The sequence below is a fragment of the Papaver somniferum genome, chromosome 6 (assembly GCF_003573695.1).
Source record: "Papaver somniferum cultivar HN1 chromosome 6, ASM357369v1, whole genome shotgun sequence".
NCBI lineage: Eukaryota > Viridiplantae > Streptophyta > Magnoliopsida > Ranunculales > Papaveraceae > Papaver > Papaver somniferum.
In genome coordinates this window covers 12,638,358-12,782,536 of record NC_039363.1, presented here as the reverse complement: position 1 = coordinate 12,782,536, position 144,179 = coordinate 12,638,358, and the positions used below count along the sequence as shown (strand labels likewise).

At 37.7% G+C, this 144,179-nt stretch overlaps 11 protein-coding genes, 2 long non-coding RNA genes, 3 other non-coding genes and 3 pseudogenes across 21 annotated transcripts; 10 read left to right on the top strand and 9 right to left on the bottom strand.

The window, feature by feature from the left end:
- Positions 1-5,014: 5,014 nt before the first annotated feature.
- On the top strand, positions 5,015-11,199 carry LOC113286954 (RRP12-like protein). Of its 5 annotated transcripts, XR_003329601.1 has the most exons (4): positions 5,015-8,540; positions 8,783-8,951; positions 9,478-9,636; positions 11,001-11,130. XR_003329601.1 is itself a non-coding variant. In XM_026535609.1 (2 exons), the coding sequence occupies exon 1, from the start codon at positions 5,070-5,072 to the stop codon at positions 8,520-8,522; it is 3,453 nt and encodes a 1,150-aa protein (XP_026391394.1). In that variant the 5' UTR covers positions 5,015-5,069; the 3' UTR covers positions 8,523-8,540; positions 8,783-9,278. The 5 variants fall into 5 exon arrangements, 1 of the variants encoding a protein (XP_026391394.1); XR_003329602.1 differs by lacking the exon at positions 9,478-9,636 and having other exon boundaries at positions 11,001-11,199; XR_003329603.1 differs by lacking the exon at positions 11,001-11,130 and having other exon boundaries at positions 9,599-9,743.
- On the top strand, positions 10,949-12,410 carry LOC113290498 (annotated as a pseudogene).
- A 159-nt stretch (positions 12,411-12,569) lies between these two features.
- Positions 12,570-12,641, bottom strand: TRNAP-AGG. Its single transcript has one exon. It is a non-coding gene; the product is annotated as a tRNA-Pro (tRNA).
- A 10,405-nt stretch (positions 12,642-23,046) lies between these two features.
- Positions 23,047-25,937, top strand: LOC113290497 (annotated as a pseudogene).
- Positions 25,938-27,053: 1,116 nt separating this feature from the next.
- On the bottom strand, positions 27,054-27,767 carry LOC113290496. The gene has a single exon (XM_026540096.1). The coding sequence runs from the start codon at positions 27,765-27,767 to the stop codon at positions 27,054-27,056; it is 714 nt and encodes a 237-aa protein (XP_026395881.1).
- Positions 27,768-28,380: 613 nt separating this feature from the next.
- On the bottom strand, positions 28,381-28,452 carry TRNAP-AGG. Its single transcript has one exon. It is a non-coding gene; the product is annotated as a tRNA-Pro (tRNA).
- A 488-nt stretch (positions 28,453-28,940) lies between these two features.
- On the top strand, positions 28,941-30,098 carry LOC113286952 (chlorophyll a-b binding protein, chloroplastic-like). Its single transcript, XM_026535608.1, has one exon. The coding sequence runs from the start codon at positions 29,127-29,129 to the stop codon at positions 29,919-29,921; it is 795 nt and encodes a 264-aa protein (XP_026391393.1). The 5' UTR covers positions 28,941-29,126; the 3' UTR covers positions 29,922-30,098.
- Positions 30,099-37,561: 7,463 nt separating this feature from the next.
- LOC113285440 lies at positions 37,562-42,025 on the top strand. Of its 2 annotated transcripts, XR_003328658.1 has the most exons (13): positions 37,562-37,788; positions 37,889-38,019; positions 38,148-38,309; positions 38,404-38,645; positions 38,724-38,779; positions 38,864-38,920; positions 39,133-39,166; positions 39,248-39,284; positions 39,376-39,865; positions 40,223-40,373; positions 41,018-41,120; positions 41,452-41,533; positions 41,700-42,025. It is a non-coding gene; the product is annotated as an uncharacterized LOC113285440 (long non-coding RNA). The 2 variants fall into 2 exon arrangements; XR_003328657.1 differs by having other exon boundaries at positions 39,376-40,373.
- Positions 42,026-49,284: 7,259 nt separating this feature from the next.
- LOC113285972 (purine permease 3-like) lies at positions 49,285-51,472 on the bottom strand. Its single transcript, XM_026534702.1, has 2 exons — positions 51,282-51,472; positions 49,285-49,727 (listed from the first exon to the last, which is right to left on the bottom strand). Exons 1-2 carry the CDS (start codon positions 51,351-51,353, stop codon positions 49,374-49,376), a joined length of 426 nt encoding a protein of 141 aa, XP_026390487.1. The 5' UTR covers positions 51,354-51,472; the 3' UTR covers positions 49,285-49,373.
- A 15,112-nt stretch (positions 51,473-66,584) lies between these two features.
- Positions 66,585-68,972, bottom strand: LOC113285439. The gene is made up of 3 exons (XR_003328656.1): positions 68,794-68,972; positions 66,915-67,332; positions 66,585-66,806 (listed from the first exon to the last, which is right to left on the bottom strand). It is a non-coding gene; the product is annotated as an uncharacterized LOC113285439 (long non-coding RNA).
- Positions 68,973-76,370: 7,398 nt separating this feature from the next.
- On the top strand, positions 76,371-76,924 carry LOC113290495. The gene is made up of 2 exons (XM_026540095.1): positions 76,371-76,387; positions 76,540-76,924. Exons 1-2 carry the CDS (start codon positions 76,371-76,373, stop codon positions 76,922-76,924), a joined length of 402 nt encoding a protein of 133 aa, XP_026395880.1.
- A 2,577-nt stretch (positions 76,925-79,501) lies between these two features.
- LOC113290494 lies at positions 79,502-80,911 on the bottom strand. Its single transcript, XM_026540094.1, has 5 exons — positions 80,774-80,911; positions 80,548-80,634; positions 79,854-80,459; positions 79,638-79,742; positions 79,502-79,546 (listed from the first exon to the last, which is right to left on the bottom strand). The coding sequence occupies exons 1-5, from the start codon at positions 80,909-80,911 to the stop codon at positions 79,502-79,504; spliced, it is 981 nt and encodes a 326-aa protein (XP_026395879.1).
- A 57-nt stretch (positions 80,912-80,968) lies between these two features.
- LOC113290493 lies at positions 80,969-82,390 on the bottom strand. Its single transcript, XM_026540093.1, has 3 exons — positions 81,843-82,390; positions 81,605-81,741; positions 80,969-81,224 (listed from the first exon to the last, which is right to left on the bottom strand). The coding sequence occupies exons 1-3, from the start codon at positions 82,353-82,355 to the stop codon at positions 80,969-80,971; spliced, it is 906 nt and encodes a 301-aa protein (XP_026395878.1). The 5' UTR covers positions 82,356-82,390.
- Positions 82,391-84,000: 1,610 nt separating this feature from the next.
- On the top strand, positions 84,001-85,390 carry LOC113290492 (tryptamine hydroxycinnamoyltransferase 2-like). Its single transcript, XM_026540092.1, has 2 exons — positions 84,001-85,195; positions 85,314-85,390. Exons 1-2 carry the CDS (start codon positions 84,001-84,003, stop codon positions 85,388-85,390), a joined length of 1,272 nt encoding a protein of 423 aa, XP_026395877.1.
- Positions 85,391-86,176: 786 nt separating this feature from the next.
- On the bottom strand, positions 86,177-86,248 carry TRNAP-AGG. The gene has a single exon. It is a non-coding gene; the product is annotated as a tRNA-Pro (tRNA).
- Positions 86,249-87,445: 1,197 nt separating this feature from the next.
- Positions 87,446-88,534, top strand: LOC113286951 (chlorophyll a-b binding protein, chloroplastic-like). Its single transcript, XM_026535607.1, has one exon. The coding sequence runs from the start codon at positions 87,610-87,612 to the stop codon at positions 88,402-88,404; it is 795 nt and encodes a 264-aa protein (XP_026391392.1). The 5' UTR covers positions 87,446-87,609; the 3' UTR covers positions 88,405-88,534.
- A 15,633-nt stretch (positions 88,535-104,167) lies between these two features.
- Positions 104,168-105,690, top strand: LOC113285438 (tryptamine hydroxycinnamoyltransferase 1-like). Its single transcript, XM_026534318.1, has one exon. It carries the CDS (start codon positions 104,239-104,241, stop codon positions 105,601-105,603), a length of 1,365 nt encoding a protein of 454 aa, XP_026390103.1. The 5' UTR covers positions 104,168-104,238; the 3' UTR covers positions 105,604-105,690.
- Positions 105,691-107,980: 2,290 nt separating this feature from the next.
- Positions 107,981-109,447, top strand: LOC113285437 (tryptamine hydroxycinnamoyltransferase 1-like). Its single transcript, XM_026534317.1, has one exon. It carries the CDS (start codon positions 108,007-108,009, stop codon positions 109,390-109,392), a length of 1,386 nt encoding a protein of 461 aa, XP_026390102.1. The 5' UTR covers positions 107,981-108,006; the 3' UTR covers positions 109,393-109,447.
- An 8,284-nt stretch (positions 109,448-117,731) lies between these two features.
- LOC113285436 lies at positions 117,732-122,174 on the bottom strand (annotated as a pseudogene).
- Between the last annotated feature and the right edge of the window lie 22,005 nt (positions 122,175-144,179).

The window sequence follows — 144,179 nt, the reverse complement described above, 5'->3', positions numbered from 1 at the left end:
TGATTCATGAACACAAAAAATATTATATCATTCCAAATAGACTTTTCAAATTCATAGAAAATGTGGATTACACACCCGTTATATAATAGCGTTACAATAAATTTCTAATCGAATTCTTCTAATATCCTAAACGGGTAATGAGAAACCTTCTAAGAATGTAGTAGTGATCTTTGTATTCGAAATTCTTTCCTTTCCATCTTCGCCATTCCTCTAGAGCTCGATCTTCAATCTCAGAGTTTGTTTCACTGTTGAGACGATATAGACTCACAATCCGAACTAAAGCTATAAAGTCTTTCACCGTTTCTTTAATAGTTCCAATTCGGAAAAACAAGGCCGCACTATCCCGGTTGTGAGGATTACCCGTTTCGGTGCTGAAGGCTTCATGAATTCTAACCAAGTAGTACATACTCATCAATCCCTTCACTCGTCGTTCTTCACCTTTTTTTGGATAGTATGCTACGTAATTAGTGCAAAGAGACAAATCTTCTTCTAAAGTAAACTCATGAGTTGAGGGTGCCATTTTTTTTAGTATAGTCTCTGAAGATTATGAAAAACCATGTATGCCTATATATAATATAGGTTACAGCGGCTATATATTTCAAAAAAGAGTCGTTCATAGATTTTTGTGCAAAAATAGACAATGTTCGGCTCATAAGAAGGTTTGAACATAAGCCGAATCCGTTTATGTAACAGCTAGAATTTCAAATTTTGAAACTTCTTACAGATTCGGCTTATACGAGTTTGAAGATCTAAGCCGAACCCTCCACTGATTTACATAATAGTTCAATCTTAAATTATCTCTAACGAATCTTGGCCATTAGTTCTCTAATGGCGTATTTCACAAAGGCTTTGAAATCTAGCTTCCTTAAAAAAGAAGAATACCGAAGTTAGTATGCAAACAAAAGCATACTATCGAAATTAAAGGTTCGGCGCAAAACTAATTCCATCGAATAAGCCGAACCTGAAGGACAAAGGATTCAGCGTGTAACTAACACTACAGGATACGCCGAACCAGAGTTAAACACATGAAATTCAAGGTGTCCATAACATAATCCCAGCACCATTAAAAACAAAGTTCAGCACCTAAAACCAAAGGTGTTTGCAACACCATAAAAGTGTACCTAAAACTTAAGAAAACATTAAAAGGAACTTGGAAACATAAAAGGGAATTTAACCACGACCCCTCTTCTTAGTTCCACGACCACCTCTTCTTCCACCTTGGTATTCATCTTCCAACGCATCATTACCGGGTTGGCCGGTAGCACCATCTTGGTTTGTACCTTCACCAACTTGTCGAGACCTCTTAGTGGTAGGATTTTGTGCGGGTTCCTCGGGTCCTTCTCCTTTGTTGATGATTGCATCCCTATTTTTTTGTAGAGGTATTTTTGTTCTTCCACGGTCATTGGTGTTTTGCAACCAAGTTTGGCCTTCATTTTTTTCAACATCTCCCTACCCGCGGCAACCTATTTTTTCATTTGTCAACAACTTATAACCGTGAGGTTGAAGACATTTTTACCATAACTAATATATGAAAATAGAATAAAGTGAAGTCATTCTTACCATTATCTTGAAAGCGTTGATTACATCTTCGGAAGTAGACTTGTTGGTGATCTTGATTGCCTTCACCTTCCTCTTATCAGCTATCTTTTGACTTTTCTTATTGATAATGAAGGGATGAGAAATTTGGTTATACCAATCCATATAGCCCGGATCCTCTTCACATGGATCATCAAGTAAAGGTGCTAACTTGGACGCATCTAATGTGTGATCTTCTAAGTTATTCCAAAACTCAAGGGTGGGATCAGGATCATACTTTGGTTCCCAAGATGAAGTGGTGCTTTTAGTTCCAGTACCACTCTTTGATAACAACCTGAATTTCTCATCAAACAAAGGAACCTTTTGCACACATCCTAATTGACGGAGTACTCGCCGAGGATCGTATATAAGATAACCACCGGGATACCACAATGGCCCATGATACATACTTACCGGCATATCCTCATCTTCAACAACTTCATCTTCTTCATCTTCCTTCTCATATGGTTGAAAAGTGACATCATCAACACCCAGTAGGTCTAACGTCTCTCTCAAACTTTCCACCAAGTGTTTTTTTTCCTTTTCTTCGAGTCCTCGTACTCGTACCGTGCTGCAGTTGGCTCTGTATCAACATAATCGACATCCTTCTCAAATACTTTGGCCAAGTTCAAAATTGAGAAATGGTCATATATCCACACCTACATCCAAAGAACCACATTCAAAAATCAAAGGAATTGAAGTGATAAAAACAATTTTTACTTGGAAACATCAAAGTAAGAATAAAGTTTGCAAACTCAGAAAACTGTTCGGCTAATATGGATCAAGTATTACAAGGCGAACCAAATAAATAATAAGTTCGGCTTATACGATTTTATGGTTATAAGTGGAACCATACTCTGAACTCCCAAAAGTTACCTGGAGCAAAGTGAAGTTCCCTCCAATATTTGTACTTGTCAACCTAGACGTGGTGGAAAGTTGTTCCATCAGGTAAGCGAGCATAGCCGTCCCTCAAGCATACTTGTTACAAGTTTCAAGATTCTTTACCAATTGGAGATAATTAGCATTTACCTTGTTTCCGGTTGTGTCGGGAAAGATGTCTCTACCAAGAGTATAAAGCAAGTAGGCAGTTCCGGCTTGCTTCACTTTGACGGGATCCATTACTATCTGCTTTGTGTTCTCAAACTCCTTTTTTCAAGTTAGTCAGCTTGATCTTCTTAAAGGATCGACAAAACTCCAACTCAGTTTTGTTTGAATCCCAACCAAGACTTTCCTCGAACAAATTGTAGAGCTCATCCCAATTCATGTCATAAAAATCAGCATCCACACTTCTACCCCTTGCTTTAAGGCCTGTAATATTTCTAGCCTCATCAGGTTTGATTGCCATCTCTCCAAAAGGTAATTGAAATGTGTAAGTTTATGGAAAAAGCGCTCGGTAAAGGCAGAGGTCGACACACTATCATATTCCTTATGTCCATAATTGATAGCAGGCCATAAAGCACTGACTTGTACGTAAGCAATCACCTCAGGAACCTCTTCAGAAAGTTTTCATTCCGCTACCCTCTGGTGTCTCAATACTCGGACTGCACGGTTGTGATCAAGAGTCTCATAAATTCTCTTCGCCCAAGATTCGGCATAACCAATCAACACATTTCCTCCATCTTCAGGAAGACCATGAGGCTAACCATCTGATCGAGGTGTAATTACGTCATCTTCATCCGGAATGTGTAAACCAGTGATCCGTCGATCAACATCGTCCTTCTCTTTCTCGGGTTCTGCCATCTTCTTACCTTTCTTGTCTTTATTGGGTTTTCCTTGGGGTTGTGTTTCTTGATGAACTTCTTGATTATCATCTCCAGCTATTCCTTCTAGCTTTTCATCTTCAACTATTCCTTCTTCTTGTCTTTCAACTCTTACTTGTTCAGCTTCTTCTTTTAAAATGCCTCCCCTACCTCCCGCTCCCAATTTTTTTTTTACCTCCTCCTCGAGGATCGAGAGTTTTAGAAGTAGAAGGTGTTACCTCCATCTTCTTCCTCTTTTTAGCTACATCGGTCCTGACACAAGTATGAAAGTTATAAGACTACTTCGAACAAGAAAGGGATACAAATTATACGAAATATGGATTTCAAATGCCAAAAAGTTGTCAACAAATAAGAAGGCTCGGCTTACCCTAAATAACACATATGAGCCGAACCATGTCTTAGAATTTTCAATAGCTTACACAGAGAGTGGTTCGGCTCATACCACAAACTATTTATAAGCCGATCTCATTTGTTCGTCTCACAACCAATACTATCGAATAAGCCGAACCTAAAATTATGAATTCAAACATTTATTCGGCGCAAAACTAGTAGTACCATATGAGCCGATCCTATACACATGCAAAACTTATGAAATTGAAACAACATTTATTCGGAGCAAAACTAGTACTACCATATGAGACGATCCTATACACATGCAAAACTTATGAAATTGAAACAACATTTATTCGGCGCGAAACTAGTACTACCATACAAGCCGATCCTATACACATGCAAAATTTTATGAAATTTCCACAACACAAATGATAATGCCATCGAATAACTAGATCCTAAATACAAGGCTTTATGTCACTAGGTTCGGCGCAAAACTGATATGCATTTTAAGCCGAATCGTTCATATGCAGTTTTAGGGTTGAGTTTGAAGAATAGTTCGGCGCAAATCTAAACTTGATTTTACGCCGAACCCAACCCTGTAACCGCTGCACAAACCATGTTTTTGACGAATTAAACCAATCATACCAACCAAAAACATCAAATACGAGATGGGTTTGTAGAACTAACCTTCTTATTCTCATTTCAGGAGTTGGTTCTTCTTCAATCTCTTCCTCCGGTTGGATTTGTGGTTGATTTTCAGTTTCTTCGTCACTCTCTAAATCTTCTTCTTCTTCAACAGGTTGTTCAATTGATCGATTAGAACGAGATACTTGCTTACGACGACCCATTATATAGATGAGTTTAATCGTCGATTAACTTTTCACGAATCGACAATCAAATTTCGGCGATGATGCAATGATTTTTTTTTTGGAGAAGATGAACGGGTTCGGCTGCTGTGGAGAGGAAGAAGAAGGTGAATGAAACTGATTTTAGGTTTATTGATTATAGGTTTTTGTATTAGGGTTGGGGGTAGATTAGTAATTTAAAAGATTTAAGGGCATATAGGTAATTGAACTACCCATAGGTTACCCCTTATAAGATCACCCAAGTTAGGACTATTGCTTTGTATGCCTAGAAAGATTTAGGCATGCCCAAAATCAGGGTTCTAAAACATGGTTCCCCATATTTGTTTCCTTTTAGATCAAATTTCCTCTGGGTCGGGCACACCAGATTAGGCCCAAAAGGGTAACTTTGGTAAGTAAAATGAGGGGTACTTTGGTCATTTGAACGGTTCTTTTGAGGGTTTTCATTCCGCCCCGCAACTTCTTCTTCATCATCACCTCTCTTCTCCGTCTCATCAAAGCAAAAATCCCTCTTTTCAGTCTCTCTGCAAAAATCACCATGGAAGACGAGCATATGTTAGACCTAGACCAAGAAGAAGGTGGAGTTCCAACACTCAACCTAGATGCAAACTCAGACCTATGTGAAGAATTAATGAAACGTTATGGCAAATCAGGAGCAATACAACACCGCCATCTCTGTGCATCAGCTTCAGCTATGAGAATAGTACTCAAAGAAGAAGGTTTACCTCTAACTCCACTATCTTATTTCGCCGCTACTATCTCCGCCATAGACGACACAGTCTCTTCCTTCTCCTCATCATCTGAAAATTCTTCTTCATCATTTGATTCCAAAGCTACTTCTTCACTTACTTCGTTTCTGTCAATCTTACTTCCTTTAATTCCATATGAATCGTTACCTTCTTCGAAAGCTAATGATGCTGTTACTGTTCTTGTTTCGTTGTTGAAAATACCTAAAGTTGCTCAATCACCAGCTACGATTCGTTCTGTGATTAAATCGTTAGGGTTTTTGATTAAACTGTGTGATTTTGAAGCTTGGAATTTTGGTAAATCGATTTTCGAGATGATTTTGGAGTTTTCAATTGATAAACGGCCGAAAGTGAGGAAATGTGCACAAGTCTGTGTTGAGGAGATTTATAAATCTGTTCAATGTACTAACGTTGTGAATGAGGCGAGTGACTTGTTTTATTCGACGATGTTTTACAAGTACTTGCCGTTTGCAATAGCTATAGCATGGTCTAAGGTTGAAATTACAAAGGATTCGGAACTGGCGGAGGAGTTGAAGCTGATGGAGTCTGTACATATGTTGAGTGTGCTTAAGATAATTGTGCTGTATTTGTCGAATGATGTTGTTTCGAAAGTTATGTCGCAGTTTCATAAGGTCATGGGTTGTAAGTATTCATTACTTACTAGACATAATTTTGCTTTTCTTGAAGTAATTTTGGAGTTTTCGAAGGTGGAGGAAATTGTTGTTCCGAAGACGGAGATTATCATCTTTGGGCTTGGGAACTATGTATCGCCTAAAGAGAGTAACCCGGCTGATACTATATTGGCTGCGTGTGTTTTGTTGAAAAAGTGTATTGACAAGCTTTATGCCGCCGATAAGCGGAACATTTGGGTAATAAATCTTCCATTGGTGTTTGAACCTATAGCGGGTGTTGTAGGCGCTGGTCTTAGTGTTTCTGGAGATGCCGTTGGTATCTTGAAAGAAGTGGTAAATCAACACATTGATGATGGCCTAAAGACTTCTGCGTCAAATGGAACTCTTGCAAGTGATGATGATAAACTCAAGGGTACACCAGAATCCAAGGCACTGCAATCGATTTGTGATGCGGTTTTTATGATGCGGCTTACTAACTCTGATGGGGAGCTTAATGAGAACATCTTGGCAGTAATATCGAATGTGTTCGTAAAGCTAGGTGAGTTGTCATACTTCTATTTGAAAGATGTTGTCCATAAACTTGCAGAACTACTAAGAGTTGCAAACGGAGACACGACCAGGTCAAAGTACCAACACCTTGAAGAGTGCTTTGGGTCTGCTGTCATCGCTATGGGGCCAGAGAAGATCCTGACATTACTACCCGTTTCCTTCGATGAAGAAGAGCTCACCAGTTTAAACATCTGGATTCTGCCTATTTTAAAAAAGTATGTTATTGGATCATCATTGGAGTATTATATGGATCACATTATCCCCCTAGTGGAACCTCTTAAGCAAGCCTGTAAAACAGTAACGAAGTCTCGTGTTAGGAAGAAGCTGCAGGCTGCCATCCGTGCATTCTGGGACTTGTTACCTGCTTTCTGTCGCTATCCTACAGATACTCACAAGAAATTTAAAGCTCTGTCCAAGCTTCTTTTACGTTTTATCAAGGAAGAAGAATCTATGCATGAAAATGTATGCTTAGCTCTGCAGCAACTTGTGAACCAAAATAGAAGTATAGTTAAATCTACTCAAGGCTTAGAAGACTCCTCTGAACAACCAACTACTTCCACCATCAATGAGTCAATAGCTGAATCTCGGAATGTACCCGCTCATTACACAAAGAAAGTTGCGAAAAAGAATATCAAGGCTTTGGCATCACGCTCTGTTGATTTGCTTCAGGCTCTTACTGATGTATTTTTGGATTCTCCTCTAGAGAAACGCAAATATTTGAAGGAGGCAATTGGATGCTTGGCATCTATCACTGAAATCATAGAAGTAAAAAAGATTTTCATTTCGTTATTAGAGAAGATCCAGTCCAAATCTGGAACTGAAATATCAGGGGAATTAGAGAATCAAGGAGGAAACATGAAGGTAGACGAGCAGGAAGCACAAAGGTGCGTGATAATGGAGTTTGCATCAGCACTTCTTATAGGAGCTAGTGAGGATCTTGTAGATATAATTTTCGACTATATAACACCTGCATTGCAAGATGAGGGGATTGTTCTGTACTCAGCTTATTGTACTTTGAGCAAAATATTTGAGGAGCATTCTTGGTTTTACTCATCCAGATTTGATGAAATGCTGAGTCATTTGCTTGGTCTCAAGTTACCTGATGATATCATGGGTCTAAGAAGTCGCTTTGCATGTTTGCACACTTTGTTTGTGTACTTATTAAAGAGTAATTCAGAGGAGACCCATGCAAAAGCTTTTCTAATTCTCAATGAGATTATACTCGCATTGAAGGATTCCAAGGAAGACGCAAGAAAAGCAGCTTACGATGTGCTACTGAAGATAAGCTGCAGCTTGAAAAGTTTATCCTCTCCAAATCTCGAGTCACCTCACGCAAAACTTCTTAATATGATAGCTGGCTATCTTTCTGGTGCATCTCCTTCCATAATGAGTGGAGCAGTTGCAGCTCTTTCGCTGCTGATATACAACGAGAGCGACATTTGTGCTTCTGCACCTGAAGTAGTTCCATCTGTTTTAGCTTTGCTGAAAAGCAAAGCCAAGGAAGTTATAAAAACAGTTCTGGGCTTTGTGAAAGTTCTTGTATCCACTTTGCAGGCAAGCGACCTGCAAAATCTTTTACCAGATATTGTTCAGGGTATTCTTCCGTGGTCATCTGTATCGAGAAGTCATTTCAGAGAAAAGGTTACCGTCATACTGGAAATCCTTATTCGGAAATGCGGTGCTACATCAGTTGAGATAGACGTTCCAGAGAAATATATGAAATATTTCAAGACCGTCAAGGAGCAACGCCGGGGAAAGAACAGCTCTGACAAAGATGAGAATGTTGACAAGGTTGATAATCCCGATTCCTCTACAGCAGGGAGGCATAAGAGGGTGCACAGAGAGTTATCTAACACAAGTCAGAACGAGACACCAGCCAAAAAACATAAATTCGACACACCCAACAGAAATAACTCTCACAAAGCTTCTGGTAAAGGATCCCAGTTTTTCCAGAAATCTGATCGCGCACAATCACATTCACAGAAGGGTCGAAGACCTGCATCGACTTCCAAAGCCAATCAGCACAAGAAAGGATCATTTAGGGGACGCCAAAGTGCTAAATAATAAGCGAGAATCAAGAAGGTATGCTTGAAAATCAATAGATGCCTGGAACATTGGGATGATATATATCTTTATAAGTCAGTATAGATACCTGTTGTTTGTACAATTACTTTCATTTTCATCTGTTTCATTAATTAAGAAACAAGAGGTTACACTGTTCAGGCTCAGGAGCCTCTTTTAGTCATGATTTTTGTTTGCTTAATTATGTTACAGTTTGAATAACGATCGACTAAGTTAACAGCCAATTATTTTTGTTAACCCAGCTTCAGTGGCGCCTATGGCCATGCAGCCCGGAATACTTTTGATATGGGGAACTCAGTTAATCAAAATCCACAAGGTCATCAACTAAATATTTTTCATCATATTGGACTTTTTGGGCATGGCCCTGCTTTAAGAGAACCTGCTTTGAGGGAAGATATGCTGCTCGTTAAGGTATTATCTTGTAAAAAGCAATTTACTTATTTAACAAATGGGTTCAGATGCATCGGTCTTTCCGAAAGAAAGGCAATTTTTGTCATCTTGTTTATCCTTTCTGTTGATGTGTTTGTTGGATCCTTCCCTTTTTATATGTTCTTTTTGAGCTTTTGCCAGTTTCTCTTTTGTATTTCAGTCACACTAAATACCTTTTCCTTACACCTTACTAATTACGGGTTAAGCTGTTGAGATATAGAGTAGTGGATTTCTATTTTTATCTTGTTGTGTTGCTGTTATAGTATGTTCCAAACACTTCATGTTTGGTGTTTAACACCTCTTTTCTTATAAGACCATGGCCAATCTACCAGTGAAACAATTGTTGCATTGCTGTTATAGTATGTTTTGAACTTTTCATGTTTGGTATTTAACACCTCTTTTTTCGCAAGGACCAATCTACCAGTGAGACAACTATTTTTGTCATAATTGTAACTCTTCATGCAATTAGTTCAGTTTGTTCTCACTCCCTAGTACTCCATGTTGCCAGCAATTATTCGGCTTATTCTGCAATATGTTGTCTGCTCCTCTGCCTGCACTGTTGTTAGACCTGAAACACCATATCATGCTCTACCATGAACAAGTAGGTGACCAAGATCAGTGTTTTTCAGGACTATGCTAAGAATTCAGCTTCCGTAAGCCTAACATTGTAAGTAAGCTACTCTGCTGCCTACCTGATAATCTGTATTATGTGGCAAATTTACTTTTAGAAATTCCAGATTATCTCGGTGGAGAATGGCAAAATTTTTGTATACATATCCTATCTTACTGTCAATATTTTCTTCTTGATCATGTGCGTGTTGCTGTCAGTATTTTCTTCTTGATCATGTGCGTGTTGCTGTCAGTATTTTCTTCTTGATCATGAGTTTGCGTTATGAAATGCTGAAATAGTAATGCTTTACACATTGGAATACTGGTTCAACATCTCAGTTGCACCATGAACCCTGCAATCAATGTAGAGTTGGATAGCAGTATCTTAGTATCATTAACTTGAACTTCGAGTAGAACCCCGACTCCCTATATCAGATTCTCAGTCCTGCAATACTGGTTATGCAGTGCCAATGTAAAGTCACCTTTATTATGCTAGGAGAGTCTGAGGGAAAGTAAACCATATGCATCATTTCTGGGAATAAGGATTTCAGGCAGAACTTACAGACATGACGGAAGATATTATTATAAAATACAGTCATATTCTAGGCCAGTAGCAGAAATGGCTCAGATGCAAGTTAACATTATTCTTAGTCTTAGTTGAGGTGTACCAGACTTGAACATTTATCTTCCAAGTGTTTTCTTTCTGTTGCATTTTGAGCAAAAAGTTCTTGTTCATTACCCACACTTGGCTAGTAGGTCAATAGCCGACAACCTACAATTCAATCCATGGAAAGATGATGGCCATTTTTTTCACCTGTTAAAAGGTGTTGGAATAGTAGGTATGAATTCAGGTCAACCGTACTGCATTGGTGGTCTACTTTTGGGGTTCAGTTGTAATCAAAGTTTCTATCTTGTTTTTCATTGTCCAGCAGTATTCTTCTGTTCGCGGTCCCAATACTGAGTCACTTCTTGATCATGATCTCAGTTGAAATTATCAATACTCAAAACCTACCACCCTCAAAAAGGCGCGCCTCTAGCTAATTTTGTACATAGATTTGGCCTTTATTTTGGCTCTATATTAACTTGTGATACTTCCCACTTGTCAATGATAAAATTCTCCTAGCTCCTCTCTCTTACACTCAAAAGATTTTTGCTGATGGTCTTCCTTCTGATTACATTGGAAACATGCCTAGTAATGTAATCCACTAGACCCGGAAGAGTTTAGAAGGCAAGGTCACATGATTGTTGATTTCCTGGCTGATTACTATAGAGATATTGAATCAGCTCCATACAATTCTGAATCCATTATGCTTCAAAAAAAAAAAAAAAATTTCTGAATCCATTTGAAACCATCCTTCAAGATATAAAAAATGATATCATCCCTGGTCTTAGCTTATTTTCCCATTACCGCTTCCACTGCAGGGTTCCTCGGTGAAATGCTTAGCACTGGTTTTAATGTTGTGGCATTTAACTGGGTCTCATCTCCAGCAGCAACAGAATTGGAAAGTATTGTCATGAATTGGCTTGGTCAAATGCTTAATCTTCCCAAATCATTTCTCTTCTCATCCGAGTTGGGAAGTTCAGGAGGAGGAGTTCTGCAAGGGACTACTTGTGAGGCCCTTTTGTGTACGCTAATCGCGGCAAGAGATCAAATGTTGAGCAAAATCGGTAGAGACAATATTAACAAGTTAGTCGTTTATGCTTCTGATCAAACCCATTGTGCACTCCAAAAAGGTGCTAAAATTGCCGGTATACACCCCAAGAAGTTTCGTGTTATCAAAACGTCCATGGCTACTGAGTTTGCGCTGTCTCCAGATTCTCTTCTGACGGCAATTCTAGCAGATATAGAAGCCGGGTTGGTTCCGTTATATCTATGTGCTACAGTAGGTACAACTGCATCAACGGCCGTAGATCCAGTCGGCCCACTTTGCAATGTAGCCAAAAAGTACGGTGTCTGGGTTCATGTGGATGCTGCTTACGCTGGAAGTGCATGTATTTGCCCAGAGTTCAGGCACTTCATTGATGGTGTGGAGGATGCAGACTCGTTTAGTTTTAACGCACACAAGTGGTTCTTGGCCACATTGGATTGCTGTTGTTTATGGGTCAAAGACACTAATGCTCTTATCATGGCCTTGTCAACAAACGCGGAGTATTTGAGAAATGAAGCTACTGAATCAAAACAAGTTATTGATTACAAAGATTGGCAAATAGCACTGAGCAGAAGATTCCGGTCAATGAAGCTCTGGCTAGTACTTACCTCAGAAATTTCCTGAGGAGTCATGTCAAGATGGCTAAGCATTTCGAAGAGCTCGTAGGAAAGGACGAGAGGTTTGAAATTGTTGTTCCTAGAATATTTTCTATGGCGTGTTTTCGGATTAAGCCTCAGGCGGTTTTCGGTCCTACATTGAACGGAAAGATCGTTGATGTGAAGCACATTGAAGATCAAATGGAAGTGATTAACAGAAAGTTACTTGAATCAATTAATGCATCAGGAAGAACATATATGACTCATGGCGTTGTAGGAGGGGTATACATGATAAGGTTTGCAATCGGTGCGACACTCACAGAAGAACGGCATGTAACTTTGGCTTGGAAGGTCATACAAAACCATACATGAGGACTGCTTGAAGGTTGAAGCTTCCGAGAAATAAAAAAGTATACCGTGGGGAGAGCTCGAGTTTAATAACTACTTGTAAACTTTTCTTTTGTAATTTTTGATGTGTGTCCGGTCTTGTCTTACTAAGAAGGTTTGTTTCTTATTTTGATTGCGCAAAGTTTTTTGTGTATGGCAAAACCACTCTGAATTTATTATTTCGATTGCAGCTTGTCTGTGTAGATAAGAGTAGTTGTCTTTGAGTATCAGAAATTAAATCTGTAATGAATCGAAAAAGAACAGAACAGTTTTTATTTAGTTCTTGGGAATCCCTTACAGCTGCTCACCTCCTCCACAGGGAGGAATAGAAAAACATAATTGAGCAAAATAAAATTGTTGGGGCAATCCGAGAATTGAACTCGGGACCTCTCGCACCCTAAGCGAGAATCATACCACTAGACCAATTGCCCGGTTGTTCGTTTTGAGAACCACCAGCTCAATTGGGCAGGCATAACTTTATCGGAAGAATTTCTTACGGATCCGAAGATTTATATGGATAAAAATAGATACTAGTTTATCAGAATCTAGATGATTTATAATGTTTCTTAAACATCTCTGTTAAAGAGAGACCAAATAATGATCCGAGGAGAGAAAAAATCGTAATCGACTCGCCTGTTCCGACCGATTCAATTTATTTTTCCAACTCCGACCGATATACCCTTATTAAATACACCTTTCAACAACCCAAAACTCACCCCTCATTCCTCGAAACTCCAACACCATCACATCTGTGAGAGATAGAGGATGACTACGATTAAGAAGATGTAGTTTTTTGATTGATCCGCCAATATCCAATGAGCCCGCCGTATTAGTATTCCATGTTTAAAAATGTAGACAATTTGGGTACGTATCTCTACTATACCAGCCTGAACAAGATGATGACGAATGATTCTAGGTTTAGTTACTTTACTACGAGTAATTCAACGACCATCTATACTGGCACCATTAATAAGTTTAAATTTTGTTATTTTACCAAATAATTGCCAAGATATCAATAATTGTCATGATTCATATGTACAACATGTTGAAAACCTAGAAACGGTGGGATTCATGAATTAAACCCTAAACCTATGGTGCGACCAACGTCATGAGAAAAATTATAACTAAGAATGATTAAGAACCTATAGAAGGAAAAACTTGTGATTAATTGCAGTTATATTAGAAAATGGAGATCTAAGCGCTGGTTTAATGGAAGACATCTTGATTAGTTTCATTCAGCAACTTTATTGATATATCTTGAGCTTTTCTTTTTTTGTACTTAATTTTGATTGTTTGTTTAGATGACGGATGATATGGACGCAGGACGCCGGTGGTGGTGATTACCAGAAGTTTTCGTTTCACGGATTGAGATAGAGCGGTTATTTAGAAATCGGTAACACAGAGTATGAAGAGGGTAGTCTGGTCCGAACAAAAAAAATAAATTGATTCGGTCTAAATAGGCGAGTCGACTACGATTTTTCTCTCCTCGGATCACTTTTGCCCTCCCTTTAATAAAAATCTTTCTTAAAAGAATCTGAAAGATTTTTAAAGATATATAATTTGGATTACAATGGACTGAATTAGGATTAATTCAGACTAATAAAAGTTAAAATGGATTACCAAATCCTAATATAATTGTAAAAACAAAGATTATCATGCTTCCTTTTCAAAAAAAAAATAAAAAAAATAAAATCAATAAATGTTGGTGGTGGTGGTTGGGGTATGTGGTGGCAGTGGTGGTTGCTGGTTGGAGGTGGTGATTGTTGGTGGTTATGGTTGGAGGTGGTGCTGATTGGTGGTGGCGGTGTGGTGGGTGCTCACGGTCAGTAGTGGTTTTTGTTGAGGGTGGTGGGTGTGTTGGTTAAACTTCAACAAAGAAGTCATTAACAAGCTGGTTAGGACAAGATTAGGAAATTGATGTAATCCTAAGGGAATTAGAAGTCATCTAGTTCTAAGAAAAGGAAAGACATGTAATAAGGTAATAGGACTAGGAAAAGGAATTCATAGTTCTATATATATATTGTCACCAAAGTTGTGGTTGATCATATGAGCAAGATTAGAGCTTGTGTTTAGTTTTGAGAGATTTTCTAAACATCAATAAAGAGAGTTGTCTTTATATAATCTAAGTTTCATCTTGCAGTTGCCATTAATTGGTATCAGAGCTTGTTTCTGAGCCATGGAAAACGAAACCACCATTGTGGGTGTAAAACAGTTCGCGCCACCATCAATACAAGTTCCAATCCTCAACACCACAAACTACACAGTATGGGCCATGAGAATGAAGGTACTGCTGAAAATCTACAAAGTTTGGGAAACAATTGATCCTGGTATATTGGACCCAGACAAAAACAATGTTGCCATTGGATTACTCTTTCAAGCAATACCAGAATGTCTTGTTCTACAAGTTGGTGAACAGGAAACTTCAAAGAAAATTTGGGATGCAATAAAGGCACGTAATCTCGGAGCTGATCGAGTTAAAGAAGCCCGTCTGCAAACCTTAATGTCTGAATTTGAAAGAATGAAGATGAAAGACACTGATACTATTGATAACTTTGCAGGAAAGCTATCAGAGATAGCCTCAAAAGCTGCGTCACTTGGACAATCCATTGATGAAGATAAACTGGTAAAGAAGTTTCTCAATAGTTTACCAAGATCCAAGTATATTCATATCATAGCTTCTCTCGAACAAGTATTAGATTTAAAGAAGACTAGCTATGAAGATATAATTGGAAGATTGAAAGCATATGAAGAGAGAATCCTTGATGAAGAAAACAATGGAGAAACTCAAGGAAAACTCTTGTACACAAACTCTTACCAACAAAAATCTGCGACAAGAGGAAGAGGTCGTGGAAGAGGTGGTAGAGTAAACAGAGGCCGAGGAAGGGGAGGAAGGTTTAACTCACAAGATAGAACAACAAGTCAGAATGATCAAAACCAAGGGAAAGAAAAGAAGGATAGATCAAACATTATTTGTTACAGATGTGATAACCCAGGACACTTCTCCTCGTATGCCCTGAAAGAATACAAAAGATGGAAGAAGCAAACAAGAGTGAAACAAGGGAAGCAGATACAACTCTTTTCATGCACAAAGTTGTATTCTTAAACGAAGGGAAACTAATACCAAAGAACTACGAATCAAAGGATGGAGAAGAAGGAATCTGGTATTTAGATAATGGATTCAGCAATCACATGACTGGTAAGAGACACTACTTTTTTGAACTCAATGAGAAAATCAAAGGACAAGTGAAGTTTGGGGATGGATCTTCTGTAGAAATTGAAGGGAAAGGATCAATTCTATTTCAGAGCAAGACCGGAGAACAGAAGCTTGTCACAAACATCTACTTCATCCCAAACTTACAAAGCAACATTCTAAGTTTAGGACAAGCTACAAAAGTTGGATGTGATGTTAGAATGCGACAAGATTATCTAACAGTTCATGACCCAAGTGGAAGACTTTTAGTTAGAGTCTCACGCTCACAGAATAGACTCTGCAAGATAAGTCTCATGATTGGAAGGCCATTGTGTCTGAATATGATACTGGAAGATCAGACATGGAAGTGGCACGCAAGGTTAGGACACATAAGTTGCAGAACCTTAAAAACTATGTCTCAGAACAAGATGGTTCGAGGGCTACCACAACAAAACGGAGTGGTGGAGAGGAGAAACAGGACTCTAATGGAGATGACAAGAAGTTATTTAAAGGCTATGCAGGTACCTAATTATCTATGGGGAGAAGCTGTACGACACTCCACATACCTAATAAACAGGATACCTACGAAAGCTCTGAAAGACATGACTCCATATGAAAGTTTGCGAAAGAGAAAACCAAACATAGATCATTTAAGAGTGTTTGGTTGCAAAGCATACGCAAAAGTTGATTCTGCAACTCTTAAGAAACTGGATGATCGATCTCAGACTCTTGTGCATCTAGGAATTGAGCCTGGATCCAAAGCTTACAGATTATTCAATCCAACAACGAAAAGAGTAATAGTGAGTCGAGATGTGGTATTCGATGAAAAAGCAAACTGGAACTGGAAAGAAACTAATGATGGACCAAGTAGGGATCCAGGAATGTTTCACATGAGATGGGGTCAAGTAATTGATGAAGGCGAAGGACCCATAATCATCAATACCAATGGAAACAATGATGTTAATCAAGAAAAGAAGAGAATAATGAAAACACTGAGAATAACGAAGAAGTAGAAGAAGAAGAAGAAGAAGAGAAGAGGAGATCGATGAAATAACTCAACCCATTCCACTGCGAAAATCAACAAGACAGATACAAAAGCCACAGTATCTGGAGGATTATGTTCTTCAAGCTGCAGAAGAATGTGAGATTATGCTACTTTCTGTTAATGATGAACCAAGGAATTTTCAGGAAGCAAAGGTCTCGACTAAATGGACACAAGCATGTAGAGAAGAAATTATTTCAATCAACAGAAACAAGACTTGGTTTCTAGTTGATAAGCCAGGTGGGGTAAAAGTGATTGGTCTTAAGTGGATCTTCAAAATAAAACGGAATGCTGATGGTACTGTCAAAAATATAAGGCAAGACTTGTAGCTAAGGGATACGTTCAAGAATCAGGCATAGACTTTGATGAAGTTTTCGCACCAGTTGCTAGACTAGAGACAATTCGTCTCTTAATAGCAGAAGCAGCATCAAACTCATGGGAAATTCACCACTTAGACGTTAAGACACATTCTTACATGGTGAATTGCGAGAAGATGTGTATGTTGAACAACCAGAAGGTTTTGAAGTAAAAGGACAAGAGCATAAGGTTTATAAGTTATCAAAAGCTCTATATGGTCTAAGACAAGCTCCTCGAGCCTGGAATACAAAGTTAGATCAAATCTTAAGAGAAATCAGATTTGTTAAGTGCTCTAAAGAAACATCAGTATACAGAAGAGAAGAAAAGGGAACGCTTCTTGTGATTGCAGTCTATGTAGATGATCTTTTTGACTGGCAACTCCCTTAAGGTGATCAATGAGTTCAAGAGAGAAATGTCATCAAAGTTTGAGATGTCAGACCTCGGAAAACTCACTTATTACCTTGGCATAGAAGTCCATCAAGGAGTAGATGGGATTCAGATTAAACAAGAAGCTTATGCAAGGAGAATTCTGAAAGAAGCAGGACTTGAAACTTGTAATCCAACTAAGATACCAATGGAGTTTGGACTTAAAGTTTCAAAGGCACAAGAAGAAGCTGAGATTGATCCAACGAGTTATAGAAGAAATGTTGGATGCCTTAGATACTTGTTACACACAAGACCAGACTTGGCTTTCTCTGTGGGAGTAGCAAGCCGTTATATGCAGAGTCCACGCAAGTCTCATGGTGATGTAATAAAGCAGATATTGAGATATCTAAGAGGAACAATCAGCTGTGGATTGAAGTATGGTCGAGGAGGATCAAAAGGAATTGTTGGGTATAGTGACAGCAGTCATAATATTGACCAAGATGATGGAAAAGGTACAACTGGTCATATATTTTATCTAGGTGAAGCACCTATTACATGGTGTTCACAGAAGCAAGACACTGTCCCTCTCATCCTGTGAAGCTGAGTTATGGCGCAACAGAAGCAGCTAAACAATCAATATGGCTTCAAGAACTGTTGGGTGAAATCAAAGGAAGAGAACCTGAAAAAGTTCTCATCAAGATTGATAATAAGTCTGCAATTGCACTCACTAAAAATCCAGTGTTTCATGGGAAGACGAAACACATTCACAAAAGGTATCATTTCATACGAGAATGTATCGAGAAGGAGATCATCAACGTTGAACACATACCAGGAACTGAGCAGAAAGCAGATATATTGACAAAGGCATTAGCTCGGATCAAGTTTGAAGAAATGAGACAATTGATTGGAGTACAAGATATGTCACGGGTAAGGTTGAAGCTTAACGGGGAGAATGTTGGTTAAACTTCAACATAGAAGTCATTAACAAGCTGGTTAGGACAAGATTAGGAAATTGATGTAATCCTAAGGGAATTAGAAGTCATCTAGTTCTAAGAAAAGGAAAGACATGTAATAAGGTAATAGGACTAGGAAAAAGAATTCATAGTTCTATATATATATGCTCACCAAAGTTGTGGTTGATCATATGAGCAAGATTAGAGCTTGTGTTTAGTTTTGAGAGATTTTCTAAACATCAATAAAGAGAGTTGTCTTTATATAAGCTAAGTTTCATCTTGCAGTTGCCATTAAGTGGTATCAAAGCTTGTTTCTGAGCCATGGAAAACGAAACCACCATTGTGGGTGTAAAACAGTTCACGCCACCATCAATACAAGTTCCAATCCTCAACGCCACAAACTACACATTATGGGCCATGAGAATGAAGGTACTGATGAAAATCTACAAAGTTTGGGAAACAATTGATCCTGGTACATTGGACCCAGACAAAAACAATGTTGCCATTGGATTACTCTTTCAAGCAATACCAGAATGTCTTGTTCTACAAGTTGGTGAACAGGAAACTTCAAAGAAAATTTGGGATGCAATATGGCACGTAATCTCGGAGCTGATCGAGTTAAAGAAGCCCGTCTGCAAACCTTAATGTCTGAATTTGAAAGAATGAAGATGAAAGACACTGATACTATTGATAGCTTTTCAGGAAAGCTATCAGAGATAGCCTCAAAAGCTGCGTCACTTGGACAATCCATTGTTGAAGATAAACTGGTAAAGAAGTTTCTCAATAGTTTACCAAGATCCAAGTATATTCATATCATAGCTTCTCTCGAACAAGTCTTAGATTTATAGAAGACTAGCTATGAAGATATAATTGGAAGATTGAAAGCATATGAAGAGAGAATCCTTGATGAAGAAAACAATGGAGAAACTCAAGGAAAACTCTTGTACACAAACTCTTACCAACAAAACTCTGCGACAAGAGGAAGAGGTCGTGGAAGAGGTGGTAGAGTAAACAGAGGCCGAGGAAGGGGAGGAAGGTTTAACTCACAAGATAGAACAACAAGTCAGAATGATCAAAACCAAGGGAAAGAAAAGAAGGATAGATCAAACATTTGTTACAGATGTGATAAACCAGGACACTTCTCCTCTGTATGCCCTGAAAGAATACAAAAGATGGAAGAAACAAACAAGAATGAAACAAGGGAAGCAGATACAGCTCTTTTCATGCACGAAGTTGTATTCTTAAACGAAGGGAAACTAATACCAAAGAACTACGAATCAAAGGATGGAGAAGAAGGAATCTGGTATTTAGATAATGGAGCCAGCAATCACATGACTGGTAAGAGACACTACTTTTCTGAACTCAATGATAAAATCAAAGGACAACTGAAGTTTGGGGATGGATCTTCTGTAGAAATTGAAGGGAAAGGATCAATTATATTTCAGAGCAAGACCGGAGAACAGAAGCTTGTCACAAACATCTACTTCATCCCAAACTTAGAAAGCAACATTATAAGTTTAGGACAAGCTACAGAAGTTGGATGTGATGTTAGAATGCGACAAGATTATCTAACAGTTCATGACCCAAGTGGAAGACTTTTAGTTAGAGTCTCACGCTCACAGAATAGATTCTACAAGATAAGTCTCAAGATTGGAAGGCCATTGTGTCTGAATATGAGACTGGAAGATCAGACATGGAAGTGGCACGCAAGGTTAGGACACATAAGTTGCAGAACCTTAAAAACTATGTCTCAGAACAAGATGGTTCGAGGGCTACCACAACAAAACGGAGTGGTGGAGAGGAGAAACAGGACTCTAATGGAGATGACAAGAAGTTATTTAAAGGCTATGCAGGTACCTAATTATCTATGGGGAGAAGCTGTACGACACTCCACATACCTAATAAACAGGATACCTACGAAAGCTCTGAAAGACATGACTCCATATGAAATTTGCGAAAGAGAAAACCAAACATAGATCATTTAAGAGTGTTTGGTTGCAAAGCATACGCAAAAGTTGATTCTGCAACTCTTAAGAAACTGGATGATCGATCTCAGACTCTTGTGAATCTAGGAATTGAGCCTGGATCCAAAGCTTACAGATTATTCAATCCAACAACGAAAAGAGTAATAGTGAGTCGAGATGTGGTATTCGATGAAAAAGCAAACTGGAACTGGAAAGAAACTAATGATGGACCAAGTAGGGATCCAGGAATGTTTCACATGAGATGGGGTCAAGTAATTGATGAAGCGAAGGACCCATAATCATCAATACCAATGGAAACAATGATGTTAATCAAGAAGAAGAAGAGAATAATGAAACACTGAGAATAACGAAGAAGTAGAAGAAGTAGAAGAAGAAGAAGAAGAAGAAGAGAGATCGATGAAATAACTCAACTCATTCCACTGCGAAAATCAACAAGACAGATACAAAAGCCACAGTATCTGGAGGATTATGTTCTTCAAGCTGCAGAAGAATGTGAGATTATGCTACTTTTTGTTAATGATGGACCAAGGAATTTTCAGGAAGCAAAGGTCTCGACTAAATGGACACAAGCATGTAGAGAAGAAATTATTTCAATCAACAGAAACAAGACTTGGTTTCTAGTTTATAAGCCAGGTGGGGTAAAAGTGATTGGTCTTAAGTGGATCTTCAAAATAAAACGGAATGCTGATGGTACTGTCAACAAATATAAGGCAAGAATTGTAGCTAAGGGATACGTTCAAGAATCAGGCATAAACTTTGATGAAGTTTTCGCACCGGTTGCTAGACTAGAGACAATTCGTCTCTTAATAGCAGAAGCTGCATCAAACTCATGGAAAATTCACCACTTAGACGTTAAGACAACATTCTTACATGGTGAATTGCGAGAAGATGTGTATGTTGAACAACCAGAAGGTTTTGAAGTAAAAGGAAAAGAGCATAAGGTTTATAAGTTATCAAAAGCTCTATATGGTCTAAGACAAGCTCCTCGAGCCTGGAATACAAAGTTAGATCAAATCTTAAGAGAAATCAGATTTGTTAAGTGCTCTAAAGAAACATCAGTATACGGAAGAGAAGAAAAGGGAACGCTTCTTGTTTGCAGTCTATGTAGAAGATCTATTTTTGACTGGCAACTCCCTTAAGGTGATCAATGAGTTCAAGAGAGAAATGTCATCAAAGTTTGAGATGTCAGACCTCGGAAAACTCACTTATTACCTTCGCATAGAAGTCCATCAAGGAGTAGATGGGATTCAGATTAAACAAGAAGCTTATGCAAGGAGAATTCTGAAAGAAGGAGGACTTGAAACTTGTAATCCAACTAAGATACCAATGGAGTTTGGACTTAAAGTTTCAAAGGCACAAGAAGAAGCTGAGATTGATCCAACGAGTTATAGAAGAAATGTTGGATGCCTTAGATACTTGTTACACACAAGACCAGACTTGGCTTTCTCTGTGGGAGTAGCAAGCCGTTATATCCAGAGTCCACGCAAGTCTCATGGTGATGTAATAAAGCATATATTGAGATATCTAAGAGGAACAATCAGCTATGGATTGAAGTATGGTCGAGGAGGATCAAAAGAAACTGTTGGGTATAGTGACAGCAGTCATAATATTGACCAAAATGATGGAAAAGGTACAACTGGTCATATATTTTATCTAGGTGAAGCACCTATTACATGGTGTTCACAGAAGCAAGACACTGTATCCCTCTCATCCTGTGAAGCTGAGTTCATGGCCGCAACAGAAGCAGCTAAACAATCAATATGTCTTCAAGAACTGTTGGGTGAAATCAAAGGAAGAGAACCTGAAAAAGTTCTCATCAAGATTGATAATAAGTCTGCAATTGCACTCATTAAAAATCCAGTGTTTCATGGGAAGACGAAACACATTCACAAAAGGTATCATTTCATACGAGAATGTATCGAGAAGGAGATCATCAACGTTGAACACATACCTGGAACTGAGCAGAAAGCATATATATATATTGACAAAGGCATTAGCTCGGATCAAGTTTGAAGAAATGAGACAATTGATTGGAGTACAAGATATGTCACGGGTAAGGTTGAAGCTTAACGGGGAGAATGTTGGTTAAACTTCAACATAGAAGTCATTAACAAGCTGGTTAGGACAAGATTAGGAAATTGATGTAATCCTAAGGGAATTAGAAGTCATCTAGTTATAAGAAAAGGAAAGACATGTAATAAGGTAATAGGACTAGGAAAAGGAATTCATAGTTCTATATATATATGCTCACCAAAGTTGTGGTTGATCATATGAGCAAGGTTAGAGCTTGTGTTTAGTTTTGAGAGATTTTCTAAACATCAATAAAGAGAGTTGTCTTTATATAAACTAAGTTTCATCTTGCAGTTGCCATTAGGGTGATGGTGTTGTTGGTGGTCGGTGCTGATGGTCAATGGTGGTGGTTGTTGTTGTTGTTGTTGATGGTGCTAGTTGGCGGTTTGTGGTGGTGATAGTGGTCGGTAGTAGTGGTGGCGGGTGGCGGTGGTGGAAAAACCTAGGAGTTTTTAGGATGGATAGATATCCATATAAATCCTAATCGAATACACGCTGTAAAAGGCAGGCGTTGCGTCAGGCTTCAGTAAATGTTTTTCTCAACTATCCAAGTACCAACCACTTCCCAAGCAAACAAAATCAGTTAATGCCAGAATTTCCAACTCCTCCTGCAGTCATGCATGCACCTGATGTGCGCATCTGCTGAGGGACAGGTCTAGTGGGGGTGGGTCTGAATAGGGGTTATGATCCATGTGAAATTGAATATATTATCTCCTGCGTTAACGCCGATCAACTGCACCAAGTTTAAGGAATTCCATGTGAAATCGTATATTTTTCTATATATTGTCAACTAAGATGCATTATCACCAAATAATAGATCTAAAGAATTCCTTTTACATTCTCCTAAACTCCAATTTTTTCTTAACCAATACTATGGAAAATGAATTGATCAGCAATGCCATCTTGAAGCACTATTCTTCTTCTCCAACATCATCTGGTGTTGAACGAAAATCCAATGAAATAACCCCACTTACAATCTCTGATAAAGTTACTCATGACTGTCATGTAGGTTTTTATATAGTATTTAAACCTCCTATTCCATCAAATGAAGTCTTGAAAGATGCACTCTCAAAAGTCCTTGTTCATTACCCACACTTGGCTGGAAGGTTCCTAGTTGATAATCTAGGCGGACCATGTATCGTTCTGAATAACGCCGGTGTTCGCATAGTTGAAACTTACTTCCCTGATATACTAGCTGGGCAACTCCCATTCGATACATCGAAAGATAGTAGTCATCTTCTACTACCAGTTAAAGGAGTTAAAGAGTTGTGTCAGATTCAACTCAATCGTTACGCATGTGGTGGTCTAGTTTTGGGCTTCACCGTTCATCATCGGGTTGCTGATGGCCTATCCATCTTTTGTTCATTCTTTGTTTCATGGTCTAGAATGGTGCGTGGTCTCGACATTCCTTATCATGACCGGTTCACTGTTTCTCAACCAAGAAACCCACCTAGAGTTGAATTTGATCATGGTTCAATTGAGTTCAAAAAGACTACCATTAATCTCGATATTACCAAAGGGATCTCTTCGTCTTCACTTGAAACTGTGATTATTAATTACCCTATTGAGTTTATAAACAAGCTGAAAGTTATGGTAAATAATAACCCCGATCAAAGATATAGTACTCACATGTATGGAAGAAGGTAACTCAAGTTAGAGGACTTGGCCTAGAAGAGTCAAGTCAGGTGAGGATAGCCGTGAATGGAAGAACACGAATATCTAAACCAGCAGTACCCATGGAATATTTTGGTAATTTAGTTCTTTGGGCTTATCCAAGATTGAAGGTGAAGCAGTGGCCGATTTGGAAATGTAGAACCATAATATTGGGCATACCAAAATCTTCCAAGGCATACTGAATGAAGACAAAAAAGGTTGTGAAATAGCAAAATCAGATAACCCCTTAACCCAAATTTTTTTTAATGGCAAATCTGCCCTTTACGTATTAGTGTTAATAATCTTGATTAGTGATTAAATATTTTATTTAGTGATTAAAATAATTTTCAGAATTATAAGAGTTGTTTAGATGAAAAATTTGAGAAAAAAAAAATCAAAGTTTTGGTTTGGTTAAGAAGGAGAGAAAGAGAAGGAGAAAGTGAGAAAATTCTAATTCTTGATTCAATGGAGGATGAGGAGTGTCATATATCATCTAAAAAATCTAGGAAAATACACATCAAATACAACAATGATTCCCAAATGGTTGATTTCCTAGATTACGAGAATGATTCAATGGAGGATGAAAAGGTTCGACTTACATTTATGAGCCGAACCGATCCCTTTATGAACAGTTCGGCTAGCTGAAACTGTTTAGGTATGCGCCGAACATTTTCTAGACACTAGTTCGGCTTGTATAAAATTTTCCTAGAAAGCCGAACCTATTCCTGAGAGTTCTGGAATAAAAAATGTTAATGGTTCGGCTTATATAATGAAAATCGTATCAGTCGAACTGTTCATATACACTTTCAGGCTGAAAATTTGAAGAACCGTTCGGCTTAAAAAACAACAACATTATGCGCCGAACCTAGGTTCGGCTCACAACGCAACTAAATTATGCGCCGAACCTAGGTTCGGCTTACAACTCACCTAAATTATGTGCCGAACCTTGATCTGAAACCTGGATATTGACAACTAATGAACAGTTCGACAAGCTGAAAGTGTTATTGTTATGAGCCGAACCAACTAGTTCGGCTTGTTTAAAAATATCATAATGAGCCGAACCTAGTCCTGTGTGATCTGGAAGAAAATTATGTGAGGTTCGGCTCATAGATGTAAGCCGAACTGTTCATCAATGGGTTGGTTCGGCTCATAGATGTAAGCCGAACCTGTTCCTGAGAGTTCATGAATAAAAAATGTTAATGGTTCAGCTTATATAATGAAAATCGTAGATTTTAACCCATTAAAATCAAGTAGATTTTATCTTCATCTTCAAGAGAATAAAAATACGAAGATAACGCAAAAAGAATGAGGACATTCCGACATTGGACGAAGAAGTTATGATCAAAACAAGATCGAAAGAATTCAGCCTACAGCGGGAAGTTCGGCTGATAACTCATCAACACGAGTCAGTCGAACCTAAAACCTATAAATCAATATTTTCGAAGTGTTTAAGGGTATATAGGTCATTGCATACCCATTAGACACCCCTTATCAATACACCCTGGTTAGGAAAATGACTTTGTATGCCTATAAAGTTTTTGATATGCCCAATATTATGGTTCGAAATTTAACTTGGGGATGGCTTTGGGTTTTTAGGGGTGGCTTAAACCTATTAATTGGGCTTATTTTTATCGGCCCAAGTAAAATAGGTAGTGAAAAAAGGGTTTTGAGCCAGCCCTAGTCTGGGCATAGTTCCGCCCCTGGTGAAGGAACTATTGAATGAGAGTCATGCATATATCGCCAAAGCGATCTCGGATGAAGTAAGTTTTATCAATGATAGGTACTTCAAATCATTTATCGATTTTGGAGCAGTAGAATATCAAGGTGGCGAGCTGCAAGAGACAATACCTGAATTGGGAAGCAGTCTGTGTCCAAATTTGGAAGTGGATAGTTGTTTGGGGTTTCCAATTCATGATATTGGTTTTGGTAGTGGAAGTCCTTGTGCAATAATTCATCCCAATAGTCCATTCGAAGGTTTATTGGTTTTTACACCTGCATGCACCGAAGATGGTGGCGTAGATGTAAAACTTACTCTTTTCGCCAAACATGTTTCTCTCTTTAAAAAGATCGCTCACTCTGTCGATACTAAACTCTCATGTTCCTCTCTTTAAGAAGATTGCTCAATTCATGCATGGACGGAAAACTCTCCCCAGTGGCCGGTATTTGCAAATTCAAAAGGTTTTAATTTGTTTGCTATTTTATTTTTCTTTCCTTTTGTTCAACAGTACTGTATTCAATAAAGTGGTTAAGAACTTAAGATTCTCTTCTCCGTTTCCGGCAACTATATCAGTTGCATAGACTTCATTCTCCTCAAAATCTGGCATCATTGACACTAGTATCAGGACTAGGTACACTGAGTACAGGTCAATGAAACTCTGGTTGATACTTTTTTTAATACAGATTTCCTAAAAAAGAATAAAAAAAACTTAGTCGACTGACAATCCAGTATAGAAAGAAAAAAGATAACGGCCAAGTTGCGGGCATAGTTGGTGTAATCATGTGTATACATTTAGGCATGGTAGATATTGTATAGCCCATTAGCCAAGTTGGAGTACTATATATAAATGATAAAAATACATCTCAGGGTTTGCATCATTGCCTGTACATGGCATCAGTTGACTCTAGCTCGAGTATATGCGAATATAAAAAACATGCACATGGAAGGAGCTGTTACTCGGAATTTTAGCCTCAAAGAAATAGTTCAATGCTTATCTTAATCTCCATTGGGTGTTGCCTACATTGAATTTGTTGATCCACATGTAGCTTACTCGAATCAATGCATTAGGCAAAACATGTATGACTCATGACGTTGTAGCGGAGGTTACATGATAAGGTTTGCCATCGGTGCAACGCTCACAGAAGAACGACATGTAAATTTGGTTAAGGTCCTCGAGTTCAGTAGGACCAGAGATTGGAAATTCGTAAAACATTTTCTAAGGTGTGCTTTCGTGGATGTGAATCACATTGAAGATCCATTCAAACAAGATGAAGTGGATGAATTATTGAGAAAAATCAAAGAAAGCATACACGAAATGGAGGGGAAACATAAACCAAAAACTACTTGAATCTAGTGTGATCATGCAGAGGCGGACTATCCGACACCATGTTAAAATGAAGAAAAGGAGGTGGAAAGACCACCAAACAGCTAGTAGTGTTAGACGTTGTTGCTCCGAAAGATACGGACAATCCGATCCCAGAATCTTATATTACATGAGGAGTGCTACTAGTTAGATCCCTGTACATGATCGATTGAATTGTTGGAGCATTTTCGCATTTGTTCTAGCCATCATATTAGAAGTGGCCATAGCAACTGCCAACGCATTCACATTTGCTACCACTTCAGATTGATAATTGTCGTCTGGAAGAGTAACACACTGAGGATGGATATTGAGACCACTCGGATCAGATATGTAACTCCAAGGAGAGGAAGAAACAAGGTTTCCACAGATTGAACACATCGCATCAGGAATGACCGGACCTGATTGAAGCTTGAGAGTTATTTGAGATGGAAGTTTGGAGCATGTAGGGTGGATGCAAAAGTAATGGTCCTCGTTGTCATCATGACTCTTTTCAGCAGCACCAGATGAGCATTTGTAGAAGAGACCTTTGACTTCATAACCACAGACACCGCACGGACGCAACTGGCCGTAATCCGATTCCCTTTCCACGGGCCCCTCCCATATCCTTTCCAATTGATGGTCAGGGTGAAAGTTGGAGGTGATATACTCAGGGCAGGTTGCACAATCCTCATGGATACCGTAATCGCATTGCTTGCAGTAGTACATAGTACCAGAACCCCCCATGCCGCAGCTACTACACCAATACCTACTGTTACCCTCATAAATTGTTGCTACAGCTTCCTTGATTAGGACATGAGGATGGGTAAAGTGTTGCAGAGTTTCTTTTCCTTCAGGTAAAGAAGTCTTCTTATTTGGATCCATTATGTGTGTGTCTCTCTCTCTCTCTCTGTATCTCGTTGGTTTTATCTAAACTGTCTATACCACAGGCTTGGTGTGCTGATTAAATAGTACATGATAAGCAGCTGTGGAGTAGTTGTACCAACAGCTAGCGCGAACTGTGCATGCATCCGTCTGGAAAAGATACACTTGGATTAATAAAACTCCCTAGCAGTGTCTCATAAGCGAAACAATGGGGAAGCTACGTACATTCAGTTTAAATTAATGCACGTACCTATTGGTATAAGATAAAATCTTTTACGGCATAGTTGGTGCATATTTTATATAAGCCAAGTTGGGATTTAAGTTTCAAAGTCTCACTTTAAAAAAAGATACAAACTGATAATACTCGATGATAAAATACAGCTCAGGGCTTATCACTTCCTGTAGTTGGCCTCAGTTGACTCTCGAGTATGTGCGAATATTAAAAAAACACGCACATGGAAGGAGATGTTGCTCGGACTTTTTATCTCACGGAAACAGTTTACTGCATCAGGCGAAACAATACGACTCATGGCATTGTGGGAGGAGTGTACATGCATGATGCTGTATGCATGCAACTCACAGAAGAAAAGAGTGAAATAACAAAAATAGTTGGGGGGCAATCCGAGAATTGAACTCGGGACCTCTCGCACCCTAAGCGAGAATCATACCACTAGACCAATTGCCCTTTTGCGATTTTCCTTTATGTCTTGGTTATTTATAACAGTTTAACTAAAACCTATAAGGACTCTCCGGTATAGTCTACCTGGTATGATGATGAAATTCCATTATTTCAAAAGAGGTAAATTGTTGGTGAAAGGCTATATTCCTTTACAATCTTAATTTTAATCCATGCAAAACTGTTGAGAGCTTGAGATAAAAAGACTCGGTTTTTCTTATTTCCTTCTGATAGATGATTCTTTTATTTTTTTTAGTAAATAATTACCTTTACTTCTACTATATTTTGGGTGTTCCAAATTATGTTGCCCTGCATGTTTCCTTGCGAAATCTCTAAGTGATAACGTATTAGAAACGTGTCACGCTCCAATTGGATGTCTCAACCCCTGGTCTATACCGAACCTAGCAGATTTTGGATATGGAGTCAATTTGAAACCAAACATCTGTACACACAACAAGGAACTTCATTCATGGCTTAGAGATGTGGCCAACTGGACAAAGATAATCAAGCTCTAAAATCTGTCTCAACCAGTAAGAAAGCAGTTTAAGATCTCTTGTTCAAAAAACTTGCCATTTCGAGTACTCTATTTAAACAACCCAACTGCAACAACCAAAAACATCATCTCTCTTACAATCGTTAGCTAGCACTTCAATTTCGCTCATCCATCCATATATCAGTTAGCCATGGCAGCTTCTACAATGGCTCTATCTTCACCCGCATTGGCCGGTAAGGCACTTGTTCCTTCCAGCTCTGAAGTTTTCGGTGAAGGCAGAATCTCCATGAGAAAAACCGTTGCAAAGCCAAAAACCGTTTCATCTAGCCCATGGTACGGACCTGACCGTGTTAAGTACTTGGGACCATTCTCTGGTGAATCTCCATCATACTTAACCGGTGAGTTTGCCGGTGATTACGGTTGGGACACTGCCGGGCTTTCTGCTGATCCAGAAACCTTCGCCAAGAACCGTGAGCTCGAGGTCATTCACTGCAGATGGGCTATGTTGGGAGCTCTCGGATGTGTTTTCCCAGAATTGTTGTCTCGCAATGGTGTTAAATTTGGTGAAGCCGTTTGGTTCAAGGCCGGTTCACAAATTTTCAGTGAAGGAGGATTGGACTACTTGGGTAACTCAAGTTTGGTTCATGCTCAGAGCATCCTTGCCATTTGGGCAACACAAGTTATCTTGATGGGAGCAGTTGAAGGTTACAGAGTTGCAGGAGGACCATTAGGTGAGGTGGAGGACCCACTTTACCCTGGTGGAAGCTTCGACCCATTAGGCTTAGCTGATGACCCAGAAGCTTTCGCTGAATTGAAGGTGAAGGAGATTAAGAACGGGAGATTGGCTATGTTCTCCATGTTTGGATTCTTTGTTCAAGCAATCGTGACTGGAAAGGGTCCTCTGGAAAATTTGGCTGACCACTTAGCTGACCCCGTTGCCAACAACGCATGGAACTACGCTACAAACTTTGCCCCTGGAAAATGATCTGATTAATCGACAATCAGATGAAATGAACGTGTTGTCTTTGAATTTGCATTTTGAAGAATTGTTTGACGTGCGTTTGTAATGTACATTTCGTTGTGTTTATGATATTTGTGTCTATTTCAAGCTTAACCCGGCAGAGATTGCAATTTGATATGGTTTTGCAACTCTTCTTTAATATTTTTATCTTTGTTCAATTTACTCTATTCAGTAATTAATGTGGTTGAGAACATGGCAAAACAGTCCAAGCAATCACACAAGAACAGCCGCCTTTTGATGTGGTATTCAGATTCTTCCGGATCTAGATGCCAAATTCTTGAACGTAAGATGACGTTTAAAATGGACTAAGAAAAAAAGAGGAGGATTCAGTCGTACTTTTATTATCACACTATATCAGACATTGGACGATATCTTTGCGAATTAAAACCAAACCGTAATGGATTTAAAGCTAATACTTTGAGGATATGTTATTATCATATTCTATACTTTCCTATTGAAAATGAGTTTATTCCGAGACGTATAACCTCATCATCTACTACTTTGAAAAGTAATTTGTTATAGGGGCGGCATGGTTTATTAGAGGGGCGGCATTCTAATAGGACAAAAAGAGTCATTACATGATCATTTAAGGTGTCCCTTATAAAAAAATACTGGAAATGACAAATTAACCGTCATAATTGATAACCTAGTTCAGTGATGATAATCAAGTTTAGTGTTAATGATTAATTTCACTTATATTAACTCAAAATCAAAACCAAAATCAGATTTTTAGAGTCAAAAAAAAAAAAAAAAATTAGAGGAGAAGGTCAATCTCAACAATTGAAGAAATTAACCAACAAAATGAAGAACCAGGACCTGAAAATGACCGGGTATACTTCTAAATTAGTCCCAACTAGCTTTTTGTTGCTCAAAGTTATCTAAAGTACGTAAAAATTTCAATTTTTTTACATTTTCAGAGCTAATTAGGTTGGAATTTTGCTCATAACCAACCGTAAATCGAAGTTACGGTTCGTAAAAGAGGAACTACCAACCGTAAATAGTTAAATTTGAAGAAAACCCAATTGTAAAACCAGTTATGGTTGGTAACTAAATGCTCGATACCAACCGTAACTCAGTTACGGTTGGTAATCAAGTGCTCGATACCAACCGTAACTGAGTTATGGTTCGTAAACTAAAATGGTTACCAACCGTAACTGAAGAGAATTCTCAGATATAAGAACATACGGTTGGTAATTGAACTATTACCAACCGTAACAACATCAAATATCCAATTACGGTTCGTAATTGAGTTTAAATCAACCGTAACTCACATAAACCCAGAAATTTCAATTTCAATTTTCATCTAAAACCCTAATTTTTGATAGAAACTAAACTTAAATCGAACAAAATAAACCAAATCATAACTGGGTTTTCAAAACATACCTCATATAAGTCATTACACTATATCTGATTAATTTTCGAATTGTCGATTAATCGAAGACGATGAAATTTTGAGTTTTAATGGAGGTTACGGTTGATGGAAGGAGGAGAAGAGAAGAAGAAAGAAAACAAATTTTCAATTTAGCTTTGATTTAGGTTAAAAAATGGGGGTAATCTAGTTCATTTACACCCCTATAGGACATCTCCTAACCAACTAGAGGGACATTACTATCACACTGCCGCCCCTCTAATAAATCATGCCGCCCCTATAACAAGTTACTTTGAAAATGAGCCGTTGAAAATCTGCGGATTTCTGACTGCCCAAATTAAAAACGATAGATTATGATGATTTATATTTCGGAATGTGCTCATTTTTGGTAGGTATGTAAAACTTGGTAAGAGGAACATATCCTCAAAATATTAGCTTCAATCTTTTACGGTTTGGTTTTTATTCGCAAAAATGACATCCAACATGTGAGATACTGTGATAATAAATGTACGAACGGTCCTTCCTCGAAAAAAAACACTAAACCTTAGTCTTAGGCGGAAGGAGTATAACTTAGAGAAATAATTCAACAGACTACGGAGGCCTCTACAACATGTATTGAAAGTGAGGAGAAAATCCTTCAAAATCAATGTGTCCCACGTGGCACCTCCCTCTTAGAATCACCAAATTTGATTGATTTATGAAATGAGTTGAAAAGTTTAATACTATTTCCGTTTTTAAAATTGAAATACTATCATTTTTTCAATTCAACTTATTTTTAAGCTAAAATGAAAAATGTAAAAATATCCTTTTTCAAAAATTAGAGGGAATAAATAATTTTTTTTTCTTTTCTTTTTGTTACAATCGTATATATACGATGAGCCAACCAAACTAAAAGTTACCTGTTGTTGTTGCAATTGTCATGCGTCGGAAAATGATACGTACAGTCTCTTTCATTTCTTCATTCGTTTATAATCAGCTTTAACTTCCTGACAACATTATTGGCCAAAATTGGTAGGTACCCAAAAATTGCTCAAAAGAAAATAAAAGAGAAAACGAGATCTCTTGTAGGGAAGTGATAGAGATAGACTGACCGCGTTTTGTCCCATAATTTTTTCCGGTAGAGATATGATTCTAACATTTGGATGATAAAGGTGTATAGAATAGATCCTAGCATTTGTCTTAGTCGGTAATTTTGTCGGGATAAAACGCGCGGTTAACCTAGCATTTCCAATTCTTATAACCCTAATACAGAATTTCCTATATAACCCATAAGAATTCCGAAACCAGAATCCCCCTATCAAAAAAATCAAAAATCAAGATCATGAAATGAAGCCACATAGTGATACAATTTAACACCAATCAACAACCAAAACTAGCTGAACGCCAAATTGATAGATTTAAAAAATTATAGCTTACATTTTTCTTAGCTCCAACTTTATTTTACTTCTATCAGTACGGCAAAGGTCAATGCTATCTTGAACCATTATCCTTCCTCTTCAACATCAGCTAGTGCCAACCAACAATCTATTAGTATTCCTTTTCATGAAATTATTTGATTGGGCTGTCATAGGCTTAACAAATTAATTAATATATTTTTCACTAATTAACTAATAATATAGCAGTAGTAAGAGACCGTTCCCATAGAGAGCTGTATAATTGATGGATTATTTGTATTAGCAAAATAAAGTAAATAATAAAGGGGAGTTTTGGTTTATAAGATATATAAATATAAAGACAATAAGAGATAAAAGAGATGATCAAGGAATCCTTCGCCGTTACCAAGCGTTAACAAGATTAAAATACTTATATATCGTTCGTAAGAACCATTCATCACCAGCCGTAGAATAACATCTAGATCAGTATTATCGCCAAAACTCATTTTATCACTGGACACGGAAGTTCTCGACTACCAGATTCTATTCAACGAACCACCAAGTAGTAGATCACTCAAGGTGTCATCCAATCGAACGCCTTAAACTTTGTGAATTTAGGTTGATCCCAGTAGTTAAACTCTTAGATCAAGGTTCAATTATTGGTGTTGTATTCACTCGCAAGTGCTCCATAAAATCCCTATGCAAGGTCTCACGATTTCTACTTGTGTAGAGAGTTAATCGACGATTACTTATCTCATAACTTCTATTAGTGATAGAAAAATCAATAGACTAATCTAGTATGCATCCCAAATCAATCTAAGAATCATTCATAAAACCTAGATATGGTAAAAACAAACAATGATGATAGAAAATCTCAATAGATTTGTATTAATAATAAAGCTTCACGCTTGGAACATTGAATACATCCTTAATCAACAAAGGATTTAGCTATTCATATTACAAAGAAGATGATTCATTCCTAAAGGGGTAAACCCTAGGTTTTCGATGTAGAATAAACCCTAGCTTATGATATGAGATGATATGATATGAAAGTCCTAATACCTATTTATATAGGTTTACAATGCTTAGCATCCAAGTATTCTAGTCGGTTAAGGAACCCGACCCTGAATTACGAAAGAAAGACCCTAATCGTGAATTTTGGCCTTCAACAGTTTGCATACCAGTTTGCAAACTTAAATCTTGTAATAAAATCCAGGGAAATAAGTTTGCATACCAGTTTATGCTTGCATACTGTTGATGGTGGTTTTTAGTTTAGGGCGAACATTGTAAAAGTCTATCTACCTGACCCGACATCGGAAGTAATAGATCTTGATATGTCCATATTCCGCAGGGAATTTGAAGAATATATCAAAATCTGATGAATTCCTATGATGCTCTTCATATTGTTTGAAACTCAAGATCCTAGATGAATTGTTCACTAGTATAGAGCCTAACGAGTATTTAAACTCCTAGTTGCATTACTCACTAATGAAATGGAGCCATTTAATAGTGTTGAGTGCCTAAGCCTCTTCGCTCATATATGTATTGAGAATTTCAATATATTTATGTATATAAAATTTACTCAGAATGATGCATGTAGACACAATCCCAAATATTCTATAAATTTTATCTTGCACCAGCATTATTCACTAATGCATGGTCTGCCTAGTGTTTTCCTATGCTATGTTCCCCAGCGAACTCTCAATATTGGCATGACATGACGATTAAATGTTCGGTCGCAATAGAGTAGCATAAATCTACCGAAGTGTCAGTATTGAGACCTGCATGAAAACACTCACATAGGCTACACCACCCTCTGACAGAGAGATCAGCGCGTTCGCACACCTTTTAATTAAAAGTTGGCCAGATCGAACACGCTTAATTCCCTTAAGGAAAATCTAGACTGTCCATATCAGTCTCAGAAACGATCACGGCCATACAAGTTGGCCACACGATTTAACAAGCCTAACCAAACCTTGGCAGAAATAGACAATTACCGCGATGACCACCGGCGGGCCCACTAATGCGCTGACCAGCCGAGCATCACCATGCATCTCCCAGCGCATCAAAACGCTAAACCTAAGTAGGGAAGTCGTGCTGGTTAAAGAGAAGCTCAAACGAATTTGAACTGTCCAAGACAGTCTCAAAATCATCGCAACCATCCAACTTCGCATGCTTGCTTGGACGGGTTAGATGATCACAAGAGCAATTAGGGGAATGTTGACATGCACACCTCCGGCCCCACTTTCCCCTTCCTCGAACGACTTGTCCATGGTGGGGCCATTGAGCAGTGAAACGCTCGCCCAAACCATGGCAGGCGTGATGCTTCCAAACCCTAAATTGGGTCGCGGAAATCCACAAGCGTATTAAATCGATCACAACCATCCAACTTGGCCAGTCTATTTGGATGGCTTAGATCGTGTTTTGGACCATTAGGAAGGTGCACATAAGTTCACCGTCAGCCCAACGTTGTCCCCACACGATCGATCTCCCCAAAGGAGGACAACAGCATGCAAAACCGTTGGGTCAAAGTCGTGCGGACGTGGATGTTTCAAAACCCTAATTAAGATTTTCGGAAACACACATCTGTCGTGAATTGATCGTGACCATCCATCGTCACCAGCCAAAACGGACGGTGTAAATATAGACTCAAGAGATCACAAGGATGTCAACATGATCACCGTGGGCCTACCTTTACGTGTGACCGGCCGACCTATGAAGAATGGGAACCGGTGCCTCGAAAAGCATGCCCTAAAGGTGATAGGTCACACGGCCTTTAAACCCCAACTAACGCTTTGCGGAAATATATTTCTGTCGCTAATCGATCACGACCACTCATATTTGCCGGTCAAATTGAGTGGCCTAGATCGAATCTTTGTGGGACCGAGAGGTGTAGGCATTCACGTCAGTGAGCCTTCTCCACGCATGCTCGATCGGCCCACTCAAAAGTAGCGCCAATGCTTGGATTCAATCAAGCCAGAGAGGGACCTTTGCGCACCTCTAAAAAACCCTAAATTCCTTCAACGATAGCAAACATGTGCCGTAAATCATCTCGTCTGTCCAACTTTTCCAGCTTGGTCAGATGGCTTGGATTAAAAATTAGGCAATCAATGAAGTGCCTCAATGATCGCCGTCTGCCTCTCTGTCACAGGGAGTGGTCGACCAAATGATGGCCCACCCATGTGGCCTCCAAACGATCAGTCGAAGATGGTCGGACGTGCTGCCATTTTAAGACGCTTAATTCGCGACTTACTCAATCAAGCTTTAAAACAACGATGCTTCATGCATATCGATTGTTTTGAGCTGCTTGCTTAAAAGTGATGCATTACATGCATCGAGAATGCACCTAATAGCACCGTATGCTATTTCCTACGGCGGATCCCATGACTTGACCCTTCCCGCTCATTCGAGACATCAAACATGTCACAAACTGGGGGATACTTACTGGGGTATTGGTCTGGCGGTTTACAACGTGCGGCGTGCAACGCGCCCATTACGAGAACGTGTCAGGAAAGATGGATGGTTAATGATGATGAGGGAAGTGGGAAAAGGCGTGATTATGGTACAATCATCTACACGACCCCGCTACTCCATCACTCAACTTCCTCCACTTCCTACGAGATGAGGATTGCGCTCAAATGACTTGTATAAATAGGTTCTCCAACCTATTTCCAAACAACATAGAAAAACCAAGTATTGTCATCACCGTATCCAGAAAACACCTAGGACTGATAGCTTACATTGTGCAAGCCAGTTCATCATTCTGATACAAGTCATAAACATCCAACACCTTCATAATCTCAACACCTTCTTCGCTTCCCTCCCTAAGATCAACCCTTCTCCTTCACCTTGTGACCGAATTTAATCTGGAACGACCATTTCTTGGTTTAGGCTAGAGTCTTACAGATTGATTTCTCGAACCTAAAAGCACTCCCTTGCAGTGTATTTACCAAAACCAGTAGAAACAGTTTTTACCACAAAACAATTGGCGACCACAGCGGGAGATTAATCTCTCGGTTGCAAAAAAATAAATAAATCATTTTCCCTATTCCGTTTTCAGTTTCCTAAATTTCTCAAGATGGTTGATCTTAGAAATGGTTCAGAAACCCTCAATCCCAATTTTACTTCTCCCAGCACTGACAATACTTCACATGTTATTCATGAAACCGTTCTTTCATTCAAAACCCTTGTCGAGGCTATGGAGTCTCGATATTTAACAACTATTCATGATTTGATGAAAATCCTTAATGATATTGTCAGGAATCAAGCTACTATTGTCAAGATGCAGGACGAAGTATTTGCGCTCTTGAAAGTCCTCACAGATCAACTATCGAAGGAACCAACACGCATTCATTCTGAAGGAAATTCCACCAACAATCCATTTTGGATCAATACTGATGGTAGTAGTCCTTCTTCCAAGATTCATATTCATATTCCTGGTGAGGAAGATGAAGCCTATGATCGTGTTGAATGGAAAAGTAGACACCAACATAACTTGTCTGCTCATGAAGATCGAGAGATGCTTCCTCAAACTCTGGAAGAAGACTCGTAGTATTTAGTACCATTACACCAAATTCAGGGATTAGTAACTAGAAGTCGCAACAGCTTAGTCCCTGTTGCGAATTTTGAGTTGCAAATTGTTTGCAACAGTTCATGCAGTTACAAAACTCGCAACTGTTTTAAACTGTTACGATTCGCAACTAAATTGGGTTGTACGCGTGCGACTCGTGAGTGTGGCTGCACATACATTTAAGCTGACTCGATGTCAGCCCATTCAGATGTGAAACTGACTCGGTTTTAGCCTATTATTATCATCAAACTCTATTCTCTCTCATTCTCATCTCTCATTCTCTCTCGTTCTCATCTCTCATTCTCTTCCGTCTCTCATTCGCTTCTGTCATGTCTGAAATTCATAGGTTTCAGAGATCTCAAATTTCAGATCAAGCCGACCTATTTATTTTTCGCCTTAGGGTTTCAAGGTTTACCTACAAAAGTTGTTTTAGGGTTCAGTCTCTCTTATGTCGTTTCCAAAAACTCTCAAGAGCAGCAACACAGAGAAGAAGAAAGGCCCTAAAATTCTCAATTCCTTGTAAGTATAATAAAGTGTCTCGCTTGATTTCATCCCTATGTTTAATTTTTGATTCTGGGTTTGATTGAATCTGATTTGTGTGAAATCCCCAAATTTTTAGGGTTTTTGATTTGAGAGATCGTGAAGAGGAATGACGCTTTCCTCGTCAAAGAGTTTGGAAATAGAAATCAAATGGTTCAGTTCAGAAAGAACCTAATAATCTATACAACGTTAACACCTTCAAACACTTTGGTAAGAAAAACAACAGCTGGTCTTGTACTGTTGAGTTCTGATTTGGGTTTTATTTCAATTCCGTTGTTTAGATTTTAGGGTTTTTGCTAATGATTTGTTGATGTTGGTGGTAATTTGGTGTATTGTAGAGTTAGCTACTGCAAAGTCTATTTCAGTTCAAGCTGGAAAAGATTCAGGTGTTGTTCTGGCTACTATCAAGACTAACAAACAGAAGTACCATTCAGCTTTGGTGCACAAAACTGTCATGGAGCTAGGAAACATACCTCTTCTTGTTGTATACTGAAATTCAGGTTTAATAATCATAATTCCTCAACATATTTTTAGCAATTCTAGTCAAATAATTTGATTTCGTTTACTAATTCTAGTCGATTTTGTGGTGTAAAGGAAAATCTGTCTGAAAGAGTATTAGAGCTTCTTGCGTTGCCCGGGGATGATGTTCTGTGGATGCTCCTTGATACTTAAATTTGTGATTTTATTAGTTGACAGCTGAAGTTTGGGATTAGTTTTTGATTGTTTACTTTGTGTTTTGTTTTAGGCTGTGGCTCTAGACTAAGCGGAGAAACATAATCTGAGAGTGGACACCAATGGATTGGTTTACACATATCTGATTCAATGCTAGTGAAACAGTCAGTTTTTTTTTTGTTAATTTGATTTGCTTGTGCTAGATCTTCATTTTATTAATCTAAATCTCGTTTTGATAATAGATATTGCGCTGGAGCGGGAAGTAGATGGTGATCTTTTGCTAAGCGATATGGGTCAGGTAATTCTTCTTGTTCCTTTCCTCTTTCTATCAACGTTTATTAACTATTTGATGTTATAAACATTTGTCACTTTTTGGTTTCAGGACTTGGGTTTCATGGATGGAGTTATTAATGGTGTTATTAGCATCTCAGCGGTGCAGGTTGGAATTCTTTTAACCTCTTATCTGAAATGGACCTTGTTTTTGGATCATTTTTATACTCTAAAGCTTAGTTGCTTGGTTCAGAATTAGTACAGTATAGCATGTATTTTGGTGCATGCATGAGTTGGACAATTGTCATTTTTCGAATACTTTACTCACTGACTTTAATCTGTACCGGTTGTCGCTAATCAAACAGTGGCTTTTCTATGCAGACAGTTCCTCTCATAATCCAAGACTGACATTGAAGTACGTCTTGGTTCTTTTTAACATTTTATTAAGTTTATCTTTCATGTAGACCTGTATTGAAATGGCGCAATTTCATTGCAGGGCCTTCTTTGGATCACTATATCGGTGTTTACCTGAAGTATGTCTTAATGCTTATATATCGTTAGTTTACTTTGAGATTGTGTGAGAACTTCTATGTCTAAATTATAAAGGGTTAAATTACCCTACAGGTGATCCTCTTCGAACACCAAGTACATAGACTATACCTCTCCGATGCTAAATATGTAGGAGGTGATTCCCATATTGCGGCTGCTTCACCGGTGTATATAAATCTTTTCGTACTTTCATATACTGGACGCTGGGAATTCGTCTCGTATTGCCCTTCAATTGGTTAAGGTTCTTCTTGACCAGTTCTTTATTTTCCTTATATGACAAGTGGTAACTCATGTTGCCCTTGCAATTGAAGTTCCCCGGGGTTAGCTTAACAAGAAGGATCCCATGGGCTGCTACTGTACTTCAGGTTCCGCAGTTTGTCTTGGGACTTTCACACTATTACTGATTAACTAAATAATATTTCTTTTTGGCTTAGAAATATCCTCACATGTATCTCGTTGCTTTATCCTTTAAAGATCTTAATCTGCTCATCTTTCTACATTTTTAATGGGAGGAGGCGGATCCTTTTCAGCTGGTGGCCCGGGAAAGGGATGCACTCACGGCTGTGTAAGTCTAAATTTGTGTTTCCTTATATGTTTCTGGTGTATCATAGTTTCTCTGAAGCATTATCAGTCTGTTGTCGTTTATTTATTAATGATGGCAAATTTTTTTTACATGGATTCTGATGTAACTAGTTCTGAATAGAGTATCACCAGATTCAGTCATTTTCTGTATTCAGCAGCATCTACACTTGACACTGGCCTATTTGGAATTCATGCATCTACTGTGAGCGGTGTACCATTTATGACTTTACTACATATTTTAGCATAACCAAAAAGAAGTTTTGCAGACACGGTTGTATAATCCAATGACTATTTAAATATTCTACAATCTTTCCACTAAAAAAACATTATTAATTTCTAGTCCAAGGTATCAAACGTAGAAATATGCATCGGCAAAAAACTTCTCAGAACATGGGACATACTTGCTGAGAGGTGTCTATTACAAGAATATGAAATGGCAAGCAGCAATCAAGGTGGACAAGAAACAAATCCATAACCCATTTGTATGACAGGTATTTAATTCTTGTTCCCCATTGATTCAAACTAGTAGTAATGTTGCGGTACTTCCATCACATCGTGTAATAATATGTTTTTTTTTTATCTCTTAGTCATTTAATTTTTATCAATGCATTCTAAGATTATTTATAATTTGAGGTTTCTATATGGCCTACAATCATAACTGTCCACATTTCTGAATTATGAACCTGTGATCAAAGAATACGAAATATTAGCTTAGTATGCTTCTGGTTAACTTCTTGGTAGGCTCTTAAATGTAGCGGTAGTTACTGTTTTTTGATTAAGTAATTTGGATTCTTACTATGGGTAATGCAGGAATGAGAAATGCACATATAGTTCAAGTTAGAAAATTTTCGATTGTTAACCCTCTAATTGTAAACTACGAGCCAAAATATAAGTTCTGAAAACATTCTAGAATAGTTCATGTTTTGGACAGTTAGTGCAGCTGTTTTGTAGTTGAAAGTTACTAGAACTCTAGGAGATATGTTTTAGTGGCTTGATAAAATTTTAAGAAACAAGAACTAAGGCGCTACACTTGGACCGAGTTCTTATCCATGACTCGCAGTATAATCGAATAGTTAGAACTTATCTTTCGTCTGTTTTTATATGCCTACTAATCTTCTTGATGAAATGTGTTCAGGAATATAGGGAGTGTCAGCTCTGCATCCCTGCACCACTGTCTACTAGGGTGGCGCATTACGACCTGCTGAACTTAATGAACTTTTTTCAACTCCACCAGAAAGGTGATATTTTAAACTAGCTATTTTTTATTTTTTTACCGCATTGTTATGATTTCGCAACATGTATTAGATGCTACACATTTCTGCAAAACCGTCATTTCTACGAACTGGCTAGCAGCCTCAGATCATTTGTTGCTTGCAAGTGCACTATCAACAGTCTTACTAAATTTTCATAACTGTGCATGTGCATATGAACAAAAGAAAGAAGCAAACATAACAATTTAATTGAAATATTTTTTATGAATCAATCTTTATTTCACTGCGCTTCTGAGAATATTTTTATTGTGCTCACTCTCATATGAAACCTAATATTACTTATATTTTGGAATTACAGTCCTAGGAGTAAAGCTCCACATAAGGAATCTGCAGAGAAGACTGCATTAGGAGAATAATCCTTTGATGGATTCTTGGCACAGGTATGTGCATTCACTACTTTCGCTTTGTTTGCTTTCTCAAAGAAATAAAAGATTTTCATTTGCTGGAGTTTATTCTTTTATTCCTTTTAAGTTTTTCAAGTGTGCTTTCCCTGCATTGTGTCAGTTTGGAATTTCACTTCTTTAAATGCAATAAATGTAAATGCAGTGGACCCTTATGACATTGTTAGATCCGGTTAAAAGTGTAGCCAATTTGGTTTACATCGGATACTAAGGAAACATTGCCTTTGTCCTGCATATAACCAGACGAAGAAGGTTAGATCGCAAGAAGCAACAATCAGATAGAAATGTTTTCCAGTACTTCATCTTTGGACCTAAAAGGTGTTGGGAAGTCATCATTTATCAACTCTCTACTCGGAAGGTATGGTACTTGTTGAAGTTATTGATTAAATAAACTTACAGAGTGATATCAAACCTTGTAGAATCACACTGAATAAGATCCTTATGTTATGAATAAGATCTTTTGATGCCACACACAAAATTTGTATGTCCTAAGAACTTTTGTAACGTGGTTCTTAATTTTTGTGTATATGGAGTTGATCATTGAATGACATCGTGGATTAAATTCTAGAACAAATATTTTTTTTGATAGTTTTGTTGGATTAAAAAATTGATTTGACTGACTTTGATAGTCAGGGAAACTTGGTTTTGTTACAGGGGAGTGTAGTTGAGACCTGGTTGGCCGGTCAAAACCACTATTTTTTTGATGTTGCAAACATTTCGCAACCACAGCACACTGTTGCGAACTCCTTATTTCGTAACTGTTGTTAACTGTTGCGACCTCCTAATTTTCAAGTGTTTCAAAATGTTGCGACAATTTTACGTTGCAACAGATACTAACTGTTGCGACCGAAAATTCGCAACTGCTTATGAGCCATTGCGAAATTTGCAACATCGACTTTTGTAACAGATAAAAGCTGTTGCAACCCCGCTTTGCAACTAAATCCCGCCGTTACAAATCGCTAAATGGTGTAGTGCATGATCTCATCAGATTCCTCGCAATGAAAAGGTGATTTCATTACGTGCGTCCTTCCTGGAAAGTATCGATTCCCAAATTGCATCAGAAGCTGCTAAGAGATCCGATGCTGCTTTACTCAGTCGTTCGGCACCTTCCCAGAATGAAGAAACTCGTAAAGATGTTCAGGAAAGCAGGTGTCCTTCCAATAAAAGACCCAACCTCCAATTAATCACTCGTGAGGGTGGAAAGAAAAAGCATCTGGGAAACAACTATCAACAATCTAAGCGTCCGACTCCCATTTAACATAGGACAAATGAGACTCCACAATTCCCAGATTTTTCCTTTCCAATGGAAGAGGTGATTGAACTCTTGGAGGTCTGGATACAAGATGATGTCATCAAACTACCTCTTGTCAAACGTCCTCCTATGAAACAAGAAATGGAAGATCCCAAGTACTGCCGCTTCCATAGGTTTGTCAACCATCCTACCAATGACTGCAACAAATTGAAGCACATCTTCCAGGAGAAGATCGACTCAGGGGAACTTCAACTAGGCACTGAAGGAGTGTACAAATACCATCCTCTTATTAGAAGCTGTTGCATGCTTTCTGGGACTCAAAATTGCGCAATCAACCATGGAACATGCGTGTGAAATTCTCTCTTTGTCCAAGGCATAATGTCAAGATATCTTTACCGCTCTAAATTGTGTTGTATCGGAAAAGGAACTACCTTTGATCGATGAAGCTGCCCTCGGGCCTAAATCTCTTCTGGAAGACATGATTGACATAAGTGGTTGGGGGCTCTTTATCACTGCTTATCTTAGAGATGTCGAGTTGGGAAATGGGTTGATTAACGCAGGGACTACGAAGGGAAGTCCAGAAGCGCCGTATCGTATATCCAGAGGATCAAATGCACGAGTAAGTCTTCTCGAACAACCTCTTTTCCAGTCTGTTAATACTCATCTCATCAAGAACTGGGGACTTGATCCGATCGTCAACCCGACTGTGACTAGGCGATATAAAGAGGAAGCTGGTCCATGTTAATATTTTATTAAATGTTTAGAAGAAGTCTCGATCGAGGATAAGAGATCTAGAGGTCAAGCAGCAGGATACTTACCTAGTTTCTGAACAAAAGGTGACTATTGCAAACTCCTTGGTACTAACAACTGGGAGGAGTAGCAATACACACTAGATAGCTCCCGTCAGTTCCTGAAACATTATATTCCATTTCCCTAGTATTTCCCTTGTTTTCATACAATACTTACGATTCATCCAAAATGCTTGCACGAATTTGCATTCACAGTTAAGATTTCAGTGAAACACCATTTCTTTCACAAAACAAAAACCTCTATTCTTCAAGAGCAGCCGCCTACCTGTTCAAGACCAAATAAAACCACAAAGGAATGTCTTGTCTTTCCAAAACACCTAAAGGGAAAAGTCCTGGGAAGGATATAAAGGCATTCAAGGGAAATTATTCAGCGACATTTCATCTTTTTTAGAGAAAACACTTTTTATCCCGAAGAGTAGCCTGCTTCAACTTCAACTTCTGAGACAGTTTCTAAATGCAAATTTAGGATTTTGGAAATCTCTTCACATAACCAGGAAACATTAATTCGAAGTATACGCACATGTTTTGAGGGTACTTACGATATTCAATCACTCATCCAGAAGTAGCGTGCCTGATCATACTACACATTTGGTCATAGAAATGTGTCCATACTTCTTCAATATTCGGGCGTACAATGCAGCATACTTCTTGACACGCTGAACCCCCCAATTAACACGTGATTTATATGAGGAGCATCAAATTGAGGGTCGAGGGCGCAGTCACATCCTCAACATAGTCGGTCGCCTCCATTACCTCTCGGTTTTTCCTGCAACATCATCCCGGATACATGCAACTTGTGCAAATCCAACAAGGACGTTCATCTTCTCAAAGCATTAAAACTACGAAAAAAGTTGAGAAAGATTAGTTCAAAGCTATCCAGATAATTCAGCCAGTCAAACAGAGCAAAACGTGTACATACACGTACATTCGAAGAATTGGAGATCACTATAGTTGTTCGAGCGCCACCTGCAATCCTCTCTGACAGAACCTATTTCCCCTGGGGACTGCCTCCACCTTGCCTAGAGGATACCAATCATACGACCACCGAACAACTTAGAGTCAAGGCCTCTCGCAATCGAGCATAACGGAGTTCGGAAAATTTTGAAATTTATTGGAGAGGCTGGAGACAGAAATTACACATTCCAGTGGAGATCGATGGTACAACTTCTACACCCTTTGGTACAGGAAGAAGAGTCGTCACGTGATTAAGATGAGTCCTAACAGCCGTATATGACACTTCGAAGAATTCATCATCCATATTGGGCGTGTCTTTGGAATCATTAATTCCCCTTGGCTTAGTAGCAGAAATATTCCCAGATTGCTTTGTTGCTGTTGATACTCGCTCTAACGCTGCTAACAAAGAAAGTCAATCACATCGAATTAAACGTGGATATTTCACTCACATTAAGAATACGAAGACGAGATGCACTTACCTAGCTGTTGTTTGGTGTACATGAAATGGGTGGGTCTTGATGTTCGTACAAAACAGGAAAGAGCATAAGCTCCCTTTACACCCGACGAAATTTTAAATCCAGAAAGGGTTTCTTCCTCTCGCTCATACGAACGGGATTCAGAGAATCTAGTTGAGATCCAAATACTTGACCGGACATGCCGCTTTTTTTTCCTACCATTGATGAGCAAGAGCGGTAATTTGTTGGTAGCCCTGATTAGAAACTGCTTCACCATTACGACTGCAAGGGAAGTTCAAACCAAGTGATATACCTATGGTAACATCTATCTACTTCATCTTATTGGTTTTGTTTTTTCGATTGTCACCATCTAGTGCTTACCCCGCAACAATGTCACTGTTACGTACTAAGCAGGGGACTTAATGTTGATGGTGGTTTTTAGTTTAGGGAGAAAATTATAAAAATATATCTACCTGACCCGACATCGGAAGTAATAGACCTTGATATGTCCATATTCCGCAGGGAATCTGAAGAATATATCAAAATCTGATGAGTGCCTATGCCGCTCTTCATATTGTATTGAAACTCAAGCTCCTAGATGAATTGTTCACTAGTATAGAGCCTAACGAGTATTTAAACTCCTAGTTGCATTATTCATTAATGAAATGGAGCCATTTAATAGTTTTGAGTGCCTAAGACTCTTCGCTCATATATGTATTGAGAATTTCAATATATTTATGTGTATAAAATTTACTCAGAATGGTGCATGTAGAAACAATCCCAAATATTCTATAAATTTTATCTTGCACCAGCATTATTCACTAATGCATGGCCTTCCTAATGTTTTCCTATGCTATGTTCCCCAGCGAACTCTCAGTATTGGCATGACATGGCGATTAAATGTTCGCTCGCAACAGAGTAGCATGAATCCCACGAAGTGTCAGTATTGAGACCTGCATGAAAACACTCACATAGGCTACACCACACTCTGACAAAGAGATCAGCGCATTCAGACACTTTTTAATTAAAAGTTGGCGAGATCGAACACGCTTAATTCCCTTAAGGAAAATCTAGACTGTCCATATCAGTCTCAGAAACGATCATGGCCACACAAGTTAGTCGCACGATTTAACAAGCCTAGCCAAACCTTGGCAGGAATAGGAAATCACCGCGATGACCACCGACGAGCCCACTAATGCCATGACCAGCCGAACATCACCATGCGTCTCCCAGCGCATCAAAATGCTTACCCTAAGTAGGGAAGTCGCGCTGGTTAAAGAGAAGCTCAAACGAATTTGAACTGTCCAAGACAGTCTCAAAATCATCGCGACCGTCCAACTTCGCATGCTTGCTTGGACGGGTTAGATGATCACAGGAGCAATTAAGGGAATTCTGACATGCACACCGCCGGACCCACTTTCCTCTTGCTCGAACGACTTGTACACGGTGGGGCCTTTGAGCTGTGAAACGCTCTCCCAAACCATGGCAGGCGTGATGCTTCCAAACCCTGAATTTAGTCGCGTAAATCCACTAGCATCTTAACTCGATCACAACCATCCAACTTGGCCAGTCTATTTGGATGGCTTAGATCGTGTTTCGGACCATCAGGAAGGTGCACATAAGTTCACCGTTATCCCAACATTGTCCCCACACGATCGATCTCCCCAAAAGAGGCCAACAACATGCAAAACCGTTTGGTCAAAGTCGTGCGGGCGTGGCTGTTTCAAAACCCTAATTAGGGTTTTCGGCAACACACATCTGTCGTAAATTGATCGTGACCATCGATCTTCACCAGCCTAAACGAACAGTGTAGTTATAGACTCAAGAGGTCCCAAGGATGTCAACAGTATCACCGTGGGCCCACCTTTACATGTGACCGGACGACCTATGCAGAATGGGACCCGGTGCCTCGAAACACATGCCCCAAAGGTGATAGGTCACATGGCGTTTAAACCCGAACTACCGCTTTGCGGCAATATATTTCTGTCGCAAATCGATCACGACCACTCATATTTGCCGGTCAAATTGAGTGACCTAGATCGAATCTTTGTGGGACCGACAGGTGTAGGAATGCACGTCAGTGAGCCGTCTCCACGCATGCTCGATCGGCCCACTCAAAAATAGTGCCAATGCTTGGATTCGATCAAGCCAAAAAGTGATGTTTGCACACCTGTAAAAAACTCTAAATTCCTTCAACGGCAGCAAACATGTGCCGTAAATCATCTCGTTCGTCCAACTTTGCCAGCTTGGTCGGATGGCTTGGATTAAAAATTAGGCAATCAATGAAGTTCCTCAATGATCGCCGTCTTCCACTCTGTCATAGGGAGTGATCGACCAAATGATGGCCCATCCATGTGGATTCCAAACGATTAGTCGAAGATGGTTGGACGTGCTGCCATTTTAAGACGCTTAGTTCGCGACTTACTCAATCAAGTTTTAAAACAGCGATGCTTCATGCATATCGATTTTTTTTTGAGATGCTTGATTAAAAGTGATGCATTACATGCATCGAGAATGCATCTAATAGCACCGTATGCTATTTCCTGCGACGGGTCCCACAACTTGACCCGCTCATTCGATACATCAAACATGTCACAAAATGGGGGATACTTACTGGGGTATTGGTCTGGCGGTTTACAACGTGCGGTGTGCAACGCGCCCATTACGAGAACGTGTCAGGAAAGATGGACGGTTAATGATGATGAGCGAAGTGGGCAAAGGCGTGATCATGGGACAATCATCTACATGACCCCGCTACTTCATCACTCAACTTCCTCCATTTCCTACGAGATAAGGATTGCTCTCAAATGACTTGTATAAATAGGTTTTCCAACCTATTTCCAAACAACACAGAAAAACCAAGTGTTGTCATCATCGTATCCAGAAAACACCCAGGACTGATAGCTTACATTGTGCAAGCCAGTTCATCATTCTGATACAAGTCATAACCAGCCAACACCTTCTTCACTAAGATCAACCCTTCTCCTTCACCTTGTGACCGAATTGAATCTGAAACAACCATTTCTTGGTTTAGGCCAGAGTCTTACAGATTGATTTCTCGAACCTAAAAACACTCCCGTGCAGTGCATTTGTTTAGGGTTTAGATTCGTTTCTCATCCACACACACCCAAATTTACCAAAACCAGTAAAAGCAGTTTTTACCTCAAAACACATACCAGTTTGCAAACTTTTATGTCTTTGTTATTCGATAAAAAACTTGTTTTGCCAACAACTTCTTCATCCGAACTCGGAATGACCTCATTCTTTTTGCATTAGAAGACTGAATTTGTGAGGTTAATTTCAAATATCAGATCTGTCACCTAAATTTTTTGCAACTGTTTTAATAGGTCTGAAATTACCTTGATATGCAATGAATCATCTGAAGAACAAGTAATACAAACATACAGAGGTTATGACTCTTCAACAAAAATACAATACTCTTCTGCTCAGACGCTTGAGAAATCAGATCTGATTTTAGGTCAAATATCTATTTTAATAAAGAAACAAATGAGTATTGAGATTATTATGTTTGGGGTGTTAGGATAATAAGAAGTAATTGGAGGTTGCAGTGGTGAGCTATTGAGATAAAACGGAAAGAGATGGTAAAATAGTGGTTTTATTGTTGTAGTTGAAATTATGCAGAAGAAGAAAATGAAGCAGATTTATTCGTACACAAAGTAATAACGGTGAGCTATGATTTGGATTTCCAACTTCATGACTTAATAAAAATCAGGAAAGCAGTTGAGAGTTTTAGAGGATTTGATATGATTTTAGAGTTTGAAAAGGTCTCAGGATCGAAGAAATGTCTAGGGTTTCTCCCTAGCTCTTGATTCCACGAAAGAGTTTGTAGTGAAGGGTAAAAGTGGTTTTTATTGGTTGTTTTTGAAAAAAATAACTTGTTGTTCTACTTATAGGAACAACTCAAATAAACAGATAAGGCTTAAATTTAGTGACTCAAATATGAATATAACCGTAACACTCCTAATAAAACAATTATTAAAGTAAAAGATAAAAAAAAGTAAAGATGCTTATGCTTCTAACGTACTTGTAATGAAATATATAGCTGTCAAGAATCATTTCCAAAAATATGAAGAGATTGATTTAGACTTCTTTAAAATATCATCATGATTCTCATTCCCCACCTCTTAAATTAAAATTGAGGTTCACCTTTCCTATCTCAATTAGTATTTGACAATTATTTAATTTTTAACAACTGATACATACATTGGAAACATAAGAAAGAATAATAGTAATGTGGTTTACAAACGAGTTCAGTGAATTTACGGAGAATGTGCGCCCTAGTTTATAGCAGTGCAGCAAAATACTCTCAAATAACAAATATCCTTGTATTAAATTACTGCAAGTTGGTTTCTGGAGGGGAAGTTTTCGCCTGGATCTAATTCTGAACTCTGCTTCTTTGCTTTCATGTAGTCACCGTAAAAATAAGACATGAAACCCCAGAGTGAAAGGAACACAACAATGCCTTTTTCATATTTAAAACTCTCGTGGTAGAACACAACCGCTAGAATCTCTGTAACGGGTACCATAACAGCAACGATAACACCAGCAAGCAAAGATGTCGAACAGAAGATAACTCCTACTGTTCCAATGAAGTAAATCTGCCACATAATTGCAATAGCTACTAAAACTACGTAATACTTGACCTCCCCAAACTCGTACCCTTTACCTTCTTTTGGAATTTCCTAATTCAAATTGAAATATTAACATACAAATATCTGTATTAGCAGAATGCACGACACAAGCATGCACCTTTCATGATTGGCAATTGACTTCAACCAACAAAGCTTGAACCATCTATGGTAAAACCTTAATATATTGATATTTTTTATATTAATCTATAGTCTCTATAATTTGGTAACAACTGATTGCCCCGACTTGGGTCATTAATAAATAATAATATTTTTTACAATTTAAGATACATAATTTTTCCAATCTCCTATGTGATAATGGTCATTACACTTGAAGAGGAGGATCCTCTCAAATGTTTATTATCACACTATATCACACTTTAGACTGTTTTTCGTGAATAAAAACCAAACGATAGCGGTTTAAAGCTAATATTTTGACGAAATGTTCCTCTTGCAAAGCTCTACGTTACTACCAAAAATTGAACTCATTCTAAAATATTAAATCTCACCGTCTACTGATCTTAATTTTAATGGTTAGAAATTTGTTGATTTCAACAGCTCATCTTCAAAGTAGTAAAGGTCTAAAGTGTAAGATAGTGTGAGATAGAACATGGGAAGGGATCCTTCCTCACACTTGAATATCATAGATCTAGTTTAACTAAAATTTATAATGAAGTAAAACATTTATCTATTTTATTTGAAAAGAAAATGTAATTTTTGGACCCATCTTATTACTTGCGAATGCAAAATATCTCGTCTATTCCTTAGTAATATTTATAAAAATCAAAAACATCATTTACAGGTTTGTAGATCATCCAGTAATTTAAGATACACGGAACCTGTAAAATCTTGTATATTAATAGTGGAATTAGCACATGTATCTTTATGCGAATAATAAATAATAATCTCTACATACTAATAATTTCATGCGGTTTTTCATGTATATTGTAAAATTGCACACCCTCTAAAAACCAGAATGCATGTTTTCCATCCTTTCATCGGTTGTTCATTTGACTAATTTAAGTATTTTTTATATTTTACTTTGTTAAATGGATTGGAAACTTGATAATTGATGATAGAGGGAGGAGATCCCTTCACACTTTTATATTCACAATATCTCAAACTTTGAACTATATTTTTCTTTGAAAAATTTCAATGGTGATGAATCTGAAGATAATATTTTGAGAATATGTTCCTTTTACAAGGGTTCATATACCCACGAAAAATGAGCATGTTCCGAAGTACCAAAACTCACAATCTATCAATATTAATTTCAACGATTGAGAATTCGTTGATTTTCGGCTAATTTTCAATGTAATAAATGGTACTGTTATAAATACCAAAAGATGTTTATTTTTTATTGGAACATAGATCTTTGCAATAGAAACATATCCCTAAAATATTAATTTCAAATTCTTAACGGTTTAGGTTTTATTAAAAAACTCGTCTCTTAACATGTGAAATAGAGTGAATATAGCCATATGAGTAGATCCTCTTTGGTGATAATAATGTGGTGGTCCCGAGGAGAGACGACAAAAAATTAAAGCGACCAATGAAAAGATGACGAAATAACCTTTTAATGTAGTAAAATTCAGAAGAATCTGATACCTTTAAGTCGTTGTTGACAAACATCCCAACAATGCAGAAAAGAGAAGCAACCACAGAAGACACAATCTGCATTCTATTAGTAAACTGTAAGTTAAGCTTTGCTTGGTTTTTATATACATCAATTCCACCAAGGGAAACAACAATCCACTGGTCACAGCAGCTCCAACCGTGAGAAAAAAGCCCAAGTAGTAATCTTTGTTGGACTGATTTCCAGCACCATCCGAATGAAAACCCAGAAGTACAGCTCCAACTGTTAATAACACAATTGCATTTACAGAATACCGAGTGAATTTTTGCTTGATTATAACAAATGTGAAACCAGCCGTAAAAGCCAGATGAGTCGACAAAACTAGTGTAGACGTCGACACAGGAAGAATAGAAACCCCGCGACTGTATAAATAATCATTTAACCCCATGAGGAGACCAATGGAGGCGCTAAATATAATCATAGGTGGTGTGATGCTGAAAATTTTATACCATCTTTTGTTTCTGCTAATTTCAATACCACCACCGCGAATGAAGATATATGAAAAACAGAGTGGAAGAATCAAGATTGGCCAACCTGCACTACCTAGCGCACTCGAGAGCCATATCCGTTTACCGCCACGGATAAAGTAGAGACGGAGAAGAAGCGGACCACCGGTGAGACCAGTTGCAAGCAAGATACAGTTGAACAACATAAGGTATTTTTTCTTGATAGCTTCCATCTTGTTCTAAGGAATATCAGTAATGCCTTGGCGACTCTTTAAACACACTTGAAATCTATACCAAGAAAATAAGAAAACAGAAGGAAAGGAAAACACCCACACATAAAAGACTCGCCTATCAAAGTCAAGAGATCATTAAATTGAAAGGTGAAACCTCATCCTCTACTAAAAGTTGAAAGTTATTTTTGAAGTACCAAACAGTTTATCACTCTACATGCAAATTTATGAGTGAGTTAGTTCTACACAAATTTGGAACTCCTACGTGAAGTGTGCTTTTCCCCTAGGATTTTTTTCCTGTGAAGTAGGTGTGAAGGTCCACAGTGGTTGGTCTAAAGGAGATCTCCCAGCTTCCATTTTCAATCACATGTTCCATACAGAATAGTACCTAAAAAAAGGATAAACTATGGTGAAACATTAAGACGAACCAACTGAAAGTTACTTGGGAATTGTAATGCATGTAAATTTCTTCTTGCTTTCATGACTGAGCAGTTAACCCAACATTGGTAGGTACTGTAGGTAGGTCTGCCAGTAGATAGCTGGATATTCGATATTTGTCTGAGTCCACCGAAATTTTAGAATAATTTTTTGAACATGGATACGGGATCACTACTATCCTAATTATCCGACAACATAAATATATGTTGTAACTATTATTTATAAATAACATTTACCAACTTCTATTTTTATGTGTTGATGATTTTGTTCTAGAAGAAACGAGGGAATGACAAAGTCATCAAAATTGAGTTTGCTATAATTTTGAAGCCATGAGAAAAAAATGTTTAAAGACACACAACCAAATTAGATGTTATGTCTTTCTCTTATGTAATTTCCAGGTGGTTATAGGATCATCCGGTATTCATCAATCTTAGTGGATTAATGAATCAAGCACATCAAACACCCTTATCATCATCAATGTTCTTATGGGATCGGCTGGGTCCATCAAACATACGACTGTTTTTGTGGAAAGCAATGAATGGAGGCCTTATGACCTTCGACTACGACATCTCCCCACGATGTAACTTGGATCCAAAGACTGCTGCTGACGCTATGTTCAGTGCTTTGCTATTCTAGATTCATGGCATACCATTCTAATTGTAACCGATGAATCTCAGGGTATCATATACATTCATGTACTAGCCCTTTAAGTAAATTAATGAAAGTCATGCTTCAAATAAAAAAAAAACTTAGTGGATTCGGATGCAGAAATGAATTTCTATTATCGGTCGACTGATTATTAAATAAAAAAATCTGGTAAAAATTAACAGGTGCGGATACGTGGCAACCACTGCCATCCCTAATAAAAAAGGGCAACAGATCCTAGTTAGCAATTCGGGATTCGGCAAACGTATGGAACGACAAACGTACGAGTATTATACGGTTTTGTAAAATCCAGATTCGGTCCAAAATTCGGTCAACGGGACGTGATTCGTCAGTAATTCGGAACGGCATATGTACGTGTATAATTCGATTTATAAATGTGAGTTCGGATTTGGAAATTCGGTATCTATATATAACAAATAATTTGTATTTATAAGGTCATAGACTAATTTTTATGCATATGTGTGAGTTATTTAAAGAAAAAATAAACTTAATATGATGATATTAATAATATATACAACAAAAGTTATCCAAGAGGACGTCGTATGGTGGTTTAGATGCTTGGTTAGTGAGTTTAAGATCTCTCCCACCTTCACCTTCAAATCTCTTCACTCGTTTTTATTTCATAAAAATTACAACACTTCTAATATTCGGTCGTGTATGCTCGGGAGGCAGTAAAGCCCAAAAAATGGAGTCTTTGAAAAGTAAAAGCTAAAGAATTTATGGCGAATTAAGCGGACGTATCATTCGGGATACGTAAAATTCGTGAACGATTCGCGAATAATCCGGGAATGCCACATAATACGCGACTTGGGTTCGGAATTGCAAACGTACGCGAATAAGACGGTAAAATTTATGATACGGAAAAATTCGCGAATGATTCGCGAATTTACTAACTAGGCAACAGATAGGAAAAAAATGCAACGTTCATACCCCTGGACCAATCGCCCAATTGATGCACAATTAATCCACCCTCACCCACCGGGACTCCCACTACATATATCATCAAAATCATGAAAATGAAGCCACAACTAGAGCGGTACCAAAAAGTGGAGACAAAGGAACGACCTTTTTCATTTTTTTTTTTTGAAAGATTGATTGCACATTAGAAATTACACATAAAACTAATTACAAGAAAGTACAATTTTAAAAAATGAACATGCGAATTTATCGTAACACTAAAGTGCTAGCTTTTTTTTTTGTTTTTTTCTTAAATATTTCAATTCATTCAAATCAAAATAGTGATTACATGTTCGCTTATAAAAATAACAAAAACATCATAATAAAAGATAATCAAGACCTTAATACAAATAAGGACATCAACTATACGTAGATCGCGAAGAGAAAGAGCAATAGACTGCAAAGATATCCAATTTCTTCTTATGCATAAAGGAGAGATGATGGTATATCCAGAAATGATTTCCGACCATTTAATCGGATTGTAGTCTTCTTCGATAAGAGATGCTCCTAAAACAAAGGAGTAATTTGCCCATGAATTTGTCGATCCACACAAACACAGATGCTGATTGAAAGCGACCGTTGATGTTTTTGTATCGAGATAAGCAAGCGACAAACCAATCATTAAAATTTGAAGAACTCGCCCCACATTGACGAAGAAAAATCGCCCCAAAACGCCGAAGAAATATGTCAAAAGACACCGTAAATGATACAAAAACATCTTATTCATACCTATTACCAAAAACTTTGAAAGAATAAAAAATTCTTGCTCAAAGATTTTTTTTTTCTTTCTTTTGAGAAAGGGATGAGAAAGAGAGAGAAGAGAGAAAAGAGAGTTTGAATTAGTTATTTCATTGGTGGCCCAACCTGATATGAACTCTAGGAATCCCAACAAATAACAACTCGGGGCCTGTTATGAAAAGCTTCTTTCAGGGAGAACTATGATTTTGGGCATACTGAATAAAGACAAAAAAGGATGTGAAATAAAAAAATCAGAAATCCTCTTAACCAATTTTTTTCTTAATGGCAAATCTACCCTTTACGTATTAGTGTTAGTAATCTGGATTAGTGATTAAAACTTTTGTTTAGTGATTAAGATAATTTTCAGAATTATAAAGGTTTGTTTAGATGAAAAAATTTGGGGAAAAAAAAATCAAAACTTTTATTGAGAAGGAGAGAAGGAGAAAGTGAGAAAATTTTTCTTCTTGATTCAATGGAGGATGAAGAGGGTCATTCTTCATCTAAAAAACCTAGGAAAATACATAACAACTGCAACAATGATCCAGAAATGGCTGATTTCTTAGATTGTGAGAATGATTTTACACAAACTCAAACTCAAACTCAAGATGATGATTTTTATGAGCCAAATCCATATGATGAATACATATATGAGGAACCCAATGCTTCTAACACACATGTACACTTCTATTTTATGTTTAATCTCACTTTTGTAGCTTGAAATCATCAAAAAATTGTATTTTTCATCATGGTTCGGCGAACCAGGACTATGTTCGGCTTAAAAATATAAGCCGAACCCACTAAATTAATGAACACTTCGGCTAGCTGAATTTGTTGACGTTATACGTCGAACCTTCATTTTCCAACTTCCAACCTATTTGCAAGATCCTAGTTCGGCTTATATTAAAGTCTAATAACTAGCCGAACTTATTCCTGAGAGTTAGGTTCGGTTCTCACTTTAAATATCGTATCATCCGAACTATATATTTTTCCAAGTTCGGCTCATATTCAAAAAATCACATCAGCCGAACATGATACTGATTTTCCATGAAACACTTAAATTCATACACACTTAGGGGTTAGGATTTTTATTACATATGTTTTCTATTATGCAGCCTTTTCATAGGATGAACCAAACAAAAAAAACGGAAATTACTAAAAATGTTAAGAAAGTGAAGTCTAATGATGGAGAATACCAAAGTCCATATTAAACTCATTAAAATCAATTAGATCTTATCTTCAACTTCAAGAGAATGAAAATACAAACACAACACAAAAAGAATGAGGTCATTCCGATACCGGACGAAAACGTTATGGCCAAAACAAGATCGAAAAACTTGAGTGTGCAAAGAAAAGGTTCGGCTGATAAGTCAACAACACGAGCTAGCCGAACCTAGAGCCTGCAAATCAATATTTTCGAAGTGTTTACAGAGAGAAGTTCGGCTTGAAAGTGATCTAATCGAGTCAGCTGAACCTGACAACCACCTGGGGTAAATTTCAATTCTCAGGTTCGGCTGGGAAGGTTTGCAAGGTATTAGCCGAACCTGACACTGTTCTGTGACGTATTCAATACACATTTTGGGGCTCGGATAAAAATTGACATTTACGGTTTAGCCGAACTGTTCATAGACACTTTCAGGGTGAAATTTAAAGAACAGTTCGGCTCAAAACTCAACTCGATTATCAGCCGAACACGCCACTGTAACCGTAAAAAACCCTAAGTTTTTAGCAATTTAACCCATTCAATCCATGAAAAACAACAAATAAAAGATTGGGTTTGTAGGGAATACCTTCTTATCCCCATTTCAGTATTTGGAGCTTCAAATGGTTGAATTTCCGATTCAATTTCCGGTTCAATTATAGTTTTTACACCTTCATATTCAATTGGTTCTTCTTCTTTAATTCATGGATTGAAAGAGGATTTAGAACTCCTGACGTTTGCTCTTTTCTTTGTACGATCCATTATATAGTTCAATTTAACCTATAATCAAATTTTCACGAATCGATAATTAATTACAGTGATGAAAAACAAATCTGAGAGAAAAGGAAGGTGGTTTAGCTGGAGGAAGAAGAAGATATGTTTAAGATAGTTTATTTTTTGATTTTGGGTTCAAGGGTATATAGGTAATTTAACTATCCAATAGACACCCCTTATAAGGTCACCTAGGATGGGAAAACTATTTTGTATGCCTCAAAAAGTTTTTGGTATGCCTAAAATCATAGTTCTTCGGGGATGCTAATTTTCATTAATGTGGCTAGATGGTAAAACTAGTACATACAAAATGTCCAAATTACCTCTTGATTAATATTTTGTACCATATTACTCTCCTACGACTAAGTAAACTTAAATTTATTTATTACAATTCACAAATAAAAGATAAACAAACAAAAAAAATCTACTATTTTCTTTTCAAATTGCTTAGCTTTTTTAATTTCTCCCCTCCCTCTATTTTCCTTTTTAAACCGTAATTAATCGTCGATTCTCAAAATTATTCGTCGTCGATTAAACTGTAAAATAAGGTCTTGCCGCAGAGATTATGTTTATACCATGAGTAAAAATGCCACAATATTGGACCAGATTGCCACTGGAACCACCATTTGGTCCTCATTCAAGTCTGTCGTTCAGCCAACCAACTTAGTATGCAGGATACCGAATCTTCCAGCCGATTAATGGTCAAAGTCAACCACCAGTCAACTGTCAAAGTCAAACGTCTGTCAACTGTCAAAGTCAATGGTCAAAGTCAACCACCTTTCAATGGTTAAAGTCAAACTTCGGTCAACTATCGAAGCCAAGTTGTCAGTCGTGCTTCCAGCCAGTTTCCAACCAAGTTGCCAGTCACGGTTCCAGTCAGTTTCCAATCATGTTGCCAGCAATGCCGCCAACCAGTTTTTATGCATGTTGTCAGCGGTGTTGCTAAGTACTCAGCCGCGCTGCCATCCTCCATCCATGTTGCCAGTTGTGATGTCAGCCAGCCTCCATCTAGTCCCCAGCCATATCTCGAGTCAAAGATCGATAGTCGCAGTCAACAACGAAAGTCAACCCTATCAGTCAAAGTCAAGGTCGTTGGTCAAACTCGCAATCCCTTGTCGATTTTTCCCGTTTCCACCGATCCAGCGCAAAAACTCTAGAAGAAGATTCTAGAAGTTTCTGGATGACTTGCTGACCTAGTTATTGGAGGGAAGTTCTGGAATATTCCAGATGATTTGCTGGCCAAGTTACTTCCATTTGAATTTTTTCTTGAAATTAGGGTTTAACATATATATTTAATTGTATAAATAGAGGGGAATCTCGACCATAAAGAAACAATCCCTGGTGCACGAAAATTTACCAACAAACCCTAAAAGGGATTAGAAAACCATTGTAATGCATACATCAATAAAATATCTCTCCTTACGGGGATTCGTCCGTGGATGTAGGCAAAACTTGTCGAACCACGTAAAATTCGTGTCTCTCACCTTTATGCTTGTTTCGTGTTATTAACCCTAATTTACATCATCATCACAAATCAATCGTGTTCTGTGCCTAGAAATATTTTTGGGTACAAACAGATTGTTTAGACTCAAGAACGCAAATCCGAAAGAATGATCAAATGCGTTTAATTCACCACAGTTCCAAGAAAGTACTAATGATCCATTAATTCAAGAAGTTGAAACACCTCAACAACAAGATAATCTTCCGGCGATGACTTCTATTAGATAAAAACCGAAAAACCTACAAATATTTGTTGCTTTTGAATGCTTACACAACATCACAACAACATCAACTTTTCCGTCTATTAGTTTAGTTTGATGCTTATCCGACCTTCTTTTTTACTTTTTTTTTATTTGGATAAAGGTGTAAACGGATGCATACGGGTGCAAACAGGGGATTAATATCCGTATATGAATCGAAAATTTCACACACTTTCCAAATACGATTTGAAATCCGAATGGGTATAATATTTTTCAATTTTTTTTAATAATTTGAATAAAAAAATAATTAAGAAATCAGAGTACATTTCAAATGTCTGATTCATCAACAACATAGGACTATAAGAAACTGGTTGGAATACTAGCAACAAACTGGGCACCAATCCCTTACTGAATCACAATCCCTAATCTGTGAAATAAGAAATTACATTTTCTTGCGCCAACATCAAATGTATACAAATGGATATGCAATCTCTTCAGAAATTCGACCGTGTCATCCCCCATTTCACTAAACGTGGAAAAGGAAAAAACACCAAACCCCAAACCTTGAGCCACACATTTGTCGAGATATTTCTTATTTTTACGCATGATGGCATTACTTAAAATAAGACCAGGTCGAAATGCACGAACTCCACCACCGGTAATTAAAAGGAGAGACCCCAGTTACATCAAAACACATGTCACGACCATTATCCCAATTATAAACAAAAATATCAGCAGGCCGCAAAGCATTACCATCATTAGACGTGATCCCCAAGGAAACTTCCTTCCTGACGGGAACTCCTGCCCGAAAGAAAATGTCAACAAAAGTATCTCGAACAAGGTCGTGCCCAAATTTTAGACCCACCTCATTAACACAATGCAAGGCATGATCACCATAAAAATCCATGTCCCGCTTACAGAAAGCACACAGACTACCTGCAAGAAAAAGAGGGATCCCCAAACGGTAGCAAAGGACAACACTAAATTGACTTGCACCTAACCTCTGATTAAGACTCTCAATATGCATATCCTTGAGAAAGTCTTGAGCATGTCTGAATTTATTGCATTTCCAAAGAGCACAGTCACGTTCAGACATTGAAAATTTCATTGGCATATCCTTCATAACAACCTCGAAATATTTAACCGCCAATAACTTCATGGGATGGGGGGAAGTAAAATCGACGCTGGTATTAGGGCACACACATGAAAATCGACCAATGGCACGTTGCAAACCGAGGTCCGGGCCTGGCAAACAAGAATTACGCAAGATAAATGACTGGAGAGGTTGAGTTTGAATAACAGATGCCAAATAACAATAATCCGTAGCATCACCCATAAAATATAAACCCAACCCACCATATCTGAGAGGAAGCGAGGCCAGACGAATTTGTAACGGTCACATACCTGGTCGATCATTAGCAACAACATGACGCAGGTGCAGAGCAAGGTGGGAATCAAAAACATCTCGAGCCTCATCCAAGTACTCAGGTGAAGTAGTTCTCAAAGAGAAGTAGAGCTTTGAGACCCCTGCACATCTCCTGAACAAGTGGAGCTCACATTTAGGGTCCTCAAGTTTCCTCACCGTATCCATTAAATGATTAGTCTTGTGAAATCTTGACTATATCATACTGTTACAAAACTCATGATCAAGACTCACAGCCCCACCAAGAAATTTAAAACCTTTAATCGGTCTACTAACCTGAGAAGGAAAGGCATCTTCGCATCGTGAATCAGTTGAAGACCAAAAAATCTCGGTCTTAGAGATGTTGAGATGAAGACCAAGTTTACTCCCCTCAGTTCGGATGATGTTAAAATCTCTGGAGACCATAAAAGTATCACCAATATTGTACCATCATCTAAATACTACGCCTGCAAATCTAAGTGACATTGCTCAGCAATCTTATTGGTCAAGGGATGTAAGGTGAGAGAAAACAGAAGAGGGCCAAGTGGATCATCTTGCTGGACACCTTGAGCCGACGATAAGGTAAACTCGTTGTAATATAATCTAGGAGGCTTGGAGTAACAGAACTCCACCCACTTTGAAATGGAAGGCCAATAGGTTCTGAATTCCCGAAGCATAGCCATCCTATCGACTAAGTTGAAAGCATTTTGAAAATCCACAAACAACATAATCATAGTCTGAGAATTACGTTTTTCCCTGATCAGCCTATTAACTGCATGTAAAATATTTTCCCACTGCACGACACACCAACATCAAATTGAAAATCCTCAAGGTAAGTGAACATTTCCTTTCCCACCGAAAGAGCAGCGACCTTTGAGACGAGACGCCTCCAAATGATACCAACGGCGATGGGTAGTATCCCACCACTTGGTTTCAGATTCGGTGTTAATGGTGCACTAGCAACAAACACCCCCAACTGAACGGGACACCGACCATCCAACCATAAGTTAACCACCCCATTGATCGATGAAAGTAGATCTTCCACAACTGCAGCATCCGTCCCATTGAGAGCGTCGAGTAGATGTTGTACTCTCAATCCATCTCTACCACACGAAGTACCCTTCGGGAAGCTCTTAATCCTCTCTAAGATAATCTCATTAGATGAATTTACACTATCGTATAGCTGGGACTGAAGGGAATAGTCGGAGAAGGAGCACTATGGTGTTTGTCCAACAAGGTTTTGTAAGTATCTTCACCGTGGGAGGCTAAGCCGTCAGACGTAAGGACTTTGATTTCCGTAGTAAAGAGTCCATTATGCACCTTTTTCTGCACACATTCAATTTCAGGGACTCTCGGTTTTTAGAATTACTGCGCCTATTACTCACTGTTTGTGCATGATCCTGCATTATCTCATGTACCAAACTAATGCAACCATAAGGTTCAAACCAGCGCAGGATAGATTGGTTGATAGAAGAAATATGCAACTTATTAAGGTTCCCAGACTTCTCCTTAGCACTGTTCTTAGGAGCATAAACCTGTAAAACACACACAGGAAACAACAAGAGTTCCACCCACACAGAAACGTCGTGAGGGAAAGTGAGAATTTTGTCTAATGAAAACTTCAACACTCTTGAGAACTGAATCTTTCACTTAGGTGGTATGTTCTTAATAGTTCACAACTTTTTCTGATAAACCAAGTCCACACTAGTGGAAAATCAAAATAAAAAAGTCTGTCAGAAAAAGCCTTACAATCACTAAAAACGGCTGCTCCTGGGAGCCATAAATCGGTAGTCTTATTTTTCAAAACGACTACTCCTGGGAGCACTTGAATCTTTTCAGAGACGACTTCCTTTGACAGTCTATTTATATGACTGATAGAAACAGTCGTTTATATTGAACATATTCTATTAAAAAAAAGGGAAATCGATTCAGTTGAATCAGCTCAGCGTAATCTAAAAATAAAAACTGAATCACAATTAAATCAAGTGTTACTTCAAATCTGTATATATCAAAAAAAAATTAAATGGATAATAACTTAAAATAAAAAAATTTCAAAACTGAATTTGTATTAAAAAGTGCTAACAATTTAACTATCTAAAATACTTGAGTTCCATATCCGACAACATCAAATGCTACAATTTACATTTCTATTACAAGCTTAACTACCAAAAAGTGTCATCATGAAGTTGAAGGAAAGACTTCACCATCTGTGTCTTCGTTTACAGGGGAAGGGATCAAGGTTGCAAGCCACCTTCAATTGCAAGCAGGAACTGAAAACATGTTGCAAGTTTAACGACTAAGTATAGGATAAATCAAGAATGTGATAGCCAAAACAGAGGAGAGGCCATCAAGGTCATTGTCTGGATAGAAAAGAGCATGCAGTTGTTGTGACCGACATGCAATCATCTTTAAGTTGGCCGTCAAATAACAAATATTAGATTGAGCACAACACCTTAATGAAAGAACAAAATAAAATGAAGAGAAATTAATGAGCATTTCCCACAAAAAGAAGAATCTAACATTATCAGGCGGGAACAATCGAATGGATGCATCGGATAAAACACACATCCCTTAAATTCCAGCAGCACCATCAGCGGTCCTGCAATGTCAAGTGCATCCAATTTAGATCATATACCTAAAAAAAGAGATCAAAGAACAACTTACAATAGCAAACAAAAAAAAATGGTCCGTCAATAGATTCTAATTTTTTTTGCTAGAAAAAGAACTTATAATGATAGAAATAATTACATCGCAGGATTAAGGAATGCAGGGATAGGACCCAACCATACTCCCGAGGTTCTAGACCTTCTGCTAAATTTAGCTGCTTTATCAGCCAGCTCTAAAAAATTCCTACGCAAAAATTCAAGTTTAATAAAGTTAAAGCTAGAAGAAATTGTTTTACCGTCATCTAAGACTGAATTATTATACCAAAACAATTGGCTATTACTAGAATTGATAGAATCAATGATGGACTTAGCATCACTGATAAAACATACTTTCTCCAGGTTTTTGGCTTTTGCTCACTTCACTGCTTCAAGTAGAGATAGGCTCTCTGCTTCTTCAGCATTCCTCACATTCCCTGATTGTAGTTTGCATCCACATAATGTACCTGCATTAATATCATTCAAGACCAAGCCAATACCAGAAAGATTAATGTTTTTGTTAAAAGAAGCATCGCTGAATATAATATGACAGTCCTGAGATAAAGATCTAGTGATACTAGTAATGTTTTTATCTTCTACAGGTATAGACCTATGTGGTACCAAGAAACTATTATTGCTCAAAAACATTTCTGTGTCATTGGCAAGCTTAAGTGCAAGTCTGGCTGTAACTTGGTGGTTGAGGATTTTTCCCTGGAAAGTGTTAGAGCATCTTTCTTTCCATATACTCCAAGCTATAGAGAAAATGGCTCCTGCTTTGTCCTTAAGATTGTTAACAGTTAACCATTTATGAACCCAATAATGAATATTAATATTAGAATTAAAATCTTGTTCAATAAAATATGCATAAGGGGTGAGAGACCAAACCTTCTTAGAGAAATCACAATGAAGAATAATGTGCTCAAGGGATTCAATGATTCCAATATTACACATAATACAAGAGGAATCATGCGCACTGAAGTATCTAGCCAGTACATATATCGCTAGACGGATATTTTCATAGCATTTCCAAGCGAAAATCTGGACTTTAAGTAGGATAGACAAATTCCACAAAGTTTTGTAGACAGGATTACTATTCTGGGGGGTTATTAATATAAGCGTATTGACCAGAAATCAATTTTTAAACCGACTTAACACTAAACTGACCGTTCTTAGTGTAAGGCCAAATGAGTCTGTCATCACCTGAAAAAGGAATACTAATGTTAAGGATTTTACTAGCATTTTGAGCAGTGAAGAAAGCATTTACAAGTTCAGTGTTCCAAGAGTTGTTTTCCCTCTTGATGAAAGCTTAAACAGTGACATTAGGATTATGAAAAGCAACAAACTTAGGTTCAACAGCATTGGGTATCCAATTATCAACAAAAGAATAAATACCATATCCATTTTTAACCTCCTAGATAGAATTTTTTTTGATTACCTAAAGGCCTCGACTAATACTTCTCTACACCCAAGAACATTCAACCTTTTTAACCGTATGTAAAGGATGACAATTTTTAAAATACTTGGATTTCAAAATAATAAAACACAATTTATCAGAATTATGAATAATGTTCCAAGCAGATTTGGTCAAAAGGTAGAGGTTAACATTCTTAAGATTACAAAAACCTAGACCCCCTTGATATTTATGAGTACAAATTCTAGTCCATCCTCTAAGATAAATACCCCCTGACTTAGACTCACCCCACCAAAAATCTCTTTGAGATGCCTCCATATTATTGATAATTTTATCAGGAATTGTGAAAGTGTTCATGTGGTAAATAGGGATGTCTTTAACACATTTTGCACCATCACTGACCTACCTGCTTGGTTAAAGTTTTTACCTTTCCATTTGGCGACTCTTTTGTCGAAATGTTCATTTAAATGATTGAAAGAATCATACCTATCTCTAGAAATGAATAAGGGTATACCTAAGTATTTTTCATTGAGAGATATTTTATTAACTTTTAAATCATTAATGAGAGAAACAACATGATCAGGATGAACATTTCAACTGAAAAAACAACCTGATTTCTGAAGATTGATCATTTGTCCAGAGGCCATACTAAAGTCATTGATTAGACTCAGTAAGTTTGAAGCTTCAGAATGAGATGCTTTAGCAAAGATTAACAGGTCATCTGCAAAGAGAAGATGATTTATACTAGGGGCTTCCTTAGTGACTTTTAAACCATGTATTAGGCTACAACTTTCATCATGCATAATGTATTTAGAGAATGATTCCATGACTATGATAACCAGGTATGGATACAAGGGATATCCTTTCCTCAGACCCTTGTTGGTCTATAAGTTTTACATGGAGAACCATTTAACAATATAGAGATGCTAGTAGTACTAACACATTGGTTGATTAAGTCACACCAGTGTTCAGAAAAACCAAAAGCTCTAAGAATTTCTCCCAGGTAAGACCATTCCACTTTTTCAAAGGCCTTATACATGTCAAGTTTAAGACCCATGACCCCCCATTTGTCATTTTTCCTTTTTCTTTTCATGGTATGCACCAACTCATGAGCCATTATGACATTATCTTGAATATGTCTGCCAGGGACATAAGCAGCCTGGTATGGGCTAATCATTTTACTCAAGAGAGGCTTCATTATGTTTACAATGATCTTAGAAATGATCTTGTAAATAGAATTGCACAAAGAAATTGTCCTAAACTCAGTGGGACCAAAGGGGTTATTTATTTTAGGAATTAAAGAGCGAAAAGTATGGTTCATTTCTTTTAAAAGATGTTTGGATTCAAAAAAGCTGTTAACAACTTGCCAAACATCATCTAGAAGGATATCCAAGTTTTCCTTGTAGAATCCAGGTGGGAAACCATCAGGCCCTGGCGCAGTCCAGGGGATTCAATTGGTTAACTGTATCCGCAATTTCTTCCTTAGAAACAACCCTAAGAAGATTTGTATTATCACTACTTGAAATACAAGATTCAATACAATTTAGAATGTCTGGATTTCTAAAAGGATTAGAAGAAGTACCAATAGAACTAAAATGATTTACCAAAAGGGTTTCAAGATCAGCTCTATCATTAACCCACTGCCCATTATCCAATTTGAGAGCATTAATATGATTAAAATGATTTCTCCTATTGGCATAGTTATGGTAAAATCTAGTATTCCTGTCAAAGGATTTGAAGACCTTTTGTCTATATTTTTGCGCATAAAAGTCCTCTTGAACTTTTTGCCAATGTTCTAGATCAAACTCGACTTGTTTAATCAATTCCACATTATTTGGGGAATGTGGAAGATTATTAAGATCATGGAGTTGATTGTTAAGAGCTTTAACTTTGTGATCAACATTACCAAAATGGTTGAGGTTCCATAATTTCAGTTCATGTTTGACATTTCTGAGTCTATTAGTGAACTGAAAAGAAGAGGAACCTCTGACATCTATAGAAAAAGCATTTTTAATTACATCTCTAACAGGTGGATCATTACTTCAACATTTGAAATATCTGTAGGGTTTACTACCTTGATAACACACAGAGTTAGTCTCCAAGATAATTGGTATATGATCACTGCCTATGGTATCAATATGATGAACTGGTGTGCTCCCATAATGATTTAGCCAGTGAACATTATCCAAAGCCCTATCTAATCTTGCATAAATGCAATTATCCCCAGATTGTTTATTGTTCCAGGTAAATTTGTTACCTATATAGCTTAGGTCCGAAAGATCAGCATTGTCTAACATTGTTTGAATTTCAGGATATTCAACGGCAGTTGGAGTAGACAATGTAGATCTTTCATAGTCATGCATAGTTATATTTAAGTCCCCTATAATAACCCAAAGAAGATTAGCTCTAGCGCCAATTTCACTAATTGGACAGGGAGAATTGCACAAAGAAATATCATATACGTAATACACAGAAAAATGAAACAAAGAAATTAATCTCACTTACACAAAAAAAATGATGCTCGTTCAAGATGATCATAACCATCTAAATGAACTTGTTCAAGGTATGGGCATTTGAGTTAGAGGTCATGCCTCGAAATCAACAAGAGAATGAGAAACTAGAAACGTAGTGCTGAATTTTACTGCGGTTAGACTCTATAGAAAAGTTGAAGTCATGTTCAACAAGTACCAAAAAATTAACCGGTAAGCATGTTAAGATTAGTATATATTAGTTTATACAAACCTTGCAGTTGTTAAGCACCGGGCAACCACCCTCATCACTGAAAACTTCACAAATACAAGTCATCAGAGCTTCGCAATCTGTAAGGTCAATTTCTTGCAAACAATTGTATTTCATCACCAGAGCCTTCAACGTTTCCTGCTTTTGCAACATCAACTTCTGCACATACACAGGACAACAAACATAAAACATAAATTAGACATTTCACAAATCGGCAAAACAAAATTTCAATGGACATAATAACAAGACAAGAAAGGGAATACTAACCTCGAGAGATGTTGGGATAAGCTGCATTGAGAACGTGAATTAGAATTGCAGGTTCTTAAAAAAAACATAATATGCTAATTGACACCAATGCATCATTAGAGTTTTGAATTTAGCTCCACTGACATGACAACAAAGATATCACCGTATAAGTGCCTGAAATAAGTACAGTTGGAGATTAGTGAAGTTTAGGAACAATGCCCTTTATGATCTTTATATAGCCTTTCTCAAGTCACGCCAACACCAGGACATAAGCACAACTAAATCAAGACAAATGAGATGATCAAAATAATGAAAAAAACGTGCAATCTATTGTGACCGCATAAATAGCTTCGGATGAGTACCTGAAATAAGTACAGTTGGAAATCAGTGAATTTTCAGAATAATGCCCTTTATATTTATGTGGCAAGTTGGCGTTACTCTGAAATAACCACAAAAGAGCTCTCTGAATAATAGATGAAAATAGCCTTATGTAAAAGATTTATATAACCAATAATAGTTGATACTTAAACTTTCAGGTGATCCAGCTTACATCTTTATGCAAAAATTAAAAATTTTAAAAAAGGAGTTGAATGATTGGAACTGTAAGGTTTTTGGCAATATTCAAATTAAGATAAAAGAAGCAGAAGAAAAAGTTAATGTAGCAATGCAATATTCAGATGACTATCCATTTGATGAAGATGTATTCAAAAACTTAGTAACAGCTCAAAATGAACATGCCAGTAGAGAAGTGCAAGCTAATATAATGCTAAGGAAAAAATCAAGAGAAAAATGGATTCAAGAAGGAGCAGCAAACACTCAATTCTTTCATACCAAGATGAAGATAAGGCAAGCAACAAATTTAATTAGTGAGCTTGAAGATAACAATGGTAATATCATTTCTGACCAATCTCTCATTGCTGATTCTTTAGTTCATCACTTTAAGCAAAAAATTGAGTTTCAAGAATTTAATTAGTTGTGCAGTCACTTGTGCTGCTCACAAGAGATTATTTGAAAGAGAAGGAACCAATAATGTATGTTCTAAGGACAAAGAAGAGGTTAAATCAACTCTCCCAGCTGCGGTAACAAGGTATGACACTCCATTGGCATTAGAGATAGTCGTACAAGATGGCAGACGTGTATCTTTCAGATGGAGGCTTTAAACGTCATGTGGTCCGACGCACCGGAATCAAGAACCCAACCATGATCTTTTCCAGAATTAGTAGCTAGTACAGTTGCATCAACATTACTTGGTTTCATTGAAGTATTCATAGCTGCTCCCTTTTGAACTCTATAGGTTTCCCACCAATCGGGATACCCAATTTTCTTAAAACATTTTTCCACAAAATGTGTATTGCTTCCACAGTGAACACAATGTCTCTCGCCGGACATTATCACGATGAAAGAAGAAATAGTATAACGTATGCAGGTTGCAAGCAGCTTGCCAGAAGTTTGCAAACGGTTTGCCAAGGAAGAAAAAGTTCCACAAACTAGAAAACTGTACAGACAAAACTGTTTTGGTACACAAAGTTTGCCGGTACAAAATAGAGGAAATCAAAATGGTAATACCAAAAACAATTAAGCACTGTTACAGAAGTAAAGAGTCATTCACGTCCTTCAAGGATAAGTGAGTTCAATCTCCGTATCTTTTGAAAAATACAGAAAACAAATTAATAGGCAGTAAAGGTTACTACTTTGATGACTAACTGAATGGTCGTAGATCAGCAAAGTGGTAAGGTGTTTCAAATAATTAGATCTCGAAACAACATGTAAGATTAATTTAACACTCAAGTAAGAACGATAACAGATTCGCTAAGGAATTTCAAGATCAAACAATCTAGTAAGACCCAACAAAACAGATTTATTTAATAAATCAAACGAAGAACAAATAAGTAACACTTACTTGGTAGTCGAATTTAAAACGGATAAGATGAACCTTAAGATTGCGGAAATAAAGATCGATTGGAAATAAAAAGCACTCACTCTACCATGGATGCTCTGATACCATGTCAAGAAGCTGAAGGTTCATCAACAAATAATGTTGGATAGATTAAAATCAATCTCCAAAAGGAGATATTTGTTGTGTTTACAAGAGAGATATAAAACACGTTATACAAACCGTGTCGTCAGGAGGAGAACAAAATGGAAGTCTAATTTGACTACTATTACAACTACTAACAACTTATACTATTTACAATTGATTCTTCAACACCTTGTATTTTAGATAGTTCTTTATTTATTTTTTTGACACAGGAAATCTATCTTATTCATTTTACTTATAATAGACTCGTAAAATTCGGGTGATTGCAGCTTCTGTGCATCTCGTTTGTGTCTTTTTTATTTATACGACTCTGTGTAAAACCTATTAAGGACTCCTGGTTAGAGTCCAACTCTAAATCTGAAGTCAATGGTTGGTATGACTCAAATAACCAAACAAATACCCTATATCCCCTATTTGACAAAGAAAGAAGAGAAGATCGATCGAAGCTCTGCGAATCTCTGAGTTTCGGTTCATTCTCTATTTGTTAGTGCAAAAAATAATAGTTAATTCTAGTTCCAAGTGCGGTAGAAATTTGTGAATAAATAATAAGATGAATGTTGTTGTTCCATGCATGGGGTGGATTCTATGTTGGAGAGAGCTACTTGGATTGGCATCTACAAATACTAAACTAGATGATGATGACACTGATCTCTCCGTGGCTGATAAACCTCTTATCAAGCTCCATGCTGATCTTCCCGGGCTGCCACATGCTACAATAGAAAACATACTTAGTAGACTTTCATGTAAGTGTATCTTCCAATTGCGACGTGACTCTACAGCAGGTCTTAACCAAAACTAGAAATTTTTCTCGAATGCAGTTTAATCGATCTTCCCCTTCTCCGATGATAATTCTGCAACCTATTCCGGAATCTGTTTGCAATGGTAATATGGAGGTCTATTTTATCGACCTGGAATCTCATAATATCCAAAGAAAATTTGTCGAAATTGACTCTTGCTATACGCAAAAGCACAATCCTATACTGCTTATGGGTTCTCATGAAGGGTTTCTTTTATTTAGCGACAAATACAAATATTCTCCTGTTTTCTATCTGTGGAATCCTATTAACGATCAAAAGGCTAATTCTCATCATCGAAAGCCTATTTTTGGTCCTCCACGTTCAGACTACCACGTATGCGGTTTTTATTTTTGTCCTCTAAGAAGGGAGTATGTATTGCTGTATGTTTCCAAGAATGGTACACCGTTTAAGTTTAGAATGTTTAACTTGGGAACTAAATCATGGGAAAAGGTTGGCAGCTGCTCCTACCCTCCATCCTATGATAGACCTCCTGTAATCGTGCACAAGACACTTTACTGGGTTGTTGATCGAATCTCTTTTAGGGTTGAAACCGGTGATTACCCTTGTCATTCACATTTGATCGTGTCATTCGAATATGAAACAAACAAGTTTGGGACGATAGGACATGATGGACTTTCTATGTCAATGTCAGGTAAACTACAGGTGCATCTATTTGAGCTCGAAGAAGAATTATACATATGTGATATTATAAAATCAACGCAAATTAAACTATCGGTGCTAAATCATGAAACCAAGAGTTGGGTTAAGAGGCATACTGTGATTCTTCCCCGAGCATCTGCAGTGGTGCGAGTATAACCAAAGATTAAAGACCAAAAAAAACGACCAAATTTGAGTTTAGTCTGGTGTGTGACGCTACGGGTAGAAGACTAAATTTGGTCGAGCGTGCACTATACGTTCGCCTGGTGTGGGGCGTAAACTATACGTATGCCCGATGAGATTCCAAAAAAAAAAAAATAAACAAAAAAAATGGGGCAGAGGTATAAAGCCCGCCCCATATATAAACTGAATTTAAAAAAAAGAGTGGGGCGGAGGTATAAACCCCGCCCCACCCAAAAGAAAAAAAAATAAAAATAAATAAATGGGGCGGAGGTATAAAACACGCCTGGTGTGGGACGGGGACTTTATGCACGCCTGGTGTGGGACGGGGACTATACACCCGCCTGGTGGTGGGGCGTTAATTATACGTTCGCTCGATTATATTTAGTTTTGGTCTTGGTCTTGGACCAAATATAGTCTGGGATTTGGTCTTTGATCCGGATTTTAATCGATAATCTGTCCGCTGTGTCTCGTTTTTTGACCAAATATTTGGTTATACTCGCCCACTGTGGTTGCTCTCAGGCGACTCTCACATCCCCACTGGGTGTTGGGCAAACAAATTGACAGTGGAAATCCTTCATTATAAAAGAGGTGAGACAAAGGGGAAGGCTATTCCTTTACAATATTAATTCAAGTACATGCAGAAGAGTTGAGATAAAAGGACTCGGGAATTGTTATTTTCAAGCGATAGTTCATTTTGATAGTCTTATTTCCTTTTGGGAAGAATAAGTTGTTTTTCATTTTATTAATCGTCCTCTTCTTAAACTATTTCGAGTGTTCCGTACTACAATCGCAGGCTGAATTTCATGCAACGAGTCCATAATTGCGAACCTATTAAAGATAGGAGCATTATCATGCTACTCTTGGAATCATGGTCATTATAAAATACCGTTGCTAAGTTTTTTGGCAACAAATAAATAATAAGGCAACAGCCAACAAGGTAAATAATAAAACTGTTCAAGATTTCTTTGTTGCCTTGCATTAATTTTTCATTGCTCAACTGGCGATCATCAGTACCAGTTATTGGCTGGTAGTGCTGGAAGAAGTTCAGCCAAATGATGAGGGGTGGAAGTTATTGCCTTACGGCACACGGTCACATGAAAGTTATCAGCTCGGTGCATTAAAGGAAATTAAAATTATGGGGGCCCTTTTGTGCGGAGGCTTTAGGTGCTATGTGGCGTATCCTCTCAGTCCGGCCCTCAACCACCTATCTTTATACCGTGAAAGCGCATTAACTCAAATGAACTACCAAATTAGTAGATCTAAAGAACCATAGCATTTTATCTTTCTTAGAGCGACTGCAATGGTACGACTAAACTCAAAGATCAAAGACCAAAAAAAAAGACTAAATATGAGTTTAATCTGTACTGTGACGTTATGGGGAGAAGACCAAATTTGGTCGCGCGTAAAATTAATCACCGCACGAAAACGGGCGTAAATTTGGTGTACGCTTGAATGGGGCGTAAAATTGGTTTACGCCCGAAATTTGAATGGGGCGGATGGTTTGGTGTCCGCCTGATGAGTAAGTGAACGGGCGGATGGTTGGGTGTCCGCCTGATGAATTTCATTTTGAATGGGGCGGATGGTTTGGTGTCCGCCTGACAAAATGTGAACGGACGGATGATTGGGTGTCCGCCTGATGAATTTCATTTTGAATGGGGCGGATGGTTTGGTGCCCGCCTGATGAGTAAGTGAACGGGCGGATGGTTGGGTGTCCGCCCAGCAACAAGCGTACTTTAAATTTACGCCCGACTATATTAGGATTTGGTATTTGGTCGCGACCAAATATGATCTGGGATTTGATCTTTGGCTGGGATTTAATCTTTACTCCGTCCCACTGTGTTACGATCTTATCCCAAATTTTTGGTTATACTCGCCCACTGTGGATGCTCTTAGCTCCTAGTTTATTTGTTTTTTTCCAGAGTGACAAGGACACGTTGCATTCCATTTGCAGTTCAAGGGAAGCGTCGGTAAGGTGGGTCTGCTGTGTGCATGTCTAACACGTCTAGAAGAAAAACTAAAAACAAAAGATTATGCATCCTTTGTGTAGACAAGTATTTTTCTCGATTTAAAGAATCAAAATTTTTTACATCGTACCTTTTTCGTTCATAGGAATTATTAACAGGTATTATTATAGTGACACTAGTTTGTGGCAGGTCCACCCACTAAAGTCCAGTAATTAGAGGTCCACAATAAAAAGAAAATATAAAAATTGACCCAATTTATTAATCTCAGATTTTGTACACGTGCGGGACAAATTATGTGAAATTTTCAAATACCTAAACTACCCTTCCAATCCTACATATATTTAAGCAGCCTATTTCAAAGTTTCTAAAAAAAATACCAGCGAATTCAGATCCGGTTTCTGCTCTCTTTCTTCTTCTCGCTTTCGGACTAGGGTTTCTGAAGATTTCTTTAGTGATTTTAACAGGTATTTTGCTTAATCTTTTCTATTTTCTTCTTTCTGCTACAGTTTCATGGAGATCGGTTGTGTTCTGTTTGTTTTTTTATGAATCTTGTTCGTATTTATTCAGTTATTTGGTTGGATTGTTAAGTTTTTAGCTTATTTTAGCTTTCGATTTGATTATCTTTCTGTTTTCTTTTCAAATCAGGTTTGTTTTCACTTTCAGATCGTATTATCCAGCAGTACATACATGACATACTCATTGTTTCTGCTACAGTTTTTGAATCATGTTTAAGATTCGAATTTTGGATCATGGAGATCGGTTGTGTTTTGTTTGTTTTTTATGAATCTTGTTCGTATTTATTCAGTTATTTGGTTAGATTGTTAAGTTTTTAGCTTATTTTAGCTTTCGATTTGATTATCTTTCTGTTTTCTTTTCAAAATCAGGTTTGTTTTCACTTTCAGAACGTATTATCCAGCAGTACATATATGACATACTCATTGTTTCTGCTACAGTTTTTGAATCATGTTTAAGATTTGAATTTTGGATCATGGAGATCGGTTGTGTTCTGTTTGTTTTTTATGAATCTTGTTCGTATTTATTCAGTTATTTGGTTAGATTGTTAAGTTTTTAGCTTATTTTAGCTTTCGATTTGATTATCTTTCTTTTTTCTTTTCAAAATCAGTTTTGTTTTCACTTTCAGATCGTATTATCCAGCAGTACATATATGACAGACTCATTGTTTCTGCTACAGTTTTTGAATCGTGTTTAAGATTTGAATTTTGGATCATGGAGATCGGTTGTGTTCTGTTTGTTTTTTATGAATCTTGTTCGTATTTATTCAGTTATTTGGTTATATTGTTAAGTTTTCAGCTTATTTTAGCTTTCGATTTGATTATCTTTCTGTTTTCTTTTCAAAATCAGGTTTGTTTTCACTTTCAGATCGTATTATCCAGCAGTACATATATGACATACTCATTGTTTCTGCTCTTAGATTCTATTTCTTGCATAGATCTCTCATTTTTTTTAGTTTGACCCTTCAGTACGTATGTGAAATACCGTATTACGTGCTTCGATTCTGCTGTTTCTCCTAGATTCTTAATTATTCTTTGTCATGCAGTTGATTTTGTAGTTCATGAATCTGCAGTACATATATGGCATACTCATAGAAACTGCTCTTAGAATATGTTTCTTGTATAGATCTCTCACTTTTTTTAGTTTGACCCATCAGTACGTATGTGAAATACTGTATTTTAATAGTGTTACATCTTTGTCACATTTGCAGGTTCAAAACATGTCTGATGCAGAGTGTTCCAATCCAAATACCTACTGCTATGCATACATTTATTATAAGCATCATCATTTTGCTCACCTGGTTACTTTTAAGTCTAGTATTGATGACCTAAAATTTCTTATTTGTGAAAACTGGAGAACCTTGAACCCTTCTGAGATTATCATCACTTATGTTGAGAATGGTGTCAAAGTGCCTGTGATTGCTGACTTTCAAATTCATGGTCTCGCTGCCTTGCATTTTTCAAAGAAATCGGCGTTCTTTGAGCTGCATGTGGATTTTCTTTCTGCTGGTGGATGTAGTTCCTCTACATTCAGCGACGTCGACAACAATTCAGAACTGATTAGGTCAGATAGAGATAGATATGAAACTGATGGAAAATAAATTGTTAAACCTCTTCTGTCTGATGGGTGGGAGAATGTTTTTGATGATCCGAACAAGCTTTTTCGTGGTGGTGTTGATGCTGTTCGGTTGGCCTGTCAAAATTATTGTTTGAAGACTGGGTATCGCGTAACAAAGGTGAAGAATGATCGTGAAAGGTTCACAATGAAATGCAGTAAAGTCCCATGCACTTGGATGATCCATGAAGTTGCTATTGATTCTACTTGCGATGTTTTTAGGATAAAAAAGTATGTTGGGAGGCACAATTGTGGAGCTGGTGTGAAGTTGAGAAGTCCTAAAGTATCGAAGAAGCTGGTACACAACCTTATTCATGATCGTGTGATGCAAAACCCACTTATCAAGCCTCGCGAAATTGAAGATTATATAAAAGTTGGTGCTGGTGTTAATATCAAATATCACCATGCATATCATGGTTTGGAACGGTCACACCATGAAATTTTTGGGAATGATGTAAAGTCTTACTCTGATCTGGTTTGGTGGGTGAATTCATTGAAAGAAACAAATCCTGGCTCTTATGTGGATTTTCAGTTTAACGATGCAACTCAGACATTTGAAAGGTTATTCATTGCAATAGGCGCTTGTATTGAAGGTTATAGACTTTGTCGACCAATGATTTTTGTTGATGCAACTTTTCTGACCGGGAGATTTAGAGGTACCCTTATGGGCTACTTGTCTGAATGGGAATCAAGGCAAGTGCTCTTTGTTACGTTTTAATTGTTATTGTTTACAAGTTATTCACTGCTTTTAATCGTTGGAACTTTTTGAGTATACCATTTATGTACTGAAAAGTTATTGTGTCTAACACACACTAATTCATATATGTAAGCATAAGACCTTTTTTTGAGTACAATATGTCTATTATGTACTGGAAATTCTTAGTCTATTTTCCAGTACATAATATATGTTACGTCTATTAATATAGCAACATATTTAGTGACAGTATATAATTATGTACTGTTTGTTTTTTGCAGGTTTTTATCCGCTAGCCTTTGCATTGGTCCCAGGAGAGGATGTTGACAATTGGGATTGGTTTATGTGCAATCTTAGCAACATTGTTGATGACCGTCCTATCACCTTTATGTCTGATCGTCATGAAGGATTATTGAGGGCTATTCCTAAACACTTTCCTACTTCCCATCATGGCTATTGTTACTACCACTTGCAAGGAAACTTACCAATCAGGAAATCGGACGAGAAGTACAAAGAAGTTATAGCTTGTTTCAAAAAAGAAACTTATGCTCTCACACCAGCAAGATATGAAGAAGCACTAATGGAAATGGAGTTAATGGGAAGGCCTGGGGTTGCTGAGTATTGCCGCAATATGCCTAGGGAGCATTGGTCCAGCGCGTTCTTCACTGGCTGTAGATTTGGTCAGACTACATCAAGCGTTGCTGAGTCCTTCAATAATTGGATTCGGAAAGACAAGAGGTTGCCTGCCTGCGCCCTCGTTGACATGATCAGGTTTGTGTGTTTTTTTGTTGTTGGTGTTTTCTTTGTTTTTGGTTCATTTTTTTTTGTTCAAAATTTATTACAGGTGTTCTTTTTGTTCCATTCATAGGTTACGCGTTATGGAGTTGATGAATGAACGTCGCGAAATGAGTCTTTTGATGGACCCAGAGAAGCTCACTCCTACCTACGAGGCGTTACCTAAAGAACATATTCAAATTGGTCGAGTTTGGAATGTTACTCAGTCATCTGCGTATGATTATGAGATTCATTCCTAGGTTAGCTTTATCCCATAAAACAAATTTTACTGTACTATAGCATACATGTAGGAGTGAATCATATGTTTTGTTTTTTTGTATTTGTTTGCAGTGCTGCATATATGTACTGCTTTTAAGTTATTTGTGCTGAAAAGCTTTTTACGCATCTGCAGGTCTCACACTGTTGATCTACTGAACAAGACTTGCACCTGCCAAAGATGGCGTGTTTATGGTTTTCCATGCTCTCATGCTACATCAGCTATTTCTGCCAAGGGTGATCGATACGTAGATTATATCGAAGACTACTTCAAAGTTACAAATTTTCAGCAGCTGTATTTAATTGCTATCAGACCAATCCCCAACTACAACAGGACAGAGCAGTATCTGCCAGAGGATACTATTTTTCCACCCCATCCACGAGTTCCACCAGGTAGGCCAAAGGGAAATCGTATCAAGAATGCATGGGAGAAAGCTAGGAAGTCCGTCCGTTGTTCCAACTGCAAGAAGAAAACTCACCACAACAAGGCAACGTGCACTGTCATTCCTTCATACCCATGAGTTTTAGATTTTCAGTTCTCCCTTATTAGTTCTATTGGTCACAATGCAGATTCTGTTTTGCGCATCATTTTAAACACTTTTGTTCGCTTTTTTTAGAGTGTGAAATTATGTACTGTTTGATATCTTTCTGGGACAAGGTACTTTGTGCTCATTTAAGACTCTTTTAATGGTACTTTGTACTGCATTATCCACTTTCAATTATTGGTTTTTCAGGTTGATTTCCAAGTTTGTTCAAGACTTTCTGAGCACAACTATTATGTTGTGTGTTCAATTAAGACACACCAAACAAAGAGACCAGCTCTGAGATTCATGTTCTCTCCCATCATGATTAACAAATTTAGAGAGTCATATTCTTCAATTGAATCTAATAGCTGGTCTATGTTACATAAGACACACCAAAACACTTCATACTATGGACTTTTACCATCCAACATGTCAACATTTTTATAAAGCCAAACACTGTACATAGATTAAACACAAACACCATAGTTTCGAGAACAATTGTTATCAAAATAAATAAGAATAATTACTAAACTTTGATATTGTCTAAACAAACTAGCAAACTCTGAATATGTTCTCTATGATAACTTCTACTATGCAGTCCTAATTCATATAAGCACTGTCTTAAAAACCTTTTGGAGCATGAATATTCCAGCTCTCCTCAGGAGGAGATGTTGCTGAGAGTATGTCGCATGCTAAAGAGATCCTCTTCTTATGCATTTTGTCCTTTAGTTCTTCTGGGTCTCCCAAGCTCATTCGCACTCCATCAATTACTTCCTCTTTGCAACTTTCTTCATGATGTGCATGATATATATTGCACAATCTGGATAGTCTCCCTGTTGGTTGGGTAACTAATCATCTTTACTCTGTGTACAAGTGGAAGGCGCAGGCTCGACAAGCGTTCATTAATTGCTAACAAGCAGTATTCTGCCATAAGATTAGCATTATCGAGACACTCGTTTTTGGATACAGCTTCCCAAGTGTTGTAGTGGAAGAATTCTCCTTTCTCGCATTCATACACAAGAAGCGTCCAATGCACGTTTTGGTGTGACATTGGAATAATAATCTTCCTGGTTCCTTCCTCCATATTCCTGATGGGTAAGAAGACAACAGTGTTTGCTGCTACTTGATGTACTGGGTCACTTAAATAAAACTGAAAAGGTAGAAAAAAAAGAATTAAATTTATCAGTGTAGTAAATATGTACTGAAAATTATAGTGTAAAACACATATATGAAAGCATAATATTTGTTACAACATTAAAAAAAAAATTGTTTCGTTTTAGTTTCGCAGATATGCTATTCAAATTCTCAATATATAAAACAAATAAGCATGAATTCGGATTCAATGTAAAACAGTATCAGAGATATGCACTGCACTTTACAAAGACATGATGCATGTTGTTTATCGAGATAAATTGGAAAACATACCCAGCCTGTTGGATCAATGTGGAGTACTGGAATGTACTTTCTCTGTCCATTCACCGGTTGCTCATTATGATATGCTTTTTTCAGTTGGTATTGCCAGTAATTTATAAGATCTCCCTCTAAAGCCCTGTTATGTAGCAGATCTTCAAATGTCTCTGCAGATAATATGTGATGACCAATCACAGCAGGAGCTTTCCAAGCACTGTTGCTGCAAATTCAAATAATCCAAATCAATTATAAGTTTGATTCTAAACGAAGTACATAAAGTTTTGTTAAAATGAAAGGGACCTATCCAAGAGGACTCACATTGAGGTAGCTTTGTCAAAAAAGGAGAGAGAAGCGCTCTTTGTTGTGAACTCAAATCCTTATAGAACGGAGATTTCCTTAGGCTCAACAACTTGCGTGCATTCTTCAATTTTTTAGTAAGTTCTTGCAGATTTGGATCACCTTTAGCTTTTCTCTTTCTCACATTCTCGCCATCCTTTTTCTGAACTTTCTCTGTTGGGCAATCTTTTTCAACTGGGTTTTCAGTTCTGGACTTTGTTTTTCGCCTTTTAGGTCCCGACAGTCCTTTGCCACTAGCAAACTCAGGATCAACTCTTTTCTGCGGGTGGCTCCGAGTTACTGGCTTCTGAGGGGTGTATGTGATTTTTGGAGTAAGTTTCTTCTCCTTGGCTGAGATAGTCGGCTTTTTCTTCTCCTTGTCCATGACTGACGTAGTCGACTTCGCTATTGGTTTGACTTCATTACTCTTTGTAGCCAGCCTATCTTCGAGTCTCTTGGCAAGTGTTACGTCATCTTCCTCTGATGTTTGACTAACTCCAGGTTCGTTATCCTTCAATATACCATAAACGTAAAAAAAAACAAATGAGAGACTAAAAAAGCAAAAAAAAAAATGAACAGAATAGAACATATGTATTGTCGGATTCTTTTCAGTACAGAAGTTATGTACTTTTAGTTTCACTGAGTACATAACATATGTACTGTTGGGTTTTCCATGTTACTGAACATATGTAACATAAGTGGTCCATTAAGTATTGATAAAGTTGTTACTTTTCACTTTTTTGGTAATTATAATTACCTTCTGTAGCTCAGAAAGAAGTTGGAGAGTCTCAGCATATGCATTAGCTTTTTCGGCGCTCATATTCTTCTTCAGTCGAGCTTCCTCTCCTTTTCAGCATCTAAAACTGGATACTTCTGTTTGAGAATCGGCATTAGTACATATGCTAAAAGCATCATTAAAAACAAAACATAAATTCATTAAACAGAAGTAGATTTAGGTACTTACAAGACTCTCTAATTGTTTAGTAGGCTGTTGCTTTCTGTCATTCTTCATTTTCTTCTTCCTTTCTACTTCATTGAATGGAATGGGATCCCAAGGTTTCCTTGTTCCCTGCATTTGAAACAAATCAGACTACGAACTATTTGACCAAAAATTGATATACGTACTGCTGGTTATATGTATCAGAAGGATATATGTACTAGGTTTATAACATGTTCATACTTCTTGTTCAGGTTGCTGAAGATCAGCTTTCAAACGAGCTTGTTCAGCTGCAGCTAAAACAATTGCAGAGGCTTCATTAAGTGTAGGTGCAGTATCGATTTGAGCTTGCTCATCCGAGGGATCCGTTTGAGCTTGATCTGATGCTCCTCTAGCAACTGGAGCTTCATTATGCGCAGGCGCAGCTGCAAGATGGATTTGAGGTGGATCAGGTGCACCTAGATCAATTGCAGGCTGCTGCACCTCTTCTCCATTTTGATCACTTGGTCCTAAACCCAAGTCAAAAGTTGGTCTTGAAACTTGTGATGGAGGATCCAGATCTTTAGCATAAAATTTGTCGAAGATTTGAGAAGATTGCATTTTTTCCAAGCTTGGTAAACTACCAGTCGACGGGTACTCCAGACTAAGAATTCCTAAGGATGGATAAGGATCTCCCATAATTTCAGCTTGTAGATATTTTGAGTACTCATCGGTATAAATACCCTTCCCATGGATGGCCAGGTCAATCAGTTTCTCCATCGGCACGGTATGCAGTTCTTTGAGACTCGGCAGCTCACAAACCAAAGGCATAAACTGCATATTCGGCAACATTTCTTCAAGCGATGCACCCTACATAAATGCAATGCCAAACCGTATTATTTTATAGGATGACAAAGTATAAAATTGAACTAACTAGTGTAACGTTCAATTCGCTCACCTGTCTATCTCTAAGAGAACCAATTTCCACTTCAATATTACCCAGAACTTGTGTCGCTGCTGTTTGTTGGAGTTCAGCCTTTTCAGTCTGTTATTCAACATAAGGTGATATGTTTTTAATCAGTATTGCAGATATGTACTTGTATGTTTTTTCAGTATAGTAGATATGTACTGACAAGTTTTAGTTTTTTACAAACTAAACTAATACTAGAAAGAATATAACTTACCTGTGATGGTTCTGGCATGCTCTTTTCCTCTTGCAGCTCTTTCACCTTTCGCTCCAAATCAGATCTAGCCCAAATTTTAAACTGTGAAACTTCAATATCGAATTGTGTGGGATTTTCTTCAGACCCCATAACAGGCATTGTTGGAGTAGTTGCTGATGGAACGGTGTCATCCAAATCATCAGCCCTTCTTCAGAGCTACTTAGATTCTTCTTCAGAGCTACTGCTAGATTCTTCTCTCCCGAGTTTGGTTGTGGAGGTGGGTAAGCTCTGTGATATATCATTCAAAAGCTCTTCTAGGATACTCACATCAATGGGGAGGCCGTCCTCTTTCCTGCTCTGTAACTCACCCCATTTTTCTGCAATTGTCAGCCTCAAATTTTCATTCTTTACTTCCAAATCCTCGAACTTTTCTTGCCAATCTACTGTCAATGGCACCTCTTCAACTGGAAGCCTTTGAGCAATTTCATTCAACATTTTTTTTCATACATAGTATATTCATCCTTAAATTCTTTAGAGAACTGGAAAAGTACATATAACACACACATATAACCAGTTTTTGTATCAGTATAACATATATGTACTCAAATAAATAGTGCATATGACACACACACAATCATTTTGGTCAATCAGAAAACTTTTCTGATAGTGTCCTATCTAAAACAAATCATTTAATATGTATGAAAACATAAATAATTATACTTAAATTCATCAACTTTAATCAGTTTTTTAGATATGTACTGGTGCATCATTGTTTCCTAAACCAAAACTACAAGAAGCATAATGAAATAAAACTTATCCTAGTAATATGTATTGTTTTTCTTAGGGACTTACTGTGTATTGGAAGCCTCCATATCCTTTAGAAACTCAACAGATATTTCTTTGATGTTCCACCTTGCCGCTCTTGGAAGGTATCGATCATCTGGTAACGTCACTGGTTTCACCAAGTGAGTATGCTCCGCATACAACAACTATGACAAAATAACATCAATAGAATCAAATACAGAAACTTAAATGACAGTAGAGTAAATATGTACTTGGAAAAAAAAAGCTTGTACTAGATGATCGATACCAACAAATAGACGACACAACCAGTGATGTCCTCGGGAGTGTTGTAGTTCTGATTGATTTTCTTCTCTAAGAAACTATGTATCAGGTCAGGCCAAGATACATTCTTTGACTTCTCGAGATCATCAACTAAACCAAAGTACTTTTCTTTGAGTTTATGAGCATCTTTTGTTGTAAAAAACAAAGTAATACACATAAACAAGCATAATAGCTTAACCATATCTTCAATTGTTTGTTCAGTTTCTACTCTTGGTATCCTGTACTCCATATCTTCATCATCTTCACTATCGGGTACTTGTTCATCACTGTCTTCGCCACCTTCAGATTCAGAATTCTTGATTCCAGTACGCTTGAGCAGTTTCAAGATGGCATCTTGTAGCATTGGTCTTGTAACCGTGTTGCTATCACCAAAGTGTCTAATGTAGAATGGTTTCTGCCTCCATCCACCACCTCCCATCAAAAAGGTGTCATCAGTTCTTCTTCCTGCCATTCTTGGCATTCCAAACATTACACCCATTTTTTCTGGTGTCGACGTGATAATGTGTGTTTCACCTCTTCTAACAAACTCAAATGAGCTCATTCTTGACTCGACCCCTTTTGTAACACTTCAAGTACTTTTTCACTGCACCTTCCAACTTTTCCCAATGACTTTCTGAGTACTTAGTGTGCCAGAACATCAAAAACATCTGTCCATAAGAAGATTCGGCTATCTTTTCCAATGTGGCTTCACTCAAAGTATATTTACTCGCCTTCATTCTGGCAACCAGGCTATGTAATGCTGTGAAACCAGACCTATACAACTTCCTAACAGATTTTGGCACAACCTTACCTGCAAAATTTAATTGGTTTTATTTCAGTATAACATTTATGGACTACACATTCATCATCTCAGAAACACAATCAATCACTATTGGCCTTATGTACTTCATATCCAAAGATCATTATCACATAAACAAAGAAACTGATGAATTTAGAGTACATAAACACTACAATGTCTCAGTTTTTTAGTTATGTACTGCCAATTATGTGCCAGAAACACAAACAGTGGTAAATAGACACACATAAACAATGTTACCCATTCACTACTGGACTTATGTACTGCCAAAAAACAACCTAATTAAGAAAAAACCTCAGTATTTGATATATGTACTGGTGGCTCTATGTATCAGAAATAAAATGAAACACATTGCATATCACTTTTGATTCTTATTCTACAGTTTTATAGTTATGTACTGCCAATTCTAAGTGCTGTAGAAACACAAAGTAGAAGTTGCATGTAAACTCTGATGGGTTTTCATAAATTTTTAATCAGTACTTCAAATACTGGTGGATCTATGTCCCAGAAACACAAAAAACATACTGAAAGTGTTAGAAATAGTACCTTTTTTCTGAATTGGTGCGTTGTTACTCGGTTTTCTTCGTTTTCTTTTTAGTACATCTGGAGATTCATCGTCCGATGAACTTTTTAGTTTTTTCTTTGATTTGGTGTTCAACCTTTTTACTTTTTTCCTCTTTGATTTTCGTCTTGAAATTCTTGAATCATCTTCTGATGACCTAAGAGCAGTGTTATCATCCATTATTGTTTCTTCTTCTTGGATTGTTCTTTTGATTTTTCTTCTTGCAACCATTATCAGAATCTAGGTTTTACGATTTTTGTCTGAATCAGAATCGTTTTTTTGCAAAATATCTGAATGAGTTTGGGTTTTGTTTTCTTTTTGAGAATGAATTTTGAGATCTGTTTATATCTCAATCATTTTGATTCTCTCTGAATTCTCTATGTGAAGTTAAAATTCATTAAATGTGTTTCTGGCCGTTTCAGCAGTTTTTGTACGGGAAAGATAGTGGTGCATTCTTCACACGTGTTTAGTTCTAGGGTAAGCTGGTCATTTTGCTAGTTTCAAATAACTATGGACCTAATGATAAGTCTAAAACCCGGTTGGACCCTACTATAACTAACTTAATGGGCTTAGGACCAAACAGCAAATTTTCCGTTTTGTTTTTTCAAATATGCCTAAGGCATTAACCAGCAATGCGATCTTAAAGCACTATTCTTCTTCTTCAACATCATCTAGATCTAGTATTGAACAACAACCCGGTAATATTAGTTCAAATGAAACTGTCCCACTTACGATCTTTGATAAAGTTACTCATGATTCTCATGTATGTTTTTATGTTTTGATAAATTGTCCCACTTACCCCCTATTCCATCGAATGAAGTCTTCAAAGATGCACTCTCAAAAGTTCTTGGTCATTACCCACACTTGGCTGGAAGATTAGCAACTGATAATCTACGCCGAACATGCATCGTTTTAAATAACGCCGGAGTTCGCATAATTGAAACTTACTTCCCTACTGTGCTGGCTGAGCAACTCCCATTCGATACATCAGAAGCTAGCAGTCAGCTTCTTCCACCTGCTAAAGGAGTTGAAGAGCTGTGTCAGATTCAACTCAATCGTTACGCGTGTGGAGGCCTAGTTTTGGGCTTTACTGTTCATCATCGTGTTGCTGATGGCCAATCCATCTTTGGCTCTTTCTTCGTTTCATGGTCTAGATTGGTACGTGGTTTTGACATAGATCTACTTCCTTATCATGATCGATTTGCTGTTTCCCAACCAAGAAACCCACCTAGAGTTCAATTTGATCATGGTTCAATTGAGTTCAAAAAGACTACTATTAATCTTGACACCACCCCGGTGATCTCTTCTTCACTTGAAACTGTGATTATTAATTACTCTGTTGAGTTCATAAACAAGCTTAAATTTATGGTCAATAATAACCCCAATCAAAGATACAGTACTTTTGTGTGTTTACTTTCGCATGTACGGAAGAAGGTAACTCAGGTTAGAGGACTCGGCCTAGAAGAGTCGAGTCAGGTGAGGATGGCAGTGGATGGAAGAACACGAATATCTGAACCAGCAGTACCCATGGAGTATTTCGGTAACCTGGTACTTTGGGCTTATCCAAAATTAAAGGTGAAGGAACTATTAAATGAGACTCATGCATATATCGCCAAAGTAATCTCTGATGAAGTTACTCATGCCAACCATAGGTACTTTAAATCATTTATTGATTTTGGAGCAACGGTATATGAAGATGACGAGCTGCAGGAGACGACATCTGAACCAGGAAGCACTCTGTGTCCAAATCTGCAAGTGACTAGTTGGTTGGGATTTCCAGTTCATGATATTGATTTTGGTAGTGGAAGTCCTTGTGCACTAGTTCCGCCCGTTACTCCATTTGAAGGAATGGTGATTTTTGTACCTGCAGATGGAAGTGTGGATGTAAAACTTACTCTTTTTGCCAAATATGTTCCTCTCTTTAAGAAGACCGCTCACTCTATCAATGGTGAACTGCCATGTTCGTCTCTTTAAGAAGATTGCTCACTTCATCGATGGCAAACTCTCCCCAGTGGCCGGTATTGCAAATTGAAAAGGTTTTAGTTTGTTTCTTGTTTTATTTTTCTTTTCTTTATCAGGTAATACCATATTCAATAAAGTGGTTAAGAACTTAAGATTGTCTTCTCCATTTCCCGCAACTATATCAATTGCATAGACTTCATTCTCCTCAAAATCTGGCATCATTGACACTAGTAGTATCAGCACTAGGTACACTGAGTACGTACAACCTTGTTTCTATATCACAATCTACTCGAGCTTGATGGCTGAGCAAAAAGCCTTCGAAAATTTTGCAGCCATAGGCACGAGAAATTCAGGTCAATGAAACTCTGGTTAGTACTCCGCGGCTATGGAGTTGCCGACATAAGAAATTTCACAAGGGTTCATGTTAAGATGGCTAAGCGTTTTGAAGGGCACATTACACATAGGGAAGCACCAGAACATTTTGATGCCTAGAACATTAATATTATTGTTCACCATAAAAAAAAATCATAAAATTATTGTTCCAAGAACATTTTCTATGTCGTTTTCTCGGCTTAGGCCGCAGTCGATTTTGGTCATAATTAAATGAATGACAACATCAGGGATCAAATAAACAACAAACAAGATTAACCGAAAGTTACTTGCAGAGAGAGAGGGCGGATGAACAATTCCAAACAAGATTAATGAGGAGGGCAAAGACAAAGGAAGAATTTATTGAGAAAAAACAAAGAAAACATACAGAAAATTTAAAAAAAAAAACAAAAACTACTTGAATCAACAGGGATGAAGACCGGGACGATCCCATACCATATAAGGTTTCATACTTTCAGTTCTTGGGAATCTCTTGCAGCTGTTTGCCTGCATTCTTTTATATCAGCCAAAAAAAAAAAGTGAAAAAGTGACCAGAAGTTTGTGGGCAATGAAAAGAAAAAAAAAAAAAAAAAAGATATAACAAAATTGAGGGGCAATCCGAGAATTGAACTCGGGACCTCTCGCACCCTAAGCGAGAATCATACCACTAGACCAATTGCCCGTTGATGTATTTCTTTAATATTAATAAACACTAAAGATGTTCCAAATCAAAATCAAAATAAAGCTATGTCCAATATACCATTTTTTGGACTGGTGGCATTAATCTCACGCATACCTTTTTTTTGGACCGGTAGCATTAATCTCACGCGAAAGTAGAGTCGAACTCAACTGGCGCTAGCTCAGTTGGCTAGGGTCGGACTCTTGAGTTATTAGGTCAGAGTTTCGAATCCAACCGCCGATCATAAAAAAAAATAAAAATAATAAAGAGTCGAACTTTATATGATTCGATATTTATGTTCCATCTATGACTCAAATAACCAAACCAAAACAGCGCATATAAATAACATAGTACAGACCCTATTATTTAGACCCAATAATAAATAAAATAAAAATCCATCTAGGCTAAAATTAGGGTTTCTCAAAACTCTGCAAATCTTTGAGGTTTGATTTAATCGTCTCTCTTGGCAAGTAGAAGAGAAAAATGGATCAGATGAATGTTATTGCTGTGCCATGCATGGGGTGGCTTGTATGTTGGAGAGATACTTGGATTCTTATCTACAAATACGAAAGTAGTTGAAGTTGACGATGACACTGAGCTCCTTGATTTCGTGGCTGCTAATAAACCTCTGAGCAATCTCCAAGCAGATAATTACTGATTCTTCCCTCATGCGGCTTTCCTATCCCCATCGGGTTATCCGGGAAACAAACTGATAATGGAACAAGTCCTTCATTGCATAAGAGGTGTGTTGCTGGTGAGACAAAATGATCAAGGCTATTCCTTTACAATCTTAATACAAGCACATGCAGAATTGTTCAAGTGATAAAAGGACTCGTGCATGGATGGTTACTTTCAAACCATGGTTAGTCTTATTTCCTTCTTCGGTTGGATAATTTTTATTATTTTTTTTAATAATTACCTTTACCTTACCTCCACTATATTGGGTTTTCCAAATTATGAGTTTGTTTCCGGTGCTTTTACCAATGGTTCCCTGCTTTTTCCTTGCAAAATCCATGAGACATATCTATAAGAAACGTGTCACGCTCCAATAAGCTGATCAACTCCTTGGTCTGTACTGAAGTAGATTTTGGATATAATGTCAATTTGGAACCAAACATCTGTACACAAAACAAAAGAGTTATGCTTCATTCGTATTCATCGCTTATAGATATCATAGAAAATCTAGCTCGAAAATCGGTCACAACTAATAAGAAAACAGTTTAAGATCTCTTATTCAAAATACATACCATTTTGAGTACTATATTTAAACAACCCAACAGCAACAACCACAAACATCATCTTTCTTACTGTCTTACAATCTTTAGCACTTCAATTTCGCTCATCCATCCATATATCAGTTAGCCATGGCAGCTTCTACAATGGCTCTATCTTCACCCGCATTGGCCGGTAAGGCACTTGTTCCTTCCAGCTCTGAAGTTTTCGGTGAAGGCAGAATCTCCATGAGAAAAACCGTTGCAAAGCCAAAAACCGTTTCATCTAGTCCATGGTACGGACCTGACCGTGTTAAGTACTTGGGACCATTCTCTGGTGAATCTCCATCATACTTAACCGGTGAGTTTGCCGGTGATTACGGTTGGGACACTGCCGGTCTTTCTGCTGATCCAGAAACCTTCGCCAAGAACCGTGAGCTCGAGGTCATTCACTGCAGATGGGCTATGTTGGGAGCTCTCGGATGTGTTTTCCCAGAATTGTTGTCTCGCAATGGTGTTAAATTTGGTGAAGCCGTTTGGTTCAAGGCCGGTTCACAAATTTTCAGTGAAGGTGGATTGGACTACTTGGGTAACTCAAGTTTGGTTCATGCTCAGAGCATCCTTGCCATTTGGGCAACACAAGTTATCTTGATGGGAGCAGTTGAAGGTTACAGAGTTGCAGGAGGACCATTAGGTGAGGTGGAGGACCCACTTTACCCTGGTGGAAGCTTCGACCCATTAGGCTTAGCTGATGACCCAGAAGCTTTCGCTGAATTGAAGGTGAAGGAGATTAAGAACGGGAGATTGGCTATGTTCTCCATGTTTGGATTCTTTGTTCAAGCAATCGTGACCGGAAAGGGTCCTTTGGAAAATTTGGCTGACCACTTAGCTGACCCCGTCGCCAACAACGCTTGGAACTACGCTACAAACTTCGCTCCCGGAAAATGATTTGATTAATCTGACAATCAGATGAAATGAACGTGTTGTCTTTGAATTTGCATTTTGAAGAATTGTTTGACGTGCGTTTGTAATGTATATTTTCTTTACGTTTATGAAATTTTATTTGCATCTTTAATTATTTTCTCTGTGTTCAAGAATACTCAGTAATGTGGTTGAGAATATGGCAAAACAGTCCGAGAAATCACACAAGAACATTGGCCTTTTGAAGTGGTATTCATATTTATTAGATTTTAGGAGACAGAGTTTAATGAATTCACAACTGTGAATATTTTGTTTATTCTTATTGATATATATAGTGAATTAGATTACATAGGAATTAACTAAGAAGTTACAACAAATAGAGATATTCTAGGAATATGACTATATTTACGTAAGACTAAAACTAGGAAAGAACTAGTAAACTGGGAAACCTAGTAAACCTAGTAGACTACAGATATATCGCTAACACCCCCCCCCCCCCCCCCCCCCTCAAGTTGGAGGAGTCGATCCACATCGAATACCCAACTTGCTAACCAAATGCTGAAATTGCTTGACACCTAAAGGTTTGTGAATAAATCTGCAAGCTGTTCAGAAGACTGTAGATGTTGTGGTTTGATTAAGCCGTTGAGCAGTTTTTCTCGGACAAAATAACAATCAATTTCGATGTGCTTCGTCCGCTCGTGGAACACTGGATTTTGAGCAATGTGAATAGCTGCTTGACTGTCACAGGAAACAATTATTGGAAGAATGCAAGGAATTCTTAAATCCTGAAACAAATAACGAAGCCATTGTAGTTCTGCAGTTAAATGTGCAAGGGCCCGATATTCAGCCTCAGCAGAGGAACGAGCAACAGTTGGTTGCTTTTTAGATTTCCAGGAAACTGGGCTGTTACCTATAGTAACAAGATAGCCAGTAGTGGATCGTCGGGTCATTGGACATCCTGCCCAATCAGAGTCGGTATATCCTTTGAGTATCAAAGGAGTGGAAGAGGCCAAAAAAATTCCATGACCAATAGTACCTTTAAGGTATCGTAAAACATGATTAGCAGCATCCAGATGAGAAGAATGGGGACGTTGCATAAATTGACTTAAATAATTCACTGCATAAGTGATATCCGGTCGTGTGACTGTAAGATATAATAGACGACCAATTAAGCGCCGATAAATACTAGGATCTGGCAAAGGTGTACCAGCCTCGGATGTCAATTTCAGGTGCGCATCCATAGGGAACGAAGAGGTGCGCGATCCAGTGAGTCCAGAATCCTTTAGGATATCCAGAATGTACTTCCTTTGACAGAGGAAAATTCCTTTGGAAGAACGAGAAACTTCTATGCCCAAGAAGTATTGTAATTTTCCTAAATCTTTGATTGAGAAATAGGACGCAAGTCTTGATTTGAGAGAAGTGATGAAAATATTATCAGTACCAGTGATAATTATATCATCTACATAAATAAGGACAAAAATGGATGTGTTGCCTTTATGATATGTGAAGAGAGAATTATCACATAATGATTTTTGAAAACCTTCAGCAAGTAACACCGAAGAAAATTTGGCAAACCATTGCCTAGAAGCTTGCTTCAGCCCATATAAAGATTTTTTTAATCGAAGAACTTTGGAGTGGCCCTCAGAACCTAAACCAGGTGGTAATTTCATGTAAATTTCTTCATCAAGATCTCCTTGAGAAATGCATTATTGACATCAAGTTGATGGAGAGACCAGCCTCGAATGGCAGCAATGGATAATAGCACACGCATTGTGACGAGTTTAGCAACAGGAGCAAAAGTATCATAAAAATCAATTCCTTCTTGTTGGGTATATCCTTTTGCCACTAAGCGAGCTTTATATCGTTCTATTGAACCATCTGCATTAAATTTAATTTTAAACACCCATTTACAGCCTATTGCCACTTTACCCGGTGGAAGATCAACCTGAATCCAAGTGTCATTGGCTTGTAGAGCAAGAATTTCTTTGGCCATAGCTGCTCTCCATTTAGGGCATAGCTTGGCCTGTGAGTATGTTTTGGGTTCCTCCGTAAGAATTACATTAGCTAGGAAAGCTTTATGAGTAGGAGAAAATTTATCAAATGACAAATATTCAGTCATTGGATAAACTGAAGTGGAATTGCATTTTGGAATAGTGCAGTGATAATCCTTCAAGTACGAAGGAGCGGACTTTGTGCGAATTGGCCGTGATGATGATATATCCGTAGCAGGGGAAATTGGTGAAGATGAGGTGCAATGGGAAAGGTCAGAAGAATTATTTCCAGTTTGCAAACGAGAGGATGTCATCTCGGCATTAGTGAAGATAGGCCGAGGATTTATAGAAGAATCCTGTGCCATTGGGACAGGTGACGGCGTTGAAATAACAGATTTTGTGTAGAGTTATCTCCATGTGGAAGTAAAATGGAGTCATAGAAAGCAATATCAGAGTCGCGATCATGGGAGTGATAGTTGATTGCGGAAGAGAACTGATATCATGAAATGGAAAAATAGTTTCATGAAATACAACATCTCTGGATGTGTAAATTGTCTTGGATTCAAGGTCATATATTTTATAGCCTTTCTGATTATAAGGATAGCCAACAAAAATGCCCGATCTAGCACGAGCGTCAAATTTGTGAGATGGACGTGGGTTGCGTCCAAAACAAAGACAACCAAAAATCCGTAAATGAGAATAAGATGGTAATGTGGATAATAACATTTCATGAGGAGATTTATGTGATAAAACTGGGGTTGGCATTTTGTTGATTAAATATGCCGCAGTTAATATGCATTCACCCCAAAAATTCAAAGGAACATTAGACTGAAAACGTAAGGCACGAGCTACATTGAGAAGATGTCTATGTTTACGTTCGACAATGCCATTTTGTTGGGGCGTGTAGACACAACTTGTTTGATGCAAAATACCATTCTGATGAAACCAAGATTGTAGTTTTAGATTTAAATTCAGAACCATTATCCGAACGAAAAGTTTGAAGTTGAGGAATGAATTTAGTATGATTCCCAGAAGTTATGGTAGCAATCTTGTGTCCATATTGTCGGATTCCAAATTGGAAAAATTTTGTAGACATGTGAGAGTCTCGGATTTTACAACCATGAGATAAACCCAAGTGCATCGAGTGTAATCATCAACTAAAGTGAGAAAATATCTGGCACCCGTAGAAGATGCTACGGAAAATGGCCCCCAAATATCAGCATGAATTAGCTGGAAAGCATAAGAAGATGTAGAACTACTTTTATTAAATGGTAACCTTGTTTGTTTAGACAAGGGACACACAATACAAGAGTGAGTATTTTTAGTCAATGCAATCAAAAGTACGAGATAAGAAACGAAAACAATCCTCGCTGGGATGGCCTAATCGGCAATGCCATATATCCATTGGCTTCTTATTTGCAATAAAAGAGAAAACAGAAGGACGTAAGCTAAAATGATATAGGCCCGCAATGCGCCTACTCCATCCAATCTCCTTGTTCGTTTGAAGGTCCTGGAAGACACATGAGTCATGAGAAAATTTAATACAACACTTGGTTGTTTTGGTTAGTTGACTAACCGATATGAGATTGAATTTAAAACTGGGAACATGAAGAACATCAATTAATTTGATTGCTGGGGATAAATCAATATTTCCAATATGGCTCACAGAGGTAAACGATCCATCTGGCAATTGTACTTCAATTGGTTTATCAACCACCTCATAAGTGGTGAAAGATGATATAGAAGAGCATATATGGTGCGTAGCACCACTGTCGACAATCCAGGTAGACAAAGAACAAGTAAATACATATGGGAAGGAAGGCAACAGGGCAGTAGAGACCGTACCTGCACAGGTTGCTGCTGGAGAAGACACAACTGTTGCTGTTCGGGTTCAGTAGGTGAAGCAGCTGAGCGTACTGCTCAGGAGTGATCGATGGGGCCATTGGAGAGCAGGTACAGCAACGGAGGCTAGAGCATTGGGAGCAGCAGTGTGGACAGCAGCAGCAACGTGAGAGTTGTGGGCAGCAGCGTTGGAAGAGCCATTGGGATAGCCGTGAAGCTTCCAACAGACCTGGCGTGTGTGACCATGTCGATTACAGTGATCACAAAAGGGTCGAGGTCGTTTGTTGCCATAGGATGGATTCCCAGGGACTGGACGGAAGTGCGAGGAATGACGCTGTGGTCTTGCGTCTGTGTGAGAAGCATTCAAAGCAGCCGATTCAATTAGTGGAACAGCAGCGGAATTTATTCCTTGTTGCTCTTCTTCTTGGCGTACGAGGTTGTACAACTTAGCAGCCGATGGCAATGGTTCAGTGACTAGGAGTTGGCTTCGCAAGGCAGAGAATCGATCTTGAAGCCCCTGTAAAAACTCCATAGCACGATCTTGATTATGGTGTTCAATAATAGACTTACCAGCATGGCAAATACATGGTGTTGGAGGCCGAAAAGAATCCAATTGATCCCAAAGAGTTTTGAGCTGGGTGTAGTATTGAGCAACCGAATGATGCTCCTGTTTCAAGGTGGAAATCGATTGCTTGATTGTATATAATTTTGTGGCATTGGACTGAGCAAAACGACTCTTCAAGTCCATCCACATCTCATGAGCAGTGTCGAAGACATTACACTACGACCAATTTCTGGTTCACAGGAATTACAAACCCAACTGCCAACAAGATCATCACAGCGTTGCCAGTACGGTATATCAGCTGGAATGTCTGGCTTAACAATTGTGCCATCGATGTAGCCTAGTTTGGCCTTGGCACTCAAAGCCTTACGGAAACCACGAACCCAAGTGGCATAGTTTTCACTTGTGAGAACTGGTTGATAGAAATAGTAGTAGGATTGTCTGCCGGATGAACATAGTAAGGACTAGAAGGATGAAGGTGAGGGTTAGAATCAACAATACCAGTGTTTGTGTGTTGGTGTTTACAGTTGGATCAGAGATATCACCCATTGGAAGCGATGAAGAGAGAAAATCAATTGTTGTTGTTGAAGCAGATGGCTTGGATGACAGCTGATGCCGGGAGAGTCTTAGCCCTGGAGAAGAAATTTCACGGCAGTTGTGAAGAGAACTTGTTCTGGAAAGAAAAAAAACTCGTTTTTTTTTTTTTTTTTGTTTGTGGAGAGAAATACCTAGCACGAAGATACCATATTAGATTTTAGGAGACAGAGTTTAATGAATTCACAACTGTGAATATTTTGTTTATTCTTATTGATATATATAGTGAATTAGATTACATAGGAATTAACTAAGAAGTTACAACAAATAGAGATATTCTAGAAATATGACTATATTTACGTAAGACTAAAACTAGGAAAGAACTAGTAAACTGGGAAACCTAGTAAACCTAGTAGACTACAGATATATCGCTAACAATATTCTTCCCATCTAGATACCAAATGCTCAAATGTAAGACGTTTAAAACAAGCGTACGCTGCGTATTGCAGTTGATTGTATACAAATGCAATATCTAAGTAGCCATACGTAAATATCTAAGTAATCATACGTAAGAATATATAGAACTAACACTACAAAAAAACTGACCAAAGGCTACTTAAATTTTCCAACAACAGAAAAAATTTAGTTGCTTCACAGTTTAAGACACTAGGAAAGGCAACTGTGGTGGTGTATTGATTTGAGCCACTAAACGGTAAGCAACTATAGTTTCTAAAACCCTTTAGAAATAAGTATGCGCCAACTAAACAAATGCGCTAGTAGCTTGAGACATTCAACCACTTGGAAAAAAACAACGGCGGGATATTGATGAGTGCCAAATATTGTATATATTTATCCCTTTTTGTTGGCATTTAACTCATCTTTTGTGCATTAATTCTACATTTTATCCCATATTCTCTATTTTCATTGTTTTCAAGAATAAATATTTTTCTTACTTAATTTTGCATTTTTAGGTAATAAATAAAGTTTGGATGAATAGCAGAGCGGAAAAGAGCAGAAAAGTAGTGAAAAGCCGGAAGAAATTACGCAAGGAAGCCGCAAAGAATGGAGCGCACGTCCAAAAAGCTAGGAATGGGCTCAAGAAGGAAGAATTGTTCTTAAAGAAGATATGGGCTTGGCATACCCAAGGCCCAAAACCCTTACCCAAACCCATTTTCTATATCCATACCCGCCTCCATTCTCAGCCGTTAGATCGGATCCATTTCATCATCCGATGGTCGCTTCTTCATAGTTCATCAAAATCTGAAGTCCCTGCAAAACACCATAGTACCTAAATTCCAAGCCTTCAGATTAGATCACATTTAGATCCTACGGTCGCTTCTTTGCATGCGCATCAAATCTCGATACTTCCGCTTAACACTACAGCACCTAACCTAATCTAGCACCGTTCGTTTCGTTGTATCCCTTCATCCGACGGTCGCTCCTCGCTTGCCTCCGCATCACCGTCCGATCTACCTACCAGCTCCACATCTCACGGCTTAGTCTCGCTGAACATCAAAATTTGATGAATCCGCCACACACTGGAGCACCAAACCCTATACCAGCTACCCAAACGCACCCTTCTCCCAAAAACATCGAGCTCTTCTCCTCCACTCCGTCTGCAGAGAGCTGCTCTGCAACTCCATCACCTCCACCAGCTACACCTCGCTGAACCACACCACCCTGCCATCGCCACTTCCTCCACTGTCACCAAACACCACCTACACGCCGTAGCTACCTCCCCTACCCCTATAGCCATCTAACTTATTGATTTTTCACCACTGAAACCCTAGGTGATAAATCAATAAACTAGGTGAAGCTATAAGACGCAATTGAATACATGGAGAGGAGCAGGAGACTGAGGAGAAGAATGGGTCGAAAGAAGACTCGTCAAATCACATGTTAGGTGAGTTTAATTTCAAGCCCTAATTTCTCTGTAATTTGGGGGTTTTTCTAGAAACCCTAATTCATGTTGGGACCGTACCAGGAGAGGATTAGAGTAGGGAAATGGGCTCAATTAGACCCATGACATTAGAAAAACAGTAAACCTAATTGTACTGTTTTATTTTGGGATTTTGGGAAAATGGGTGATAACCCTAATTTGATGTATTGGGTATAAATTGAGGGTTGTGGGTGTGTTGTAAAGGTATGCTGGACTAGCCAGTGTCCAGAACTTTCAAGTTCTGTTAAATTTTAATTTCAGTTCAATTTTAGTTCACTTTTCAATTTCAGTTCATGTTCTGTTTGGTGTGATGCTTGTGCCTTTAATTTCAGTTGTTTCATGTTCTTGTGATGTACTGTGTTTCAATTCATTGTCAAGAAGTGATGGTATGCTAGGTTAGAGCTTTCAGTACACTGTTTTGATTGAGCAGTGGGGAGAAACTAGTGCTCACTAGTGACAATGAGCAAGCTAGTTTTCTTCCCACTCCATTTGTATGCTTAACACTCTTGCATTGTTGTGATTGAGCAATGGGAGGAATTAGTGCTCATAGCAAGATAATTCTCCTCCCATTCCATTGGTATGCCTAGATCCATTTACTTGGCTTTGTTTCTTTTTCTTATTCATGCTCTGTTAGCTTCACCATCTCCCTTGCCCTTGGCTTAGGCCTTGGTTCACTTGCACTGTTATCTGATTGTTGTTGTTTAGTTTCTTCATTTTCTCCATTGTCTTTCCTGTTAATTATCGTTGTTTTTCTTTACCTTGCTTTTCTGTGCAGTTGCATATCTTGCATAATTTTCTGCCATTTGCATCTGTCTACCACCTGCATCTCATGCTGTAGTTAATAGCATTTTAGCATCTGTAGTTGTAACTTAGTAATCATTTTAGTCTTGTAAATATTAGTTAGTAATCATCTGTGGTTGTTCATTAACTTTGCTACTTAGCTATACCTTGCATCCTAGCATTAGCATTTTGTTCTGTATCATTATCATTTCCATTCTGTGTAGCTGTAGCATCACTGCATCATCTTAGACATTTGCATAATCTCTTCTCAATTGCTTAAACTGCACAACTCTGGAAACTGAAGCTTTTGTTGAGTTAGCAAGTACATGTGCTTCTCCTGCTGTGCTTGCCCTGCTGCTGTGCACTTTCCTCTGCCCTGCAGTACTGCTGCTGCTTCCATCTTTGCCTTGTGCTGCTGCTGGTGCTTTCTTTGCACTGCTGCTGCTGTTGCTGCTGTTTTCTCCTGCTGTGCACTTGCAGTGCTGTTGCTTTCCTTCCTCTTTGCTGCATTGCTTGTTCTGCTGCTTTCCTTCCTCTTTGCAGTGCTGCTGCTGTGCAAGGCAGCAATTCTTGTTCTCCTTGTCCTTGTTACTGCATTCTAGTTGGATGATGTTCTTGTTGCTCTTGTCTGCTGCTGCACCACTGCTGCATTGCCTTCTTCTCCAGCTGCCTTGCTTGCTGCCAGCTTCTCCACTGACCTGTCACTCCTTGCTGGACTGCTGCTGCAACTGCTTCCTCTCCTGCTGCTTTCCTTCCCCTGCAACTGCTGCTGCTGCCCTTCTGCTGCTGCTGTTGCTGTTGCTTTTGCCCTGCAGCTGCTGTGCAGCACTTGTGCTGCTGCTGCATTGCCTTCCTTTCTCTTGCTGCTGCTGCTGCTTCCTCTCAAAAGCCCATCACTCCAGTTCAAGGCCTAGTTCTCAATTCTAAGCCCACTGTCTATTGTTTGTACAATTGAGCCCAAAGCCAATTGAGCCCAAAGCCAACTGAGCCCAAAGCTCACTTCAAACTCAAAGCCCAATTCACAGTTGAACTGTTGAGCCCAAGTTCAGTTCACTGTTAGCCCAAAGCCCAGTGCAACTCAAAAGACCAAAAGCCCATAAGTTCACAGTTAATCCAAACAAACCCACTAAGCCCAAAGCACAATTAGAAGCCCAACAACAAATTTAGAAACCCAAATAGCTAGAACACTACAAAACACTCCCGATCTCTGTGGATCGACCCGTACTTGCACGAGCTACAACCGACGACCGTGCACTTGCGGTATTACTGTAGGCCCCCGTTTTTATTGCGCTTAATTTTATACATATCTCCGGGCCCACCAAGTTTTTGGCCGGGGATAATTTTTAGGACCTTTTAGAAGCCTACCAGATATTAGTTACCTAACCCTCTATTCAGCCACTAAAATAACACAACTACCAGAAAGCCTAGTTGAATAGAACTTTGGGAACTAACCATGCCAACTACGGTAGGCATATTCATTGAGCTACTTCCAAGAAACAACTTAGGATTCTTAGTAGCTTAACTTAAAGAAGAGATATTAATTTAATTAGGGAATGACTAAGTTGTTGGTGTAGTGAAGCTTTGTCGCTAAGTTCTCTAAGATCAAAATCTAGGCACGCATGTTATTGTGATCACATTTGTATAGATGATATTGTTGTTTAGTAATTTAGTAATAAAGTTGTTTAAACACCATGCGTCAGTGCTAAACCAATTTCTAACAATTACCAAGCCAATTGGTACGTAATATCAATATCCAAGAAAATATTAAAATTATTGGTACGTATATTTGAAATACAGAAAAAAAAATCAGATGGAACATGGGATGGCCTGCTGAGTGCCGGCTGCGGCATTATAACATTTCGGTCCAATTTGAAAGGAATAATAAATAATGCGAAAAAAGTTGCAAGCATACAAAAGACAATCACTCTTTTCACGTTAGGGTTGTAACTTAAATATATAACTTCGCTAAATGTCAGAAGAGTAGAGTACTGGGATAAAAGGCTAATCGATTGGTCTTGCTCATTATTTGTGGATAAAGCTTAAAAAAAAGAACTATTCATTACGCTAGATTATTAACCAAAAGTCTTATTGAATCCACATATGCATACCAGGTTCCCCATGGAGGAATGCCTTATTCACGGTAGCAACCGCACCTCTGGAGCATTGTTCTTATGGTGCATTCTCCACCATAGCGTGCAAAAACCTCACCTTCCCAAAATGTAGGCTATCAGAATCCCATATCTCCAAGTTCAAAGTCATCGTCTTCGTCAGTGGTGTAAACTGCGTCACTATCAGCTTCCTCCTCCTCCTCCTCTTGTCTTTGGATGGCAGCTATTACTTCTTCATGGCTGATGGTTTCTGGTAGAACATCAGTCCTATCCCAAACCATATTTTCATTGTGATCTTGTTGGGGCACTCGTCTAAGATCGTTGATTGAATAACTTGAATACCATTCTTGATACGCTTCATCAGAACTCGAGTTTTCTGGTGCAATAAGTTCCACTGAATTTTTTTCTGGAATGTTATAAGAGCAGCGAGGTCGTGTTTTTATAACCACTTCCAATTGTCGATTCTTTATGTCCTTCATATATAAAACCTGTTGTGCTTGGTGCGCTAACGCAAATGGTTCATTCGCATAAAAGGTTCTGTTGAGATTAACACAAGTAAATCCGTAGCTATCTCTTTTGGAGCCACCTTGATTTGCAACCGGACGCCAATTGCATTTGAAAAAAAGAATTCGTAATTGGTTTAAATAGCGTGCCTCGATAATTTCAGATACCACTCCATAATAATCATTCATATCATCATCTTCACCTTCCCCTCCCTTTATACATACTCCACTATTCTGTGTCTTCCGTCGCATCTCCCACGCTTTTGTATGGAATCTGAACCCGTTGATGATGTATCCGTTGAAAGACGAACACTCTTTATTAGGACCTTGAATCAGCGAATAGAGTTCATCACTCACCATACCATTTTTGTGCAGTTGATATATCTATTCATGTACATATATTCATATATTAGTTCAGGTTATGAAATCCTAAAAACATTTATTGTGTTTGAGTATATATAAACGCACTTACTTTGCTGGCAAACCAAAAAGGAAATTCTTCGTTGTGTCTTCTTTCAACGTCAGCATCTCTTATTCCACGCCTTTTTAATTCTTCTCTATGTTCACTGTAAGTGTAATGCTTCATATAGTTAACTACTGAATTGACACAATTTAAAGATTATTGGCCTTAAAAGCAAAACAAAACGTATATACTTCTCGTACGGCTCCACTTCTGCAGTATTCTGCAGAGCATAAAGTTGGATTTGTTGCATTTCTGAGTCCTCAAGCGTTCCCAAAGTTTCAGCTCCAATGGGCCGACCAGATTGTCTGAAAACGACTAATTTCTCACGTGAGGGTGGTTGTTCATAATCCTCATTCCTTGAGACCCGATTGAATTTTGTATAAGTACTGTTCAAGTATCGCGTAAGCATAGTGAGGCTCTCTTCTATTAAGTATGCTTCAGCCATAGAGCCTTCTGGACATGCTTTATTTCGCACATAAGACTTTAACTTGCGCAGATACCTAAAATGTAATTCTTATTAGAATTCACTGGCGTAATTTAAGTAAAATTGTACAAATATACACTGCAAAAAGTACAGAAAAAATGTGTGTGAAGTATCTAAGAATCGTATATTTGTTTTCTTGAACTGATGTAAGAAAACTATCATTAACATTAATATTTAGAATTCAGAATATACAGAAAATGGTTAAACCATACCTCTCAATCGGGTACATCCAACGATATTGAACTGGACCAGCATCCTTTGATTGTTGTGGTAGATGAATTGGCAAATGCATCATCACGACAAAAAATCCCGGGGGGAATATAGGACCACTTTATTCTCGTTCCTGATGATGAAGTGGCCGTCAAAGTGATCAAAGACGTGATGAGGAATGCCTATAAGGCATACAGGCACAAACTTCGTCTAGCATACATAAAAGCTGGGGGTGATGGGTTCGCTGGATCAGATGGCCATTTGGAGGCATTGGCACACCCTCCCAAAGATTTCCCCAACAAACATGATTGGGCTCACATGTGTGAGCACTTCACCACCGATGCGTTCAAGGTATATCTATTTGCTTACTGTTTACATATTATTATTTTTTTTAAGTCATGGGAGTGGACAATTAGGTATGATATGTGGAACTGGAAAACACTACACAAGTTATCTTTTCTTTTTTGTCTTAAAATTGCACTTCATTATTGGTTTGAAAAGAAGAATGCACTGCCAAGGGCACTCTTATGCAGCTGAACTCATTTTTTGCAAACCCTTGCTATCATTTCTTGTTGTATTTTTCGTTTAGAATATAAATTATATGTGGATGTAAAGTAGCTTACATCATATACAAGAGTTTGGTTTTGGTTATGGCAGATTTTCCATAAGGTTATATATATAGATTGAACTTGAAGAGTTGGGGTGGGTGATCTTTTATTAACATTTTGTCTTATATATGTCTGCATTCTTACACTTAACTTCATATTAACTTACATTTTACCTCGTGCGATAGAAAAATTCTGAAAGAGGACGTCTTGCTGCGGCTGCGAAGCAACTCAACGGTATCAACCACAGTAATGGCAACAAAAGTTTCACTAGTATCGAATACGAGTTGGTATATATTATGCCTGCTTCAATTGTTTTATTTAATGATATTGTTTACGAGTCAGATGTGTTTATTACATGATATGTTGTTTTATATGATGATGTTTTCCATTTCAAAGCTGCAAGCCGGAGAGCCTTGTGATCCAGTGGCTTTCTTCCGACGAACCCATGATCCTGGAAAGAAAATCAACCCCAAATGCAAAGAAATGAGTGTAAGAAATAATCCTTCATTGATGAAACATGTTTGATATGTATCTATTTATAGATTATTATTTACACAATCATGATTTGCACAGATAGAATTGCAAAATTATGCTATGCACTGTTGTGCTCATTCTGCCAAAAGATTAAGTGAAGAAAAATATGCAGCATTTTTATATCAGAGTTTTGAGTTTCTTATCATCGGTTAAGTGAAAACTGCTCCTGGTAGAATTTTTGTGAATAAGTATGGTTCTTTATTATGGGAATTTTTGTGAATTGTGGCCACATTTAGTACGGTTCTTTATTTTGGAATTCTACTTTGTAGTCAGTATTATTTTTTTCCTTCAACCTGCTATTTCCTGCCCAAACTCATTTGAAACTGGTTACCTACTTTGTGATTAATTTGTGTTTTGAATAAATGTGCAGGAAAAAATGAAGGCCATGAAGGAAGCCGCAGATCGGGGAGAAACTAATGACACTCCAGAAGAGATATTTAACAAAGTTCGTAATGCTGGATGTTCGGGTAAACGTCGTCGCAAGGCTCATCCAACTAACTACAGTTTATACCAGAAAAAAGAAGAAGAAATTGCCGAATTGAAAGTAAGAATGGCATCCTTGGAACAGGAAAACAAAAGGCTTAAGAAAGAAACAGGGCCGAACGCGACAAAGAAGTGGTTGAATGAATATCTTGTTAAAAATGGCATGCCGGCTATGGAATTATCATCTGAAGATGAACCGGAAGATGATGATGAAAATGATGATGTGCACGGGAGTCAAATTCATGAACATCGAGATGCCTTTGAAGGTACTGATATGGAAGCTGAAGAGGAGGATGTAGAGGCCTTTGCAGATGGTCAAGAAGAAGGTGACGAGGAGAATCCGGACAGGGAACTCGAAGAGGATGATGAAGAAGAATATTTTGAGGTTTAGATGCATTTATTATTTCTGTTATTTAGAGTCTCTTTTTAGAAAGATCTAGCTTAGATCTTAGAAGAACTTTCTCTTTTTTTTTTGGGTCTTGTGGTCCTGATATCTCGGGTGGGATTACGATATTCTTGATTTTTTTGTTTGGAAACTTCTTTGTTTTAACGAATGCTATTAAATAAAAAATTATTTTTAGTATATCTTTTTTTTTAGTATTTATTGTTAATTATAGAAATTCAATTAATATTTATTTATTAATATTTGGTAATGCATTAAATTTGGGAAGTTATTTACGGATGGACTTTTTTTCCGGGCTTGGGTCCGTAGCACCGGTCAAGCCCAGATCATCCCTCTCACCGGTCCATTTGAGATGTTAGTAGCATTATCTATTTAAAATCTAGAGAACTAGTGGCTCTTTAAGTTTAGGAACTCCGAAATTGGTTTCATGTATGAGTTGGCTACTGTTGTTGCTGCAATGGTAGTAGCTTTTAGCCATTTGGCTACTAGAGACTATTAGAGATACTTTGTATCCTAAAAGATTGGCTACTAAAACTTAGTTGCATATATATTTTTGCAAATGCATGAAATAATTTATCCGTGACCTATTGAACAACTAGACAAGAACTAGTGTCTTAAACCACAACTAGACAAGAACTAGTGTCTTAAACCATTAGGCATATGAAACGACTACTACAAAAGCCAGTGGTTTTATGTTGTTGTCCATTAGATGAATCTTTAAATGCAAAATCTATTAAACAATTAAAAGATAGTTGTTGCCTTAATATTTTCGCTAATAACATGACGACTACACAAATTAGTAACTTTACCTATTAGGTGACATATGTCGGCCAACTAGCCAAACTAGTAGCTTTAGATATGGGGACCAACTAACCAGTGCGAACTTGTTGCTTTAAACATAAAACAACACCCTCTTACGCCACTACGCCTGGGAAACTAACATTAATTGCATAAATTGTTAGGCAACTAAAGATTTGAATAGACCACTACCATTAGTCAAGTAGCCTTTGGTTGGTTTTTTTGTAGTGTAACGATCAGTGAATTAAAGACTTCTTCTGCAGCAGGAGTAAACAAAAAGGATTAAAGCATTTTCGCAAGTTCTTGAAAAAGATCTTAAAAATGAGGAGAAGATCTTCCAAAACCAATGTGTCCCAAGTGGCACCTACATCTCTTACAATCACAAATTTGATTGAATCATGAAATAAATTGAAAATTTTAATTAATAAACAATTTTTTTTTTATAATGAAAACATTATATCAGCCAACCGAACTGAAAGTTACTTGTAATATAATGGGTGTTCCTTTATATACCCCTAAAAACGCTAGTGGTACACCTTTGTCAGTTGAAAAGTCGTTAAAATTAGTTAGGGGAAAATTTTATAAAAATTACATATTTTTTGATAAATCTACCCCCTTCCCTGTATCTGATTCGGAAGTTAAAAACCCTAAATCCATGATCCCCTTGCCTATTCTTCCCATGATATCAACTCTCTCCATTATACCAATCATATTTCTCATCAATAATCACCTTCGTGTCTCCTATGTACTCATACGATAGTAAAGTAATACATATACTGTATACACCTTCATAAACATCACTATTATTATAAACTTGAACCCCAATCCAGAGTTCACATCATTTTTTATTTTTATTTCTTACTTAGGTTTAGACCTGATTGGCCAAAATGGATTTCGATGAGATTATTAATGGAGATGGACAAGAAAGTGATTTTGTTGGGTATTAAGAAAAAAGTTGATTATTTAGAGAGAAGATAAAAGTATGCAAGTGCCAATGAGTAACAGAACATTGTTGATGGTGGTTATTCATTATGTGTCTTTTATGAGGGATGAGGACGATTTCTGCCTTCTGGATTTGATTTTTCATCCTGTTGCTGTTGATGCGATGATGAGGGTGGTGACGGGTGATGGTAATGATGAACATCAAGCTGTGTTTGTTCATACGAATAATTAATTGTTATCAGGATGAAGAAAGGGTGGAGGCCGCGATTTAATCATAAGAAAAACTTCTGCATTTTTTTCATTGGGTTTATGTTTCCATGTTCGTGAATCGGAGGTATACAAATTTAACGGGTTTGATGGGTAGGTAGATAAGTTTTAGGGGTACCAATATAAAGGGGTATCGTTAGTGTTCGTAGGGGTATATAAAGGAGCACCCAATATAATTGGCCGAAATTTGTAGGTACGTAAATGCCCAAAAAAAAAAAAAAAAAAGATTTACCTCCGAGAGAAAACCAGTAGAAGTCAAAATCATGAAAATGAAGCCTCAGCCAAGTATCTTTATATAGATACAATTTAACACCAATCAGCAACCAAAACTAGCTGAACCCCAAATTAGTAGCTTTAAAGAATTATAGCTTTTTACATTTTTCTTAAATCCAACTTTTTTTTTCTTCAACATGGCAAATATATTATTGATCAGCAACGCCATCTTGAAGCACTGTTCTCCCTCTTCAACATCAGCTAGTGAACAATCTGTTAATATCCCTTCTCATGAAATAATTCCACTTACAATCTTTGATGAAGTTACCCATGATGGTCACATAGGTGTGTATCTTGTATTTAAACCACCTATGCCATCGAATGAAGTCTTGAAAGATGCACTCTCGAAAGTTCTTGTTCATTACCCACACTTAGCTGGAAGGTTCGTAACTGATAATCTAGGCCGAACATGTATCGTTCTCAATAACGCAGGGCTTCGCATCGTTGAAACTTGCATTCCCACCACAGTGGCCGAGCAACTCTTACTCGATGCGTCAGTAGATAATAATCATCTTCTTCCATCTGTTACCAAAGTTGAAGAGTTGTGTCAAGTTCAACTAAATCGTTATGCATGTGGTGGTCTAGTTTTAGGCTTCACTGCTCATCACCGTGTTGCCGATGGCCAATCCATATTAGGTTCTTTCTTTGTTTCATGGTCTAGAATGGTCCGTGGCCTCGACATAAAATTACTTCCTCATCATGATCGACTTTCTCTTTCTCAGCCAAGAAACCCACCTAGAGTTGAATTTGATCATGGGTCAATTGAGTTCAGAAAGCCTACTACTAATCTCGACACTACCATGGAGTTTTCTTCATCTTCAGTTGAAACTGTGATTGTCAATTACTCTGTTGAGTTCATAAACAAGCTGAAAGTTATGGTCAATAGTACCCCAAGTGAAAGATACAGTACTTTCGCGTGTTTACTTTCACATGTATGGAAGAAGGTAACTCAAGTTAGAGGACTTGGCTTAGAAGAGTCGAGCCAGGTGAGAATAGCAGTGAATGGAAGAACTAGAATATCTGAACCATCCGTACCCATGGAGTATTTTGGTAACTTAGTACTCTGGGCTTATCCAACATTGAAGGTGAAGGAACTAATTTACGAGAGTCATGCATATATCTCCCGAGTGATCCGAGATGAAGTTAGTCATATCAATGATAGGTACTTCAAATCATTTATTGATTTTGGAGCCACAATAAATCGAAGTGGTGACGAGCTACAAGAGTCGACACCTGAGTTTGGAGGCACGCTCTGTCCAAATTTGGAAGTGGATAGCTGGTTGGGGTTCCCGGTTCATGATATTGATTTCGGTACGGGAGGTCCTTGTGCAATGGTTCATCCCAGTACCCCATTTGAAGGATTAGTTGTTTTTATACCTGCAGGTACTGAAGATGGTGGGGTGGATGTAAAGCTTACTCTTTTCGCGGAACATGTTCCTCCCTTTAACAAGATTGCTCACTCCATCGATGGCAAACTCACCCCGGCTGAGATTGCAATTTAACAAACGTTGTTTGGTCTTTAAGTTTTGTTTTCTTTGTTCAGTAGTAATATATTCAATAATGTAGCCTTTTGGTGCTGCCTTCCGATTCTTCCCATCTACGTACGTACCGAATGCTTAAATGTAAGACGTGTAAAAGAAGTGTACATTAGCAACCATGATGAAGTGTGTACACCATCGTCTGTATTAATCAGCAGTCCATGCTTTCTTGCTTATCTTTGTAAGCATTATATATATAAAAATAAAAACCAGAGTGATTAAGTAAAAAATTCAATGTCTTAATTCAAAAGAATTATGCACTAGCTAGCTTGTCAAGAAAAGGAAAAATATAAAAGACGGAAAATGAGTTATTTGTCCAAATATATTCAAAACATGGTTCAAATGGACGAGTCAAAATTAGTATGGATGAAATGGACACCAAAAAGATAGCAAGAATGAAACTGGATTCATCCTGGCTTAAACTTAAAAAAGAGCGAGGATGAAACTGGATGCATCCTGATGTAAATTAAAAATAAGAAAAAGTATTTGAAAATGGGTATGATGAAACTGTTTACATCCTCGCTATTTTTATATTCTCGTCCACTTAAACAATATCAAATTTTACATGTTTTTTCACCAGGAATCGTTGATTTTGGTCTTTTTAACCAAATTTGTGTATAAAAAATGCACTAAGTGGGGAGCAGAAGGCAGAGAGTTCAATTTTCCTTCTCGTGACATGTGCTTGAAGTATAACATCAATGGTTTAGATTTGCTTTCTCCTTTTAGAATCCAAATACAGTCCAATCCTACGTGTCAATGAACATTATGAACTACTGGCGGTGCATAACATTCAGAGGCAACCCACAGCTTTCAAAAGCTTTCATTATTCCTAACCTAGGGTTTTTTGGTATCACACAAAACCCTAGACTAGCACCTTTGGTCCACATCTAGTTCGGTCGTTTTATAAAGGTCATGAAAAAATGTCTAGAAAATGAGGGATAAGATATAAGAAAAGTTGGAAGAGAAAAGTGACAGGACATCTCTCTTTGACTAATGATCATTTTCTTTCAAAACCATTTATGCCCCTAGCAATAGTGGAATATATACATCATGAATTAATACATCCTATGATATTTGGTCAGATCTACATTAATAAGTTGATGACTAACAGGCAATGCTCTCACCATCATCAATTTCATCGATTTATTAGTGGAATCGGTTCAAAAGTCTTAATTTTATGACTCCGCCATGGTTTCATTTCTAGCTTACCCCAACTTGTTTGGGACTAAAAGGTCAAAGTTGGAAGTTTCTAAAAGTCGGCAATAATTTGTTCTAAATGATCATTGTCAATGTTGATTCTGTTTGACAAATGATCATCCATTATTTTTCAAAACCATTTATGTGCCTAGCAAAAAGCATACACCCTACGATAATGGGATAGATCCACGGTAATAAGTTGATGACTACAGCGAATGCTCTTTGTTTTTTTCTTTACTGAAAGAAGAGGAGATAATTTATGACATAAAGAAAAACTAAAAGCCAACTATAAAGAAGTCCATGAGAAGTCGAAAACAGAGAAAAACTAGAAGGCATTTACATGGTGTAATTATCTCTGTTCTGTACTTCTATTGAAAAGTGACAAGATACCTCTCTTTGACAAATGATCAAGATCTTCCAAAAGCGTTTATGACTATAGCCAATGCTAGCTCTTCTTTCTTTTCTTGAACGAAAGAACTAGAGGAAATAATTTATTACAGGGAGAAAACTAAAATCCGCATTACAAAAAAAGTCCATGAGAAGTGGACATGCAAAAAAAGACACAACAGAAAACAGAGAAAAGAAAACGTAAACAGTATTAACTAAGTCCGATTTGCTCTCCCGAGAAGTAACATCTGCCTATTCTCTCACCATCACCAATTTGATTGATTGACAACATAGCATATGGCTTAAAAAATGAATGATTGACTATAGCATATGGCTTACAACAAAGTCACAAGCATATGCGGTGGATAGTTTCTCCTATGGGGACCGATGTTGATCCGAATTAAGATAAACAAAGAAATAAGAAGATCAAACATATGAGAATGAGCCAACCAAAACTGACTTACGCATCATTCGTGCCTGCAATCTTTCATTTCTTCTTTCGTGCATAACTTTCGAGAATCATACAACTAAAAGAACTGCCCACCCAGTGATCATTTTACCATTTATTTAGTCTTAGCATCTCGATGGGGACTCTTGTATAAGGAGCGTGAAATTGAAGCCTCAACCAACTAGAACAAAGCCTCGGGGCCCTTAACCAACTATATATCTTCATATACTTACGACGCATAACACAAATAACCTACCAAGCTGAACCCCGATTCAGTAGATTTAAAGAAACTTGGTGTTTTACATATTTCTTAGCAACTATTCTTTTTTATCAATATGGCAAATGCATTGATCACCAGTGCCATCTTGAAGCACTATTCCTCTTCTTTAACTTCATCTAGTGTCGACGAAAAATCTGCTAATATCCATTCTCATGAAATAGTTCCACTGACAATCTTTGATAAAGCTACTCATGATTGTCATGAAGACGTGTATCTTGTATTTAAACCACCTATGCCATCAAATGAAGTCTTGAAAGATGCACTCTCAAAAGTTCTTGTGTATTACCCACACTTGGCTGGAAGGTTCGTAACTGATAATCTTGGCCGAACATGTATCATTCTAAACAATGCCGGTGTTCGCATAACTGAAACTTACATTCCTACCACACTGGCCGAACAACTCCCATTCGATGCATCAAAAGATGGTAGTCATCTTATTCCATCTGTTAAAGGAGTCGAAGAGTTGTGTCAAGTTCAACTAAATCGTTACAAGTGCAGTGGCCTAGTTTTAGGCTTCACTGCTCATCACCGCGTTGCTGATGGCCAATCCATCTTAGGGTCTTTCTTTGTTTCGTGGTCTAGAATGGTTCGTGGTCTTACCATAGAATTAGCTCCTTATCATGACCGTTACGCTATTTCTCAACCAAGAAACCCACCTAGGGTTGAATTTGAACATGGTTCAATTGAGTTCCAAAAGAGCACTATTAATCTCGACAACACCGTAGTGTTTTCATCGTCTTCAGTTGAAACTGTGATTGTTAATTACTCTGTTGAGTTTATAAACAAGATTAAAGATATGGTCAGTAATAACCAAGATCAAAGATACAGTACTTTCGTGTGTTTGCTTTCTCATGTATGGAAGAAGGTAACTCAAGCTAGAGGACTTGGACTAGAAGAATCAAGCCAGGTGAGGATAGCAGTGAATGGAAGACAGCGAATATCTGAACCAGCAGTACCCATGGAGTATTTTGGCAACTTAGTACTTTGGGCTTATCCAAGATTGAAGGTGAAGGAACTAGTGAATGAGAGTTGTGCATATATTGCCAAATCGATCCGTGATGAAGTAAATCGTGTCAATGATAGGTACTTCAAATCATTCATAGATTTTGGCGCAACAATACTCCAAAGTGGCGGAGATAGTGATGAAAGTGACGAGTTGCAACAGACGACACCTGAGTTTGGAAGTTCGCTGTGTCCAAATTTGGAAGCGGATAGCTGGTTGAGGTTTCAGGTTCAAGATATTGATTTCGGTAGTGGTGGTCCTTGTGCAATATTTCCGCCCAGTATCCCGTTTGAGGGTTTAGTGGTTTTTATACCTGCAGGCACTGAAGACGGTGGAGTGGATGTAAAACTTACACTATTCTCCGAGCATGCTAGACTCTTTAAGAAGATTGCTCACTTCGTTGATGGAAAACTCACCCCGACTGAGATTGCATTTTGAAATGGTTTTGCACCTTTTGTTTGCATTTTTTTTCTTTGTTCAATAATTCTGTATTAAAAAAATGTTTGGGCTGGAATGCTCAAATGTAAAACGTTTAAGACTTTTGAAATGACTAAATAAGCGTAGATTGATGCGCAGTTGAGTGTAGCAGTGAATCGTGCACAAAAGCAATGTCTAAGTAATCATCCCACAAGTAAGACAATAGAAGACCTGGCTATTTTGAGGGCTGCTCCAAAATGATCTGGAGCTACTAATTTATACTCATTCAGTAGAGGTGGCAATGGGGGTGTCTTATAGGAGTGAGTAAATATCAATACTACCTTTACACTAAACTTAAACCTTATTCGTTCAATTTAATTATCATCTTCGAGAAAAAAAATTCTCTTCTTTTAAAAATAAATAATCATTAGTCGTTAATCGTTTGGTTGAATTCAAGAAATTGGTCGAAAATTTGTTGTAAAACATGACCAGTATATAAAATTGAATATTAACTATCGACTATGGTTGGTGTTCTTCATTTCTGAATAATGATGTCCATAATCAAGAGATAGAATTGATTGTTATCCACTGAATGCGTCGTGTAACTTCCTTTGTGTTCCTAGTTTTTTGACATATATAGTCTACCGATTAAAATCTTAATTCGGCCAATCACCCCAAAAAAACTAATAAGGTTTTTTGTACATGAAAATCTAAATAATCGGCACATAAATATATTTTTTTTCTACCAATTGTATAATTCAAAATTCTTAAATTTGGAATCTTTATTTTAAATTTGGGGCTTATCGAACTTGACGAACCTATACATTCCCGCTCACACATTTTGCTGAAGGAGTTTCAAATAAGTGTTTTATATTTGTCAAAACTCAAAAGTGATACTTGGAGTAGCATAGTACCTCAATGGTTCATCCAGACCAAGTACTAAAAGAATTTTAGGAATTAGGAAACACCGTGGATTAAAGGCCTATTTTTGTTTGAAGTGAATCCATTTTGGTCGATGTCTAATGAACGCTTTCCGACCAAATAACACTTGATTTACTGAGACATACTAAAAAGGTGTTTAAATTAGAGCACCAACGCATTGAGTGTCGCAAGAAAATATTTTAAAATGTAAGCTTAAACCCGGTGTGAAAAACTAGAAGTCCCTCCGGTACGATTTTTCTTTTATGAGAGTACTATATGTGTATGCATCCAGCAGAATACTTCCCTGATTATAATGCAAGGGACTCCCCAATGGTATTCTCTAGCATATTAGGAAGGTTTTGGGTTTTCCATTTCCAGTGTAACTTATTTTTGGCATATATAAACTTCCTTGTAGCTTGGTTTTGCAACAGCAACAGATCACTCTGCAGACGTACCAGCATCTTACCCACCAACTCCTTTTAAAGATTCTAAAGGTAGAAAATCACAATATATAAAATATGTCATCAGATGATGATGACATTGTTATGTTCATTACTTATATTGTGCCTTGCGTATTTGGTTTGTGGATAGGCTTCTACATTATCGGCTATGTACTCCATTGTATTTTACGTTCTTTCTGTAGAAGTCCAGCCAGCTTGTATGACCATGTTTGGCGGGAGGAACCATCTTTTTTCCAGAGAGTACAAGTTATGCATCCTCCTCGACCAGGTGCAGCACGAAGAGATCCATATGCTTATCAACTTGAAATCATTATCATAAATGTGAGTGACAATGCTGAGGATGATGTAGAGCAATCTTACGGAGGAAGAACTTGTAGTGACTGCGATGTGGAATCAACTTATTTGATAAATACTCATCAGAGACTACCTCCTTCCGATTATAGAGATTTGGTATTGGTAGATGGGTTGGCTTGCTGCCCTATATGTTTGGAGGATTTAAGAGACAATGGTGATAATAGTAGCAAAATTTGTAAGCTCCGGAGGTGCAAACACTTTTTCCACCTCAATTGCATCTGTCAATGGTTAGAATACGGAAACTCGAAAACATGCCTATTTGCAGAGTTGACATCCTTCAATGGTGACTTCTTTACGTAGTAATGCTAAAATATGTAAAAAATTGGAACCGTGGGTTTACAATTTTGAAAATAACATCTTTGATGTTCGAAGTATTGACCACAAAGAATGCCACCCCAAAAAGGTTTAGCTGGTAGCCTGGGATGGGACACCAGTCACACCACATATTTTGATATTTTATTATCTCTTCAAAATTTGTTTGAAGTTATTTTTTTTTTTTAAAAACATTTTAGTAGGAATTTAAAAACTGGAAGAAAAAAAAGTGTATTATGTTGTAGTAGAATAATAGGGAAAGGTAAAGAGAGAAAGAGTTTCTATTCATAACAGTAATAGGGTTACATGGATACAATAACATATATATACATGGAAAGGCAAATCCTAGTTGGGCCACACATCTATGGGCCGTAGGCCTACAACACTGCCCCTTGTGCGGTCCAACATAACTTCACATGCAGTACTTCACGTATAGTGCTTCGAATGTAGTTCTTCAAATATTGTTCTTTCCTTGATGACTTGTGCCGAAATCAATTGCCTCATTAAAACTTTGACAAGGAAAAACCCAGAGGGATAAAACCTTGGTATAGCTCTTCACATGTAGTACTTCACACGTTGTCTCGTATTTTACATGTAGTTCATCACATGCAATACGATCTTTAAAGATCGACGCGTCTAAGTTAATTGCCTCGTTAAAACTTCATCAGGGAAACCCAAAGGGACAAAACCTGAACTAAAGAAAAAGAGCACAATATTAATTAAACTTAGAACATAGTTGGATGCGTATATGTTGCCTCATTAAAACCTGGACAAGGAAAATCCAGTGGGATAAAACCTTGATGAAAGGAAAAGAGTACAACGTGACAGATGCAAGTAAAGGTAATCTGTTGCAGATGATCACTTTGCTCCGTTGAAGTTAACTAGTTGCTTCACAACTTCTAAGGAAGAAAATCCTCGTGGAAAAAAAATAGCCTTAGCTAGGAAATTACATTCCCGGTGTTTGTTGTTGTCTCATTAAAAACCTTGTCGAGTGACAAAACCCTGTGGGAAAAACTATTCTCGATCGAAGGGAAAAAGAGTACAACATAGCTTCAATTTCGAAGTAAAATATGTCGACATCATATCATTGGATCCTCCCCCTGATGTCGGCATATCCCCCTGGGTACTTTCAGAGTTTTTCCAGACAGTTCCTTTAGTCATGTACTTTTCGAAACTGAATTTCGGTAATGACCTAGAAAATAGTCTACTATATCTTCCCCTGATTACTTTCGTTGTAAAAGAGATTATGGTTCCTTCATAATCAACAACTTTTGGGTTGCAGTTCCTTTAGCATTTTTTTTTATGTCTTTGCAGGGATAAAACAAACTCATGTCAGTGGTTACTTTTAAGTATATGATTATGTTCATTATACCATTCCAATGACATTGCTTCAGCGCATGAGCTATATCTAGCTAACAAGTTCACTGAGGATGTAACATTTGGTCGAGTACATTATGCTAAGTACAACAGTGCGTCTATTGCACTTAGATAGGGGAATTTCATATCCCAACACATCTTCGTCATCTTTCTTTAGACGAAATGGTCATTTACTTATTTTGTACTTCAACTAATCATGGGAGTGCTATCAGGATGCATGTCTTTGTTAAATTTCCTGACAACTTAAGACATATGCAAACTGGTGGAATAATATACCACAAGCTCAGTATTCGGTCGAGCTTTCCCCAGATTTTTCATCTCAAATTCGGATTTCAAATAGCTCTTAAGGTCTCTTATTACATCAAGAGTACCCATCATGTCTGTACCATCGACATAGATAGCTACAATTGGAAATCAAGAACTTTCTTGTGAATACGCAAGGAAAAATAACTTACTTTTCTATCACCTCCAAATAAAATAGTCACTTATACGGGTATACCACATCCGCCTGATTGCTTCAATTTATAAGTGAGTGTTCTATCTAACTGTAAACGCACTATGTGGTTTGAGTCACTTGATTTGGGAAAAAAAAGGCAATCAAGTACTTTAGTAAATATATACTATCTCTTGATTATTTCAGAGATACGTAACAACCATATACATATGCTGCATTTCAAGTCCTTTTAAAATTACCAAGTTAACTAAGTAGTGGAACGCTATAACATTCATTACTAGAGGACGATTCCAGGGCTTTGTGAGAAACCTCGCGCCACAAGGCGAGTCTTGATACTTTGAGACTTCATTCTTCCCACTGTGCTTTATGAAAAATAATCATGTATGTCTCATAGGCTTTACACTTGGTTGGTTAGCACTACCACACCAAATACTTGGTTGTATATTTGTCAAAAAACCAAGTTCTACCTGGATTGTGTAGGCCAAATATGCTCTTTGTTGACATTATAATAAAAAGCATGGTTCGATCTCATACTGCTCAATTTCCTTGAGCAACTATATATAAAAATAATCATTAATATGCTCGCACGATCTTTCCATTGACTCGTGTGTGTTCTTATAATCCTTTAGGATTTCATTGTTCTCTAGAATCATTAAAATTCGGAGCGTCCTCCAGTTTTGATTCTTGGACATAGTTAGAGACAATCAAATGAGATGATTTCATTAATGATACAAATTATAGGTTGTGCCTTACTCATCTACTTCCTTTCTAGGTGAGCATGATCGAACCTGGTGGTCTCTCCATCTTCCTTTATGGAGCCACGGCCTCAACCACACTTCCACTAAGTGTAGTTGCAACACCTTAGTCTATGGTGTATATCCTTTATTGAGGATTCGTAACCTTGCAGGTAGGTTTGCAGCTGGTATGTCTGATCATCACTTTAGCGACATCAGTGTAATTCTCAAAATCGATTATTCTTTGTCACTTCACATTTACATTTGTGGAGTATTAGAATCAATATGAGACACAATGGGAACACACCACGAAAATTCATGTCGTTCCCTTAACGACAGGAAGATTGTCTCATTAAAATGACAACCCGCAAATCTAGCGGTAAGAGATCTCCTACCAAAGGTTTTAAAAATGCGGATAATTGTTGGAAATTCTTGTCCAACATAGTCACTTAATAATTTTGATGACACATCATACTACGATGTGGAGTCTTAAGGGCACATATATAGTGCAATCAAAATTGCGTAAGAACAAAAAAATGTCAGGCTTACATCCAGTTACCAACTGGTACGCAAAAAATGTTTGACCAATTGTGGGTCTAAAACGAATAAGTGAAGATGCGTGTAATATTGCATATTCCCCAAGCAGTTAAAGGTAGGTTTATACGCATAAGCATGCCTTAGGCACCATCTGTAACCTTTGATGATAGCCTTTGCGAGACCATGGGGTATAGGATGCTCTACATTGATCTATTAAACATGCAATAACCATCAAGTCCTTTTGATGTGCACTAGCTAGCATTTTCAAGGGGTGGTGAGCCCGTATATGTATAATATGCGCTAGTATTTTTCCAAACGCAAAACTTCTTGGGAACTATAACTAGTCCAAAATGTCAAAACATTCACCAGAGCTATAAGTCACTTTAATAGTCCGCATTTTGCATGAATATTTTTCTAAATTTCACCTTGTTATCATATGGAGTGTTTACCATTTGCATCTTAGGATGGTCTCGATCCTGTTTTACTGAAGACTTTGTAAAATGAGTGATATGCTCTCTTACTTAAAAGCATAATGGGAGAGGGAAGGGGTTGTGCATCTAGTACTTTAGAAAACACTTATTGAGAGATATGGTGTTACTTCGCATTCTGTCAATCTTTTTCTCGTCCGCTCAAACACAGTGATGTACGTATGAGTCCTTTTAAAACAAAATATCATGTCACAACCAAAGTGCCTTTATGGTTTGTCAAAGTCTGTATGAGTCAATTCCCAACATTTCATCGTCGGAGTCAATATGGGTTCAATAATCCAAACATTATAGTGATTTTCATTTCACTAGAATGACTCATTAATTTCTCTAAAGTATGTTTCCTTCCAAATACATTAGAGGCTATAAAACATGCAATCAATTATATTCTCGTCATTGTGAGTTTCCACATGATTTCTACTTGCATATGTTTCTTTGGAATTTAACAAGGTGTGATTATCTCTCGGTGCATGTAGAGATTTTGTGACGTCTTTGTTCTATCTTGAAAACAAATTTTGAGCAATGTTGCGATGATCCAATCCTTGTAGTTACATTATAAGGAAATTGCTCAACAACTAATTTAAATTCCTTAAGAGTTTCGTGTAATCAGTGGTGTGACCTTATTACGTAACAAAAGAAACTCCATCTCATTTACTTTAGAGTGTTACCGTTCATGAAGATGATATACTTTTCATCATAATGTACGAATGATCCTTATAACTCAAGTACTTTTTAGTATATCTCAAGTTCTTTGAGTATATCTCAAGTACGAATGATCCTTATAACTCAAGTACTTATGGAATGAAAAGTATTTTCATTCCATAAGTGCAGACAATGAATTTAATTCTTCGCAAAAAAATTTCTTTATTTTAGCCAATGAAATATATGTCAAACTATCATGTAGACAACTCTTTTTGGTATGAGTCAGATTACATCTTTTTCCCATTATAGATAGATACATTTACTTTGTACCTTTACTACTAGAGCAAGAATTACATCTCTGACTCATGGAAACTTTTGTGAGTATCTTCCACAACACGTGAGGTGTGCCTTTAATTACAATATATCATTGTCAAAGTTACTAACTCATTATAGTCTAACAAGTGGATTACATCCAACTGAACATTCAAGTTTGGGGGAAAATGAATGTTTTGACAAACTTCCTCCAAAGCATTACATCGTCTAAAGTTAATATGTCGCCATGGAAATGTTGAAGGTATGGCTTTCTCTTTGAAAGGTGTATCTTTACAAGTTAAAGATTTTTATGACGAAAGTATTATACTTGTGCACACAAACTTCCACGTCATGGACTCTTCAATGGTGCTCAAGTACTTATGAGTTCAAAGGATCAAATTAGAGCCGAATTTGTTTAGTCAAAGTCTGGTCAACTATCTGGTCAAGACCCGGTCCATTAGATTGACAAGGTCATGTTTAATGAATATAAACATATATGGTCCACTATATATAAAATATTCAGGCCCATTGATAAGTTTGAAACTATTAGCAAATTAGCCCTGAACATATCGTTAACCCTAAAAATTGACAAAGATTTTCTTTCAACTGTTCTGATCGACAGACAAATGCATCATCGTCCGATCATAATGAAACTTTTACAGTAGATTCATCATAATGTTTATACAAACATATTAAAATTTCAAATGACATCCAACGGCAAGATAAAAAGATATATATGACGCCGTATGACTGTTCCGATTCACGTTTCTGTGGACACAGTAGGAAATATCACGTGCTTTGGAGTACTTTCCATGGTTGGATCTTTATGAAATTTTTACATTATTTCTATGAGGATAACATATACCACATATAAAAATTACAGAATAATCCAACGGTAAAAATTATACGAAACTTAGGTTTTTCGACGCTGTTATAATTAGAGTTTTCTGAACGAAGACGGTTCTACTAAAATCAGAATTTGGAGGTTGCATCATATTCCGATTTGATTGAAATTTTAACAGAGTAAATAAAGACTAATTGGGTTGAACATACTAAATTTTCATGAAAATCTAACAGTGAAATCTCTATGTTTGATAATCATGCTTTCGTGGAACCCTAATATATACTATGAAATGGAATTTCTTTGTTCAAAAAAAATACCTGGTAACGCATCCATGGGAAAAAATAATCAACCGATCCAATCTAGCTCTGCGGTATAGCTTCGGACATGATAACGTGTTGTAGTGGAATAATAGGGAAAGGTAAAGAGACGGGGAGTTTCTATTCATAACAGTAATAAGATTGCGTGGATACAATAACATATATATACATGGAAAGGCAAACCCTATTTAAGCCGCATATCTATGAGACGTAGGCCTACAACATATTATATAATATATAGCCCTAGATTATTTTGAGGAAGCCCTCAAATGGCCAGGACAGGAAACTCAAAATCCAGCGGAAACCAGACTCGATAGTCAGGACCGTATGAGTGATGCTATGTTGACAACCAAATATACCGGGTAAAATCCCGTGGATTGATCGTGTGGCAGAGGTGGGAGAGTTCTCACCGTCAGGATGGTAAAGGCTCATGTGGGTCCCGGCAGCATTATTGGGACCGTATATCACATTGTTTCCTGCTCGGTAGTTCTTTAAATGAAGCTCCAAAAACACGGGTTTTACATTAAATGAGCTTGAATTTGAATATTTGCTCTATTATCCTTCAAAAGAAAGAAACAGAGAACAGAACTGCAAAACAAAAGGCAGGGATCAATTCTCTCCTGATGTTAATAAGATTACCTTCTCTTGTTCTGACAATTAAATAGACTTCATCCTCCTGATATTTTGCATCATCGGCCCTGGTATTGGGACTTGGCACACTGTGTACAACCATGTTTCGATCTATCACACCTGCTTGAGCTGATGGCTGACCATGGACCTTGAACAACCTTCTAAATAGCTTCTGCTGCTTCTTTATTCTGCCACAACACAGGAACAAAGTACATCAGTTGACAAATCAATATGATGGCACAAGTGAATAATCACAATATCATTCGAGACTTCACAATACAAGTACATCAGGAACCCTGAATAAACTGTAAGAAAGTGAAACTTTACTGCGTCAAAAGATACTATCAAGATTTAAGCCACACGCGTTCACAGAATGAAGAGCCTGACTCTGCACTGACACAAACAAATTAACCAACTTGGCCCATCAGAGTAACTATGACAAAAGAGCCTCATTTGGATGTCAAACGACTCAAACCCATAGCTTTTGCTAAGTATTCATCACAAGGGCATAACTAAGAAAGCGAGCATCAGCAAAAAAAAAACAATATGATGGGGAAGAACTTGAATAATCATAATAGGATTTCAAGAATAAATTGCAACAAACTGATACTTTCTATGTCAAAAGGCATTATCAAGGTTAAGCCTTTCACTAAGAAAGCGAGAATCAGCAAAAAGAACAATGTGATGGGGAAGAACTTGAATAATCATAATAGGATTTCAAGAATAAATTGCAACAAACTGATACTTTCACTGTAGCCATATCTTGAAGATGACATGATGATATCAATAAAAAACATCAATCAGAAGTCCGTGCTTTCTGTCCTAATTTTGTAAGCTCGGTATTTAAATAACAATCAGAGTGGTCATGACAATTTTCAATCTCTCTTAATTCAAAACTTTATGCACCTAACTAGCTAGTCAAGATCCTGTTTTAATACGACTAAAAGACAGGGTTCCAGGAGTCCTTTATGTGGTAATGCATCAGGAAACTCCGCAACATCTATTTTGAGACTGATTTCTAAGAGTTAAGAACAGTGTGGACAAAAAAATTTCAGATGATATTGGTAATGATAACATTTTAAAATGGATGCAGGGAAAATTTAATCCAGTGTGGTGGATGGTCTTCATAATCCCTCTCTTCATATGCCAACTAGATGCCATTTAAAGTCACATATCCGACAGTAAAATAAATAACCAACCTTTTTCATTCAGTTTCAGTTTTAACTAACAATACAAAACAAATCAGATCCCAGATTTTGTGATTTCTAATGTCCTACATGGTATCATTCAATTTTATTGTATTTGAAGTGGCTATGAAAACAATCAACAAGCCATCTGTTTTCACCATTATCATATCACAGATACGATACTAGTTAGTTTAGGAACAAATAAGTTGATGAAGACAGATGGCAGCACATACATGCTTATAAGAAATGGAGAGCAACTTTCCTAAGCCTTACACATAACATTAAATAGTAACTTGCCCCATCAGAGTAACTATGACAAAAGAGCCTCATTTGGATGTCAAACCCATAGCTTTTGATAAGTATTCATCACAAGGGCGTAATTAACAAAGAAAGTACACCAATATAATGGCAGAACGTGAATAATCACAATATGATTTCAAGAATAAATTGGAACAAAATGACACTTTCCTAGGCTGCAAGGCATTATCAAGGTGTACGCCTCACACACGTCAACACAATGAAGAGTGTCACTCTTCCCTAACAAAAACACATTATAAACTAACTTGCCCCATCACAAGGGCATAAGAAAGATAGTGAATAAACTACAAACTCTAATGTGAAGCATACAAGAGCGCATGTGGGAGCGTATATATAGGTTTAAAAACTAGATTCTAGAACAAAGACGAAATTAAACAAGTTGATATCAGATACCATAAACCAGGGTAAAATCTGCAATGAATTTCATAACAGGTAAACAAAATAAACTTATATATTATACAGAAAAGCAGTGCATTTATACCTCACCCAGTTTGCAATGATATTGAGGTTCAGAAAAGTAAGAAACTCCAAAGTTCCCATTCTCTAAATCAAACTGAACCTGAAAACCATTTGAGCATACTCAGCTCCTCACTGATCTCTTCTGCAAATCTGCATCATAATGAGTAAATGCAGCGTCCAGAGCCTGCACCATTGGTTGAACTAGGAGAGAAACTTGATGCCTAAAATCTGGTTGTGCAGATTCCTTAACTCCCTGCAGCTTGGGATAGATATCCACCATGGAGTCCTTCAGTCTCCTTACCTTGGTATTAAGGTATGTTGTTGTAATAGGATACGATGACCAGAAATGCTTCAACAATTCCTGAATGGATATCCAATAGTGCAGTAGCTTCTCTTTAGTTTTCTTCGGAAATATATCCAGAATGTTTTCCTGTGGATTCTTCCCAAGATTATATTTGGTACTTGATAGCTGCTGAGAAGATCCAATAAGAACCGTACTAGCAACTTCTGGCTTAATTAAAGGATCACTCAATCCTGTTACTTTCATCTCAGAGATTGACTTTCTTAAAAACCCATATGCTTGCACCGTGTTCACATTACAATTGATTGTTTCTGTATCTCCTAGGGCTTTGAGTGCATTAGCTTGTTGAGAATCGAAGTACTCCCGTGGGTCCTTAATAAGAAGAGGTGCAAATGGAAGGTTATGTGGTGGTTGAAGATCTTCAATCACAGCCATTCGATAAGCCCTTTCCAAACGATAGTGATTTGCCTTCTCATCAGATATTTGGGCAGCAAAGTCAGCCTTTTTGGACTTGCCAAGTGCTTCTGCTACAGTTCTTGTGTCCCCTAGACCCATATCCAAAGTCCGTCCTTCCAAAACAACTGCTGCATGTCGGTTAAGATCTTGTGCCAGAGTCCTCTTATACTGGTCATATTCGGAATCAGTAAACTCCTTGGATCTATCACGATAAATTCCATGATCCAGAAGATGTATGTAATCGTCCCCTTCATCAGCTTCCATATCTAAACTTGGATCAACACGCCTGATCTTCTGGGGAGCTTCACAGGCTAATATTGCATCCTGCTTCAAGAAGACAGCCAGCTCCTCATCTTCAGCAGCTTCAGCCGCAGCAGCAACAGCATTTTTTGTTCTATGGAGAAACTCTGCTCTACAGTACTTCGTCCAAAAATCCATTTCAGTCATCTTGCTCGGGACAAATTTCAGAAATGCCTGGTGAACAGCTGGTTTTTCAGTGAAAATCTGCTGAATAATCTCTGGAGTTAGGCTGAAAGTGACTTTGTTTGTCCGGCCATCTGTCAGTGGCCTGACATCCGCAAGCATTGCACTTTTGAACCCCAATCACTGTTTAGACATCTTGTTGACATCAACAGCAAGCAATTTCTTTCGTGTGGCCCAGAATTCAGCTTGGCGCAAAACACCACCAATAACAAATTGCTTATGAAGCTTCTGCAACTCGCTATTTTCAGCTAGCAGTTTCATCCGAAGCTCCATTTCTTCTGGACTGAGTTGTTCATCATGCAGTGTAGTTGCAGAATTCTCAGAATCCACTTTGGCATCCAGTGCAGATGATTCCATTGCTTGGATCTTTCCAAGGACCTTTCCAACAAAATCTTGGCATATATCACGTTCAGCAAATTTATTGAACTCAAATGTGTAACTTTTACCACTCCCAGTTGTAGGTTCCTGTATAAGCATTAGTAGCGCTTGTTTTTGGCTAAATCTCTGACGTTCAATGGATCTAAACCCAACATTGAGTCTTGCAGATGGCTTACGATCATCAGGCAAGAAATCAAGTTTGTCCTCTGTCATAGTTAGAACTCCTTGAACACCAGGATCCTTGACACCATTGTTCTTATACCTAGCACGCATAACTACCTGACCGCCCGCCATAGTTTTTGCACCAATTTAACAATGTTGACTTGAAGATTCTGTTCAAGAGAATGAATTCAAAAGTTGAATTAGGATTAAAAGCTTATTTCAATAGGGTTTTTCTCATGCTCTGATGCTCAATTTTTAAATAAAAATCAGAGTGGTTATGCCATTTTCAATCTCTCTTAATCTATAACACCAAAAGACAGGTGATACAAGTGGGTTTTGAAGCAAGAAATGAAAGAAAGAAACACAGGGCAAACTGCAAAACAATAGGCAGAGTTCAATTCTCTCCTGATGTTAATATTGAGATGTTAATAATAAGATCTACTTGAAATATACATCAATGGTAAAAATTACCTTCTCCCGTTCTGACAACTGTTACATAGACTTCATCCTCCCCAAATTCTGTATCATTGACCCTGGTATCAGAACTTGGTACAGTACTGCAGCCTTGTTTCGATCTCACAAACTTGCTTGAACTTGGTACAGTACTACACCCTGGTATCAGAACTATGAGCCTTGAACAATTTTGCAGTCGTGCAACAACCTTCTGAATCTTGCTTCTTAACTCTGCCACAACACAAAAACAAAAACAAAAAAAAGTAAATCACTAAACAAATGAACATGAAGGCACAAAGTGAAAAATCACAAAATGACTTCGAGAATAAATTGCAACAAAGTGAAAATTTTCTATGTCAAAAGGCATTATCAAGGTTTAAGCCACACACATCAACACAACGATACTGGCAAACACACATTCAATTACTAACTTGCCGCCCCATCAGAGTAACTATGACAAAAGAGCCTCCCTTGGATGTGAAACCCATAGCTTTTGATAAGTATTCATCACAAGGGGCATAATTAAGAAAGAAAGCACACCAATATAATTCCAGAACCTGAGTGAATAATCGCAGTATGATTTCAAGAATAAACTGCAATAGAGAGACACTTTTCTATGTCAAAAGGCATAACAAGGATTAAACCTCATGGATAAACACAATGAGGAGTTTCACTCTTCCCCAACAAAAAAACCACATTGAAAAAACTGAGTTGCCTTGCCCCATCAGAGTAACTATGACAATAAAAAGCCTCACTTGGATGTCAAACCCATAGCTCTTGATTAAGTATTCATCACAGGGGCATAACTAGGAAAGATACTAGACAAATTACAAACTCTAGTGCAAAGGTAATAGTTGTTACAAGATATCTTTCTTTCCAGATATAGATAGGTTGTTACTTTATATCTTGTGTATATTCTTGTACATTTCTTCTTGACCAAGTTAGGGTTATTTCCTGTTTTTGTATCTTCAATTCTTCTATATAAGAACAGTCTTATGTAATTGTATATGTACACTTAATTCAATCAATCTATTTGATTCAGTTTAATCTATGCCATGACAGTTTCTGTCATGGTATCAGAGCTGATCAAGATCTAAACCAAACCGTGTTCCCGCTGCAACAAACAAACGACAACCAGTAACCAATATCAGAATCATAAAACTCAAACCCTAGTGTCATATCTTCTTCATCATAGCCCAACATGTCACGTGAAGATTATCAACCCATTACTGTGAAGTTTGATGGAACAAACTACAATCACTGGTCTTTCTTAATGAGAAGTTTTCTTAAGGGAAAAGCCATATGGAAATATATTGACGGCAAAGCTAAGAAGCCTGCAAACGGAGTCGTTATCACTGACAAAGGAAAAGATGCAGGAAAAGAAACTGCAGAGAGCTGGGAGATCAATAATCACAAAATATTAACCTGGATAAGCAACACAGTTGCAACACCTATAAGCATGCAACTTACAAGCTTTGAGACTGCCAAAGATGCATGGGAGTTTCTCTCAAAAAGGTATACCAGATAAACTTTCCTCAACGTTATAAACTAGAACAGGATATTCGATCTATGAAACAACAGATGGAACAATCTGTCTCAGATTTTCACTCTGAGATGTCAATAATATGGAATCAGTTAGCACTAATGGAACCAAACTGGACAGCTGATATGGAGTTATGGCAAAATTACAGAGAAGAGTCTCGATTAGTTCAGCTCTTAATGGCATTAAGAGATGACTTTGAGACTGTGAGAGCCTCAATCCTCCATCGATCACCTCTTCCGTCTGTCGAAGCTGCATTGTCAGAACTCATCACTGAAGAAACTCGGAGAAGAATCAAACCAGATATACCAGCAGTGTTTGCAGTCAATTCACGTGCAAACTTTAACACTCATCTCAACTCTCAGAAAACTCATCGTGATTTCTCACAACTTCAGTGCTACAACTGTAAGAAACCAGGCCACCTAGCCAAGAACTGTACCGCGCCATCAGTGCATAATGGATCACAAAGCTCAAACACACAAACAATCCAGCAAGGATCAAGCTTTCCAATCCAATGCAACTACTGCAAGGAACCAGGGCATACAGTAGGAAACTGTACATCCCCTACTTCCAGAAATATGAGAGAACGAAGAAAGATTAATGGAACTGGATACACATCTGCACCACTCAGTTATGCAGGACCTGCACAATCCAGTTACACAGCACATGCACCATCTAGTTACGCAGCTGCATCCACACCAAACAATCTGGCTGACATACAAGAAATGCTCAAGCAAGCACTCTCAATGGGTAACAACAATGCTACAGCAGCATCTGCATTACCTGCTTCCACAGGTAGCTTCTCAACTGGATGGTTCCTTGACTCAGGTGCCTCTAACCATATGACATTCAACTCTAGCATATTTGAGCACAAGATTCCTATTATTACACCAACAATTCAAACTGCAGATGGATCTGAATTAATTGCTAGTCACATTGGTCAGATTAAAATCTCTGATAAAATACATGTATCTGATGTATTACTTGTCCCAAAGATAAGAATGAACCTTATATCAATTGGACAATTATGCAATCAAGGACTTAACATATATTTCTTCTCTTCTGGTTGTGTAATATAGGATCCCAAGACAGAGAAGATTGTTGGGATAGGCCGTAGAGTAGGAAGATTGTACCTCCTTGAAACACTAATCTCTCCTCAACTGTCAAAGAGTGAGCTTGCTGCCACTACAACTGCCAATTCCCTCTCTTCAACTGCATCTCCATCTGTGTCTCCTTTTATGTTATGGCATTCTAAGTTAGGCCATGTTTCTTTCTCTCGTCTCACTTATATGATCAATAATGGATTATTGGGGACAACTCAGGTTGATAAAGAAACTTATTGCATCTCATGTAAGCTCGGAAAACAATCTGCTCTACCTTTCAATAACAGTATTACTCATTCTGTTGAACCTTTTGATCTCATTCACTCAGATGTCTGGGGAAAATCTCCTGTTACCTCTAAGGGAGGAGCACTATATTACGTTATCTTCATTGATGATTTTTCTCGTTTCACATGGATATATCTTTTCAGTTCTAGATCAGATTTTCTAAAAATATACACAACCTTCTCTAGAATGATCAAAACTCAATTCAGAAAAACCATCAAGACCTTCAGAGCTTACCAAGGGGGAGAGTTTATCTCAACTCCTTTCAGAGAATTTCTTGCAACAGAAGGTACCCTTCTTCAGTTATCATGCACTGAAACTCCACAACAAAACGGCATAACTGAAAGAAAACACCGCCATATCGTAGAAACAGCTAGAACACAACTTCTGTCAGTATCATTTCCATCTAACTTCTGGGGTGAGTCAGTATTGAATGCAGTTTATACAATCAATCGTATTCCATCCATAATTACAGCAGGAATGTCTCCATATGAACGTTTACACTACAAGAAACCAGACTATTCTGAGCTTCGTGTGTTTGGATCAACGTGTTTTGTCCTCCTTCCTGAGAGAGAAAGAACCAAACTAAGCAAGAAGAATGTTATATGTGTGTTCCTAGGTTATGGATAGAACAGAAAGGTTACCGTTGTTATGATCCAAAGAGTAAAAGGCTACGTGTTTCAAGACATGTCACCTTCTGGGAAAGTATACCCTTTTGGTCTCTTCCAATTAGTAAATCTTCCAGCTTTGAGCAGTTCTCTTACTTCGATCCCTTTGAGGATGTGTCCTCAACTATCTCTCAATCACCCAATCCTCAGTCCACTATCATTCTCAATTCTCAGTCTACTCCTCAGTCCACTATCATTCCCAATCCTCAGTTCACTCCTCAGTCCACTATCATTCCCAATACCACCACAGATATCATGGTTCTTGAAAATCTAGAGGCTACACCAGATCATTCTATGGCTCATCCTGACACTGCTTCTCAAGAAGGGGATCCTGCTAATGATACTCTACCAACACGCAATCGTCGACCACCAGTAAGGTTTGCAGACTATCACTGCTCTCTATCTTCCATCTTATATGTGCATGCACCAACATCTTACAGGGAAGCATCTATAGTTCCAGTTTGGCAAAACTCTATGGACGAAGAATTAGTTGCACACAAGGAAGCACACACTTGGGATATGGTTGTGCTTCCCCCAGGAAAGTCTGTCATTGGAAGCAAATGGGTATATAAGGTCAAAACTGATTCAGAAGGAAAGATTATTCGGTACAAGTCTCGTTTAGTTTCACAGGGATACACTCAGGAGTATGGTATTGACTATGAAGAAAATTTTGTGCCTGTTGCTCGTATGACTACAGTTCGTACTCTGATTGCAGTTGCAGTTGCACGTAAATGGAATTTACATCAGATGGATGTTAAAAACGCCTTTCTTCATGGAGATCTTCAAGAGGAGGTATATATGCGACCTCCACCTGGAATGACCCATCCTTCTAACCAAGTGTGTAAGCTTCGTAAGCCACTGTATGGACTCAAACAAGCGCCTCGTGCTTGGTTTGAGAAATTTTCCAATGTTGTTTTACAATTTGGATTCACTCAAAGTGCATATGATTCAGCCATGTTTACTCGTTCCACTGCACAGTGTATGGTCATTCTTCTCCTATACGTATATGATATGGTTATTACAGGTGATGACATGAAAGGTATTACTGCTCTTAAGACTCATCTTAGCTCCTTTTTGAAATGAAGGATCTGGGTCCTTTATGTTACTTTCTTGGCTTAGAGGTTAATCGCTTATCTGATGAATGCTTTATTTCTCAAGTGAAATATGCCTCAGATATTCTTCAGCGCGCTGGGTTAACGGATAATAAAACTGCTGCTACACCTCTTGAATTGAATAGTAAGCTTAGTCTTTTTGATGGGAAACTGCTTCCTAATCCTACTTTGTATAGACAGCTTGTGAGAAGTCTTAACTAATTAACCATTACACGACCAGACATCAGTCATGCAGTGCATATTGTTAGTCAGTTCATGGCAGCTCCACGATCAACTCATTATGCAGCTGTTCTCAGGATCCTACGCTATATCAAGGGTACACTGTATCAAGGTGTTAAATTCTCATCCACTTCTGACCTCTGTCTTCGTGCATATTCAGATTCAGATTGGGCAGGAGACATCATAGATCGACGTTCAACTACAGGGTATTGTTTATTTCTAGGTAATTCTTTGATATCCTGGCGCAGTAAGAAACAAAATGTAGTTTCACGCTATAGCGCTGAGGCAGAGTATAGAGCTCTTGCACATTCAACTTCAGAAATAGTTTGGCTGCGCTGGCTTTTAGGGGATATGGGAGTTCATCTGACAGCACCCACTCCACTATATTGTGACAATAAGGATGCTATTCACATTGCTCATAATGATGTCTTTCATGAACGTACTAAACACATTGAGATTGAATTCCACTTTGTTCGTCATCAGTACAAGAAACGGATTATAACCTTATCCTTTGTTTCTTCTGAGTTGCAACCTGCTGACCTTTTCACTAAGGCATTGTCTTTTGTGCGTCTCAAGCTTTTGCTTTCCAAACTCAACATGTGCTCTATCCCATGTTGAGTTTGCGGGGGGGTGTTACAAGATATCTTTCTTTCCAGATATAGATAGGTTGTTACTGTATATCTTGTGTATATTCTTGTACTTCTTGACCAAGTTAGGGTTATTTCCTGTTTTTGTATCTTCAGTTCTTCTATATAAGAACAGTCTTATGTAATTGTATATGTACACTTAATTCAATCAATCTATTTGATTCAGTTTAATCTATGCCATGACAGTTTATGTCAATAGTGACCCCTACAAGAACAAATTAGATCTGCAAGCAAGCTGGAGAAACTCGACTGATAAAATTCAGGGGAACTTAGTGTAGAGACCAATCAAATTCAAATTCACCATTGAACAAACTAAACAAGTTGTATTCAGATACCAAGAAACAAGAGATTCAAAAACTATAGGGTAAAATCCAGAATCACTCAACTTGCGATTGTATTGAGATTAAGCGATTGTATTGAGATTAAGCGATTGTGTGAGGTTAAGGGAAGTAGGAAACTCAGTAATTTCCCAAACTAGTAGACGCCAAAATTAGCCTCGCGTTTTCAGGGGCCACCCGAAAGGATTTAGGGGCCATCAATTTATACCCAGCCAAAGACTCTAGTTAAGGGGTACTCTATATGATACTGAAGTTACATAAATTCCCTTCTGGTAAAACTGTATAAAAACCAAATCAAAAAAAATTCTACTCATTTCAACTCTTCTTCTTCCAGTTTCATATTATATTCCGATTGTTGAAGAAAAAAAAACTTTCCCTCGTTCTTGTGCTCAACCGAAACATCGCCGCAAATCGTAAAATCAAAACATCGTCGATTCGTTTATAAAACAATGGATAAGGGAAATGAAACCCACAGACCTAGAACCAAAAACGTTTCTCGGGGTATCGATCCAAAGATTAGGATTTTAGCAAGAAATAAAGAAATTGTTTCTGCAAATGAAGACGAACGCGAAGAACGCGAAGAAGAAGTACCCGTCGATGTAGTCGGTGGTTGCGATTCCGATAGTCAAACACTTCGTCAACTTCAAACGGGCCCAATTAGGTAAGAATCTATCATTTTTGGGGTTTATTTCGCTTTAATTCGACGAATCGAGAAAAAAAAATTCTAGGGTTTTCGGTTATTTATCCAGATTCGGGCGATATTCATGTTTATTTACTTCTGAATATAGTCGTGTTCTTCATTTCTCAATAACATCGACAGTATTCGGGAGAAATATTTGATGGTTATCGGCCGAATATTGTTGGCCATATCTTCCTGGATACAAACTGGTAATAATCGGTAGTTTAATGAATTTTTTGGCTCCCAAATATATTTAAGTAGACACACAGTATTCGGAAGTACACTCACTACCGAATATATATATATATATATATTGAAAAAATCTCAAAATTTCTGATATAGGAAAAATCCCATTTTGGGGCCAGTATTTATTAGGAAGACAATATAATGTTTTATACCTCCGATTGTGTAGGATAAAATTTTAGAGTTTCTGAACTCCAGTTGATGAATATTCGGTTGTAAACATGTTTAATATATTCCGATTGTTTTTCATTCGGGTAAAATATGTGTCTTCTTACTTCCGAATTTGTTCATTCGGGTTATAGTTGTGTACTTTGTCTTCCGACTGTGTAGGATGAAAAATTTAGAGCTTATGAACTCCAATTGATTCATATTCGGTTATAAATATGTTTAGTTAGCTTTCGATTGTTTTGTATTCGGGAACAGTATGTGTCTTCTTACGTCTGAATGTGTACATTCGGGTTATATTTCCATACTTTGTCTTCCGATTGTATAGTTTGTAAATATTGTTCCTTTCTTTGTTGTTTAGACAAAGTCGAGAAAGGAGGAAGAAAGTGACAGCTAGTGCTAGGAGGGAAAGGAGTGCCAAAGATAATTCAAGTGCTCAACAAAGCTTACAAGAACAAAGCAGTCAACAAGGAGTGCAACCAAGTGCTGAACAAAGTGTAGAACAACAAGGCAGTGAACAAGGGGTGCAACCAAGTGTTGAACAAGCCGCTCAACAAAGTGCAGAACCAACTGTTCCACAAGTTACACCCCACCATGAAATTGAACCAGTTGATCCAGTGCCAAGAGTAAAAGAAGAAGGACAACCAAGTGGTACCCAAAAGGCCAAAAAAGGAAAAGATGGTGTAAAGAAGGATATTGCTAACAAAGCATCACATCTTGTCCCTCAGCACTTGAAGAAGAAGGGTATTCCAGCAGGCAAAATCCTTGGGCTACCGGCGGATGGAGGAAAATTGCTATTTGGATACAAAGACTCATGGGCCAGAGAAATATACGAAACCGAGGTAAGAAAATTACTATTTTTTATTAATGTATTGTCTATGTGTTATATCGTAATATTTGTATTAAGGATTTTTTTATGTACTTTAATAGGATCATCAAGATGCGGTCCGTCTACTCAAACCTACCGCCGCACCAACAAAAATGCTTGCGTGGCCTTTATCCGGTGAATGTGAAAGGTTCAAGTCAATTGTTTCCAACTCGGGGTTAGCTAATGCCGCTGAGAATTCATTGTTGTAACATGATCGTGTGGCCATATCGGCGTTCGTGGAGAGAATGTATCCTGAGACCGATACTTTCCATATGCCGTTTGGGGAGATGGCGATTACTCCGGATTATGTTGTGCAGATTCTTAACCTTCCCGACCAAGGCACAGCTGTGAAGTATAACTACACAAAGCAGTTAAGTTGGGCACAACTTTATGCTCTAACTAGAAAGTGCTTAGGTTGGGATGAAGAGACAACAACAGCAGAGTTTAGGAGGCATGCAAGTTATAGAACACGACAGATCAACATTACAGCTTTGATGAATATGTTCCGAGGCACCTTGGAGAAGGAAAAGAATGGAACGTTAATTGATGATCAAGTGAACCACGCTGCCACCGCATATCTCCTTTGTGTATTGGGATGTGTCATATTCCCCAATACTTCTGGCAACCGGATCGACGCCAACCTTATACAACTTTTGGATCCTCTCCATGAAGTCGGTGACTATTCTTGGGGCACGGCATGCCTAACATTCTTGATGGAAGAGTTGAGAAAGGCTTCGAGGCTAGGAACCTGCCAAGTTGCCGGGAACGTGGATCTATTGCAGGTTTTTTCTTTAACTTTATAGCTCACTCTATAGTTATTCGGTAGACAATACATATGATGCATATTCATAACTCCAAATGACGCATATTCGGTAGGAAATGATCCATCTATTTTTCCGAATGTTGGTTATTCGGTGGCTAGGTACTTATTTTGTTTTTCGATTATATATAATCGGAAATATTCTTTTGATATTAGAACGGAATATACAGGCCAGAAAAACTATAGGTTATTGAACTCCAAATGACGCATATTCGGTAGGAAATGATCCATCTCTTTTTCCGAATGTTGGTTATTCGGTGGCTAGGTACTTAGTTTTATTTCCGATTATGTATAATCAGAAATATTCTTTTGATATTACTACCGAATATACAGGCCAGAAAAACTATAGGTTACTGAACTCCAAATGACGCATATTCGTTAGGAAATGATCCATATATATTTCCGAATGTTGGGTATTAGGTGGATAGGTACTCAGTTTTATTTCTAATTAAATATAATCGGAAATAATGTTTGGAAATTACTACCGAATATACACAATCTATTTACTAAAACTTGGTTTCTTATGTATATAGGCATGGATCTATGACCATTTCCCTATCCTGAAGTTGGCCGGAGAGAACCCGGGGTGGTGCAAAGGTACTCCTAGAGGAACAAAGTATATATTTGAAGACAACCGTTCTAGGACAAAAGAGCAGCAGTTGATTCGCATGAGGGAGATTTTGGACCAATTGAAGGCCTCGGACGTATGCTTTGATCCATACAAGGAAGATCGATCCAGTGGGCATATAAATGTTCGGTCGGACTTGTCCCTTTGTTTTGGACCATTGTGGCACCCCACGGGATATGTGATGTATAACCCCTCTAGGGTGATGCGACAACACGGGTATATACAACATCAGCCTGTGGAGAAAATGGGGGATTACTACAAATTGGAGTTGGAGTTGTGCTCTTCTAGTGGTGACAATCTCACGATTGTTCACACAGGACCACCTACTGTTCTTGATAACTGGGATAAGAGGAATGACTTCATTATCGACACTGGTAGACGAACCACCCGAGGTGATGAAAATTCTCCAGACTATATGAGTTGGTATAACAACGTATCACATCCTTTGGTTATCCGTGAAATCAAATCCAACACTACTGCGGCGGGTTCAAGTTATAATTGTATCATCAAAGACAAACCAGCTGGTTATGATAGACTGGTGCGTGTTCTTATATTTTTGTTCAATTTATATTATTCCTATAAATCTTAGGTAATTACCGTTTGATGTTATGTCATTACGTATAAAAAACAGGTGAATAGGTTCAAGCGTGTTTCCAAAATGTTAACTGCATGCCTGAAGAGCGGAGATCCCATGCCAGCTGAGAAGATCAAAGAGGCTAGAGACCTAGTTGATAATATGGATAACGAAGATTACGCTGCCCAGTTTGGGGAGAAAGTCACGAAGAGGCATCCGCCCAAGGTGGCAGTATCAAAGACGGGCAAAAGAACTCGAGCTTCATCGAGCGCTGAAGGTGCTCCAACTGAAGATGCTCAAACCCGTGGTCGTGCAAGACTGGGAGGTAGTCACGGTCGTAAAGTAAAGAAGCAGATAAATGACAATGATTTGTGTTGTACATTCGAGTTTGGGTAACTAAGTTACTTCCGATTATTGCAAGTTCAAAATTTGAAAAGTATCAGTTTTTCCCAAATTCTGATTTTTGGGCCATCGTACATTCGGGACTTTACAAAAAAAAATTATCCTCCGAATATTACAAGTTCAAAACAAACCATGCCATGGCTCTAGGTGGTTCCAAGGGCCAATATAGAAGGTTAGACAACCCATATTCGGAAGTTTGGGTAACTAAGTTTACTTCCGATTATTGCAAGTTCAAAATTTGAAAAGTATCAGTTTTTCCCAAATTCTGATTTTTGGGCCATCGTACATTCGGGACTTTAAAAAAAAATTATCCTCCGAATATTACAAGTTCAAAACAAACCATGCCATGGCTCTAGGTGGTTCCAAGGGCCAATATAGAAGGTTAGACAACCCATATTCGGAAGTTTGGGTAACTAAGTTACTTCGATTATTGCAAGTTCAAAATTTGAAAAGTATCAGTTTTTCCCAAATTCTGATTTTTGGGCCATCGTACATTCGGGACTTTACAAAAAAAATTATCCTCCGAATATTACAAGTTCAAAACAAACCATGCCATGGCTCTAGGTGGTTCCAAGGGCCAATATAGAAGGTTAGACAACCCATATTCGGAAGTTTGGGTAACTAAGTTTACTTCCGATTATTGCAAGTTCAAAATTTGAAAAGTATCAGTTTTTCCCAAATTCTGATTTTTGGGCCATCGTACATTCGGGACTTTACAAAAAAAATTATCCTCCGAATAATATAGTCGTGTTTAGAAATACCAACCTAATCGGTAGATAAAAATTTAAGTTCGCTACCGAATGTCGTATCGGAGGAATACGTGTATCGTTAGCAACCGATTGTAGTGCATCATTGATAAGAAACCTCAACGGCCATATTTTCAAAACATCAACGGCCATATTTTCAAAAATTAGAGCCGTTGGAACTCTAATATATAAGGAGGGTAACCCCTCTCAGTTATTATTGAGTAAAAAATCAGAATGAAAAACCTTTTCAATGGCAAGTCCATCATCAATCGACAACATACTTCGAAGATGCAAGCGAACAACTACATCAATTGCAGCAATGGAAGAAGAAATACAAAAAAGGAACAAACAACCCAAAAAATTAAACCATCGTTAGTGGCAACGAAGGAGGAGGAAGAGGAAATCAAGGCTAAGAAGCGAGGTCAAGAACAATTCCATCATAGAGAAAGATTAAAACAAGTTGAGGAAGAGACCGAATGGATAAAAAATTATTACATTGTGAAAGATCTACCCAAAGAACAGCAGGACGATCGTATATTTTGGATTAACGTTTCATTGGGTCCTTTTGTTGGTAAGTACAAGAAGCCACGCCACAATTATGAACCATCCCATGTTTCTTCAAGGGTGCACCATGTTATAAAATTGTGCACCGAGTACAACCGTATTCTTGCTAGGCACAGAGACGACAGGTTTGCGGCACAAGATGCTTATTCCAAGTGGAGAGGAGAGTCGTTTCTACATTTCGAAGCCGCGTTGATTGTTGCATCTCGGACTGGGAAAAAAGAATAACATGTGATGTTTGAGTGCTGTAAATTCAAATTTTTAATATTAATCGGCGGTTTGATAAAATATGGAATTCCCGAATATGATTAATCGGATTGAAGTGTTATAATACTGTTGTTCCGATTACATAGTTTCAAAAAAAATTATAGCGTGCCTCGAAATACCCACCAAATCGGTAGATAGATATTTAAGAGTTCTACCGATTATAATATTCAGAATCAAAACGTGTATCATTACCAACCGATTATAATATTCGGAATCAAAACGTGTATCAAAGAGCCCGATTCCTACATTCGGGAACAACATTGTATTTTTGCGACCGATTAAATCATATATCTTCACAAAAAAGTTTCCAAAAAACTTGTACAAAACATGTTCGAAAAAAAAACGATCAAACATCGTCATCATCCGAGGGGATCAATTCGAGTAACTCAGCGGGAAAGTTGTTGTCCATAACGCGATCCCAATCAACCATGTTGGACTCATATTGTTTCACCCAATCCTTGCAATGGTTCATCGGGAAGTAATCGTGCCACTTACTCAACGGAGGTAACGGACAATCTTTCTTTACTCTTAAACCGATAAAATGCATTTCATTCACAAATGCCATTACGATTCTTCTATCTTTAACCGACTCGTCGCAAGCCGTTCTTGTGGGTGCAAACGTCATGCTAAGTCCATACATAGGAGGAACAAAGAAATGTACCACGCAATTCAAAACGTCCGCTAGGAGATATCCAAATTTAGGCATTGTCATCCAATACTTGGATCCGATTGTCTTCAATCCCTTTCGGCACTTCACACGCGCAACTAAGTCTTTGAACTCTTGTTCTTTGTCGTATCTATCTCCTCGCCTCATCATCTCCATATAAAAATCCTTGTCCTTCACTAGTTGTACCGCCATCTTATTTCTTAAATATTGGCATTGGGTGACATCTTCGATATCCGCCTCTCTAAAGTAACCCATTTGTTTTGTAGCAACGTGAAACCCACAATTTCCATCCCCATCAACCTCGTCGGTCGAAAAAACAAATGGAATGATAAGTGGAGGGAGTTGTTCCAAATACTCTTTGTATATTGTATATGTGGATCGATTTGGTCTTCCATTAAGATCTCTAGGGCAACGAAGAGTACCTTTGTCCTCTTTTATAGTAAGAATTTCCATTGGTTGGGTTTGTTGCGAGGCGTTCATTTGCTCAACAACTTCTTCGACAACATTGGGTTGACTTACTTGAGAAGGCTCTGTAGAGATCTTTGGCCTTACTTGTCGGGTGGTTGGTCCACTTTGATCATTTCTTGGACGACCTCTTTTCTTAGGTTCCGGCTCATCTTCAAATTCGGCTTCCGAACGCTCGTGCCTAGACAATATTCTTTTATTAGACAAATACTCCTTCAACTCTTTTGTTTGGATGGTCCTCGACACTTCGGTGTTCATCCTACCGTGTTCTTTTGCTTAATAGGTTCATCAACCTCCCTTAAACAAGGGTGAAGGTCTTCCTCCAAATTATGCATCAATATTTGCTTTTTGGTGCCGTTTGATGTAGCGTAACGCTCGGCTATTCGTACACACAATTCCGACTCCAAGAAAGACGGACCATCAACTACCGGGGTGTTCGGAGTGAAATTTAATTGCTTCCAAAATGGGTGAATATCATCGATGTCAATCACTTCAACATACCTACCCAACTTATGACGACACGGGAGTCCAATACCTATCATATCCTTGCAAACACAAACCGTATTCTCGTCATCATAAGTTTTATATAACTTCAATTGTTTCATCATGCGATTTATTGCCCATCTTGAAACTTTATGAACAACTCCCCTTAGAAGCAATTTTTCCTTAATATGTTCCATCGGGAATTGGTGTACACTAAATTGCATACATTTCCTAATCTTTACGAGATCACGATTGGTGAATTCATGGATTGCTTCTTGGATCGACACAACTCCATTTTGACTACCAATTAGTATTTCTTTAGTCGACCATGAGACCCCTCCGCAATGCTTGTCGCCTCGTTCTTGAAGTTACGATATTCATATGTCCATGCAAACACAAACCTCTCCTTAATCGTTAACCATTGTTTTTTACAATACTCAACCGGTTTTGGGTAGTCCGTGCCGTATTCATCCTCAAATTTCTTCAAGTTACATTCGTAAATTTCCTCGGTCATCGACCAAACGATTTGTCCCATGCTTTCATGAACATTTTCCAAATAATTCCATCCTCCTTCCACTTTTCTTCAAATAACCTATCCTCTTCCTTACGTTCTTCCACGGTTAATTTACTAATGCGCTCATCCTCTTCCTTTGACCTCTTGGTACCCTTCCTTGGTCTTTTAGCTTGGAAATGATGATGGCAATTGGTTTTGAGATTGCATTGAATGTGCCACGTACATTGCAAGTTTTGGGCTTCCGGAAACACTACCGCTATTGCATGCATTAAGGCTTGATCGTTATCCGTTACAATAACCCTTGGAAAATTATCACCGTTATAAATGACCTCAACGGCTCCAGCATCCAAATGAAACTCACATTGTTCTCATGATCCATTAAACCCCATGCAATCGTAAACGTGTTTTTGTCCGAAGTATGGCAAGCAATGTTCAACAACGGCATGTTATACTTGTTTGTCTTATAAGTAGCATCTATCAACAAAATTTGATGAAAGCATTGAGCCAATTGGATCATTTCGGGATGTGCCAAGAAAATACGAACCACTATCATCCTTTTTCCCTTCTCAAGGTGTAGCCGTGTAACTCCGCTAACCACTCCGATTGTTGCATGACCGTTCTACCATCCCATTCAGTCCTTTTGATCGTAGCTAGGGCCGACTTAATTGTAGACAAAGAAGACAAGTTGTCGGGGTCGTCCGCCTTTATTTTACTTAAGATCGCACTCGCTTTTTGGATCCGCATAGACCTCACCGTCTGCATTTGATGTGGTTTTAACTTGGCAACCATTACATGTCCAATTAAATCCAACGGATCATCATGGTTGTGACAACCGTTATCAACTTTATACATTTTATACTCTTTACCTTTAATACCATCGGGCTTATAGAAGACAATCTTAAATGGGCATCCTATCTTCTTGGTATTGCTTCGGTATTTCCTATTCGTCTTCCGTACGTACTTACTATTCTTTCCCTCGTGACTCTTTCCCACCTCGCTCACAAATCATTTCAAATCGAGTGTCACTAACATGATTATTTTGAACTACCACGCACATGTTATCTTTTGCCTTGTTCATAAGCCATTCCTTTGCCTCCTTCTTACTTCCAAATGTCTAAACGTGCATAAAACAAAACAAATCTAATAAGCATAACCATTTAACATATAAATTTTGAAAAAAAAGAAAAGTAGTGAGTATACCAAATCGTTTGCATAGTATAGGGAAGTGTCGGGCCTCAAATAGAAATCATCAACAAACTCTTCAACGACCTGCATATGAAAGCAACAAATTATTATACAATAATCGGAGGTTATTAAATAAGTCAAACTGCCGAATAGACTATATTCGGAATCCTATCGGTTACCCAAAACACCCGATTTATGCAAATGAATGTACACAGTTTACTGAGTGCAAAAAATGATATAATCGGAATCTAAAATATATAGTAAAACAACCGAATATAAATAACCGGGAGATAAATTTAATCGATAAACATCCGATTTTCAAGTTTTCGGAAATTTTATTTTGAGGCCACTGTTATATTCGGCAGTCAAATAATGTTAAACTATTACCGATTGTAAAGGATAAGAATACTGAGTTTTGAAATTTTTTGAGGAATTCGTTTTTGGGGCCATTCGGAGGTAAATAACTCTACATAACTACCAGTTTGGGGTTTTTTCTCATATTCGGCAGTAAACTACTATCTTGGAACTACCGAATATACATATTTGGTACTCAGTGTGTTATATTCGTAAGTTTATTCGAGAAATTATCTACCGAATCTGGGTAGTTCATGGCATTCAATGCATGCAATAATCGATTCTTCTTGTTTACAAAAGCACACAAACGCATGCAAATCGAGTATTTGAGTTTCTTAACATAGTGCTTGTGTTTTACATGCATCGTTAGCTTCAATATCAGGCGATTCTCCATTTTCTTCCATGAAAGGGTCGTCTAGGTTTTCCTCTCCACAAAAGTTTGGATCATTCAACATATACCCCAAATCGTCTTCGCCATGATTCTCACCTTCTTCTTCATATCCATCCATTTTTGTAGTGATAAAATGGGTTTTCCCTTTTTTCCTTCACCTTCTTCTCTATAACTCTAACAACTCAAAAATGAAAAAGAAATGGAAAAAATGAAACAGAAATCATTCTAATACTGCACCGACTACAATCGGAAGTCTGGGTAAATTTTTGTCTTCCGATTGAAATCGGAGGATAAAAATGTTATCATATCCTCCGAATATATAAGGGTAATTTTTCCATTACGAGTTAAGCGAGATGAGGGCTGGCTACATTTTCCCTTTGGGTGACCTTTTTTGTTTTATTGTTGGCCCCTAAATCCTTTTGAGTGGCCCCTAAAAACGCGAGGAAAATTAGACGCGATAGCTGAGATTGCTCACAAGGTAAAACCCTAGAAGTTTATATTAGGATCAGTGGATCACTGATTCATTGTCTTGTATATACTATATAGGACGGAACTCTAAGGGTAGACCTACCCGCCCATGAGGGCTAGTCTCCAGCCCACCGGGTAGTCTGATAAAAAAAAATTGAAGCACAAGGAGCTAGGTTACAATTTGCCGTGGTATGTGCTGCCCACAGAATCATGGAGCATAATTTGATTAATAAAAGATGTGATTGTCTGGTCCCATATTTTAGTTGATAGATTCCCTGTTTAACTTCCATCCGCTGCATGATTGGCTAACCTGTCTGTCTATTGGTTTCCTTCCCTATAGTTGTGCTGAATAACCGCCTGTGGGAGTTGTCGAAATTTGGATTTTATTTCCTCTATCATTCCCGATATTTGCCAAGGTGGTGGGATAGAGGAATTGATAAATTCCAAAAGGTTCTCTAAATCAGTTTCAAAGAGAATTCTTGGGCATTTCCTTTCTATTGTTGTTCTTGATGTTAATAGCAGAGCCCAGGTTTCTGCAATTAAGGAAGTCGTGATTCCTAGTGGTTGGGCTAGAGCCATTAAACTTCCTGCGTCAAAATCTCTGTATATAAATCCTTCCCCCGCAAATCCCGGGTGACCTCTAGCTGCTCCATCTGTGTTAATCTTAATCCAATTGATTTGCGGGATTGACCATCCTATCGATATTGTTGAAATTATTTTGTCTCTCGTTGGATGGTTAAATAGCAGTGCATCTCCTGGTATGATTGGTGGTGAAGAATGTATTGTTCCATAGTATTCTTGTTGTAGTTTTTGTTCCCATTCTAGGATTTCTTCCGAAGTTGTTTGCTTTTGTTGGTATATTAGGTTATTCCTAGCTAGCCATAAGGTCCGGAATAGAAAACAGAAAGCGGAGAATATAGTAGTTGATGCAGGTTGTTGCAGGATTTGTGAAATGGTCGTCTGAGGCGTAAATGTGAAAGTGGAGGGGGGGATTGCGGTTTGATGAGGTTGATAGTTGAGTGAGTAAGTTGTTCCAAGTGGTAGTTGTCGTACAGTGAATTATAAGGTGGCTTGCTAGTTTTGGATCAGTGTTGCATCTTGGACATATGTCTGAATTAGTGATATGGATGTGGTGTAAGAGGGAGAAGGTTGGTAATCCTTCATTGATGGCTTTCCACAGGAAAATCCGAATTTTTGGTGGACATGGTAAAGTCCATAAGAATTTTGTGGGTGGTAGAGGAATGTAAGTTGTTTGACCATGGGTTAGACATTTACATCCCGATGAGGTTGTGTAGTTTCCAGATTTTGAGTGTGGCCAGATTATTTTGTCCTGAGAGGCATCTTGGGGTGGGTAGTCTGAGTGAAACCTTATATAAGGGCTTATGCAACAAAATAAGATCACCGGTAAATAAAATTAAAAGCTCATTATATAAATATTTTTATAATAGATAAATTGTCTTTGTTTGAGTAGTGTTAAACGTTTAATTAAGTTAGTTAATATAGATTAGTTAATCAAATAATTAAGTTAGTTAATATAGATTAGATAATCAAATTGAGTGATTCTTGTGAAAAAGTTGAGGTGGGTGAATACTTGTATGATAGAGAAACCAAGTTTTACGTACGCCATGATGAAGATCAAGATTCACCCAACCAAAGATTGAATTTTTTAGCTTTCCAAACCAGTATTTCGTTGGGTTTTTATCTTCGTAGACAACAGTACGATAAATACAATAGAAACTCTATATAAGAATACTTTATATAGGAATAACCTTCATATAAGAATAAAAATTTATGGACCCGACTTGCGCCAGTTATATTAAGGAATAAACTCCATATTGAAATAAGTCACATTTGTCGATCCCGTCTTAAGGAACTTACCTCCATATAAGAATAATTGACATTATAATATAAATATAATACAGGTTTTGCCATACATCATAGTTTTAAATGAACAGATTCGTGTAACCATTCTGCAAGATTTTTTTACTTCTAAGTGGATTTGATGCTTTGTTTTGCATAACTCGATAAAAAAATTTGTATAGTAGTTAAATTTTGTATAGATTGTATTATTTGTAAAACTAAACAACGTATTTTTGTTACTGAGGTATATTTTGACGTTTCTTATGCTTATGTATATATTTTTCCTAGGTACATATTTAACAAAATTTTATCGATGTTTCTAAGGTAGACCTCCATATAAGAGTAACCTTTATAGAATATTTTTTTATAGTCCCTATGATATTCTTATATAGAGGTTCTACTGTATACAGTTAAGTGATGATGAACTTCCAACCGTAACTTGGTAAAGTTGGGAAAACCCAATAGTAAACCACCTATGATTGAGTTTTTGGTTCTTCGAAGACAACCGCAACTCACTATGTACGCCATCTTCTTGGTTGAGAAACAGCAAGTCGATCATGATAAAGAAATAAATCTATGTCAAAACCACGAACCATTCTAAACCATGAAACAAAGAAAGACTCTAAGATTGATTGGCCTTTAGCAATGCTGTGATGAGAGTGAAGCCTAAACTAGACCACCACACTCGTATCGATTTGATTGAACTTGAAATAACTCTTGAACTCCTTATATAAATAGAAGACGATGACTACTATATGTTGATGCATCGAATGGGAGTTGATTGGCCACTGTGGTGGGAATGCAATTACATGGATTCTGATAATAATATGCTCACTGTATATGTGGATGCTTCATTTGATCCTCATTCTTACAATTGTGGCACTGGCATGGTGTTGTTTTCTTGTGCAAGAACACCCACAGGATTCAAAGGCTCCTATGCATCTAGAATAGCATACTCAGAAGCTAGAGAATGCATGGCAGTAATGGAAGCTTTGAGATAGATTAAATCCTTAGGAATAAACATGATCAGATTACTTTCAGACTCCGAGAATGTTGTCAAGTCTATTACGTCTAAAGATTCTTTTGTTTGTTGGGAGAATAGGAAGTTAGTCAGAGATATTAAAAAAAATCAATTCTTTTAGTTGTTGCAGTATTATTCATGTTTACATAGATGGAAACAATTAGCTAATGTTGTTGCCAAGAGAGTGAGAAGAGAGAAACTAGATAGTGAGGAACTTATTAATGTTCCTGATTGTCTGCAAACTTTCATAGGCAGGCATATTGAGCCTGCCACTAATTAATAAAATGAATCTTGTTATCTAAAAAAAAAATATGCGAACACCAGCGTTATTTAGAACGATACATGTTTGGACTAGATTATCAGTTACAAACCTTCCACACAAGAGTGGGCGATAAAAAGGAACATTTAAGAGTACATCTTTCAAGACTTCATTTGATGTCATAGGTGGTTTAAATACAAGATAAACACTATGAAAAGGAGGGGTACCAAGTACACCACTAGCTTTTTCGTCCGGTAACCTGTATGGATAAAACCTAATACAATTGCGAGTAGTACAACTTAGTGATCCTTGAACAATATGTATATAGAGTTTATATTTCTTTCTCTATACAATCAGAAAGTCAAGAAAATAGAGTTCGTGAGCCTGACTATTTAGAAGAGTACTTGGACAATCTTAAAACTCAATATCCAAGATCAATCTAGTCATATCCAAATAACCGGATCAGAATTCTGCCAAGTATGAAACTTGTTATATATTATTTCAAGATACGAGTTCTACAAGAACGAGTCATATTGTCTATCACAATCAATATGGACTTATCTACTAAGATTGAATACGTACTACTAGTGTTTTTCTTATTATAAAGATAAACATTAAAATTCGGAAAGGGAAAAACACAAGACACCAGAAGTTTTATTAATGACGAAACTTCAGCTGCAGAAAAATCTCGGGACCTCGTCCAAATTTTGAACACCGAACTATATTAAGCCACTACAGGCACTAGCCTACCGTCAGACTGGACTGAAATGTTGTTGAGATATGAATTCACTTTCACCTTATTCATAGTATAATGTATGTAAGAGAAAAGTTTATTTGGATATCACATTGAGTGTGAGGCTTCACTTTCACCTTATTCATAAGATATTGTTTTTATTTCCGATTAGAATATCATTTGTCTGTTTCTAGGTTTAAATGCATGAATTGAGAATCTGATTTGTGTAGGAATCATGGAATTGGCGGTTATTCGCAGATTTTTCTGTTCCTAGTTTAAAATTAGCGAACGACTAAATCTACTGGAACATGGATAAAATCATTAAATTTAATGAGTCACCTAGGTATGTTATGTTTTTTACTTTGTTTTACTTACATTGCTATGGAAGGTCTAATTTTTGTTGTGGATTGATGTCTATTGTGTTTTGGATGTACAGGTAAGGGAGAAATTCTCAAGGGACTATAAAAAAATAAGAAATGAAATCTAATATTGTATAAGTTTGAAGAAAAAAAAAACAACTTTGGGTTCCTATTTTAACGAGACATCATAATGTAGTGCTATTACGATGATTATTAATTTATATATTAATTTAAGATTCCACCATTCAACAATACTTATATGATCTAATTTTTTTTTTTACTATGCAATTTAAATAATTGGATTGATTCAAAATATTGTCAAAAGCAGATTTCTAAAATATCAAATATTAATCACAAGTATAATGCATCAAGAGTCTAAAACTAAGCATGCATTATCAAGGGAAAACACAGTTGATTAATAAAAATTATTTAATTCATTTTTATCAATGCAATTAATCAAATAAAAATATTGCATAAAAAAATAGAGATTACCACATAATTATTGTGAGAATGGCTTCCTCTGTCACTCCTGGGATTGGTTTTAGCTACTCATGATGAAAAACCTCTCAAAATATTTCATTGATGCTCAAAAGTGTTTTACAATGAAGAGAAAGACAAGAAAATGATATAAAACAGGATTCTGCGACCCACAGAAGGCGTCCAGAATCAACGATAGAGATGAAGTGTTGTTGTCGTTGGAAAACTATGACCCACAAACGACAGTCGTTGTCTTTGTTGGTAAACGACTGCCTTTGGTAGTTTGTTCTTCCTCTTCTTCTTCCTCCTCGAGCAGCAGCAGCAGCAGAACCAGAATCTCTGCAACTTCAATTTTCTTGCTATGTAGTTCTCTAAACCTCTCCCAATTCTCTCTCTCCCTTCTATGAGTCCCCAGCACTCTATATATACTCCACAGGATCAAGAAGTCACGCTATAACTCGAGATAATTCTCTCTTAACTCGGTTTGATGAAAAAATATTCTGGGAATATTTTCTTCCCTGATTTAGCTTCTCACGCGTAGATTTCCATCCTGGTCACTCTATAAATGTTTACACACGACCCACAATGTTGCTAGAGCCCTCATGCATGAGCAGAACACGCTCAAATCTTCTCCAATCCCGTTTCCAACCCGTGTTTCCCTGTTTTGCATTCCGTGAATTATCCAGCTAATTCTGGCCAAATTTGATCGAACCAAAATCCCAAAACGTGTTTGCTAGGACATATCACAACTTCCTACCAAAAATCAGCCATTGAATCGCCCTAGAACACGTTCAAAAATTCCAACAAAACATCTGCCAGTTGATAGTATTTTTTTCCCGCCAATTTTCGGTTTTTGAATTTGGGAAGAAGATGTCCTCCCGCCTAACCAGAACTGGGGTGCTAATAGAAGATGTCTTGGGGGTGACCTGGGGGTGCTCCGTGCAACTTTTCGAGCCGAATTTTCCAACAATAATTATTTTCCAAAAATACCTACAAACACAGAAAACACCATAATAAGGACGAAAACAAGTACTAACAATATGAAACATTGAGGACAAATTAGACACATAAGTGTGTATATCACCTCGTCTGCATCTGATCAGAATATTCGTATAATACGAATCGTATTGGTG

Bases quoted from the DNA above. Each gene is read 5' to 3' on its own strand.
- LOC113285437 (XM_026534317.1), top strand. From the start codon at position 108,007: ATGGCAAATGCATTGATCACCAGTGCCATCTTGAAGCACTATTCCTCT.
- LOC113285972 (XM_026534702.1), bottom strand. From the start codon at position 51,353: ATGCAGATTGTGTCTTCTGTGGTTGCTTCTCTTTTCTGCATTGTTGGG. The intron at 49,728-51,281 runs GTATCAGATTCT...AATTTGAATTAG, and splicing joins TTGTCAACAACGACTTAAAG to GAAATTCCAAAAGAAGGTAA.
- LOC113286954 (XM_026535609.1), top strand. From the start codon at position 5,070: ATGGAAGACGAGCATATGTTAGACCTAGACCAAGAAGAAGGTGGAGTT.
- LOC113290496 (XM_026540096.1), bottom strand. From the start codon at position 27,767: ATGGATCCAAATAAGAAGACTTCTTTACCTGAAGGAAAAGAAACTCTG.
- LOC113290494 (XM_026540094.1), bottom strand. From the start codon at position 80,911: ATGCCTGTTATGGGGTCTGAAGAAAATCCCACACAATTCGATATTGAA. The intron at 80,635-80,773 runs GTAAGTTATATT...GTTGAATAACAG, and splicing joins GCATGCCAGAACCATCACAG to ACTGAAAAGGCTGAACTCCA. The intron at 79,743-79,853 runs GTATGAACATGT...TTTCAAATGCAG, and splicing joins TTCAGCAACCTGAACAAGAA to GGAACAAGGAAACCTTGGGA.
- LOC113286952 (XM_026535608.1), top strand. From the start codon at position 29,127: ATGGCAGCTTCTACAATGGCTCTATCTTCACCCGCATTGGCCGGTAAG.
- LOC113290493 (XM_026540093.1), bottom strand. From the start codon at position 82,355: ATGGGTGTAATGTTTGGAATGCCAAGAATGGCAGGAAGAAGAACTGAT. The intron at 81,742-81,842 runs GTATCGATCATC...ATTTTGTCATAG, and splicing joins GTTGTGTCGTCTATTTGTTG to TTGTTGTATGCGGAGCATAC. The intron at 81,225-81,604 runs GTAAGTCCCTAA...AATTGCTCAAAG, and splicing joins ATGGAGGCTTCCAATACACA to GCTTCCAGTTGAAGAGGTGC.
- LOC113285438 (XM_026534318.1), top strand. From the start codon at position 104,239: ATGGCAAATATATTATTGATCAGCAACGCCATCTTGAAGCACTGTTCT.
- LOC113290492 (XM_026540092.1), top strand. From the start codon at position 84,001: ATGTTTTTATGTTTTGATAAATTGTCCCACTTACCCCCTATTCCATCG. The intron at 85,196-85,313 runs GTTCGTCTCTTT...TTTCTTTATCAG, and splicing joins TATCAATGGTGAACTGCCAT to GTAATACCATATTCAATAAA.
- LOC113286951 (XM_026535607.1), top strand. From the start codon at position 87,610: ATGGCAGCTTCTACAATGGCTCTATCTTCACCCGCATTGGCCGGTAAG.